General features: G+C 43.0%; 2 protein-coding genes, 1 long non-coding RNA gene and 2 other non-coding genes across 5 annotated transcripts; 1 reads left to right on the top strand and 4 right to left on the bottom strand.

The window, feature by feature from the left end:
* Window positions 1-15,852: 15,852 nt before the first annotated feature.
* ERCC6L (ERCC excision repair 6 like, spindle assembly checkpoint helicase) lies at window positions 15,853-66,167 on the top strand. The gene is made up of 2 exons (XM_012538966.1): window positions 15,853-15,970; window positions 62,096-66,167. Exons 1-2 carry the CDS (start codon window positions 15,903-15,905, stop codon window positions 65,775-65,777), a joined length of 3,750 nt encoding a protein of 1,249 aa, XP_012394420.1. The 5' UTR covers window positions 15,853-15,902; the 3' UTR covers window positions 65,778-66,167.
* LOC117198678 (U6 spliceosomal RNA) lies at window positions 17,961-18,067 on the bottom strand. Its single transcript, XR_004479898.1, has one exon. It is a non-coding gene; the product is annotated as a U6 spliceosomal RNA (small nuclear RNA).
* Window positions 22,147-27,926, bottom strand: LOC117198672 (uncharacterized). Its single transcript, XR_007474954.1, has 2 exons — window positions 26,166-27,926; window positions 22,147-24,630 (listed from the first exon to the last, which is right to left on the bottom strand). It is a non-coding gene; the product is annotated as an uncharacterized LOC117198672 (long non-coding RNA).
* Window positions 66,168-68,563: 2,396 nt separating the features above from the next.
* On the bottom strand, window positions 68,564-76,986 carry PIN4 (peptidylprolyl cis/trans isomerase, NIMA-interacting 4). Its single transcript, XM_004285557.4, has 4 exons — window positions 76,849-76,986; window positions 74,508-74,581; window positions 69,131-69,250; window positions 68,564-68,739 (listed from the first exon to the last, which is right to left on the bottom strand). The coding sequence occupies exons 1-4, from the start codon at window positions 76,889-76,891 to the stop codon at window positions 68,581-68,583; spliced, it is 396 nt and encodes a 131-aa protein (XP_004285605.1). The 5' UTR covers window positions 76,892-76,986; the 3' UTR covers window positions 68,564-68,580.
* Window positions 76,987-79,891: 2,905 nt separating this feature from the next.
* Window positions 79,892-79,964, bottom strand: TRNAR-CCU (transfer RNA arginine (anticodon CCU)). The gene has a single exon. It is a non-coding gene; the product is annotated as a tRNA-Arg (tRNA).
* Window positions 79,965-112,455: the final 32,491 nt, after the last annotated feature.

Here is a 112,455-nt window from a genome sequence, read left to right as displayed (position 1 = left end):
CACGCAGGTCGATTTGTATGCTTCTTGGGCACTTGTGACAATCCAGAAATGCCATAGCAACGGCCCCGGCGCCACCGGGCTCCGGGCGGCCGGCAGGGCCCGGGGTACAGCCGCACTCCCAAGCTGGCCTCCCGGAGCCTCGGTTTCCCCGTTGCTACCACCGGATGTTATACTAACCCGCACGCGGGCTGTCGTGGGGCAGAAACAAGATAATGGCTGGAACAGTTTGTACAACTGTAAATCGAGGGCCGGTTATGAGAACAATGATAATTCTTCTCTGTGGGATTGTCTCCTTTCCCATTTATTTCTCCCCGCCTTTCTGCGGCTCCCCCTGCCGCCTCGCCCCCGCCCGGAGCCAGCGCCTGCCAGATTCCCCCGCCGCCGCAGGAGCGAGAGCCCTGCTGGCCCGCCTTTGTTCAGTGCAAAAATCACGGCCCCTGAACACCTTTTGGCGATGAGGCCCACAGAGACACTGCCAGCTCATCCCGCGGGGGCCAAGCCACTGATTAAATTGTATTCACTCTGCCTTTCGGTCATTCAGATGGGCTGGGACGAGGCCAGCCGGAATTAGTGACAAATTTGAAGCAGAGAATATTGACAAAGAAAGGACGTTTTACTGCCTGCAATGACACGCGATAATTCAAAAGAGGCTCCCTGAGTGTTTCCAAAGAGAGATTTAGTTAGGGAATAGATAAGACTTTTGCTAATTATTTGGATAGACGCAGACCTTAAAGTCCTTAAAATCAGTTTTGTTCCTTTCAGGGAGATGGAAAACAACCCTTCCTTCTCCAATCGCCTCCTCTGTATCTAAATCTGAGATCCTGACAAAGAGAAGGCTTTGAAAACAAGAAAGCACTGTTGAACTATTCATTCATTCCAAACATTTTTAAAGCACCTACTATGTGCCAGAACTATTTTGGGTATTGGACATCCAGATATGGAGCTAATGTTCTAGAGGAGGAACAGACAGTATGGAAGTAAGCAGAAAGGAGATAAGTTTAAATAGTAGTAAGGGCTCTAAAGGATATCAACAGGAAGGTCTTGAGGGAGAGGTGGCTGAGATTGAAATGATAAGGAGCCAGCCATACTAAGATTTTAGGGGAAGGTGTTCCTGGCAGAGGGAATAGCAAATGTAAAGACCCTCTGTGGAAATGGGCTTGGTAGTTCCCAGAAAGCCAATGTGGTTGAGGTGAAATGAACAAACAAGATGAGATTCGGACAGGCCAGGTCACTAGGGATTTGCAGGCCACAGGAAGAAGTTTGGATGGTATTTTCAGTGCATTGTGAACTCACTGAAAGGTCTTAAGCGAAGGCGTGATGTGATCTGGTTTATATTTTTAAAAAAGATTATTGGCTGCTGTTTGAAGAACGGATTAGATTTTCCTAATAAGAAAAATGGACTGGGAGACAGGAATAGGAGTACAGGGGCTGGTTAGGAAGCCATTGGTAAATGCCAGGTGGCTTAGGCTTGGGTGCTTGCAGTTGGGTGGGGAGAGGTGGAGAGCTTCAGGACGTATTCTGAAGACAGAGCCCACTGGGCTTGGTGATGGATTAGGTGAGGGACAGAGAAGAGACAACGCTTCTAGTTTCTGGGTTTGGGACTTGAGCAAGTGAGTGGATGGTGGTGTCATACATAGAGATGGGGAAGACTGGAGCAGATGAGGTTTGAGGGTTGGGAATCAATACTTCTCTTTTGGATGTTTTCAGTGTGACATTTCAGGGACGCCTTGGTATAGGACTCTGGGGCTCAAGTGAGAGGTTTGGATCTAAGAAAGACATGTGGGAGTCCTTAATATTTAGCTAAGAGTTCTGGGAATTCTTGGTGACTTGTTCAAAGCTAACAATAGGCTAGAACAGAAATGGGAGATGGGGGTGGGGATAAATGCCTCCCTCCCTGCCTCCAAAACAATACCCTTGCCCTCCACTTGAATGCCCTTGACGTGTCTCAGTGAAGACTTACTCTCAGGGGAGATGCAAAATAAAACTATCAGGTATGCCTTTTTAATAGTCAGGAAGGTGAAGATCAGAAGGTTGGAAAACACTGTTAGCAAAGATGTGGGGAAACAGCACCCTCATATGTTGTTCATGCGAATGTAAGTTTGCCCATCCCTTATGGAGGGCAATTTAGCAGGTTCTATCAAAATGAGAAAGACACATACACTCTGACCCAACAATTCCACTTTTAGGAAATTATCCTACAGATATACTCACACATATTCACAGAAATGCATGTACCAGGATATTTATTGCCGCAATGTTTGTGATAGCAAAAGATTGGAAAAAATATCCATCAACGAGACTGGTCAAATAAGTTAAAATGCACTCTTAACAATGGCATATACGCAGCCATTAAAACAAAGGAAGCTCTTGAGGTTTTTATTTACTATTTTTTAATTGCGATGAAATTCACATAACATTAACTTCACTCATTTTGAAGTGTAAAATTCAGTGTCTTTATGGTTTTTTTTTTTAACATCTTTATCGGAGTATAATTGCTTTACAATGTTGTGTTAGTTTCTGCTGTATAACAAAGTGAATCAGCTATAAGTATACATATATCCCCATGTCCCCTCCCTCTTGTGTCTCCCTCCCACCCTCCCTATCCCACCCCTCTAGGTGGTCACAAAGCACCAAGCTGATCTCCCTGTGCGATGCAGCTGCTTTCCACTAGCTAGCTATTTTACATTTGGTAGTGTATATATGTCCATGCCACTCTCTCACTTTGTCCCAGCTTCCCCTTCCCCCTCCCTGTGTCCTCAAGTCCATTCTCTATGTCTGTGTCTTTATTCCTGTCCTGCCCCTTGGTTCATCAGAACCTTTTTTTTTTTTTTTAAGATTCCATATATATGTGTTAGCATACGGTATTTGTTTTTCTCTTTCTGACTTACTTCACTCCATATGACAGACTCTAGGTCCATCCACCTCATTACAAATAACTCAATTTCGTTTCTTTTTATGGCTAATATTCCATTGTATATATGTGCCACATCTTCTTTATCTATTCATCTGTCGATGGACACTTAGGTTGCTTCCATACCCTGGCTATTGTAAATAGTGCTGCAGTGAACATTGTGATACATGCCTCTTTTTGAATTATGGTTTTCTCAGGGTGTCTTTATGTTTTTATGTGAAACACTGTCCAAGATATATTGGTAAGTGCCTACCTCACTTACCTTCAGTTCCCACCTCTGCTGGTGATAGTGGGAGGGACTTTTTCCAATGGGTATCTTTGAAAAGCCTCCATGACCCAGGATGCTGAGAGGGTTTGTTGCTAGGGAAAGGTGGCAGTAATATATTAATCAGTGGTTCTCAGACTGCTGCACATTAGTGTCACCTGGGGAGATTTTTAAAATGCCCTTGCCCAGGCCCCACCTCTAGAGATTTTTTTTTTTCTTGGTACGCGGGCCTCTCACTGTTGTGGCCTCTCCCGTTGTGGAGCACAGGCTCTGGACATGCAGGCTCAGCGGCCATAGCTCACGGGCCCAGCCGCTCTGCGGCATGTGGGATCTTCCCAGACTGGGGCACGAACCCGTTTCCCCTGCATCAGCAGGCGGACTCTCAACCACTGCGCCACCAGGGAAGCCCAAGATTTTTGATTTAATTAGTCAGGGGTGGGGCCTGGGCATGATTTTTTTAAATTGAGGTGTAATTAACACATGGTAAACTGCATAGGTCTTTTTTTAAAATTTATTTTAATTTATTTATTTTTGGCTGTGTTGGGTCTTCTTTCCTATGTGCGGGCTTTCTCTAGTTGCGGCGAGCGGGGTCTACTCTTCGTTGCGGTGCGCCAGCTTCTCATTGGGGTGGCTTCTCTTGATGTGGAGCACGGGCTCTAGGCACAAGGGTTTCAGTAGTTGCAGCATGCAGCCTCAGTAGTTGTGGCACACGGGCTCTAGGGCACGTGGGCTTCAGTAGTTGTGACGTGTGGGCTCAGTAGTTGTGGCTCGCAGGTTCTAGAGTGCAGGCTCAGTAGTTGTGGCGCATGGGCTTAGTTGCTCTGTGGCATGTGGGATCTTCCCGGATCAGAGATCGAACCCATGTCCCCTGCATTGGCAGGCGGATTCTTAACCATTGCACCACCAGGGAAGTCCCCAATCATTTTATTGTTGATTTGTAGGAACTCTGTATATATTCTGGATACTAGTCCTTTGTCAGATACATGTATTGCAAATAATATCACTGTTTAAAAGATCCCCAGTGATTCTAACATGAATCTAGGGTTGAGAACTCCTGGTACACTAAAGATCAGCCCCAGAGGCTCCCTACTTTTATGGGTCTACAAATCTGCCCCCTGGCAACTATGCCTGAGGACTGGTTCTTCAATCTATGTGAACGTCCAGGTCTGTGAAGATTTTAGGAGTGAGGGGTGCCTTGTCAGTCTTCCTCCTGTGGATCTGTCTGGCTTCTTGGACAGGTCTATTCATCTGAATTGTTTTCTTATCCTCTGATATGAGACCTTGGGTAAGTGTTTTCTTGTCTCCACCCTAAAATTTTCCTCACGTGAAACTTGACCTTATTGCTTGACCCCTTCTTATCACCTTGAGATGGTGTGTGTCAAAGGGACAAAGATAAGTTTTCTCCTGAATGGAGCAAGCTATATCCCAGGCACAGAAGGAGTGTGAATTTATGTATCTCCTCTCAGCCATCATCCTCAGTCTGCCTACCTGCTCACTGATAGGGAGACTTACTTTCTAGTAGCCTTGGCAACCATTCACCAAGGGGCTGAGAGTTGATAGCCTGGTCCTGGTCTCTTTGAATCTGCTGTGTACTTGCTTCATGACCTTACATAATGCAATTAACCTCCCTGAGTTTTTATATCTGTGGCTGGTCAAGGAGAACTGTCATTTCTTGCTTGTTGTAGGGGAAATGGCTGGCATAAAGTAGGTGCTCACAAAGCCATTAGTTCCCTCAGAAGGGGAGCTGGGAAAGCTTGGCTCTAGGAGCAGTGCAGCTGGACTGTGAGAGGAGCTCTCTGCTTGGGGATTTGCCATGCCCTCAACATGCCCTGGTGTCATGTATCTGCCCCTTCCCTCTACACCTTCAGAGGCCTAGACTGGCCAATGTCCCTCCTGCTGTGTTGTCCTCAGCCCTGCCCTTCTTGGCTAATTTGAACAAAGCATCCCACGAGGGCCCCTAGGCTCTTTAAGCTCAGAGCAGATGGCTGGGAAGCCAGTTCTTTGGGACATACAGTTCCTGACTCAGATCTGGGCAGGGGGCCAAGGCCTTCGAAGGGCTGGAGAAAAACGTAACCCTCATCGCCCACACGAGAGCTTGTAGTTTTTACTGTCTGTCTCTTTTAGTGCCAAAGAGGCAAGAAAAAGGATCACAGAGGTTACGATTAGGTCCCCCCCCCAACCCCGCCTGACACCTCCAGGAATCTCTTCTTGCGCTTCCAGGGTGGAGCCTTGATTCCATCTTTTGGGAGAGGCGCCCATCCATGTAGGGAGGCTTTCTCTGCTGCTTCAGGGCGGGGTGAGGAAGCTGAAAAGGAACTCACAGGGAGCTCCCAGAAATGCCCTTGACCTGGGGAACAAGTGGGTACAGGACATCCAGAGAATCTACCAACCTGGCTAGAGCCCATCCATCTCACAGCCAAGCATGCATGACTTTGTCCCTGCCCAAGATTTGGGAAAGGAATAGAAAAGGAAAATCTTGTTCCTGGGTGTAACTCAGATTCCTTTACGCTATTTCCAGGCCCCTCTTGAAGCAGGTTCAAGAGGGAAACAGGGCAATGCTGGCAAGAGGAGTGGTTGGGATGGGCATGCTTGGACCTCCCCTCTTCCCTGGTTCCTGGTCCCTATTATTGTTTTGGATATATCAATCCCACCCACAGCCTCATTTGAGCTCACTAACATGGTACCCATTGCTCTCCTTTAGGATTGGTGAATTGACAATTCATCCATCCATCCCTCTAACAAATATTTACTTATCAGCTACTACGTGTAGGTACTTGCTAAGCTCTGTGAAGCTGTAACTGTGCAAAAGACAGATCTGTCCTTCACACAGCTCATGTGAACATGGGGAGCCAGAGAGGTAATCAGGCAGCCACATTCCAAGGACTAAATCTAAAGATAAAGGCAAGGTGTGTCACATTGCATCACAGAGGACCACTGTTGAGAAGGTCTCTGGAAGGAGGGAGACCTGAGAGCCAAGGAGTGGATTAGGGGATAGTGAGACAAAAAGGAAAGTCCAGACAGAGGAAACAGCACGTGAGAGGGCCTAGAGGCAAGATTTGAGTAAGTGGAGGTGGTTCAGTTTGAGACGATCATGGTGTGTGTGTGTGTGTGTGTGTAGGGGGTGTGAAGAAGTGAGACATAAGGCGGGAGAAGCAGTCAGGCGCCAGATCAGGGAGGCTTTGTAAGCCATGGTGAGAAGGCAGGATTTGATTTTGAGGGCAAAGAGGTGGCTTTGAAGGGTTTAGACTGGCCCATGACATGATCAGATTGGTGTTTTTGCAAGATCACTCTGGTTTCTGGGTGCAGAGACAATGAGCAACAGGCACAAATATAAAAGCTGGAAGAAAGTCAGGAGGCTATTGCAGTGAGCCAGGTTAGAGATAATGGTGGCATAGACCAGAATGGTGGCAGTGGAGATTGGCAGTGGCAGTTGGGTTTGAGATATATTTTGGAGGTAGAGGCAACAGGACTTATTGGTAGATTGGAAAGAGGCCTCCCCGTTTCTGACTTGAACAATTGGGGGATTGGTAGTGCTGTTCATGGAGACAGGGAATATTGAGGGAACAGGTGTAGGGGAAGGTAGGAAATGAAGTCAGTGTCCTTTTGAGTTCGAGCTTCCAGGAAGACATGTCCTGTAGCCATCTGGCCATATAGGTCTGAAACTCAGGAGAGAGGATGAGGTTACAGACAGAATTGTGATGTGTTGGGAGTGGATGAGGTAGCCCAAAGAGAGTGGAGGATGCAGCACTGTCCTTCCTGTCAAAGGATTCCCTCCCCTTTGGTGCCTGCTTCAGCCCAAACCCTAGGTGACAGTTTAGAAAGCACTCATCAGACTTTGCAATATAGTGCAAAGACCCTGTGGATAATCCTAACTCCTGGCTCCCTCTTTCCTCTCAGTTCCTGTCATTTCCACAGCATCTCAGGCTGACTTGACTAGTTTCCAATAGGAATTTATCCAGCCCCAGGGCTTCCTTGGTGGCACAGTGGTTAAGAATCCACCTGCCAATGCAGGAGGCATGGGTTCAAGCCCTGGTCTGGGAAGATCCCACATGCCGCGGAGCAACTAAGCCTGTGTGCCACAACTACTGAGCCCGTGTGCCACAACTACTGAAGCCTGCGCGCCTAGAGCCTGTGCTCCACAGCAAGAGAAGCCACTGCAGTGAGAAGCCCGCGCACCGCAATGAAGAGTAGACCCTGCTTGCCACAGCTAGAGAATGCCCGCGTGCAGCAACGAAGACCCAGTGCAGCCAAAAATGCAATATATAAAGTTAATTTAAAAAAAGAAAATAATTTATCCAGCCCTGGGGCCAGGCCAGCTGCCGTTCTTAGGAAATTTGGTTTCCGTCTCCCCCTGCTGGCGGAGCTGGAGATGACTCACCTCCTCCAAGCACCTTCCCTCCTGCTTCCCCTGGAACAGACGCCTCTCACCCACAAAAGAGGGAATTAAGACCTCAGTCTCAGTCCCCTTCTCCACCCGCCAACAAAACCTCCACCCACTTTAGAACCCTAGCTAGAAATAGGGGAGGAAAGCCTAATTAGGTATCTGGGAATCACAAATTAAATTCTTTCTGTTTCCAAATCACTTTCCTATTTTTTATGCCCCCAACCCACTCTTGATCTCCTTGCCCATGAAGACTTCATTTGGTTATTTTTACCTATCTCTAAAAATACCCTCTCCCATTCTCAGTCCCCAAGAGCAGCATTTTGCTGACACCAAGTTGGCTTCCCTCCTCCTCATATGCAGGGAAGCCGAGGTCTGTGCTGGAAAGAGCACTTGGCTGGGAGTCAAGGAACTTAGCTTTGAATCCCATTTCTGCCACTGATTCAGGGTGTAACCTCAGACAAGCCACTCCCTTCTTTCCCAGTGGCAGTTCCCTCACCTGTGACATTGCACTGACTCCAGAAAACTGTTCCAACTTTAGCGTTCTAGACTTTGTTCCAATCACCCTATCCTTTTCAATTCTTCCCACGCATCAAGCTTTCTCCTGTCACAGGGTTTTTAGTAATGCTCTTCCCTCTTCCTGAAATGCTCTTGCCTTCCCTTTTTATTATTATTTTTGTTTAATTAACTCCTCTTTATCCTTCAGCTCTCAGCTCAAATACTACTTTCTCAGAGAACCCTTTCCCAGCCCTTCCAGACTGGGTCAGGTACCTCATCAGATGCTCTCAGAACTCCCTGGAGTTTTCCTGCCTACAAACCTCATCATGGTTTGTAATTTTCCATATACTTGCGTGATCATTGTTTCAAGTGTACCCACCCCCCAGCCCCCAATCAAAATTTAAACTCCTTGATAGCAAGAATCTGTCTGTTTTGCTCACGACTGTTCCCCAGCACCCATATCCTTGCCTGGCCATCTTGTAAAGGCATAACACATATTTATTAAATAAATGAATAATAGAAGAATGAATCCTTCTTTTCACCTATCAGCTGCTTTCTATATCTAACTAGCATTGTATTTAAGAGCAGAGTCAAAAGACAGGCTGCTTGTGTTTGGAACTCAGCTTTACCACTCACAAGCTGTGTAAACTTGTGTAACTTATTCAGTCTTTCTTGTGCCTCAGTTTCCTTATCTATAAAGGGATTTTAATAATGGTATACACTACCTAACAAGGTTGTTGTGAGGATTAAAAGAGTTAATATATGTAAAGCGCATACAACAAGGCCTGGCACTCAAGTGCTCTATTAGTAATAGCTATTGTTCTTTTTTATTTTTTTAAATTTATTTATTTAATTAATTTATTTTTTGGCTGCGTTGGGTCTTAGTTGCTGTGTGCAGGCTTTCTCTAGTTGCGGCGAGTGGGGGCTAATCTTCGTTGCAGTGCGTGGGCTTCTCATTGCGGTGGCTTCATGTTGCGGAGCACAGGCTTCAGTAGTTGTGGCACGTGGGTCCAGTAGTTGTGGTGCACGGGCTTAGTTGCTCTGCAGCATGTGGGATCTTCCCAGACAAGGGCTCAAATCCGTGTCCCCTGCATTGGCAGGCAGATTCTTAACCACTGTGCCACCAAGGAAGTCCCAGTAGTAGCTATTGTTCGCATTCTGCCTCATCCATCTCTCCATTTACCTATTCTGAACTCTCCCACAAGGCCTCATTATCTTATTTCCGGTCTGTGAATGTGGGTGACTCAGTGTAATCTGCAGATTAGGAAGCAAAGGTTTTTTTAAAATTTTTATTATGGAAATTTTCAAACATGCAGAGAAGTAGAGAGAAGAGGATAATGAACCTCTGTAACAAGCTTCAACAATTATCAACATTTTGCCAATCCATGTTTATCTGTCTCTCATTTTTCTCTCTACTGGAGTATTTTAATGTAAATCCCAGGTGTCATATCATTTTATCTGAGAATACTCCATTATGTATTTCTAGCAGATAAGGGCTTTAAAACATGCAACAATACCACCATCACACTTTAAAAATTAACAATAATTAGGGAAGGTTTAAAAAACTCCATTGCCTTGAGAGAAGCAGTGAGAATTCAAGCCCTTGCTTTGGGGGTAGATGTGAAATGAGGAACAGCCAAGAGAGTTAATAAAAGTAAAGTGCTTTGAACAGGGCCTGACACATAAATGGAATATAGTAGTAACTCATTTTTTTTTAATTAATGCTTATGGAGTACTTATTTGTTTGAAAAGGAATACAAAAGAAAGAAGAGAAATAAGCATATATTTTTCATTCCCTGGTCTCTAAAGCAATTCAGTACACTTAATTTATTTAATCACTTCCCTGATGAATCATAGGAGGATGGCGGTCTGAACACACTATACTGATTTGTAACTGCAGTAACTGGGGCTATTGGCTACACAAGCATATCTCTGAAAAAGATAGTTCCAGGAGATTTGAGATGGGGCCCTTGGCACTGGATTTGTTTTTTTTTTTGAATTTTATTTAATTTATTTTCTTATACAGCAGGTTCTTATTAGTTATCTATTTTATACATATTACTGTATATATATATCAATCCCAATCTCCCAATTCATCCCACCACCAGCCCCCCTGCCACTTTCCCCACTTGGTGTCCATATGTTTGTTCTCTACATCTGTGTCTCTATTTCTGCCCAGCAAACCGGTTCATCTGTACCATATTTCTAGGTTCCACATATATGCGTTAATATACGATATTTGTTTGTCTCTTTCTGACTTACTTAACTCTCTATGACAGTCTCTAGATCCATCCACGTACTACAAATGATCCAATTTCGTTCCTTTTTATGGCTGAGTAATATTCCATTGTATATATGTACCACATCTTTTTTTTTAAAGAATTAATTTTATTTATTTATTTATTATTTTTGATTGCGTTGGGTCTTGGTCGCTGCACATGGGCTTTCTGTAGTTGTGGCAAGCAGGGGCTACTCTTCATTGCGGTGTGAGGGCTTCTCATTGCAGTGGCTTCTCTTGTTGCGGAGCACAGGCTTTAGGCACACAGGCTTCAGTAGTTGTGGCACACAGGCTCAGCAGTTGTGGCTCACGGGCTCTAGAGCGCTAGCTCAGTAGTTGTGGCACATGGGCTTAGTTGCTCCATGGCATGTGGAATCTTCGCAGACCAAGGTTCAAACCCATGTCCCCTTCATTGGCAGGCCGATTCTTAACCACTGTGCTACCAGGGAAGTCCCTACCACATCTTCTTTATCCATTCGTCTGTCGATGGGCATTTAGGTTGCTTCCATGACCTGGCTATTGTAAATAGTGCTGCAGTGAACATTGGGGTGCATGTGTCCTTTTTTTTTTTTTTTTTTGCAGTACGCGGGCCCCTCACAGCTGTGGCCTCTCCCATTGTGGAGCACAGCCTCCGGACGCGCAGGCTCAGCTGCCATGGCTCACGGGCCCAGCCGCTCCACGGCATGTGGGATCTTCCCGGACCGGGGCACGAACCCGTGTCCCCTGCATCGGCAGGCGGACTCTCAACCACTGTGCCACCAGGGAAGCCCCGCATGTGTCTTTTTGAGTTATGGTTTTCTCTGGGTATATGCCCAGTAGTGGGACTGCTGAGTCGTATGGTAGTTCTATTTTTAGTTTTTTAAGGAACCTCCATACTGTTCTCCATAGTGGCTGTATCAATTTACATTCCCACCAACAGTGCAAGAGGGTTCCCTTTTCTCTACACCCTCTCCAACATTTGTTGTTTGTAGATTTTCTGATGATGCTCATTCTAACTGGTGTCAGGTGATACCTCATTGTAGTTTTGATTTGCATTTCTCTAAGAATTAGTGATGTTGAGCAGCTTTTCATGTGCATCTTGGCCATCTGTATGTCTTCTTTGGAGAAATGTCTATTTAGGTCTTCTGCCCATTTTTTTTTTTTTTTTTTTTTTTTGCGGTACACGGACCTCTCACTGCTGTTGCCTCTCCCGTTGTGGAGCACAGGCTCCGGACGCGCAGGCTCAGTGGCCATGGCTCACAGGCCTAGCCGCTCCGCAGCATGCGGGATCTTCCCAGACTGGGGCACGAACCCATGTCCCCTGCATCGGCAGGCGGACTCTCAACCACTGCGCCACCAGGGAAGCCCCCATTCTGCCCATTTTTTGATTGGGTTGTTTGTTTTTTTTTAATATTGAGCTGCATGAGCTGTTTATATATTTTGGAGATTAATCCTTTGTCCATTGATTCATTTGCAAAAATTTTCTTCCATTCTGAGGGTTGTCTTTTCATCTTTTTTGTAGTTTCCTTTGCTTTGCAAAAGCTTTTAAGTTTCATTAGGTCTCATTTGTTTATTTTTGTTTTTATTTCCATTACTCTAGGAGGTGGATCAAAAAAGATTTTGCTGTGATTTATGTCAAAGAGTGTTCTTCTTATGTTTTCCTCTAAGAGTTTTATAGTGTCTGGTCTTACATTTAGGTCTCTAATCCATTTTGAGTTTATTTTTGTGTATGGTGTTAGGGAGTGTTCTAATTTCATTCTTCTACATGTACCTGTCCAGTGTTCCCAGCACCACTTATTGAAGAGACTGTTTTTTCTCCACTGGTTTGTCATAGATTAGTTGACCATGTGTGCGTGGGTTTATCTCTGGGCTTTCTACCCTGTTCCAATGATCTATATCTCTGCTTTTGTGCCAGTACCATATTGTCTTTTTTTCTTTAATTAATTAATTAATTTTATTTATTTATTTTTGGCTGTGTTGGGTCTTCTTTGTTGCTGCACGTGGTATTTCTCTAGTTGCGGCGAATGGGGGCTACTCTTCATTGTGGTGCACAGGCTTCTCATTGCGATGGCTTCTCTTGTTGCAGAGCATGGGCTCTAGGCACGTGGGCTTCTGTAGTTGTGGCTCACGGGCTCAGTAGTTGTGGCTCGCAGGCTCTAGAGCACAGGCTCAGTAGTTGCGGCGCATGCGTTTAGTTGCTCCACAGCATGCAGGATCTTCCCGGACCAGGGCTCAAACCCGTGTCCCCTGCATTGGCCGGCAGATTCTTAACCACTGCGCCACCAGGGAAGCCCTACAATATTGTCTTTTTTTTTTTTAAATAAATTTATTTATTTATTTATTCATTTTTGGCTGTGTTGGGTCTTCGTTTCTGTGCAAGGGGCTTTCTCTAGTTGTGGCAAGCGGGGGCCACTCTTCGTCACGGTGCACGGGCCTCTCACTATCGCGGCCTCTCTTGTTGCAGAGCACAGGCTCCAGATGCGCAGGCTCAGTAGTTGTGGCTCACGGGCCTAGTTGCTCCGCGGCATGTGGGATCCTCCCAGACCAGGACACAAACACGTGTCCCCTGCATTGGCAGGCAGATTCTCAACCACTGCGCCAGCAGAGAAACCCCCATATTATCTTGATTACTGTAGCTTTGTAGTATAGTCTGAAGTCAGGGAGTCTGATTCCTCCAGCTCCGTTTTGTTCCCTCAAGGCTGCTTTGGCTATTCGGGGTCTTTTGTGTCTCCATACAAATTTTAAGATATTTTTTGTTCTAGTTCTGTAAAAAATGCCACTGGTAATTTGATAGGGATTGCATTGAATATGTAGATTGCTTTGGGTAGTATAGTCTTTTTCACAGTATTGATTCTTCCAATGCAAGAACATGGTATATCTCTCCATCTGTTTGTGTTATCTTTGATTTCTTTCATCAGTGTCTTATAGTTTTCTGAGTACAGGTCTTTTACCTCCTTAGGTAGGTTTATTCCTAGGTATTTTATTCTTTTTGTTGCAATCGTGAATGGGATTGTTTCCTTAATTTCTCTTTCTGATCTTTCGTTGTTAGTGTATAGGAATGCCAGAGATTTCTGTGCATTTTGTATCCTGAAACTTTACCAAATTCATTGTTTAGCTCTAGTAGTTTTCTGGTGGCATCTTTAGGGTTCTCTATGTATAGTGTCATGTCATCTGCAAACAGTGACAGTTTTACTTCTTCTTTTCCAATTTGTATTCCTTTTATTTTTTTCTTCTCTGATTGCCATGGCTAGGACTTCCAAAACTATGTTGAATAATAGTGGCGAGAGTGGACATCCTTGTCTTGTTCCTGATCTTAGAGGAATTGCTTTCAGTTTTTCACCATTGAGAATGATGTTTGCTGTGGGTTTGTCGTATATGGCCTTTATTATGTTGAGGTAGGATCCCTCTATGCCCACTTTCCGGAGAGTTTTTATCATAAATGGGTGTTGAATTTTATCAAAAGCTTTTTCTGCATCTATTGAGATGATCATATGGTTTTTATTCTTCAGTATGAGTGGTAACTCTTATTTTGATCTTCTTTTTATTCTCTCCGTTTATCCACTCTAAATCCTCCCCAACCTCTCTGAATGTGTGTGAACATTTACAGAGGAGGACTAGGAGTCATGGGTGGCAAGTTTCCTAGGTCATTGGCACCCTGTGGTGGGAGCTGGCACTCCAGAAGGCACTGAGAAGGGCCCAAAGGAAGCAGCTACTGCAGGACTGAGGGGGAGGGAAGGAGAGCTGGAGGACTTTGTGTTTAAAGAGGGGGAGTCCTGTGGCTGTGTGAAAATGGCACTGAGAAAAATCCAGTAGCCTAAGGGCAGGTAAGCAGGAGGGTTGGTCCTTTTATCTAATGATCAGGGCGTTTGGAGATCACTGTCCCAGGGAAACAGACAGGGAGCAGCATGGCTCCTGAGGGCCATCCTTTTAGCTTTTCTCCAAAGCCAACATAGGGGCAGTTGCCTAAGGCAGCAATCAGGGTTCTGCTTTGCTTCATCCTGGGTTCTCAACAATTCCAAGGGTATGAGTGATGATGGCAGACACTGAGCCAAAGCACAACTAGAGATGGCCTTCCTCAGACTCAAGATAAAGATTTTTGTGCTCGTATCTCTCTCTTCAATGGAATTCTCTCCACCAGCCCTTCTTCTCACCACCCTCATCCTTTGGGTACCCAGGGCACCTATACACTTGACTCCCCACCCCCCATCCCCAATTCAAACTTGCCTCCAGGAGAAGAAGTGCTTCAAACACTTCAGCAGGGTAAACAAGCTCCTTCACAAACTGGCTTCCAACTAACCCTGAAACCTCATTTCCCACCACTCCCCTCTTCTTTGCAGCAATAGGCAGTGTGACACTGTGAATGAGCACAGATTTGTGTTCACATAGACTAGGTATGGAATTCTGGCCCTACCATTTCCCAGCTTTGGAACCTTAGGCCAAGTCAATTTATTTCTCTGAGCCTCAATTTTCACATCTGAAAAATGGGGATAGTAGTGGTATACTAAAAGCCCTCTTAACAGAGGGCCTAAAGTCACATGAACATATGACTTAAAGTCATATAAACCAGGAAAGTAGACCACCTTCTTTAAGTTCCCTTTTTAACTCTGGTTGCTGGTAGCTTGTTAGCTCCGTATTCCTTACCAGGACCTCCTGTTTTAAGATAACTCACGCAAGTGGTTACTATGGTGCCTGGCCAGGGCGGGTGGTTTCAGTCGGTGTTTCCCTTAACACTAACGTTCTATGAAATTTACAAAAAGCTTAAAATCTTCTGGATATGTGATAGGCGTATGACTGGGTCAATAGGTGAGTTTTCAAATACTGAATGTTAATTAGTGCCTCGAGGAATCTTAATGTCCATGTTCTTGCCAGCATGTGAAAAAGGACAATTTTTGTTGGCTCACAAACCTATTTAGCATTGCCCAAGGAAGCCACTTAAACTCAGTCACCACGTTACCTGAAGCCCTGAGCTCTGCCTTTGAAAATATGACTGCATCTCAGTTGGAGCTTCTGAAGAAATGGTGGTGACCATACACAACAGCACTACTTATTTCTCAAATGAGACTTTTGGCTTGGTTCTTGAAGACTCTTCTTTACTGTGAGTTTAAATCACGAGGACTATGCCTCCTAGTGTGTATGAATTCAAAACACGCTCGGTACCAGACGTTGGCGATCAGGGAAGGGAGGATATTTGGGGATCTAGGCCGTGGAGGAGGTTTCTAAGGGCCACTAAAACGACCGAAATCATATCAGGCGGTCTACTCCACTCACAAGGATATCACACGCACACAAGAATTCGCCGCAGCGTGGTTTGGACTAGATTGAAAATGCAAGAGACGACAAGAGGACACAACCCAGCCCCCGCCACGGGCTCAGCTACCTCCTCTACACCCCGCCAAGCGCGCGTAGGCGCATGCGCGCGACCTTCGTGGGCGGGGCTCAGGCGGTGGCGCCGGAGCTCGTGCAGTGGATTGGCCGGCCGCTACACTGTCCGTTGGCCCTGCCCCGCCTCCACGCGCAAGGCTCATGCGCAGGGCGGGAACGAGGGAAGTTCAATCCGCGGTCGAGATACACGGAGCCCGATCTGAGGGTCATGGAGGCGTCCCGAGGGTTTGCGGAAGCTGGGGCCTTAAGCCCAGAGCAGGCTGCCCGTTACCTGAGGTACATTTGGGTCGCTGGGCGGGTCTAGTTCACAGGCCCTGGCCGGGAGTGGGTGTGGGTGTGGGGTCCCTTGGACCCTCCCAGGGGCCCAAACTGTTGAGGTGGAGCCTTATGAGACGCGCGGCCGTGTTCTCGGAGGAGGCGTGGTTTCTAAAGCCTGGGGAGCCCCCGATGCCCCGGGTCAAGTAACTCCGGTATGAACTCCTTAAGAGCCAGAACTTCAATCGATCCAGGCTTCCTCGGGTCTGCAGCTTTCAAAATCACCATTTTTTTTAACATCTTTATTGGAGTATAATTGCTTTACAATGGAGTGTTACTTTCTGCTTTATAACAAAGTGAATCAGCTATACATATACATATATCCCCATATCTCCTCCCTCTTGCGTCTGCCTCCCACCCTCCCTATCCCACCCCTCTAGGTGGACACAGAACACCGAGCTAATCTCCCTGTGCTATGCGGCTGCTTCCCACTAGCTATCTGTTTTACATTTGGTAGTGTATATATATCCATGCCACTCTCTCACTTTGTCACAGCTTACCCTTCCCCCTCCCCATGTCCTCAGGTCCATTCTCTACATCTGGGTCTTTATTCCAGCCCTCCCCCTAGGTTCTTCAGAATCTTTTTTTTTTTTTAAGATTCCATATATATGTTAGCATACGGAATTTGTTTTTCTTTTTCTGACTTACTTCACTCTGTATGACAGACTCTAGGACCATCCACCTCACTACAAATAACTCAATTTCGTTTCTTTTTATGGCTGAGTAATATTCCATTGTATATATGTGCCACATCTTCATTCATTCATCTGTGGATGGACACTTAGGTTGCTTCCATGTCCTGGCTATTGTAAATAGAGCTGCAATGAACATTTTGGTACATGACTCTTTTTGAATTATGGTTTTCTCAGGGTATATGCCCAGTAGTGGGATTGCTGAGTCGTATGGTAGTTCTATTTTTAGTTTTTTAAGGAACCTCCATACTGTTCTCCATAGTGGCTGTATCACAAAATTACCATTTTGAAATCCATTTTCTTTTAATAAAGATTGGTAATGCCTTATGATATTATTCTTACTAAATTTAAATATTTTCTATTATTCAATTTTATGTTTATAATTTAATGTATACATTTTCAGTCAAGGTTCAACACTCATTTCTGTTTGGAACTAGCTTTTTAAAATTATTTAAATATATATTAATATATCAAAGATTTAAAATTCTTGTTATATATGGTAAAATATTTTCCTTTTGTAGTTTTTCAATGATTTTTGTGTATGCTGTGCTTTAATATACAAAAATAAACATTAATTTTAAGATACCCCCCTACAAAAGCCTTTCTTGGGTTTTTCCAGTCTACCAAGCCCCAGGCCTAGGGTATACAGAGAGGAGTAAAACACTGTCCCTGCCCCCAAACTGCTTATAATCTAGTGGTGGAAAGGGATAGGTAGACCATAATTGCTATATTGTTTGATAAGTGCTGTAAGAGGTACAATGTGCAAGGCATACTACAGGAGGGAATGGCCAACTACAAGGATCAGTGAGCTAAGGGAAGGGCTCACAAGAGGAGACATTGGTGTTGAGAAACTAATCATTCACCAGATGGCTAAGGGTGGAGGACATGGTGATGTGGGAATGAGCATTTAAAATTTTCTTTAAATTATTATAAAATCAACATAAAATTTACCATCTTAACCATTATTTTTTTTAAATTTATTTTTTCTGGAAGTGTTTTTATTTACAATGTTGTGTTAGTTTCTGGTATATAGCAAAGTGATTCATTTATACTTATAGTCTTTAAAATTAAAAAAAATCTTTTTAAATTGAAGTATAGTTGATTTACAGTATCGTGTTAGTTTCAGGTATACTTTTTCATATTCTTTTTCATTATGGTTTATTACAGGATATTGAATATAGTTCCCTGTGCTATACAGTAGGACCTTGTTGTTTATCCATTCTATATATAATAGTTCGCATCTGCTAATCCCAAACTCCAAAAATGCGGAATGCTTCACGAATTTGCGTGTCATCCTTGCACAGAGGCCATGCTAATCTTCTCTGTATTGTTCCAATTTTAGTATAAGTGCTGCCAAAGTGAGCACCCATTTTAACTCTTCTTAAGTGTACAGTTCAGTGGTATTAAATACATTAACATTGTTGTTCAACCATTACCATCATCCATCTCCAGAACTCTTTTCATCTTGCAAAACTAAAACTCTATACCTATTAGACAAGAATTCCTCATTCTTCTCTCCCCCAGCCCCTGGCAACCACCATTCTACTTTCTCTGTGAATTTGACTTCTCTAGGGACCTTATATATAAGTACAATCATACAGTATTTGTCTTTTTGTGACTGGTTTATTTTTTATTTTTTTAATTTTTAAAATAAATTTATTTTTATTTTTGGCTGTGTTGGGTCTTTTTTGCTGTGCGCAGGCTTTCTCTAGTTGTGGCGAGCAGGGGCTACTCTTTCGTTGCGGTGATCTGTCTTTTCATTGTTGTGCCTTCTCTTTGTTGCAGAGCACTGGCTATAGGTGCGTGGGCTTCAGTAGTTGTGGCATGTGGGTCCAGTAGTTGTGGCTCATGGGCTCTAGAGCGCAGGCTCAGTAGTTGTGGCGCACGGGCTTAGTTTCTCCAAGGCATGTGGGATCTTCCCGGGCCAGGGATCGAACCCATGTCCCCTGCATTGGCAGGCGGATTCTTAACCACTGCGCCACCAGGGAAGCCCACGACTGGTTTATTTTATGTAGCATAATGTCCTCAAGATTTATCCATGTTGTGCCATGTGACAGGATTTCCTTGCTTTTTAAGACTGAATAATGTTCCATTGTATGCATAAGGTCACATTTTGTTTATTCATTTATCTGTTGATGGATATTTGGGTTGCTTCCATCTCTTGACTATTGTGAATAGTGCTGCTGTGAATGTGGGTGTACAGATATCTCTTTGAGCTCCTGCTTTCAATTCTTTTGGGTATATATCCAGAAGTGGGATTGCTGGATCATATGGTAATTCTACTTTTAATTTTTTGAGGAACTGCCATACTGTCTTCTATGGCAGCAGCACCATTTTACACTCCCACCAACAGTGCCCAAGGGTTCCAATGTCTTCACATTCTCTTCAACACTTATTCTGTTGTTGTTGTTGTTGTTACTAGCCATCCTAACGATATTGAAATGGTATTTCATTGGGGTTTTGATTTGCACTTCTCTAATGGTTAGTGATGTTGAGCATCTTTTCATGTGCTTATTGACCATTTGTATATTTTCTTTGGAGAAATATCTATTCTAGTCCTTTGCCCATTTTTTAATTGGGTTGCTTGTTTCGTTGTTGTTGAGTTGTAATTCCTTATATACTCTGGATATTAACTTCTTACCAGATGTATGATTTGCAAATATTTTCTCCCATTCTGTAAGTTGCCTTTTCACTCTGTTGATTGTGTCCTTTGATGCACAGAAGTTTTAAATTTTGTTGTAGTACAAAGAAATCAATCGGAGCAGTGGAATAGTTCCATCTCCCTTTCCAAAAAAAAGAATGTTTTAAGGCTGTTAGAAGACAAAAGGTCTTACAGAGGAGTGAAACACATCTTTGGACTGAGTTACATGACTTCCTTAAAGAAGACTTGGGGAAAACAGAGGGAGGAAGTGTGTGGGGGGTAGAGTGCTGGCTTCAGAGTTGGGCCATTTGGGGTTCAAATTATGACTCTGGCACTTGTTAGCTGGGAGGCCTCAAGTAAGTCCCCTGACTTCTGAGCCTCAATTTTCTCATCTGGAAAATGGGGATAAGGCTTAAGACCTTTAGTCCCCCATCCCGTCCTTTCCCTGAGCAAGCAGCTTGTGCTTATTCCCCAGTGTTGCCTAATAGATACGCAGGAGACAGAGCTTTGGAGGAGTAGCTTTATTACTTTGCCAGGCAAAGGGGGACACAGCAGCCTCCTGCCTCGAAAACTATGTGTCCCCATCGCCCCCCCCCCAGGAGGATTTGATGAGTTTTATAACAGTGCTTCCCAAGGTGGGGTTGCTGACAAGATTAGGGTGTGTGTAGGGTCTCAGGTGGTTGTCTCCTAATCTTGATGAGCTTCTCTGGTCCTTTTAATCTTGCTTCAGGTGGTTTCTTGGCTGTTCCCCCCCCCCCCATTGATTAGCAAATGTTTGAATCTGCCCTTTGGAATCCAGGGGAGGTCATGGCCGCTGGAGTCTTGCCTACAAGAAACAGGGGACAAAAAGGCGTCCGTGTCCAGGAGCCGCACGGGCCCTGCTTAGTTTCACGTCCCGCTTTTCTTTGATACTCCTCAGTCTTGAGGAGAACAGATATTGGATGAGAAAAGGGAACGATCGTTTTGGATAAAGATGTTAATTATAAACTCGGCAGGGGACTCAGTTTTAATCCCCACTTTGGTTTTATGTTTCCCCAGATCTTTTAGGGAACGCGTCAACAACCGCTCTGACTACTTCTGCTGAGATGGGGCATAGTCCTGCCTAAATTTTGGGGAATAGATACCAAATTAGAAATATTTGAGTTCCAAGTTCTGGATCTGAGTCTTATATGATTAAGATCTCAATCCCTTGTTCTGCCATTTTGATACAACAGACCAGGTTAGAGGCAAGAGGAGTGACAACTAGAACTTTAGTAGACAGAATAGATCTAATTTCCTTAGGAATTCAGGAGAATATGTCTGAAGCCAGTTGTTTCCAAACCATTCCCTGTAAGGGAGGAAACCCACCAAGGCAATCCCGAAGACCTGGAAGTAGGAAACTGACCACATATCTAGCAGTTAGAATTATTGAAAGAGTCAGCATATGAATCTATAGTTTTGTAGGTAAAAGGTATGAGAAAGGATAAGAAAACAGAACTTTCATTCTGGTTGTTGGAACAAATACTTAAGGTTTCCCAAAGGGTGAGACATCGATTTCCTGCAGGTCTGTTCCTCTGCTGTGGGCAGGCTGGGGGCAGGCTGGGTTCATCGGTTTCAGATAATCTTTTTACTCTAGTGTGATGTATTCATGGTTTAACTCCATCCAGTTTTAAGGAGGTGTGAAAAGTAAGGAGGACATCTTGTATGGCCCCTTCCATTTTTCCTCCAGCTGTCACTCGGGTCCTTGTTTTTTCCAAACCTTCAGCAGCACCTGGTCTCCCGCTTTGAAGGGATGTAAGGGAACTTCCAGGCAAGGGGGAGACCTGTGGAACATAAACTTATGCATAGCAGTTAACAATTGACCAACCTGTTTTACATACTGTTTAACTTCTTTCTTCCTACATTAGAAATGTTTCTCTTTCTTTTTACTCTTAGGAGCTAAGAATGGTCTCCTGTATATAATTTCATAAAGGCTCAATCCTAGCCAGCTTCTAGGGGCCACCAGTATACAGAGGAGAGCAATTGGCAAGACCTTGTCCCATTTTAGATGGGTTTCCTGTGATTCATCTTCTTAGCTTTTCCTGTAGATTGGGGTCTCCATGCTGAGTGAAGTTTCCATTTTATACCTAAAGCTTTATTTGCTGTTTGTGTTATTTCTGCGACAAAAGCAGATCCATTGCTACTCTGAATAGTAGAGGAAAGGCAGTACCTAGAAATAATGTCCTTAAGAAGTGTTTTTGTCACTTCCAGATGCTTTTCCTATTCTGGCTGGAAAGGCCTCTACTCCACCTTGAACCAGGTGTAATCCTCTTAAATCTTTAACCAAAATCTCGTTGAAGAGGGTGGGGGAATTTTTAAATTCTTGTGGCATCCCAGAGTCTGATATAGCTCAGAAAATTCAAGTTTGCAACAATACAGGAATAAATGCATCTGGAATCACATCCACAGTGGTCACCTAGTTTTACCATAGTTACTCCATTTTGACTTTCAAATGCATTCCCCTCCTCAGCGTTAAAGGAGATGTACAATGCATGTCTGAAAGGCCACAAAATAGGCTGCTTTTTAAAGTTAAACCATGCATAGGCCAGAGTGACTTCCTCATACTTCAATCAGTGCAGATTTTTTTTCTTTCATTTCCCCTTTTGATTGCAAGTCTTTCAATAGAAGACGTTGATGATCAAAATATCTATCCCTCAGTGCCAGGGTGATTCAACTCTTCGCCCCAGGTATAGATCATGTCCTTAGGTGCTAGGCCTTCTTTATATTTGCCTAGTTAATCCTCATTGGGGAAACCTGATCAGAGTAAAACTGAACAAGCTCAGAGGTATGTTAAGGAGAAAACGCTTTATAGGCCATACATTTTATCATTTATGCCCAATTGTCACATAAGCATTGTACATGTGCTTTTAGCAGTAGACCTAAAGCAAACAGTGATACATCATGAATAATTACAGTCTGATAACTTTACTAGGTAATTTTTCTTTTCTCCTAAACATCAGGGCAAAAGTGTGACTAACACAATAACTTCCATAAATACAGACTTTAATTAACAGATCTAGAATTTTATATCTATTGAAACATAATCTTTTTCCCTAAAATTACCCTCATCTCCATTGAACACAGCCAAACCAAGACATTTGCTTTCAAAGTAAGTCTATAATATTAAGTAACCAGTGATATTCCAGACCAAAGAAAAGAAAAAACAAAAAAACATTATAACCATATTCACTAGTTCACTCAGTAACCAATCCTTTTGTTAACATTTTATGAAGCCATCAGATTCTCCATTAAGATTTTTTTTTTCTTATCCAGCTCAGCAGTATGATGTGAAATTTATCAGAGATCTATATTTGTCAAAAGGGGTCCTTCACATAAATCTTGATGATGAAGCACTTTGTAAAAGCAGAGTACAATAATAACTGTCTATAAATGACAGAAAGACTTTTAAAAAAAGGGCATAGTTAAACATCTGATTGCAATGTAATCGGTAAAGAAACTTGGTTACAATAACCGGGATTACATTTAATTTAACTGATTACATTTGATTTAACATAACAAATAATCCTAGTTAAATCTTTCTCTCTGAGATGACTCAGGGGCCCTCTGAAGCATCTCAAAGTTAGCTGGAGGTCAAAAGAACTTTTAGAAACTGCCAAACAATACTTATTTACTTAACCAAAGTGAAAAGATTTCAGCGCAAATACAGATCACTTAAAGGCAAAGGAATTTACAAGCTGTTATCAAAAGCAGTATTCCAAGAAAATGTTGAAGGGAGAAACCAAATCTGGTCTTGCCTTAGGCCACTCCCAACAAAATCCATTTATCCAATTAGATTTAATCCAATCTTAGAAAATTCTGATCTTGCACAACTGTAAAAACATGTGCTTTCTTATGGAGAGTATCTCAGGGTGGCACCAAATACCTTTAGTTTCTCTCTCTGCCAAGGTAAGCCAATATTCACTAACTAATGTTTCAGTATCTTATTTTATTTGTAAACGGCCTACTTATTCAATAAACTTCCATCATTTAACTTAACTCTAAATTTTTAAGCTACAAAGCAGCTGAAGAGATTATTCTTAAGTACACATTCCTAAAACAATTATTTCTAAAGAGTTTACCCAAAAGCTCTTATCTCACTTGCATTATTTAACATTGATGACTCTTAAGACATGTCTATATTAATCAAACCAACAAGCTTAAGCCACCTTCAATAGCAGATATCAATTCAGTACTGAATATTTCCCAGATCATGTGGTCCTAAAATTTATCTTGGCCAATTTTCTAGACATTTAGATTTAGTTTGTAAGAGCTTACTTTCTAGTCAATTAAACAGAGCTCATTTACAAGTTAACTTTTACATAAAGACGGAACCAGAGATCTCAGTTTTCCCCCTTCCACAAAAAACGCCTTCTTTCCCTGCCTTTTTCTTCAGTCTCAGGAACTAGAGATGGTCTAGATAAGTGTTCCGGAGGGCCCTGGGGGAGAGAAATAACAATTCCTTTTCATGGGGGCATAGCTGAAGATCTCCTAATTTTGTAAAAATACCCTGGGGGGGCCGTTACAAGATGGAATAGAACTCTGGTCATCCATAAAAATGAAACAGGAGGGAAGGGGGCAGGGAACAACCTTTGAAAGAATGACATAGTCCAAGGACATGACATAAACTGATTAGAACCAAATGGGTCCAAGATGGCAGGACAAGTGGACTTCCACTAGACCTTAAGCCTCAGTATACGCTCATTGTAACACATCAGTAAGCTAAATGACACACCCACAGGCGCCATGACAGTTCCAAGGCCAACCATAAGGATCAAAAAGTGGGCTGTGGGGCTTCCCTGGTGGCGCAGTGGTTGAGAGTCTGCCTGCCGATGCAGGGGATGTGGGTTCGTGCCCTGGTCCGGGCGGATCCCTCATGCCGCGGAGTGGCTGATCCCGTGAGCCATGGCTGCTGAGCCTGCGCGTCAGGCTCCGCAACGGGAGAGGCCGCAACAGTGAGAGGCCCGCGTACCGCAAAAAAACCAAAAAACAAAAGTGGGCTGTGGCCCAATTCCTGGAAATCCCCACCCTTTCCCCAAAAAGCTGGAATATTCCTCCCACTCATTAGCCTATGAAATTACCCACCCCTATAAAAACTGACAACCCCATACCCTGGTGCCTTTCTCACCTTCTGAGGTGGCTCACACTCTGTGGAGTGTGTTTCTCTCTAAATAAATCCACTTCTTACCTATCATTTTGTCACTCACTGAATTCTTTCTGCGATGGGACATCAGGAACCTGAGCTTCTAATCAGCTCGGTGCTTTGTGACCACCTAGAGGGGTGGGATAGGGAGGATGGGAGGGAGACACAAGAGGGAGGAGATATGGGGATATATGTATATGTATAGCTGATTCACTTTGTTATACAGCAGAAACTAACACACCATTGTAAAGCAATTATACTCCAATAAAGATGTTAAAAGAATAAAATAAAGTAAAGTAAATCCATTACTTCTAAAAAAAAAAAAAGAGAACCTGAGCTTCATTAAGTCCTGAAGCCAGGTATGTGATCTCAGTTGGAAGACTGTGGGTTTTGGCCAGGTTCGAGTCCCGGCCTTGTGGGTTCGACTCCCAATCTGAGTTTTGGCTGGGTTTGAGTCCCAGCCATGTGAGTTTGAGTCCCAATCTGAGTTTTGGCTGGGTTTGAGTCCCAGCCATGTGAGTTTGAGTCCCAATCTGAGTTTTGGCTGGGTTTGAGTCCCGGCCGTGTGTTTTCAAGTCCCAGTCTGGGTTTTGGCTGGGTTTGAGTCCTGGCACGTGGGTTCAAGTCCCAATCTGAGGTGCACGGTTTCAACAAGGCTAGTCCAAAAGGGAAAATCCCAACCAACAATTCTGCCACAGGCAAAGCCCGACGCGATAGGGTACACTGGTGTTGTCACATGTGAGCCCTGTTATTCGTCTCAACCAGTCAGTGCAAGTACTGAGACACATACATACAGACAACAGACATGGTCCCACAAACAAAAGATCAGACAAGATGTAGCCCATTTCCACTCCCAGACAGAGGACTCAAAATGGCTCGCAATGATCTGGTAGAATTTTCCCACCCTACACAAGCGAGAGTGGCTCACCCCAAAACAGTACACACAAAAACACAAATGACAGATAGGCTATGGCCACACAGACAGAAACTCAGAGGAGGTATAGTTTAAAAATTCCACTTCCACTCCTGGACAAAGGCTTCCAAACAGATTGGCTCAGTTCTTGAAAGAGAACAAACCCAGAGTTGGCTCTCAGGGGGCCCAGAATGGCTCAATTGCTGCAAGGGAGTGAGGCCAAAGTGGCTAGCCCAGATGGAGTGGAGAGAATTTCCAGCCTTTCCATTCCTGTGACAAAACAATTCTAGCTGAAGAATAGTATAATAATTTAGGCCACCATACAAAGGCCACCTCTCCTCACTTTTAAGAATATACATTGGCTAAACAGAATTAAAATAGATTCATAGCTATAGGTTGACAAATCTGCCAAAATCTTCCTTAGGGGACTGTCAGATGGAGAGGAAGAGGAAGCGCTTCCCATATTGAGTCGAATTAAACAGCTCTGTGCACAAAACTGAAAGCAAAACCAGAATTCTCGCCAGCCAAACGGAAGCCACACACACACAAAACAAACAGCCCGAGGTTCAAACTGGGTTCTAAGTCCCACTAAGCTGGTGGCCTTGGTCCAAGTTGCGCCTTACAAATGGGATCTTCCTAATGGAAAATCCCCAAACGGGAACCAGAGTTCCCCCAAACGGACCAGGTCGAGCGGCCTCGGTGTGCATGCTGGGGGACTTAGCAAAAATGCTGGCAGAGGTGTTGTGACATACCTAATCCTACTTTTCTCCTTCTCCAAAATGCTTTCTCAGAGCAGGAAGTCCGGGCTGATGTGGATAGAAGAGGGGGTGTCCTCAAGGCAAAGGTGGCCTTGGCAGTTGCTAGGGCAACCTCTCTCCCGTTCTCCACCTCCATCTTGGAGTTCCGACTACTGAGATGGCAGTCCGGGTATTATCGGGGCACAGCCCTATGGCAGGGCATCCCTAGTGATCTGGCCTCAGAGAAGTCCTCCAAACCTCTGCTCTCCCGAAGGAGGCTGGCGTGCAGAGAAACCTCCGAGCGTCTGATCAAGCCGAGGGTCCCCACGGGGCTGCCGGCCCACGAGTCAGATACCAGGCGAGCCCCCCAAATTTTGTTGCCGAAAACCCGGCCTCTGTTCAGTGCCGAATAGAAATGTGGAGGCAGAGCTTTGGAGGAGTAGAAAGGGAGTAGCTTTATTACCTTGCCAGGCAAAGGGGGCCACAGCGGGCAGCGGGCTCCTGCCTCAAAAAACTATGTGCCCACCCCCCCACCCCGAGGATTTGATGAGGAGTTTTTTTTTTAATTAACTTATTTTTATTTATTTTATTTTTTGGCTGCATTGGGTCTTTGTTGCTGCACGTGGACTTTTCTCTGGTTGTGGTGAGCGGGGGCTACTCTTCGTTGTGGTACACAGGCTTCTCATTGCAGTGGCCTCTCTAGTTGAGGAGCATGGGCTCTAGGCGTGCGGGCTTCAGTAGTAGTGGCACACGGGCTCAGTAGTTGTGGCTCCCGGGCTCTAGAGCGTAGGCTCGGTAGTTGTGGCACATGGGCTTAGCTGCGCCGCGGCATGTGGGATCTTCCCAGCCCAGGGTTCGAACCCGTGTCCCCTGCATTGGCAGGTGGATTCCTAACCACTGTACCACCAGGGAAGCCCTGATGAGGAGTTTTATAACAATACTTCCCAAGGTGGGGTTGCTGACAAGATTAGGGTGTGTGTAGGGTCTCAGGTGGTCCTCTCCTAATCTTGATGAGCTTCTCTGGTCCTTTTAATCTTGCCTCAGGTGGTTTCTTGGCTGTTTCCCCCCATTGATTAGCAACTGTTTGAACCTGCCCTTTGGAACTCAGGGAAGGTCATGGTGGCTGGAGCCTTGCCTACAAGAAACAGGGGACAAAAAGGCCTCTGTGTCCAGGAGCCCCACAGGGCCCTGCTTGGTTTCACCAACACTGCCTCTCATGCTGGTACCTGTCTCACTCACTCCACATGCTCTCTTATGAGCATACTCAAATGGTCTCTTTCCCACCTGCCTAACAAGCACCCCCTTCTCTCGCAATCATCATCTACTCTCACAATCCCCACCTTTCTCACATTTCTCTGTCTCTCCTGACATTCCATCTCTCATGAGCCCTCAACTCCCCCAATCCCTATTTTATTTCTCCTAATCTGTCTCAATCTCTCTCATCCTCTTCCAAATCCCCCCAAACCAAAACCGCCTCGCACAAAGCATCGCCTTCTCTACATTCTCTCCCTTCTCTCTTGCTCATAATTCTACTCCTTGGCACAATCCTGCTCTCACAGTTTCTCTGTCTCTCTTTCTTCCTCCCTCTTTCCTCACTTTTTTGTCCCTCTCCTTCCCTGTTTCTTTGCCTCTCCTGTCCAAAAGATGAAAGTGAACTGAGACTTGCTGTCATACACTCTCTGCACGTTTTCCTTTTGCCACACCTTCACCTTCTGTCGCATACAGTGACTCTGTCACACACTCTGTGTCAGTCATGCTCTCCCTTGGTGATCCCCGCCCACCAGCTCCTCTCTTGTCTACCGCCCCCTTGTGCTCTCTGTACCCCCTGCTTGCTTCCACTCTGTGTTGTCCCTCTCCCCCTGTTGCCCCCTTTCTCTTCTTCTGGCATTCCCTCCCTCCCTCTCTCCCTCCCCTGCCTCTGTCTCTTTCTGTTGTCCATTATCTCTTTCTCTGTGTCACCCACCTCTGTCACCTGCTCTCCCTCTCTGGCACTCATAGTTCTCTCTTTCTCTCTCATTCTCTCCTTCTCTCCCATTATCTCTCTGTCCCCTACCCCCCCCTCCTCTCTGTCACCCACCTGTTCACACTCTCAACTACCTGCTCACACTGTCGTCCATTCGTTCTCACCCACTTACTCTTTGTCTCTCTGTCAGCCTCCCCACTCTGTACCTCTGTACCCCCTTTCTTGTCACCCACCATCTGTCACCTACACTCTACCTCTATTACCCATTCTCTTTCTGTTACCCACTCTTTCCCTGTTACCCACTTTCTTTCTCTGTTACCCACTCCCTTATTCAGTCACCCATCCTCTTTTTTTCTCTGTCACTGTATCATTCTGGGTCCAATCAGGAGGTAGAAACCATGCAGTATATTAAAACAGGAATTTTAAAGTAAGAGTTATTAAATTGATAAATGAGTAACTATAAGAAATAAGGAAACTCCATATGGTGCCCTAGGGCTAAGGGAGAGTACCCAAGGAAGGACAAACTTGGAAGGAGGCCCTCTCCCCAAGGCTGAGGTTCAGACCTCCTTGGAGAAGGTATAGTTCAGCCCACTGGGTAGCAGAGAAGTGTGCTGGCTTGCCCAGGCTGGAGCTGGTCTGCACTCCCTGGGCTCATAGGAAGCAACCTTCTGGAGTGCAGGTGGGGAGCAGGCTAGCAGCAACCAATGGTGTAGGAGTGCAGAAGGAGTGGGACCTGGGGCACAGGCAGCTGCTGGGGAGGCTGGTTCCGATGTAGAGAGGGCTGCAAGAAGGTTATCGCCAGGCCAGGTGGAGACTTCAAGATCGTTGAAAGACTGCGTGTTCTGGGTGGGTGGCTGTGTGTCACTTGGTTGACCCCCTGTGCAGCGGCAGCTGGCAACTTCAGGAGAGCCCCCTCCTCCTGCAGTGTCCCTCAGGCGTCCTCTACTGAGAAAGCTTAACATCATGCTGGCTGTAGAGGAGAGATGCTTAAAGGAATTCTATCATTATCACAGAGCAGGTACTGAGGGATGAATTTGGAACTGAGAGGCAATAAATGATGACTGGCAGAGTTATCTGACCTCTACTTATCTGTCATCCAACCTCTCTCCCATGTCACTCACTGTGTCACCCTCTCTGTTACTCACTTGCTTGTACTCTATGTTGTCAACTCTCTCTTGCTATCACCCATCTGCTTTCTATTCTCTATGTCACCCACTGTCTTCTATCATTCTACTCCAACTGCTTTTGTCAAGGTCGACTTTCATAAATCTAATGGTCAGTTCATAATCTTCCTCTTCCTTGACTCACCAGTAGTACTTGACAGAATTGATCACTTCTCCACAAAATGCTAGACTCATTTGGCCACCAGGACCCCTCACTCTCCTGACTTTCTTCCTACCTCACTTGTTGCTGCTTCTTAGATTCTGCTGATTTCTTCTCATATCCCCAATTGCTTTTGCTTTTTCTTCTAATGTACTTTATTTAAAAAAATTTTTTGAAAGTTTAGTTTTATTTATTTATTTATTTTAAAATTTATTTATTTATTTATTTTTGGCTATGTTGGGTCTTTGTTGCTGCTCATGGGCTTTCACTAGTTGTGGCGAGCGGAGGCTACTCTTCGTTGTGGTGCATGGGCTTCTCATTGTGGTGGCTTCTCTTGTTGTGGAGCACGGGCACTAGGTGCGCAGGCTTTAGTAGTTGTGGCTTGTAGGCTCAGTAGTTGTGGCTTATGGGCTCTAGAGCGCAGGCTCAGTAGTTGTGGTGCACGGGCTTAGTTGCTCTGTGGCATGTGGGATCTTCCCAGACCAGGGCTTGAACCTGTGTCCCCTGCATTGGCAGGTGGATTCTTAACCACGGTGCCACCAGGGAAGTCCCTTTTTATTTTTTAAAAAATATTTATTTATTTGGCTGTGCCAGGTCTTAGTTGCAGTGTGTGGGATCGCGGGAACTTTGTTGCGGCGTGTGGGATCTTTAGTTGCGGCATGCAGGTCTTAGTTGCGTCATGTGGGATCTAGTTCCCTGACCAGAGATCGAACCCGGGCCCCCTGCATTGGGAGCTCGGAGTCTTAACCACTGGACCACCAGGGAAGTCCCTAATGTACTTTATTTTTATTTATTTATTTTTTAGATTTAATTAAATTAATTAATTTATTTGTTTTTGGTTTTTTTTTGGTTTTGGGGTCTTTTTTGGCTGCGTTGGGTCTTTGCTGCTGCGCGCGAGCTCTCCCCAGTTGCGGCAAGTGGGGGCCACTCCTCATTGAGGTGCGCAGACCTCTCCTTGCGGTGGCCTCTCGTTGTGGAGCACGGGCCCCAGGTGTGTGGGCTTCAGTAGTTGGGGCATGCGGGCTCAGTAGCTGTGGCTCACAGTCTCCAGAGTGCAGGCTCAGCAGCTGTGGCGCATGGGCCCAGTTGCTCTGTGGCATGTGAGATTCTCCCAGACCAGGGATCGAACCTGTGTCCCCTGCATTGGCAGGTGGATTCCCAACCACTGCGCCACCAGGGAAGTCCTCTATTTTAATTTTTAATTAATTAATTAATTAATTTATTTTTGGCTGTGTTGGGTCTTCGTTTCCGTGCAAGGGCTTTCTCTAGTTGTGGCGAGCGGGGGCCACTCTTCATCGTGGTGCGCGGACCTTTCGCTGTCGCGGCCTCTCTTGTTGTGGAGCACAAGCTCCAGGCGCGCAGGCTCAGTAGTTGTGGCTCACGGGCCTAGTTGCTTCGCGGCATGTGGGATCTTCCCAGACCAGGGCTTGAACCTGTGTCCCCTGCATTGGCAGGCAGATTCTCAACCACTGTGCCACCAGGGAAGCCCCTATTTTAATTTTTAAAAAAATATTTTTTTATTTTTGGCTGCATTGGGTCTTAGTTGCAGCACGTGGGCTCTCTAGTTGTGGTGCACGGGCTCAGTAGTTGTGGTGTGCGGGCTTAGTTGCCCCATGGCATGTGGGATCTTAGTTCCCTGACCAGGGATCGAACCCGTGTCCTCTGCATTGGAAGGTGGATTCTTAACCACTCGACCAGCAGGGAAGTCCCTACTGTACTTTAAAGTAAATTCTCAGGCATCATAGTATTTCATCCTTAAATATTTCAGTGCGCGTCTCTAAAAAAGAACATATTCTTAGAAAACCACTGTACCATATCACGCTTAACAAAATAAATTAATTCTTTGATATCAGCTAATACACAGTTCATATTTGCATTTTTCAAATGGTCTTAAGTCTTTTAATAATTGATTTGTTTGAATCAGGATCCAAAGAAGTTTCACAAGCTGCATTTGGTTATATTTCATAAGTCTCTCTTTTTTATTTTAAGGTAACACTTTATTTTTTAAAAAGTTTTTATTGGCTTATAGTTGATTTACAATGTTGCGTTAGTTTCAGGTGTACAGCAAAGTGAATCAGTTATACATATATCCACTCTCTTTTGTTTTTTACAAATTATTTATTCATTTATTTGGCTGCTCCGGGTCTTAGTTGTGGCACTTGGGATCTTCATTGTGGCATGCGGGATCTTTAGTTGCAGAGTGCAGGATCTAGTTCCCTGACCAAGCATTGAACCGGGCCCCCTGCACTGGGAGTGTGGAATCTATTTTTTTTAATTAATTAATTTATTTGGCTGCATCAGGTCTTAGTTACTGCATGCGGGACCTTCATTGCGGCATGTGGGATCTTTCGTTGCAGCATGCAGGCTCGCTAGTTGTGGCACATGAGCTCTAGAGCACGTGGGCTCAGTAGTTGCAGTGTGCAGGCTTAGTTGCCCTGCGGTATGTGGGATCTTACTTCCCTGACCAGGGATTGAACCCACGTCCCCTGCATTGGAAGGCGGATTCTTAACCACTCAACCACCAGGGAAGTCCCAGGAGCACGGAGTCTTAACCACTGGACCATCAGGGAAGTTCCTCCACTCTTTTTTTTTTTTTTTTGCGGTACGCGGTCCTCTCACTGTTGTGGCCTCTCCCATTGTGGAGCACAGGCTCTGGACGTGCAGGCTCAGCGGCCATGGCTCATGGGCCCAGCCACTCTGCGGCACGTGGGATCTTCCCGGACCGGGGCACGAACCCGTGTCCCCTGCATCGGCAGGCAGACTCTCAACCACTGTGCCACAAGGGAAGCCCCCTCCACTCTTTTCTAGATTCTTTTCTTAAGCATCTTTTAATCTAGAAAAATCCCTCCCCACTTTTATTTCTATGCCAATGATTTGGATTAGTCTGTAGTGTCATTAGTTTGTTCTTCTATCTCCTGTAATTTAAATTTAAAGGCCTGATAAATGAATGGATAAAGAAAATGTGACACACACACAGACACACACAGACAGGAATATTATTCAGCTATAAAAAAGAGTGAATTTTTGCCATTTGTGACAACATAGATGGACCTTGGAGGCATTATGCTAAGTGAAATAAATCAGACAGAGAAAGACGAATACTGTATGATCTCACTTATATGTGGGGTCTAAAACAAAAACAAAACCAAGTTCATAGATAACAGAGAACAGATTGGTGGTTCCTGGATTTGAGGGGTGGGCAAAATGGATGCAGGGGGTCAAAAGGTACAAACTTCCAGTTATAAAATAAATAAACCCTGGGATGTAATGTACAGTGTGGTGACTATAGTTAATAATACTGTATTGCATATTTGAGAGTTGCTAAGAGAATAAATCTTAAAAATTCTCATCACAAGAAAAAAATCCGTAATTATGTATGGTGACAGATGGTAACTAGACTTATTGTGGTGATCATTTCACAGTATATACAAATATCAAGTCATTATGTTGTACACCTGAAACTAATATAATGCTGTATGTCGATTATACCTCAATAAAATTTTTTTTAAAAAACTATTCTAGAGCCAAACCAAAAAGATTTAAGGTTCAATATTTTTGACATGAATACTTCATAGGTGAGGTCATGTACTTCCTATTGCATCATATCAGGAAGCATATAATGTCTGATTTTCCTACTTTTAGTAATTTTATGATTGATCAATGGGTTCAGGTAGTCATAGGCTGATTACTCCTTTGCAAAGTTGCATTTCCCCCCTTGTGATGAATAAATAATATGTCAGGGATACTTTAGCATCCTGTGGATACCCAGTTCCCCAGCAACCTTTCATCCATTGATAATCATTGCCCAAATCAGTTATTTCATTAGGGATTACAAGTGATGGTTTTCTAATTTCGCCATTGTTTCTGTATTCATTAGCTGGAATTCATCTGTTAATGTTGGAGTGTTGGAATGCCATGTCTTTTTTAAATTATACTCCTTCCTTTGGTGATCTTACTCAGGTTTTTGGTTTTAAATCCCATCTTTATGTTGAGAATTTTCACATTTTTGTCTTTTGTCCTGACCTCTTCTGAACTCCAGACTCCTGTATCTGGCTGCTTACTTGACATCTCTGCTTGATAATAGACATATCAAACTTAACTCATCCAAAAGCAAAGGGCAAAAACCAGGGGTTCTCAATAGGTACAGAAAAAGCATTTGACTAAATCTAGCATCCTGTAATAATAAAAACACTCAACAAGCTAGGAATACAACATAACTTCCACAACGTGATCAAGGGTGTCTACAAAAACCTACAGCTAACATTATACTTAATGGTGAAAGACTGAAAGCTTTCCACCCTTATATCAAGAACAAGATAAGGATGTCTGCTCTCGCCAGTTCTTTTTTTTTTTAATTGAAGTATAGTAAAATTATAATATTGTGTTAGTTTCAGGTGTATAGCATAGTGATTCAATATTTTTGCAGATTATACTCCATTATAGGTTATCACAAGATAATGGGTATAATTCCCTTTGCTATACAGTTTATATCCTTGTTGCTTATCTATTTTATATATAGTAGTTTACATCTGTTAATCCCATACCCCTAATTTGTCCCTCCCCAGTTCCCTCTCCCCTTTGGTAAACACAAATTTGTTTTCTGTATCTGTTTGTTTCTGTTTTGCATATATACTGATTTGTATTATTTTTTTAGATTCCACATATAAGTGATATCATACAGTATTTGTCTTTCTCTGTCTTATTTCACTAAGCATAATATTCTCTATGTCCATCCACATTGCTGCAAATGGCAATATTTCATGCTTTTCTATGGTTAATAGTCCGGTGTGTATGTGTGTGTGTATACACACACACGAATATATGTGTGTGTGTATATATATATATATATATATATACACACACCCACACATACACGCATACATACACACATATATCTTCTTTCTTTTTTTTTTTTTTTGGCGGTACGCGGGCCTCTCACTGTTGTGGCCTCTCCCGTTGCGGAGCGCAGGCTCCGGATGCGCAGGCTCAGGGGCCATGGCTCACGGGCCCAGCCGCTCTGCGGCATGTGGGATCTTCCCGGACCGGGGCACGAACCCGTGTCCCCTGCATTGGTAGGCGGACTCTCACCACTGCTCCACCAGGGAAGACCATACCATATCTTCTTGATCCAATAGTCTGTTGATGGGCAGTTGGGTTACTTCCGTGTCTTGGCTATTGTAAATAGTGCTGCTATGAGCACTGGGTTGCGTGTATCTTATTTTTTTTTAATTTTTAAATGTTATTTTATTTATTTTTTTATACAGCAGGTTCTTATTAGTCATCAATTTTATACACATCACTGTATACATGTCAATCTCAATAGCCCAATTCATCACACCCCCACCCCCACCCCCCTGCAGCTTTCCCCCCTTGGTGTCCGTACGTTTGTTCTCTACATCTGTGTCTCAATTTTTGCCTGCAAACGGGTTCATCTGTACCATTTTTCTAGGTTCCACATACATGCATTAATATACGATATTTGTTTTTCTCTAACTTACTTAACTCTGTATGACAGTCTCTAGATCCATCCACGTCTCAACAACTGACCCAATTTCGTTCCTTTTTATGGCCGAGTAATATTGCATTGTATATATGTACCACATCTTCTTTATCCATTCGTCTGTCGATGGGAATTTAGGTTGCTTCCATGACCTGGCTATTGTAAATAGTGCCGCAATGAACATTGGGGTGCATGTGTCTTTTTTAATTATGGTTTTCTCTGGGTATATGCCCAGTAGTGGGATTGCTGGGTCATATGGTAATTCTATTTTTAGTTTTTTAAGGAACCTCCATACTGTTCTCCATAGTGGCTGTATCAATTTACATTCCCACCAACAGTGCAAGAGGGTTCCCTTTTCTCCACACCCTCTCCAGCATTTGTTGTTTGTAGATTTTCTGATGATTCCCATTCTGACTGGTGTGAGGTGATACCTTATTGTAGTTTTGATTTGCATTTCTCTAATAATTAGTGATGCTGAGCAGCTTTTCATGTGCTTCTTGGCCATCTGTATGTCTTCTTTGGAGAAATGTCTATTTAGGTCTTCTGCCCATTTCTTGATTGGGTTGTTTGTTTTTTTAATATTGAGCTGTATGAGCTGTTTATATATTTTGGAGATTAATCCTTTGTCCATTGATTCGTTTGCAAATACTTTCTCCCATCCTGAGGGTTGTCTTTTCGTCTTCTTTATGGTTTCCTTTCCTGTGCAAAATGTTTTAAGTTTCATTAGGTCCCATTTGTTTATTCTTGTTTTTATTTCCATTACTCTGGGAGGTGGATCAAAAAAGGTCTTGCTGTGATTTATGTCAAAGAGTGTTCTTCCTATGTTTTCCTCTAAGAGTTTTATAGTGTCCAGTCTTACATTTAGGTCTCTAGTCCATTTTGAGTTTATTTTTGTGTGTGGTATTAGGGAGTGTTCTAATTTCATTCTTTTACATGTAGCTGTCCAGTTTCCCCAGCACCACTTATTGAAGAGACTATCTTTTCTCCATTGTATATCCTTGCCTCCTTTATCATAGATTAGTTGATCATAGGTGCGTGGGTTTATCTCTGGGCTTTCTATCTTGTTCCATTGATCTGTGTTTCTGTCTTTGTGCCACTACCATATTGTCTTGATTACTGTAGCTTTGTAGTATAGTCTGAAGTCAGGGAGTCTGATTCCTCCAGCTCCGTTTTTCTTTCTCAAGATTGCTTTGGGTATTTGGTGTCTTTTGTGTCTCCATACAAATTTTAAGATTTTTTTGTTCTAGTTCTGTAAAAAATGCCATTGGTAATTTGATAAGGATTGCATGGAATCTGTAGATTGCTTTGGGTAGTATAGTCATTTTCACAATATTGATTCTTCCAATCCAAGAACATGGTATATCTCTCCATCTGTTGGTATCATCTTTAATTTCTTTCATCAGTGTCTTATAGTTTTCTGCATACAGGTCTTTTGTCTCCCTAGGTAGGTTTATTCCTAGGTATTTTATTCTTTTTGTTGCAGTGGTAAATGGGAGTGTTTCCTTAATTTCTGTTTCAGATTTTTCATCATTAGTGTATAGGAATGCAAGAGATTTCTGTGCATTAATTTTGTATCCTGCAACTTTACCAAATTCATTGATTAGCTCTACTAGTTTTCTGGTGGCATCTTTAGGATTCTCTATGTATAGTATCATGTCATCTGCAAACAGTGACCGTTTTACTTCTTTTCCAATTTGTATTCCTTTTATTTCTTTTTCTTCTCTGATTGCCATGGCTGGGACTTCCAAAACTATGTTGAATAATAGTGGTGAGAGTGGACATCCTTGTCTTGTTCCTGATTGTAGAGGAAATACTTTCAGTTTTTCACCATTGAGAATGATGTTTGCTGTGGGTTTGTTGTATATGGCCTTTATTATGTTGAGGTAGGTTCCCTCTATGCCCACTTTCTGGAGCGTTTTTTATCATAAATGGGTGTTGAATTTTGTCAGAAGCTTTTTCTGCATCTATTGAGATGATCATATGGTTTTTATTCTTCAATTTGTTAATATGGTGTATCACACTGATTGATTTGCATATATTGAAGAATCCTTGCATCTGTGGGATAAATCCCACTTGCTCATGGTATATGATCCTTTTAATGTGTTGTTGGATTCTGTTTGCTAGTATTTTGTTGAGGATTTTTGCATCTATATTCATGAGTGATTTTGGTCTGTAATTTTCTTTTTTTGTAGTATCTTTGTCTGGTTTTGGTATCAGGGTGATGGTGGCGTCATAGAATGAGTTTGGGAGTGTTCCTTCCTCTGCAGTTGTTGGAAGAGATTGAGAAGGATGGGTTTTAGCTCTTCTCTAAATGTTTGATAGAATTCACCTGTGAAGCCATCTGGTCCTGGACTTTTGTTTGTTGGAAGAATTTTAATCGCAGTTTCAATCTCATTACTTGTGATTGGTCTGTTCATATTTTCTATTTCTTCCTGGTTCAGTCTTGGAAGGTTGTACCTTTCTAAGAATTTGTCCATTTCTTCCAGGTTTTCCAATTTTTTGGCTTAGAGTTGCTTGTAGTAGTCTCTTAGGATGTAGTCTCTTGTATTTCTGTGGTGTCTGTTGTAACTTCTCCTTTTTCATTTCTAATTTTATTGATTTGAGTCCTCTCCCTCTTTTTCTTGATGAGTCTGGCTAATGGTTTATCAATTTTGTTTATCTTCTCAAAGAACCAGCTTTTAGTTTTATTGATCTTTGCTACTGATTTCTTCGTTTCTATTTCATTTATTTCTGCTCTGATGTTTATGATTTCCTTCCTTCTGCTAACTTTGGGTTTTGTTTGTTCTTCTTTCTCTAGTTCCTTTAGGTGTAAGGTTAGATTGTTTATTTGAGATTTTTCTTGTTTCTTGAGGTAGGCTTGTATAGCTATAAACTTCCCTCTTAGAACTGCTTTTGCTGAATCCCATAAGTTTTGTATTGTCGTGTTTTCGTTGTCATTTGTCTCTAGGTATTTTTTTGATTTCTTCTTTGATTTTTTCAGTGATCTCCTGGTTATTTAGTAACGTATTGTTTAGCCTCCATGTGTTTGTGTTTTTTACATTTTTTTCCCTGTAATTCATTTCTAATCTCATAGCTTTGTGGTCAGAAAAGATGCTTGATATGATTTCAGTTTTCTTAGATTTACTGAGGCTTGATTTGTGACCCAAGATGTGATCTATCATGGAGAATGTTCCGTGCACACTTGAGAAGAAAATGTAATCTGTTTTTGGATGGAATGTCCTATAGATAATCTGTCTGGTCTGTTGTGTCATTTAAAGCTTCTGTTTCCTTATTTATTTTCATTTTGGGCGATCTGTCCATTGGTGTAATTGAGCTGTTAAAGTTCCCCAGTACTATTATGTTACTGTCGATTTCCTCTTTTTTTTTTTTTTTTTTGCGGTACGTGGGCCTCTCACTGCTGTGGGCTCTCCCGTTGCAGAGCACAGGCTCTGGACGCGCAGGCTAAGCGGCCATGGCTGACGGGCCCAGCCGCTCCACGGCATGTGGGATCCTCCTGGACCGGGGCACGAACCTGTGTCCCCTGCATCGGCAGGCGGACTCTCAACCACTGCGCCACCAGGGAAGCCCCGATTTCCTCTTTTATAGCTGTTAGCAGTTGCCTTATGTACTGAGGTTCTCCTATGTTGGGTGCATATATATTTATAATTGTTATATCTTTTTCTTGGATTGATCTCTTGATCATTATGTAGTGTCCTTCCTTGTCTCTTGTAACATTCTTTATTTTAAAGTCTATTTTATCTGATATGAGTATTGATACTCCGGCTTTCTTTTGATTTCCATTTGCATGGAATATCTTTTTCCATCCCCTCCCTTTCAGTCTGTATGTGTCCCTAGGTCTGAATTGGGTCTCTTGTAGACAGCATATATATGGGTCTTGTTTTTGTATCCATTCAGTGAGCCTGTGTCTTTTGTTTGGAGCATTTAATCCATTTAAAGTAATTATCGATATGTATGTTCCTATGACCATTTTCTTAATTGTTTTGGGTTTGCTTTTTTAGGTCCTTTTCTTGTCTTGTGTTTCCCACTTAGAGAAGTTCCTTTAGCATTTGTTGTAGAGCTGGTTTGGTGGTGCTGAATTCTCTTAGCTTTTGCTTGTCTGTAAAGCTTTTGATTTCTCCATCAAATATGAATGAGATCCTTGCCGGGTAGAGTAACCTTGGTTGTAGGTTCTTCCCTTTCATCACTTTAAGTATATCATGCCACTCCCTTCTGGCTTGTAGAGTTTCTGCTGAGAAAGCAGCTGTTAACCTTATGGGAGTTCCCTTGTATGTTATTTGTGGTTTTTCCCTTGTTGCTTTCAATAATTTTTCTTTGTCTTTAATTTTTGCCAATTTGATTACTGTGTGTCTTGGCGTGTTTCTCCTTGGGTTTATCCTGTATGGGACTCGCTGTGCTTCTTGGACTTGGGTGGCTATTTCCCTTCCCATGTGAGGGAAGTTTTCAACTGTAATCTCTTCAAATATTTTCTCTGGTCCTTTCTCTCTTCTCCTTCTGGGACCACTATAATGCGAATGTTGTTGTGTTTAATGTTGTCCCAGAGGTCTCTTAGGCTGTCTTCATTTCTTTTCATTCTTTTTTCTTTATTCTGTTCCACAGCAGTGAATTCCACCATTCTGTCTTCCAGGTCACTTATCCGTTCTTCTGCCTCCGTTATTCTGCTATTGATTCCTTCTAGTGTAGTTTTCATTTCAGTTAGTGTATTGTTCATCTCTGTTTGTTTGTTCTTTAATTTTTCAAGGTCTTTATTAAACATTTCTTGCATCTTCTTGATCTTTGCCTCCATTTTTTTCCCAAGGTCCTGGATCATCTTCACTATCATTATTCTGAATTCTTTTTCTGGAAGCTTGCCTATCTCCACTTCATTTAGTTGTGTTTCCGGGGTTTTATCTTGTTCCTTCATCTGGTACAAAGTCCTCTGCCTTTTCATTTTGTCTGTCTTTCTGTGAACGTGGTTTTCGTTCCACAGGCTGCAGGATTGTAGTTTTTCTTGCTTCTGCTGTCTGCCCTCTGGTGGACGAGGCTATCTAAGAGGTTTTTGCAAGTTTCCTGATGGGAGGGACTGTTGGTGGGTAGAGCTGACTGTTGCTCTGGTGGGCAGATCTCTGTAAAACTTTAATCCGCTTGACTGTTGATGGGTGGGGCTGGGTTCCCTCCCTGTTGGTTGGTTGGCCTGAGGCAACCCAACACTTGAGCCTACCTGGGCTCTTTGGTGGGGCTAATGGCAGACTCTGGGAGGGCTCACGCCAAGGAGTACTTCCAGGAACTTTTGCTGCCAGTGTCCTTGTTCCCACGGTCAGCCTCAGCCACCCCTCGCCTCTGCAGGAGACCCTCCAAAACTAGCAGGTAGGTCTGGTTCAGTCTCCCCTGGGGTCACTGCTCCTTCCCCTGGGTCCTGATGCGCACACTACTTTGTGTGTGCCCTCCAGGAGTGGAGTCTCTGTTTCCCCCAGTCCTGTCAAAGTTCTGCAATCAAATCCCGCTAGCCTTCAAAGTCTGATTCTCTAGGAATTCCTCCTCCCGTTGCCGGACCCCCAGGTTGGGAAGCCTGATGTGGGGCTCAGAACCTTCACTCCAGTGGGTGGACTTCTGTGGTGTAAGTGTTCTCCAGTCTGTAAGTCACCCACCCAACAGTTATGGGATTTGATTTTACTGTGATTGCGCCCCTCCTACCGTCTCATTGTGGCTTCTCCTTTGTCTTTGGATGTGGGGTATCTTTTTTGGTGAATTCCAGTGTCTTCCTGGTGATGATTGTCCAGCAGCTAGTTGTGATTCTGGTGTTCTCGCAAGATGGAGTGAGAGCACATCCTTCTACTCCGCCATCTTGGTTCAGGGCCCTCGCGTGTATCTTTTGGAATTAGTGTTTTCGTTTTTTCCAGATACCCAGGAGTGGAATTGCTGGATCATATGGTATTTCTATTTTTAGTTTTGTAAGGAGCCTCCATACTGTTTCTCACAGTGGCTGCACCAATTTACATCCCCAGCAACAGTGTACAAGGGTTCCCTTTTCTCCACATTCTCTACAACATTTTTTATTTGTAGACTTTTTGAAGATAGCCATTCTAACAGGTGTGATGTGATACCTCATTGTGGTTTTGCATTTCTCTAATAATTAGTGATGTTGAGCATCTTTTCATATGCCTGTTAGCCATCTCTTTGTCTTCTTTGGAAAAATATCTATTCAGGTCTTCTGCCCATTTTTTGATTGGGTGCTCTCACCACTTCTATTCAACATTATAATTTGTTTTGATTCAACGCTATAATAGAGGTTCAAGACAGGGCAATTAGGCAAGAAGAAGAAATAAAAGGTATGCAGATTGGAAAGAATGAAGTCAAACGATCTGTATTTGCAGATGACATGATCTTTTTTTAAATTTTTTTTGACATGATCTTTTATATAGAAAACCCTAATGAATCTACAAAAAAAAAAAAACTGTAGAGCTAATAAATGAGTTCAGTAAATGCCGCGGACCAGCTGGAGAAAGAGGATCTCACCGCCCAGGGTCAGAAGGGAAGGGGTAAGGATAGCACTGACGAATGGGGTCAGAAGGACCAAGACAACTGATGGTTGCAAGGCAAATTTTATTGTGCTACAGTTGTAGATTATATAGACTAGAAAAGGGAAGGTTGCCAGACGGTGGTTTACATTATCTAATGACTGTCTCGGCTCAAGGTTAACTTCGCTGGGAGAAAACCCATAAACCCAGAATCATCAAAAATAACCTGCATGTGCAGGGGGGAGACAGCTTTGCTTATCTCATTTTACATTCTTTCTGATCTCTGTCGCATGGAATGGAACAAGGAGGGTAACAAGTAGGGACAGTCCCTTCGAGCAGCGGCGGCATGCCTGGCACATCTGCAGCCTGCTCTCATGGCTGACTGCTTCCCACAAGTAAAGTTTTAGGATGCAAAGATTAATATTCAAAATTCAGTTGTATTTATCTACACAGCAATGAAAGAAATTAAGAAAACAATTCCATTTACAATAGTATCACAAAGAATAAAATGTTTAGGAATAAATTTAATCAAGGAAGTGTAAGAGTTGTATACTGAAAACTACATTGTTGAAAGAGGTTCAAGAAAGCCTAATTAAATGGAACGATAGCTAGTGTTCATGGGTTGGAAGAGTTAATATTGTTAAGATGGCAGTACTCCCCAAAGTGATAGACAAATTCGAATGCAATATCAAGCAAAATCCTAGCTGGTTTTTTTTTCCCAGAAACCGACAAGCTAGTATAAAAGCCTTGTGTAAATGCAGAGGACCCAGAATATCCAAAACAATCTTGAAAAATAACAAGTTGGAGGACTCACTGTACCTGATATCAAAGCTTACTACAAAACTACAGTAGTCAGGACACTGTGGTACTTATATAAGTATATAAGTATAGGCATAGAGATCAATGGAATTGAACTGAGAGTCCAGATTCTTCTTTCCTGTAACAACATAAAGCACCCATACTTAAGGCATTTGCTAGGTGTAGGTGATTATGGTTGCTATTGTGTTTTGTTGTCTTGGTTTTTTGTCTGCTCAGCAAGCTTTCACATCCACCTCCTTCTGGTGGTAGAGCTTATCCTTTGGCCACTAGGGTGGGCAAGTAACATTCTTTAACATTTTGTTCTGAAAATAAGACATATATAGGAAAATGTATAAAATGTAAATATTCAATTTAATGAATTATTATTGTAACCACTACCTAGGTCATGGTTTGTTTTTAGATTATATTCTTGTCTTAATGGAAAGTCTTATCTACTTCCCCACTGAGGTGGCCTGAAGGTGAACTGAAGGTAGACTTGAGGGTTCAGGACTTTTTTCCAAACAACCCTAGGTTTATTCAGATTCTGGATTAATTGCTTGCTTGAAGCCCCTGAGTTTTGCACTCCAGTGCATTGGTTAACCAGATAACCTTGGGCTGGAAGATTGGGGGCTGGAGGCACCAAAGTTCATTTCTACCATAAAAGAACTTTAAAAAAATCTATTTATTTATTTATTTGGCTGCGCCAGGTCTTAGTTGCGGCTTGCCGGCTCCTTAGTTGCAGCACGTGGTCTCCTTAGTTGCGGCAGGCAGGCTCCTTAGTTGTGGCATGCAAACTCTTAGTTGTAGCCTGCATGTAGGATCTAGTTCCCTGACCAGGGATCAAACCCAGGCCCCCTGCATTGGGAGTGTGGAGTCTTATCCACTGAGCCACCAGGGAAGTCCCCATAAAAGAACTTAATATTGTTCCTGGAGAATTTTTCATTTTTAGTTAGACTTTATCTCAAAGGGCCAGTCAGGATGTTAGCCACCAAATACTCCCCCAAATAATGAAACTAGTTTTCCTGATGAGGAGCATTAGCTGGTATGATCCATCTGGATGCCAAAGCACATCCTCTGTGCCAGAATAAAAGATAATTTTGGTTTTGGCATAATTATTAATTAGCTGCTTTTTCTGGAGTAATTAGAAGCAGGTTCAGCTGCTTTCTAAGGGCATGTAAGATGATGCTATCTTCCTATTTATTCTGGTAGGAGAGTATTTGCCCAATTCAACCAAAATTTTCAGGTCTTAAATTACAAAGGAGGTGGACTAGATCCATGTCTGCCTTTACTCACTTTAAAATAGGCCTTGCTCTTCCTGCCTGTTTATATTCTCTTTGTGACAGGATACAAAGGACCTGAAAGAGCACTGGGAACCTTGGATCTCTTTTGGGCCATATGGTTTGGTCCAGATAGTTCTTGTCTGGAATCCCAAGCCAGTGACACAGATAATAAATGCTACAGAAACCCTTACACTGTTTTAAGTGATAGGAGAAACAGAGTACTTATATGGACAGTGTTAAGACCCAAATCAGACCTTGTGGTAGGGTTCTATCCCGAGAGCTCTAGGCTTACCATTTTTGGGGTGGGGGCAGGCGAAAGCATTTGGAGAAGGGATACAACCAAAGTTGATGGTACTTTTTCTTTCTGAGATAAACCAGAAGTCATGAACTGGTAGCCCATGAGCCATGTTCACAGATAAGTTTTATTTGTCCTGCCCAGTGCTTTTAAAATGTATGCACTAGTTACCATTTAAAACTCAGGAGAATTCATGTAAAAATCAGAATTTCCAACTGTTTTTCAACCATCAGAAGATATTGGCAACTCTGGGTTCTTACTTCTGTGCTTCAATTACGATCTGGAGATGAATAGCAGCGTGCCCCCTTTACATGGGGCACTGCCCCAGTGTTGCTTTTCATACAGCAGCTTCACTTGTTTCTTTTACTTGCCTTATCCCTGTAAGTCTTTGCTTTATGACCTCTATACTTTGGGTGTATTTGGCAAGGACCAAACCTGAAGAGTTAAAATAGAATTCTGTAAGATTTGAGGCCCCCTGCTCTTCATCCCTGAGTTCCCCTCTTGAATGCTCTAATAGCCCTCTATACTTTTCCTTCATAGCTACAGTTTGTAGCTAGTTATTTATGTGATTCTTTGGTAAATGTCAGTCTCCTGTACTATGAGCTGCACAAAGGCAGAGACCTGTTTTGCTCTTAGGTATATCTCCAGCATTTAGCACAATGCTTGACATGTGGTAAATGCTTAATACATATTTGATGAACAACTGAATGTTTCTTAGCTTATTTTGGTTGGTCAAATGTCCTCCAACCACAGTGGTTACAGTTTCACCAGTGGAGGACCTATAAACATTGGGTGATTATCACAGGAGAATATTCTGAGCGAGAGCTTACTGGGGCATTACTGGGGATTGGTGCCTTCATGCTACCTGTGATTAGAGCTAATTCAGGACCAATTATGTCTCAGGATCTGAGCTTCTGCTGGGCCTTATGGCTAAGCTCAAGTTCCTCCATTAAGATCTGCTAATGTAAAAAAAAAAAAAAAAGGGCTTCCCTGGTGGCGCAGTGGTTGAGAGTCTGCCTGCCGATGCAGAGGACACGGGTTCGTGCCCCGGTCTGGGAAGATCCCACATGCCGCGGAGCGGCTGGGCCCGTGAGCCATGGCCGCTGAGCCTGCGCGTCCGGAGCCTGTGCTCTGCAGTGGGAGAGGCCACAACAGGGAGAGGCCCGCGTACCGCAAAAAAAAACCAAAAAAAACAAAAAAAACAAAAGACTGCCCATTGTATGTGAAAGATGCTTGCTTTCTCTTAACTTTCCGAGTATCTATCCCGATCTCACCATTCCATGCCTTCAGGGAACATTTACCAAATGCCTCCTGTGGACCAGCCCACACTGCTGGTTGCTAAGGATGCAATGATGAAGAAGACACATGTCCTTATAGTCTAGTGTGGAAGAAAGCAAACAGAAAATTTCATATGATAGATATAAATACAGAGGATGTGTCCCTAATCCAGGCTTTGTGTGTGTGGGGGCGGGGGAGAGGGAGAGAGGGAGAGAGGGAAAGGGAGGGAGGGGAGGGGGAGTTGTCACTTCCTTGGTGGCACAGTGGTTAAGAATCCACCTGCCAATACAGGGGACACGGGTTCGAGCCCTGGTCCAGGAAGATCCCACATGCCACGGATCAACTAAGCCTGTGTGCCACAACTACTGAGCCTGCACTCTAGAGCCCGCGTGCCACAACTACTGAGCCCATGTGCCACACTACTGAAGCCCGCGCGCCTAGAGCCCGTGCACTGCAAAGAAGAGTAGCCCCCGCTCACCGCAACTAGAGAAAGCCTGCGCATAGCAACGAAGACCCAACACAGCCAAAAATAAATAAATAAAATAAATAAATTTACTTTAAAAAGTATATTATTAAAGGATGAGCGGGAATTAACTAAGCAGTGGGGAAGAAGCTGATGTACGTGGCATACTAGATAGTTTTATGTGTAAAGGTTCAGAAGCAAGAGGAAGCATGGCTGGCCCCTTCAGAGCAGTGTAGGAGTTTAGTATTGCTGGAACACAGTGGAGGTTGGGGGAGTGAAAGCAGATCTTTGGACCTTGATGGTAGGCCAGTGAAAAATATAATATGCAGGCAAGGTGGAATGGTGGATAGAGCAGTAGCTTTGGATTTTTCAGGCTTCAGTTAAAATTCTAGCTCTGCCACTTGCTTTCCTAGCTGGTTAACTTCAGACAATTCATTTGACCATGCCATGCTGAGTCTCAGTTTCCTCATATTATAAAATGGGGATATCTGGGCCTGGGTCAGTTGTTCTGTTCCTTTTCTTAGCCAAATTATTATATCTCCTTCAGATTGCTTTACTTCCCACCTACCCACATCCATCTCCTTAAACAAATGGCAGTTCCTCAAAAAGTTAAACACAGAATTTCCATATGAGCCAGCAATTCCACTCTTAGGTATATACCCAATAGAATTGAAAACAGGGACCCAAACAGATACTTGTACACCAGTGTTCGTTGCAGCAGTATTTATAAGAGCCAAAAGGTGGAAACAGCCCAAGTGTCCACCAACAGATGAATGGATAAACAAAATGTTTTTCCATGCAGTGGAGTATTCAGACTTAAAAAGGAGTAAAATTGTGATACATGCTACAATATGGATGAACCCTGAAAACATTATGCTAGGTGAAATAAGCCAGCCACAAAAGGACAAATATTGTATGATTCCACTTGTATAAGATACCTAGAATAGGCAACATAGAGACAGAAAGTATAGAGGTTACCAGGGGCTGGGGGCAGGGAGGGATGGAGAGTTATTGCTTAATCGGTACAGAGTTTATGTTTGGGGTGATGTAAAAGTTTTAGAAATAGATAGTGGTGATGGTTTTACATTATGAATGTAATTAATGCCATTGAAGTACAATTAAAATGGTTAAAATGGCAAATTTTATCTTACATAGATTTTACCACAATAAAAAAATTCCCCAGAAATTTATTCTCTCAAAGTTCCTGAGTCCAGAAGTCTGAAATCAAGGTGTCAGCAGGGTTAGTTTCTTTTTGGAGGCTGTGAGAGAGAATCTGTTCCATGCCTCTCTTAGCTTCTAGTGGTGCTGGCGATCCTTGGAGTTCCTTGGCATGTAGATGCATTACTCCAGTCTCTGCCTCTGTCTTCCCATGGCATTCTCCACTCTGTCTCTCTGTGTGCAAATATACCTCTTATAAGGACACCATGTTGGATTAGGGCCCACCCTCATCCAGTATGACTTCATCTTAACTTGATTACATCTGCAAAATACTCTATTTTCCCAAATAAGGTCACATTCACATGTTCCAGGTCAACATGAAATTTGGGGGGATACTATTCAACCCAGTAGGAAGCCACTGCTGTGAATAAAATCTTCTGGGGGAAAGTACATAGAGTCAGAAGGGCAGAAGGGCAATGACAACAAAAAGATCCTTGGAAATATCAATGTTTATATGGGGACAGGCAGAGGGGGAGGAATCCAAGATGCAGACTGAGAAGGAATGGTTAGAGAGGTAGGAAGAAATCCAGGAGAGAGTGTTGTGTGCCACTGTACCCAAGGAGGAGGGAAAAGTTAACGAGGGGGATGATGGTTAGTGGGTTTTTTTGGCCACGCATTACTGGCGTGCAGGATGTTACCTCCCCGACCAGGGATCAAACCCGCACCCCCTGCAGTGGAAGCGTGGAGTCTTAACCACTGGACCACCAGGGAAGTCCCATGGTGGTCAGTGGTTTTATTTATTTTTTATTTTAAAAAACATTTATTTATTTCTTATTTGGCTGTGCCAGGTCTTAGTTGCAGCACGCGGGATCTTCGTTGCGGCGTGCCGATCTTTAGTTGCGGCATGTGGGATCTAGTTCCCTGACCAGGGATTGAACCCGGGCCCCCTGTATTCGGAGCTCGGAATCTTAGCCACTGGACCACCAGGGAAGTCCCTCAGTGCTTTTAACTGCAGCAGAAAGGTCAAGAAAGACCAAGAAGTGGCCATTGAGTTTGGCAATATGGAGGTCATTGGTGCCTTTGGTGAAAACAGTTGCATTAGGGTGCTTGGGTAAGAAGCCAAATTGCAGTGTGTTGAGTTATGACTCCCAGTTACGTGTGCCTTTGAACTGAGAGGCAGCAGTCTATGGGCAAAGCAGGCCCCGTTTTTTTTTGACCCACCACCCAGATTCTATTATTAACATTTCACTATATTTGTTTTTATCACATATCTACTGTACCAATCCATCTCATTTTTTGGATGCATTTCAAAGTAAGTTGCAGACATCAGGATATTTCCTCCTGCTTCAGCATACTTACCATTAACTAGATTTCAATATTTTAGGTTTTTTTTCTTTTGAAGTAAAGTTTACATACCAAGAAATGGACACACCTTAAGTGTACATTTATTGAGTTTTGACAAATGCATACACCTGTGTAACCCAAACCCCTGTCAAGGTATAGAACATTATCATCACCCCAGAAAGTTCCCTTATGCCCCTTCCCAGGCAATCCCCACTTCCACCTTCTACCTCCAGAGGCAACCACTGCTCTGATGTTTTCTACCACAGATTAGTTTTGCCTATTACAGAACTTCACGTAAGTGAAAAAAATCACACTACTTCTACTTTTATACCTGGCTTCTTTGGCTCAGAATAATGTTTTTGAGATTCATACATGTATGAACTTATGCATGCTTTCATACATATGGTAGTTCATTCTTTTCTGTTATCGAGTAGTATTCTATTATTTGAATATACCACAGATCGATAATTCAAGCTGATGGACAGTTGGGCTGTTTCCATTTTTTGGCTATTAAGAGTAAAGCAAGGGGACTTCCCTGGCAGTCCAGTGGTTAAGACTTCGCCTTCCAATGTACAGGGTGTGGGTTCAGTCCCTGGTCGGGGAGCTAAGATCCCACATGCCTTGGGGCCAAAAAAACCAAAACATGAAGCAGAAGCAATATTTTAACAAATGCAATAAAGACTTTAAAAATGGTCCACATCAAAAAAAATTAAAAAAAAAAAGAGGGCTTCCCTGGTGGCGCAGTGGTTAAGAATCTACCTGCCAATGCAGGGGACATGGGTTCGATCCTTGGTCTGGGAAGATCCCACGTGCTGTGGAGCAACTAAGCCCGTGGGCCACAACTACTGAGCCTGTGCTCTAGAACCCATGAGCCACAACTACTGGGCCCACGTGCCACACCTACTGAAGCCCGTGGTCCTAGAGCCCATATGCTGCAAGAAGAGAAGCCACTGCAGTGAGAAGCCCATGCACTGCAACGAAGAGTTGACGGCAACGAAGACCCAATGCAGCCAAAAATAAATAAATTTAAAAAAAATTTTTTTTAAAGAATAAAGCAGTGTAGGGGGGTTTTGTTTGTTTGTTTGCGGTACGCGGGCCTCTCACCGTTGTGGCCCTGGCCCCCCCCCCCCCCCGCTGTGGAGCACAGGCTCCGGACGCGCAGGCTCAGCGGCCATGGCTTACGGGCCCAGCCGCTCCGCGGCATGTGGGATCTTCCCAGACTGGGGCACGAACCCGTGTCCCCTGCATCGGCAGGTGGACTCTCAACCACTGCGCCACCAAGGAAGCTCTGTTCATTTGTTTTTTATTCTTAGATGTCCATCTCACAAATGGGGCTAAGCAGGGGAAAGCTAACTATTAAATAGTAATACTTGCTATTTGACTGAAATGTGGACCATATTCTCTTCTAATTTATCCCAGAGGTTGCTATTTAATAATAAGTTTGTATTTATAAGTTATTATTATAAATTATTTCCCACTTTGGTTAAAATGATCACCCCTGGAAGTAAGGCCAAAAGGTGGCCATCTTCCCAGTCTAGTTCTGTGATGCAGGGGTGTGTGTGTGTGTGTGTGTGTGTGTGTGTGTGTGTGTGTGTGTGTGTGTTTTGGTTGCGTTGGGTCTTCATTGCTGCACGCGGGCTTTCTCTAGTTGTGGTGAGCAGGGGCTACTCTTCGTTGCGGTGCACGGGCTTCTCATTGTGGTGGCTTCTCTTGTGGAACATGGGCCTAGGCGCGTGGGCTTCAGTAGTTGCAGCACGCAGGCTCAGTAGTTGCAGCATGCAGGCTCTAGAGCGCAGGCTCAGTAGTTGTAGTGCACAGGCTTAGTTGCTCTGTGGCATGTGGGATCTTCCTGGACCAGGGCTCGAACCCGTGTCCCCTACATTGGCAGGCAGATTCTTTTTTTTTTTTTTTTTTTTTTTGCGGTATGTGGGCCTCTCACTGTTGTGGCCTCTCCCGTTGCGGAGCACAGGCTCCGGACGCGCAGGCTCAGCAGCCATGGCTCACGGGCCCAGCCGCTCCGCGGCATGTGGGATCTTCCCGGACCGGGGCACGAACCCGCGTCCCCTGCATCGGCAGGCGGACTCTCAACCACTGCGCCACCAGGGAAGCCCGGCAGGCAGATTCTTAACAACTCTACCACCAGGGAAGTCCCAGTGATCCAGGTTTTGATGGACCAGTTTCCAATACTGGCATTCAGGTCATCTGCAGTGTTTTTTTTTTTTAAATATTTATTTATTTATTTGTTTGTTTGTGCCAGGTCTTAGTTGTGGCAGGTGGGCTCCTTAGTTGTGGCTCGTGGGCTCCTTAGTTGCAGCATGTGGGCTCCTTAGTTGAGGTAGGTGGGCTCATTAGTTTTGGCTCGCAGGCTCCTTAGCTGTGACTCACTGGCTCCTTAGTCACGGCACGCAGGCTCCTTAGTTGTGGCATGCAAACTCTTAGTTGCGGCATGCATGTGGGATGTAGTTCCCTGACCAGGGAACGAACCCGAGCCCCCTGCATTGGAAGTGTGGCATCTTAACCACTGCGCTACCAGGGAAGTCCCCATCTGCAGTTTTTATGTCAGCCACACATGTTTTATTGATTTTGATTGAGAATCAAAAGACTTAACCAATTGTGTATGATGTATCCACATGCGTCTTGAGAAGGGGACTGGATACATAGAGATGTGTCAGTGAGCTCCTTATGAGGGGGCTGGATCAGGATAGGGGAACTGAGTTCTTTTTAAAAAATTTTTATTGGGCTTCCCTGGTGGCGCAGTGGTTGAGAGTCCGCCTGCCGATGCAGGGGACACTGGTTCGTGCCCCGGTCCGGTAATATCCTACATGCCGCGGAGCAGCTGGGCTCGTGAGCCATGGCCTCTGAGCCTGTGCGTCTGGAGCCTGTGCTCTGCAATGGGAGAGGTCACAACAGTGAGAGGCCCGCGTACCACACACACACACAAAATTATTGAAATATAGTTGATTTACAATGTTGTGTTAGTTTCAGGTGTACAGCAAGATGATTCAGATATATATATCTGAATTAGATTCTTTTCCATTATAGGTTATGGGAACTGAGTTCTTGTGGGAAGGACAGCGATAACTCTACTCACATGGACTGAGATTAGCAAGACCAGGCTCCTATACCACTACCAGAGGCCCTGTGGCTGGTGGTCAGGTTAGAAAAGAGCAACTTCTGGTTGCTTTGCAAGTGAAGCTGATAAAGTTTTATTGGGTTGGGGTCTTTGCATTTAGTTCCCTGTCTTGTCACATTCCAGAAGAACATCATAGGGAATGTTCCAAAGGGCCCTCCAGATTAGGGAAAACCTAGTGCCTGGCTCTGCAGTTTAAGCTTGTGTCTTTTCAGCTGCTGATTTGCAAACACTGCTTTGTTTAGCAGGGCTTAGCTTTCTGGCATATAGGTATAGCATGGCTAATTGGTTTCTCCTGGTAGGAAAACTTTGCAGCATCTAAGCCTGGCATTCCCTCTGTGGAGAGGAAATGCTTCGCAAGGTATCAGGCAAGGAATGGAAAGGTGGAAGATGGGATGGGATTGTTGAGATGTTAGTTGGCTGTGGTTGAAGATTTTTGCATCCGGGGAAACAGAAAGTACTTTTGGGCAGAGATGGTTTTAAATGGCCACTTGGGCAGGATTTCTTAAGGCAAAGATCTTTAGGATGGGTTAGGACCCAGGGAATTAGCCACTGGGCAGTTCTGCCAATGCAAGGGTAGCTTTGCAGGTACAGGACTTGTAGCCTATGTTTAATGGTTGTGTCTTTTTCCTCCAGGAGTTGTTTGTATACAGTCTTTCCATATGTCCTTTAAAGCGTTCCTTAAAGGGAACCATATTCTAGGCGTGTAATTTAGGATACAATCATTAAAATGTAAAGGTTTTTGTTTTGTTGTCCCTTGCTATGGAATTAAAACTCTCTTTTGGGTTGACAGTTTTGCATCTGAATAGTTCTTTAACATGTAAGCATCTTTTTAAAACTATTAAATTTTGGAAAAAGTATTTGAGCCCATGAAGTATTAGCTGAGTTCTCCAGATCATTAGGGATCCTATGCATTATAGATGGACACATGATTGCAGTGGTAGTAAAAATGACATGTTTTCCTTCCAAGCCCAGGATTGAAGGGTAAGTGGCTAAATCAAACTGTATTACAGAAAGCATTGTAGTCTTGTAAATAACGAGATATCCAGAGCAGTGCTATAAAAAGCAGATTTCATTTTTTTCCTCCGATTCCATTATAGGGAAAGAATACCATCCTAGGTCCAACTTTGTTGTTGGAGAAGACAGGTTGGAGGGGAAGAGCTGAGATGCAGTATTAGATCTGCTAACTAGAGTGTTCCAGGGACTGGGAAGGTAGTTTGGCTGACAGCAGGGGGGTTTGACCCAGCCAGAAAGTGGTGGTGTCCAACGAATACTGAAAATTCCAGTTGTGGTTCAGGCAGAAGGTTGACAAATGTGGGAGTTCCAGAGGATGGGTAGAAAGAACTCAGTAGTATGAGTCTTGGGCTGGTGGTAAGAAGTCTAGGCAGGCAGTTGCCATTTTAGAGGTTGGTGCATGATTATGGGGACTCTGGCCAAAAACTAGGGTTCAGGGGCAGCACTTTTCTCTCTGGGGAGGAAGCCTGGCTGGAGTTAGAAGCCCAGGCCTCATAGGGGTTCAGGATACTGGGTAGATGACCGGTTTGGGAACTTGGAGACAATCTAACAGTAATAAAAAATGACATAGACCAAGGCAGAAGACCAGTTATCCAGGTGAAGACACCCTGGGGGTGGGAAGGGCCAGGACGAAAGGGAGAACACTGAATGGGTTCAGGGTCTGGCTCTCAGGTAGAGGAGCCTAGTGGTCACCACTATGGCATCATGTTCGAGATCGAGTAACGGGGAATGTAACTTAATTCTGAAGCCCACCAGAGTAGGGGAGGTGGGCAGCTAACCTGCCAGGGTAGGAATGGCAGAGTTTTGTAGCCAGTGGGCTCTTTTCTTCGTTTCTTCATCTTTTCATTCACCTGACTTTTTTTTTGTTTTTTTTCTGCTGTACGTGGGCCTCTCACTATTGTGGCGTCTACTGTTGCGGAGCACAGGCTCCAGACGTGCAGGCTCTGCGGCCATGGCTCACGGGCCTAGCCGCTCCGTGGCATGTGGGATCTTCCCGGACCGGGGCACGAACCCATGTCCCCTGCATTGGCAGGCGGACTCTCAACCACTGCACCACCAGGGAAGCCCTCAGTCACCTGACTTTAATGAGTGTCTGCTCTAAGACCTGATCCCTACCCCTGTTATCAAGGAGTTCACAGGCAGGTACACAAGCAGGCAGATACACAAATGGATAATTTTTTTTAAACAAACTTTTAATTTTAGAGTAGTTTTAGATTTACAGGAATATCACAAAAATAGTACAGAGAGTTCCCATATACACCACACCTAGTTTCCCCTATTGTTAACATCTTACATTCGTTTGGTACATTAATTACAGTTAATAAACGAATACTGATACATTATTATTAACTAAATCCATACTTTATTTGGATTTCCTTAGTTTTTACCTAATGTCCTTTTTCTGTTCCAGCATCCTATCTAAGACACCACATTACATTTAGTCATCTGTCTCTTTAGGTTCTTCTTGCCTGTGACAGTTTCTTAGACTTGCCGTGTTTTTGATGACCTTGACCGTTTTAAAGAGTACTGATCAGGCAGTTTGTAGACTGTTCCCCCAGCTGGGATTTGTCAATGTATCTTCTCATGATTAGACTGGGGTTTTGGTTTGGGGCAGGGTTGGGGGGAAGACTACAGAGGTAAAGTACCCTTCTCATTAAATCGTACCAAGGGTAAGTACTACCCACATGACTTATCACTGTTGATGTTGACTGTAATCACCTGGCTGGGGTACTGTTTGCCAGGTTTCTTCAGTTTATTTTATTTTTTTTGGTTTTTGGTGGGTTTTTTTTTTGGCTGCACTGCATGGCTTGTGGGATCGAACCATGCCCCCTGCAGTGGAAGCTGGAATCCTAACCACTGGACCACCAGGGAATTCCCAGTTTCTTCACTTTAAAGTTACTCTTTCCCCCACTGCACCTTTCCATACTGTACTCTTTGTAAGGATGTTACTACATGCACTCCACAGCTAAGGAGCAGGAATTATGCTCCATCTTCTTGAGGGTGGAGTATCTACATAAATTATTTGAAATTCTTCTGTATGGGAGATTTGTCTTATCTCCTATATGTATTTATTCACTCATTTATATTAGTATGGACTCATGGATATTTATTTTATACTTTGGGTTATAATCCAGTACTACTTTATTTTGTTGCTCAAATTCTTCGAGCTATGACCATTGGGAGCTCTTTCATTTGGCTCCTGTGTCTCTTTGACATACTCCCATCATTGTGGTGTGTTGTTTGTTTTTTTTGTTTGTTTTGAGCACTTCCTTACTTTCTGACAGTACAAGATGCTCCAGGCTCATCTTATAAATTTGTTTTTGAATTTTATTTTACTTTTTATACAGCAGGTTCTTATTAGTTATCTATTTTATACATATTAGTGTATATATGTCAATCCTAATCTCCCAATTCATCCCACCACCACCACACCCTGCCCCCGCCACTTCCCCCCACTTTGATGTCCATACGTTTGTTCTCTACATCTGTCTCTCTTTCTGCCCTGCAAACCGGTTCATCTGTACCGTTTTTCTAGGTTCCACATATATGCGTTAATATACAATATTTGTTTTTCTCTTTCTGGCTTACTTCACTCTGTATGACAGTCTCTAGATCCATCCACGTCTCTACAAATGACCCAGTTTCGTTCTTTTTTATGGTTGAGTAATATTCCACTGTATATATGTACCACATCTTCTTTATCCATTTATCTGTCAGTGGGCATTTAAGTTGCTTCCATGAGCTGGCTATTGTAAATAGTGCTGCAGTGAGCATTGGGGTGCATGTGTCTTTTTGAATTATAGTTTTCTCTGGGTATATGCCCAGTAGTGGGATTGCTGGGTCATATGGTAATTCTATTTTTAGTTTTTTAAGGAACCGCCATACTGTTCTCCATAGTGGCTGTATCAATTTACATTCCCACCAACAGTGCAAGAGGGTTCCCTTTTCTCCACACCCTCTCCAGCATTTGTTGTTTGTAGATTTTCTGATGATGCCCATTCCAACTGGTGTGAGGTGATACCTCATTGTAGTTTTGATTTGCATTTCTCTAATAATTAGTGATGTTGAGCAGCTTTTCATGTGCATATTGGCCGTCTGTATGTCTTCTTTGGAGAAATGTCTATTTAGGTCTTCTGCCCAGTTTTTGATTGGGTTGTTTGTTTTTTTAATATTGAGCTGCATGAGCTGTTTATATATTTTGGAGATTAATCCTTTGTCCATTGATTCATTTGCAAATATTTTCTCCCATTCTGAGCGTTGTCTTTTCATCTTTTTGTATGTAGTTTCCTTTGCTTTGCAAAAGCCTTTAAGTTTCATTAGGTCCCATTTGTTTATTTTTGTTTTTATTTCCATTACTCTAGGAGGTGGATCAAAAAAGATTTTGCTGTGATTTATGTCAAAGAGTGTTCTTCCTGTGTTTTCCTCTAAGAGTTTTATAGTGTCTGGTCTTACATTTAGGTCTCTAATCCATTTTGAGTTTATTTTTGTGTATGGTGTTAGGGAATGTTCTAATTTCATTAGTTTACGTGTAGCTGTCCAGTTTTCCCAGCACGACTTATTGAAGAGGCTACCTTTTCTCCACTGTATATTCTTGCCTCCTTTATCAAAGATATCAAAGATACAATAGCCAGGAGATAGATACAACCTACGTGTCCATCATCAGATGAATGGATAAAGAAGATGTGGCACATGTATATAATGGAATATTAGCCATAAAAAGAAACGAAATTGAGTTATTTGTAGTGAGGTGGATGGACCTAGAGTCTGTCATACAGAGTGAAGTAAGTCAGAAAGAGAAAGACAAATACCATATGCTAACACATATATATGGAATCTAAGAAAAAAAAATGTCATGAAGAACCCAGGCTAAGACAGGAATAAAAACACAGACCTACTAGAGAATGGAATTGAGGATATGGGCGGGGGAAGGGTAAGCTGTGACAAAGTGAGAGAGTGGCATGGACATATATACACTACTAAACGTAAAATAGAGAGCTAGTGGGAAGCAGCCGCATAGCACGGGGAGATCAGCTCGGTGCTTTGTGACCACCTAGAGGGGTGGGATAGGGAGGGTGGGAGGGAGGGAGATGTGAGGGGGAAGGGATATGGGAACGTATGTGTGTATGTGACTGATTCACTTTGTTATGAAGCAGAAACTAGCACACCATTGTAAAGCAGTTATACTCCAATAAAGATATAAAAGAAAAACCCCAATGCAGCCATAAATAAATCAATAAATAAATCAATAAATAGATTAATTAAAAAAAAAGAATGAGTTCATTGAGGTAAGCTTGGTGAAAGGAGAGGAGTGTACTCCAGAAAAGATGGGGTGAGCTTACGCTTTAGAGGTCATAACACTGTATAACGGGCATAAGGAGTTAAAATAAAATGTTTGAGGCAGGAGGTGGCAGAAGTTAAGGCAGGGAGGTCAGCAGTTCCTGGCTGTATCAGTCAGGGCTTGGAATGCCAAGCTAAGGAGCTTAAACTTCATTCTGTAGGCCATAGGAAGCCACTGAAGATTTTTTTTTTTTTTTTTGGCTGCTTTGGGTCTTGCTGTGTATGGGCTTTCTCTAGTTGTGGCGAGCGGTGGCTACTTTTCGTTGTGGTGCTCGGGCTTCTCATAGTGGTGGCTTCTCTTGTTGCGGAGCACAGGCCCTAGAGCACACAGGCTTCAGCAGTTGCGGTGTGTAGGCTCAGTAGTTGTGGCTCGTGGGTTGTAGAGCGCAGGCTCAGTAGTTGTGGCGCACGGGGTTAGTTGCTCTGTGGCATGTGGGATCTTCCCGGACCAGGGATCGAATCCGTGTCCCCTGCATTGGCAGGCGGATTCTTAACCACTGCGCCACCAGGGAAGTCCCAAGATTTTTTTTGTTGTTGTTAACAGCTTTGTTGAGGTATCATTCTCATACCATACATTTCACTGATTTATAATATACAATTTAATAATTTTTAGTATATTCACAGAGTTGTGCACCCATCACCACAGTTAGTTTTAGAACATTTTTATCACCCTGAAAGAAATTCCTTACCCTGTAGCCATCATACGTACCACCCCCAAGTCCATGAATCCCCCAGCACCCCCAGCCCCTGGCAACTACTAATCTACTTTTTCTGTGAATTTGTGTGTTCTGGACATTTCATATAAATGGAATCATAAAATGTGTGGCCTTTCGTGACTGGCTTTTTCTTTTGGATGTATAGTTGATATACATTATGTAAATTACAGATTATGATATAGTGATTCACAATTTTCAAAGGTTATACTCCATTTATAGTTATTATAAAATATTGGCTATATTCCCTGTGTTGTACAATATATCATTGTAGCTTATTTTATACCTAATAGTTTGTACCTTTTAATCCCCTACCCCTATATTGTCCCTCCCCCATCCCTCTCCCCACTGGTAACCACTAGTGTGTTCTGCATCTGTGAGTGACTGGCTTATTATTTCATGCAGCAAAATGTTTCCACGACTGATTCATGCTGTAGCGTGAATCAGTATTTCATTCCTTTTTATGGCTGCATAATATTCCATTGTGTGGATATACCACATTTTAATCTATTCATCAGTTGATGGACATTTGTGTTATTTCCCCCTTTGGCTTTGTGAATAATATAATACTGCTATGAACATTCATGTACAAGATTTTCTGTGATCAAATGTTTTCATTTCTCTTGAGTATGTACCTGGGAGTAGAATTCCTAAATCACATGGTAACTCTATGTGTAACTTTTTGAGGAACCGACAGACTAATTTCCAAAGCAGCTGCACCATTTTACCTTCCTACCAATAGTGTTATAGAGTTCCAGTTTTTCCACATTGCTCTCAACACTTGGTATTTTCTCTCTGTTTGATTCTAGCCATCCTAATGGGCATGAAGTGGTATCATTGTGATTTTGGTTTGCATTTCCCCTGATGACTAATGATGTTGAGCATCTTTTCATATGGTTATTGGCTATTTGTATATCTTCTTTGGAGAAATGTCTAGTCAGATCCTTTGACCACCTTAATTGGGTTATTTGTCTCTTTTTTTTTTTTTGGCCATGCTGCGCAGCTTGTGGGATCCTAGTTCCCTGACCAGGGATCGAACTCGGGGCCACAGCACTGAAAGCACTGAGTCCTGGCCACTGGACCACCAGAGAAGTCCCTATTTGTCTTTTAATTATTGAGTTCTTAGAGTTCTTTATATATTCTAGGTACAAATCCTTTATCCAGGTACAAGATTTGCAAGTATTTTCTCTCATTCCTTGGGTTGTCTTTTCACTTTCTTCATGGTATCCTTTGAAGCACAAAAGCTTTTAGCTGTTTTTTTAAAAATATTTATTTATTTATTTGGCTGTACCAGGTCTTAGTTGTGGCATGCAGGCTCTTCAGTTGTGGCATGCATGTGGGATCTAGTTCCCCGACCAGGGATCAACCCGGGTCCCCTGCATTGGGAGCGTGGAGTCCTATCCACTGGACCACCAGGGAAGTCCCCAAGTTTTTAGCTTTTATGAAGCCTAATTTATTTTTCCCTTTGGTTGCTTGTGTGTTTGGCATCATATCTAAGAAACCATTGCCAAATCCAAGGTCATGGAGATTTATACTTATATTTTCTTCTAAGAGTTTTATAGTTTTAGTGCGTATATTTAGGTCTTTGATTCATTTTGAATTAATTTTTGTGTATGGTGTGAGGTTGGGGACTACTTTCATTCTTTTGCACATGGGTATTTAGTTGAAAAGACTATCCTTTTCTCAGTGAATTGTTATGGCATCCTTTCAAAATCTTATCAACTGTAAACCACTGAAGAATTTTAAGCAGAAGAGTGACGATTTCTTTTATGTTTTAAGACAATATCACTGGCTGCTATGTAGAGAATGTATTGGAGGGGCCAAGAGTGGATGTAGGGAGACCAGTGAGTAGGAAGTTGCAGTTATCCAATCCAGAGATGATGGTGACTTGGACCACAGTGGTAGTAGAGATGGGAGAGAAAGACACAGGTTATATTTGTTTTTGTTTGTTTGTTTTTTAACATCTTTATTGGAGTATAATTGCTTTACACTGGTGTGTTAGTTTCTGCTGTATAACAAAGTGAATCAGCTATACATATACATACATCCCCATATCTACTCCCTCTTGCATCTCCCTCCCACCCTCCCTATCCCACCCCTCTAGGTGGACACAAAGTACCGAGCTGATCTCCCTTTGCGATGCAGCTGCTTCCCACTAGCTATCTGTTTTACATTTGGTAGTATATATATGTCCATGCCACTCTCTCACTTCGTCCCAGCTTACCCTTCCCCCTCCCTGTGTCCTCAAGTCCATTCTCTATGTTTGCATCTTTATTCCTGTCCTGCCCCTAGGTTCTTCAGAACCATTTTTTTTTCTTTTTTAGATTCCATATATATGTGTTAGCATATGGTATTTATTTTTCTCTGACTTACTTCACTGTGTATGACAGTCTCTAGGTCCATCCACCTTGCTACACAGAACTCAATCTCATTTCTTTTTATGGCTGAGTAATATTCCATTGTATATATGTGCCACATCTTTTTTTTTTTTTTTTTTTTTGCGGTACGCGGGCCTCTCACTGTTGTGGCCTCTCCCGTTGCGGAGCACAGGCTCCGGACGCACAGGCTCAGCAGCCATGGCTCACGGGCCTAGCCGCTCCTCGGCATGTGGGATCTTCCTGGACCGGGGCACGAACCTGTGTCCCCTGCATCGGCAGGTGGACTCTCAACTACTGCGCCACCAGGGAAGCCCTGCCACATCTTCTTTATCCATTCATCTGTCAATGGACACTTAGTTTGCTTCCATGTCCTGGCTATTGTAAATAGAGCTGCAGTGAACATTGTGGTACATGACTCTTTTTGAATTATGGTTTTCTCAGGGTATATGCCCAGTAGCGGGATTGCTGGGTCATATGGTAGTTCTATTTTTAGTTTTTTAAGGAACCTCCATACTGTTCTCCATAGTGGCTGTATCAATTTACATTCCCACCAACAGTACAAGAGGCTTCCCTTTTCTCCACACCCTCTCCAGCATTTATTGTTTGTAGATTTTTTGATGATGGCCATTCTGACTGGTGTGAGGTAATACCTCACTGTAGTTTTGATTTGCATTTCTCTAATGACTAGTGATGTTGAGCATCCTTTCATGTGTTTGTTGGCAATCTGTATATCTTCTTTGGAGAAATGTCTATTTAGGTCTTCGGCCCATTTTTGGATTGGGTTGCTTGTTTTTTTGATATTGAGCTGCATGAGCTGCTTGTATATTTTGGAGATTAATCCTTTGTCAGTTGCTTCATTTGCAAATATTTTCTCCCATTCTGAGGGCTGTCTTTTCATCTTGTTTTTAGTTTCCTTTGCTGTGCAAAAGCTTTTAAGTTTCATCAGGTCCCATTTATTTTTGTTTTTATTTCCATTTCTCTAGGAAGTGGGTCAGAAAGGATCTTGCTGTGATTTATGTTATGGAGTGTTCTGCCAATGTTTTCCTCTAAGAGTTTTATAGTGTCTGGCCTTATATTTAAGTCTTTAATCTATTTTATTTTTGTGTACAGTGTTAGGGAGTGTTCTAATTTCATTCTTTTACATGTAGTTGTCCAGTTTTCCCAGCACCACTTACTGAAGAGACTGTCTTTTCTCCATTGTATATTCTTGCCTCCTTTATCAAAGATAAGGTGACCATATGTGTGTGGGTTTATCTCTGAGCTTTCTATCCTGTTCCATTGATCTATATTTCTGTTTTGACACAGGTTATATTTGGAAAATAAAGTTAGTAGGGCTTGGGGGACTGTTGGCTAAGGGGTGAGGTGGTTAAAAAGAGGGAGAAGTCAAGGATGACTCATATCTGGTTTGGAGATCAAGGATGATCTTTCTCTTTCTAGCTTATATGGCTAAGTGGATGGTAGTGTCATTTATTACCACACAAATGGGGAAGCATGTTTATTTATTTATGCATTCATGCATGCTGCACCAGGTCCCAGTTGTGGCACACAGGATCTTAGTTGTGGCATGCAGCCTTCTTGGTTGCAGCATGCAGACTCTTAGTTGTGGTATCCATGTGGGATCTAGTTCCCCAACCAGGGATCGAACCCGGACCCCCTGCATTGGGAGCACAAAGTCTTAGCCACTGGACCACCAGGGAAGTCCCGAGAAGCACGTTTTAAGAGGGGAAATAATAAGTTTAATTTGGGATTAATTGAATTGGAGGTGCATGTGAAACTTTCAAGTGGAGATGTCCAGAAGGTAATTGGAATATGGGTCTAGACTAGAGCTTGAGGGCAAGCCCTGGGTTGGAGAAAGTGCTTTAGGAGTTATGAGCACATAGGTGGGAGTGGAACCTCTGGGAGACGATGAGGAAAGAGTAAAAGGAGTGAGAAGAGGGCCCAGGACTGAGCCCTTGCGGAGGAAGAATAGGAGCCTAAGAAGGACACAGAGAAGAAAGGGCCAGCGATGGGGGAGGAAACCAGGTGGAATATACAGGAATCCGGTGGAAGGAGGGAATTGTAAGGAGAGAGTAATCAATAGTGTGAATAGAGGTCCAGGAAAATAAGGTCCGAGAAGTGCCCATGTATCTTCCTGTTTCGATGCTCCCACAATATAGGTTGGTTGGTTTGTTACTGTATGTGCAATAACCTTTCCACATACATTTCCTACAACTAATGCGTGAAGTTGTTACTGGCAGTGTCTGGTGGATATTTGTGTCTTCTTAAGTGGTGCCAGCTTTCATTGGCATCTTCTGTGCTCATCTTTCCCATCCTGAATTGAGGATATTGAAAGCTCAACTGTGGCTTGGATTCCAAAATGGACTCTAAAGTGTTCTTAGACTAAATGTTCAATCCGTTTCCTTTCTTTCTAATCTTCTACCTATCAATCTCTCTCTATATATATCTTTTTTAAAACTTTTTTTTTTTTTTTTTACAGATACGTGAAAGAGGCCAAAGCAGCAACTAAGAATGGAGATCTGGAAGAAGCACTTAAACTTTTCAATTTGGCAAAGGACATTTTTCCCAATGAAAAGGTGATGAGCAGAATCCAAAAACTACAGGAAGCCTTGGAGGAGTTGGCAGAACATGGAGATGATGAATTCACGGATGTGTGCAACTCTGGCCTGCTGCTCTATCGAGAACTGCACAACCAACTATTTGAGTACCAGAAGGAAGGTGTAGCTTTCCTCTATAGCCTGTATAAGGATGGAAGGAGAGGTGGTATTCTGGCAGATGATATGGGATTAGGAAAGACTGTTCAAATCATCGCTTTCCTTTCTGGTATGTTTGATGCTTCACTTGTGAACCATGTGCTACTGATCATGCCAACCAGTCTCATCAGCACGTGGCTAAAAGAATTTGTCAAGTGGACCCCAGGAATGAGAGTCAAAACCTTTCACGGTCCTAGCAAGGATGAACGTACCAGAAACCTCAGTCGGATTCAGCAAAGGAATGGTGTCATTATCACCACATACCAAATGTTAATCAATAATTGGCAGCAACTTTCCAGCTTGAATGGCCAAGAGTTTGTGTGGGACTATGTCATCCTTGATGAAGCACATAAAATAAAAACCTCATCTACCAAGTCAGCAATATGTGCTCGTGCAATTCCTGCCAGTAATCGCATCCTCCTCACAGGAACCCCGATCCAGAATAATTTACAAGAACTGTGGTCCCTGTTTGATTTTGCTTGTCAAGGGTCCCTGCTAGGAACATTAAAAACTTTTAAAATGGAGTACGAAAATCCTATTACTAGAGCAAGAGAGAAGGATGCTACCCCAGGGGAAAAAGCCTTGGGATTTAAAATATCTGAAAACTTAATGGCAATCATAAAGCCCTATTTTCTTAGGAGGACTAAAGAAGAGGTACAGAAGAAAAAGTCAAGCAACCCAGAGGTCCAGCTTAGTGAAAAGAGTCCAGATGTTGGTGTCATATGTGAAATGCCTTCCCTTTCCAGAAAAAATGATTTAATTATTTGGATACGTCTTGTACCTTTACAGGAAGAAATATACAGGAAATTTGTGTCTCTAGATCATATCAAGGAGTTGTTAATGGAGACACGCTCACCTTTGGCTGAGCTAGGTGTCTTAAAGAAGCTCTGTGATCATCCTAGGCTGCTATCTGCACGGGCTTGTGGTTTGCTGAATCTAGGAGCTGTCAAATTCTCTGTTCAAGATGAAATTGAAGGGGAAGATTCCTCAGATGTGGACCATATTGATCAAATAAGTGATGATGCACTGATGGAAGAATCTGGAAAAATGATATTTCTAATGGACCTGCTTAACAGACTGCGAGACGAAGGGCATCAAACTCTGGTGTTTTGCCAGTCAAGACGAATTCTAAACATCATCGAACGCCTGTTAAAGAATAGGCACTTTAAGATATTGAGAATCGATGGAACAGTTACTCATCTTGTGGAACGAGAAAAAAGAATTAGCTTATTCCAGAAAAATAAAGATTACTCTGTTTTTCTGCTTACCACTCAAGTAGGTGGTGTTGGCTTAACACTAACCGCAGCAAGTAGAGTGGTCATCTTTGACCCTAGCTGGAATCCTGCAACTGATGCTCAAGCTGTGGATAGAGTTTACCGAATTGGACAAAAAGAAAATGTTGTAGTTTATAGGCTAATCACTTGTGGAACTGTAGAGGAAAAAATATACAGAAGACAGGTTTTCAAGGACTCATTAATAAGACAAACTACTGGTGATAAGAAGAACCCTTTCCGATATTTTAGTAAACAAGAATTGAGAGAGCTCTTTACAATTGAGGATTTTCAGAACTCTGCAACCCAGATGCAGCTTCAGTCTTTGCATGCTGCTCAGAGGAGATCTGATAAGAAACTAGATGAACATATTGACTTCCTGCACTCTTTGAGGATAGCTGGAATCTCAGACCATGATTTGATGTACACACATGACCTATCTGTTAAAGAAGAGCTTGATGTGATCGAAGACTCTCACTATATTCAGCAAAGGGTTCAGAAAGCTCAATTCCTTGTTGAATCCGAGTCTCAAAATACAGAGTTCTTAATGGAAAGACAAAAAGCTGGAAATGAGGGGATATGGCTGAGAGAACCTGTATTTCTTTCTCAAACAAAGAAGAAATGCCATGAATTAAATAAACCACAGCCTCGGCCTTCACCTGTTCTACCAACTTACCACACCCAGGAAGAAGAAATCAGTCACCAAATGGCAAGTGTAATCATTGAGGATCTGCCCGAAGAGAGTGAAAAACAAGATCTCGCCAGGAGAAAGATGAACGTTACCATCCCACAAGATGGTAGGCACCCGTGTGCAAGTACATTTGATGCTGATTTTGTAGCTACTTTACCCAAGGGGTGTGAAGATGTAGAAGAGATTTGGACTGACTCTGTATCAGGAATGGCTCTCCAAAAAGAGGCATCGCAAGAGGGGCCTATGCGGGAGGCACAGCAAGAAAGCCCTCAGGGAAGTTTCAATTTTTTACCTAGCAAGTCAGTCAGAGCTGATCTTGGGCCAAATCTAGATCAACTAGAGGAGGATGAGATTTTACATCACTGCAATCCCTGGCCTGCTAATCCCGAAATAAAGGAATATCAAAGACAAGAATCAAATGTATCTGTTATTAAGATAGCTGATGATGACTTAGCAGCAGCCCACAGTGCACTACAGGATGCTCAAGTGAATGAGGCCAAGTTGGAAGAGGAACCTTTAGCATCTTCAGCACAGTATGCATGTGACTTCAATCTTTTCTTGGAAGATTCTGCAGACAATGGACAAAATTTTTCCAGTCAGTCTTTGGAGCATGTGGAGAAAGAAAATAGCTTGTGTGGCTCTGCAGCTAATTCCAGAGCAGAGTCTGTGCATAGCAAAGCATGTCTCAGTGTGGATCTTTCTGAGAAAGATGATGAGCCAGAAGAAGTAGTAGTTAATGTGAAAGTCAGAAGAAAAGCTAGATGTATCGATTCAGACGATGAAGTTGAACATGATACTTTTATTACAGATACTTCAGGCACAAACCCATTCAACACATCTCCCTTCCCGTTTTTATCTGTAAAACAATTTGATGCCTCAACTCCCAAAAATGACATCAGTCCACCTGGAAGGTTCTTTTCACCTAAAATATCTGATAGTTTAAATAAGTCTATAAACTCTAGAAGATCCCTGGCTTCTAGGAGGTCTCTTATTAATGTGGTTTTAGACCATGTGGAGGATATGGAGGAAAGACTTGACAATAGCAGTGAAGCAAAGGTTGCTGAAGATTACCTGGAGGAAGGAGCGGAGGAAAGCAGTGGTGAAGCCCCAGAGCATACAGAAGAAGATCCTTCCAGAGAAACACTGTCTTCAGAAAATAAGTCTAGCTGGTTAAGTACACCTAAGCCTGGTGCTCTGGCTCAGGAGACCTTTCCTGGTGACCCTGAGCCTTTGTCTGGTGGACAGTTGGTTGACTCTCCCCAGGATGAGGCACTGGAGGCTGCAGACGACTATGAGACTCTTGTCTTGCGTGGAAAAGAACTGAAAGAGTGTGGAAAAATACAGGAAGCCTTAGACTGCTTAGTTAAAGCACTTGACATAAAAAGCTCAGATTCTGAAGTCATGCTCATGACTTTAAGTTTGTATAAGCAACTTAATAAAACTTGAGAATATAACCTGTTTATTGTATTTTAAAGCAAAACTGAGTATAAGGTAATTTGTTCCCATAATTGGATTCTTTGGGAGCATGAAGCATTCAGGCTTAAGGTGAGAGAAGTCAAAAAGGGAGTTTTTGTTTCCAACTTTTTTTTGTAAATTTTGCCTTTACCACCTGCTCCTGCTTTCTCCTATACATATATTCTGGTATTCTGAGCACGAGGTTAATATTTCTTTACTCAAATATTCTTGTATTTTTCTTTTAGGCATACTCTATAAACGTAATAGAACTGTGTTATTTCTAGAGAAATTTTTGTAACATTACTCTGGCCATTTTAAATTTTATTCTGAAAATGATCAATTTTGTATATCACAGTTCAGATAATATTAAAGTTACTTTTCATTTACTTTCTTTCACTGAGATGATTGATATTGGCAAATGCATATAAAAATTCATTTAGGCAGAAGTTTGTCATTAGTATTCCAGATCTAAGACCCACTTAACATGCTATTGTAGGCTCTCGGTTCACTATAGCCGAAGACTAGGATAAGCTACCTGGTGCTGGGCTTCTTTATCACAGGTACCCTACCCTGGAGTCCCTTTGCCTACCATTTGGCCATCCTTTACTCACCACCAGCTGCATTCTGACACATGCTAGCACATTGTATCTTTGGGTTGTAGACTGAAAAGGAGTTAGTTTGGTTCCCTCCCAGAAACATAAAGTGCAGCACAGCACTCTGTGCTCTGTCACTGGAGAATTTATCAAGTACTGACTATGTATTAGGTACTCTATACAGGTTTCTTGTTTAATCCTTTGAGGTCGAGGGTAGCATTTCCATTTTTTAGTTGAGGAAATGGCTCAGTGAGGCTGTGACCTGCCCAAGATCACGCAGTAAGGGGTGAAATGGATTGTTAACCGTGTGTTACCTAGTGAAAAGCCACTATAATAATTGACCTTTTTTTTTTTTTAGCGCTTTAGTTTTTCATTATTTATTTATTTTGGCTGCACTGGATCTGTGTTGCTGTGCACAGGCTCTCTCTAGTTGCGGCGAGCAGTGGCTTCTCTTGTTGCAGAGCACGGGCTCTAGGCATGCGGGCTTCAGTAGTTGTGTGCACGGGCTTAGTTGCTCTGAAGCATGTGGCATCTTCCTGGACCAGGGCTGGAACCCATGTCCCCTGCATTGGCAGGCAGATTCTTAACCACTGCGCCACCAGGGAAGCCCCTAGGTTATTTATTGATAGTACAAAATTTTGCTCTTACCGAAAGAAATTATTACAGTCGCCCCTCAGTATCCAAGGGGGATTGCTTCCAGGACTCCCTGCAGATACCAAACTCCACAGATGCTCAAGTCCCTTATATAAAATGGTGTAGTATTTACATATAACCTACACACATTCTCACATGTACTTTAAAATCATCTGTAGATTACTTATAATACCTAATACAACATAAATATAAATTGCGAATAGTTTGTAGATACAGTATAAGTGTTATGTGAATAGTTAGGCCTGTGCATGGCAAACTCAAGTTTTGCTTTTTGGAAGTTTCTGGAATTTTTAAATTAATTTTTGGCTGCGTTGGGTCTTCGTTGCTGCCCGTGGGCTTTCTTTAGTTGCAGCAAGTGGGGGCTACTCTTCGTTGCGGTGCATGGGCTTCTCATTGTGGTGGCTTCTCTTGTTGCGGAGCACGGGCTCTAGGAGCATGGGCTTCAGTAGTTGTGGCTCACGGGCTGTAGAGCACAGGCTCAGTAGTTGTGGTGCACGAGCTTAGTTGCTCCGCGGCATGTGGGGTCCTCCCGGACCAGGGCTCGAACCCGTGTCCCCTACATTGGCAGGCGGATTCTTAACCACAGCGCCACCAGGGAAGTCCAGCCCTGGAATTTTTAAAAAAATATTTTTGATCTGCAGTTGGTTGAATCTGTGAATGCAGAACTGTGGATACAGACGACTAATATTTTAGGGAGGGTGATATGATTGAATACATGTCATTATTGAAAAAAATCCCGGTGATAACACTGTATGATTCAGCAATTCATAGTCTGCATCTAACTCCAGCTCACTGTTTCCCTACATGGACTGAATGGCTGTGGTGCACGGGCTTAGTTGCTCCGCAGCATGTGGGATCTTCCTGGACCAGGGCTCAAACCTGTGTCCCCTGCATTGGCAGGTGGATTCTTAACCACTGCACCACCACGGAAGCCCCTAGAGATGGTTTCTAAATTAACTTATGGGATATACTGAGAATCAGATAAAGCAGTTCTCAGAGGGAAGGGACTAACAGGTTAAAAGGAGTCTGCTTGACTTATCTTTTTTTCTTTATAAACGTCAAGTTTTTTTTTTGGTAGGAGTTTATTAATTAATTAATTTTTTTTGGCTGTGTTGGGTCTTCATTTCTGTGCGAGGGCTTTCTCTAGTTGTGGCAAGCAGGGGCCACTCTTCATTGCGGTGCGCGGGCCTCTCACTATTGCAGCCTCTCTTGTTGCAGAGCACAGCCTCCAGATGCGCAGGCTCAGTAGTTGTGGCTCACAGGCCTAGTTGCTCCGCGGCATGTGGGATCCTCCCAGACCAGGGCTCGAACCCGTGTCCCCTGCATTAGCAGACAGATTCTCAACCACTGCGCCACCAGGGAAGCCCCTGCTTGACTTATCTAAAAGAACCACTGACTGAATACCTACTGCTGTGCACACCAACATTTACCCACCTGATTCTGCACCCACAAACCCATGATGACAGAGTTCATAAAATACGAGGATTATTCAACACCTTTTAAATAAATAAACAACGTATAAAACACATGTAGTCTTTCATACAATTTTATTTTCTCCCTTCAATCATTATAATATGATACCCGAATTTTGTCTTAACTGGAGGATCTGTAAACACAGGCTTATCCGGCACACTTATAGGCAAGGCGAATGCTGCTTCTTGAAATGGTCCCACCATGGACCCTCTGGTCATCCAACCCAAGTCACCCTGAAAAACCCAAAAGATTTGTGATGTCAAGTGGCCCTGAAGAGGGCACAGTTCTACTGTAGCTTGAGAATTTCCCAACACAAATGCTAAGGTTCCTAGCTTTATTCATCTGGGCTGGAGAGAAGTAGGCTCGACAAGGACAAACAGGGCTGAACCCTGGGCTGAACATACAAACACTCACAATGTTGCTGGGTGTCTGTTAGTTGTGCAAGTTTGGTTATGCCTAGGTTTAGACAAAGGTGACCCGTATTCAACTGTTCACAAGTTGGACATTTCTGCTTTTTTAAGATCTTTAAACTAAGATACGGCTAAAATTAATGGCGAAACAGAAATAATCCCTACTGCTGTGTGTCCTCCATGGGGACCGTGTTAAATGATGAGTGCACCATACCCCTTGCCTGGCTTTATCTTCACTATATTGTGTGGCCACTTCATTGAATTTCATTCCAGACTTTAACTTTTCCATGGCTTCCAAGATTTTTCCATGTTTTTCACACAGAATGTGTCTGACCTACAAGGAAAAAATATGTTCACGTAATACATGGAGACCCAAATGATTCCTTTCCTCACAGTACAGCAGTCATGTCAGGACTACCCCCCACTAGTGAAAAAAACACATTCGCTCATGGCAACGGAAAATCCTGGAAGTCTGCCCAGTTGGGTGATGGCCACAAACCCATTTCCCATATCAAGACAATATTTCAGAACCCAGATTTAGATGGAAAATGGGCACCTGGCTGTGGGAAGCTCCCAGCCTTTACCATGTACCTCAATGGTAACTGGAGGAGGAAACATGATAATGCTTGAGAGCTTAGGTCGAGTCAAATCCCCACTCTCCTGTATGATCTTAGGCATTTTTTTTTTAGGCTGTACCTCACAGCATGCAGGATCTTAGTTCCCCAGTCAGGGATTAACCACTGAACCACCAGAGAAGTCCCTTAGGCATGTTTTTAAACCTCTAAATGTTTCCCCATTTGTGCACTGAGATAACAGTACCTGTATGTTCTCATAGGGTTGTGAAGATTGAGGTGATGCAACTAGCACTCAATAAAGGTTAGCTATTATTTCATCAGAGTGGGGATGATATGAAAAAAACCCACCAGGAAATACTTTTCACCAAAAGAGGCCCAATGTATAAAGCCTCCCCACAATTTAACACTTTGAAAACGAATCATATGTTGAAGATTAAGAATACTCAACCCGGGGACTTCCCTGGTGGTGCAATGGTTAAGAATCCGCCTGCCAATGCAGGGGACACTGGTTTGATCCCTAGTCAGGGAACTAAGATCCCGCATGCCGCGGGGTAACTAAGCCTGTGTACCACAACTACTGAGATTGCCCGCCTCAAGCAGAGCCCGTGTGCTGCAAAAACTACAGAGCGCACGCGCTCTGGAACCCCTGCACCACAACTACAGAGCCCACGCAACCTGGAGCTTGCTCGCCACAACTAGAGAAGAGAAAAACCGCACGCCACAACTAGAGAGAAGCCCGCGAGCTGCAACGAAAGATCCCGCGTGTCGCAACTAAGCCCCAACACAGCCAAAAATAAAATAAATAACAAATAACTCTTTTTAAAAAAGAATACTCAACCCTAGAGAAGTATTCAAATGTAACCTATGTTTACATAAAGCCATGTTTTAAAAAAATCACTATATCCTTAAAAATGATTTTGTCAAGATATCTGTTTTGTAGGATTTCCCATTTCTCTGTTCTATTCAAATAGAATCCGTTATTCATTTCTTACTGTCGTGTACTAGGGTGGGGGCTAAAGGTGTCTCCCTGTAGAGACAGACAAACCATGGCTGTCCTCAGGATTCAATTACTGAAACTGGGGGTGAGAGGATCCCTGACTGGAAGAGCGACACAGGAGATAGATACAGCAAAGGAAAGAATGTATCAAAAAGTAGGGCTCAGGGAGGCAAACTTCTATAGAATGTGTCCAGCACTGTCCACGGGAGACAGGGACAAACAGTCTGGACACTAGAGCGATACATGTTGGGGGACGAGGATGGCTTCTCAGACCTCATCTTGGCCTGGCTAAAACACCTTCTCAACTGCCTCCGTCTTTCCGCTTCTACACTCACAAAGCAACCTTCTGGTTCAATGATTGGGAAAGTGCACACAGCATTCATGATCATAGAAAGGGGATCCCATCCACCACTTTATAAATGAATAAACAAGTATTCTGCTTTAGACAGTTTGATGGGTTAGACATAATGAGTCTGTAGTACCTGTGGAGTTTGCAAGTGTGACCGACCAACTGGCAACTGTATGAGACTCGTGTCTTAGGAGAGACCAAGTTCCAGAGAATGTGGGAGTGATGAGCATGGAAGTAGCAGCTGACGCTATGGGAGGTGATGGATCACCCTGGGAGGCTACACAGAATGAGAAGAGGAGGAAAGCAGACTCAAGACATCCGTGGAGAATATCAATGTATAAGCAATAAGCAAAGAAAGAAGCTCAACAAGCATGATAAAAACGAAGGGCCAGACAGGTAGAGAGAAAGGTGTGTTAAAAGAAACCAAGGCAAGAGAAAGTTTCAAGGAGGAAATGGTCAACAGGGTTAAATGCTTCAGAGTGATCAGGTTAGAAGTACAATCAATTTAGCAATGATTGACTGAGGACCTTAGCAAAAGCTGTTTCAGAAGAGTAGTAAGTGCAGAAGCCAGGCTTCAGCAACTGACTGAGGAAGTAACAGGAAGCAGGCCGGTAATGTGGGTGGGGTTTCCCCAACTAACTGAGTTAGAAGAGAAGGAGAAAGGGCTCTAGTCAAAGGGAAAGGGTCACAGTCACAGATATATTTTAAAGGTCCCTGGCTATATTTTCAGAATGAAGGGAAAGATGCAGTAAAGAGGGAAAGGTTGAAGACAGAGCAAAGAAAGAGGGTGGAGATAAATGAAGGAGCAAGGCTAGGCATTCAGAGCACTGCTGGAAAAATCAGTTAGCCTTAAAGGAAGAGAGGTAAGAGAGATGAGGGAGGTGTGGGTGAAGATAACTTTGTTGGAAGGGGGCTGGGAAGCCATGAGTTCGTGACTAAAGTTCTAGTTTCCATTTTCTTGTGACAATTATGACAATATTTCAGTTATCGAGTACTTAATACTCGCTAGGCACTGTGCTAAGCACTTTACATGTGTGAGCTCATGAAATCCTCACACCAACCCCACGAGACTGGATCAGTGTTTCTCAACTCTGGCAAATGTCAGAATCACACCAAGAGCTTCTAAAAAATACATCAAGGTCCAGTCCCCACACGCCAGAGATTCTGAGGCAGCTGGTCTGGGGTGGGTCCCTAGGCACTGAGACTTTTAGAAGCTCTTCAGGTGAATCTGATGTACACAGGGGTTGAGAACCCTGGATGAAGTTGTCTGCTGACTGACTGGAGGAGGGTGGTGGATGGCTTGAGGCAAGTGGCAAAGGATCGCTGTGCAGTACTGAGGGCCCAGCTCAGGTTAGAGACCAGGAATCAGTGGCCCCAACCCCTGAGGCTGTGTGACTCTCCAGTGGGGCCCAGCAGTTCTGGGTCTGAGTGTAAAGAAAGTAGATAATTGGATTGATCCTGAGCTGTAGTCTGGCAGGTGGATGCAGTGGATGACCCAAAGAAAAAGGAGGTGGGGCTCCTTGATCCTGTGGTCAAACCCTTCCATCTAATTTCCAGCCTACAAGACATACAGGACTTGGAGAACAGACATGAGGCCTTAGAGAAGGTGAGGCGAACAGGGCAGGCTTGAGGGCCTGCCTGGAAGTCTGTGTGTGGAGAGGAACAGGACAGGATTGGGGGAAGTGGGAAGTGAGGGGAAGGAAGGAAGTTGTGGTCGGCAGGTGGGTTTCAGAATCTGGGCAGCTCTAGTGACACAGGGCAGGGGTGGGTTCAGGAGTGGGGTCTGAAGCAGAATAGCAGGATGTGGAAGGAGCCTAGATCCTAAAAGGCTGGAGGGTTTGGGGTCCCTCCCCTGCTGGGGCCTTCACAAACACTGACAACCCAGCTGTACTCTAGCAGGTGAACAGTTCAACACACTATGGCACTTCCATTCCACGGAACACTACTCAGTAATACAAAGGAACAGACTATGGATACACACAACCGGAATGAAATCTCCAGAGAACTATGCTGAGCGGAAAAAAATCCAATCCCGAAAGGTTACACACTGTATCATTTCACTCATATGGAAATCATAAAATTACAGAAATGAAGAAGAGATTAGTCACTGCTCTGGGGTCAAGGAGGGGGCAGGGGTAGGGGTGGGAGGGAAGTGGGCATCACTATAAAAGGGCAACAGGAGGAATCCCTGGGGTGATGGAAATGTTCTGGATCTTGACTGTAGCAATGACAATCTCCTGGTTGTGCTAATGTACTAGGGTTTTGTTAAGATGTTACCATTGGGGAAACGGTAAAAAGTACATTTACATGTATAAAAGGTACATCTACCTTACAACTGAATAAAAGTCTAAAATTATCTCAAAAGAAAAAGCTTAACAAAAGAGTTTAATCCTAATTGACTTTCCTAGCTAATTACATGCCACTCCTTTCCATATACCTCAGGTATAGCCACACTGAACTTATTTTTTTCCAGAAAGGACAAGATGCCTCTTTAAAGCCATATGCAGTGGAGCAGTCTCTTAGGTTAGGTGCTTGTGAAAGTCAGCACATAACAGTCAAAATTACCCTACAACAACACTTATGAAGATGGTGTACTTGAAACCAACACGTCAGCCCTCAGTAAGCCCAACACAGCCTGTCTCCCCAACCTGTGTTGTAACAATGACCGCTTCTTCAGCTGGACCCCAGGACGAAGTAGCTGGCTTGCATTCAGGCACCATGTTTTATGAAAATTATCTTTGGATACCAGAATCCCACTTTACATGGTTGGATATTCATACATGAATGGAGGTCGACTATGGAAAATCAAATTCATGTCTCCCATCTCTCTCTCTGGGTTCACTGAGTAGAAAAGTGGGCAGAATGGCCCACACTCTTTACATTTGCTCTCCTTTTCTTTGGCTGCATGTGTATGGGTGCATTTATATGATACAACTCCACTACAGCTCTTCTCATATAGCAATGAAATTTCTTTACCTAACTGCTCCCGACTAGACTGTGATAACAGGGACCATCTCTTATCTGCTTTTTTTTTAAATACCCAGAATTTAATACACTGCTTAGCACAGGGCAGATGTCACTAAATCTTTAATGAATGAATGAATCAAAGTATGGAACCCCATAAACTGACTGAAACGTGGTAACTGCCTTGTTACGTAGCACTAAGCGGTATAATTCTGTTTGCAGATTATATTTTCCCAGGGCAGACACCCCTCTGGCACTAGGTCAAGTACTTCAAGTAATTATCTGCAACCATCTCCCCTCATTTTCATGGTCAGGGCTCTGGCTTGTAGCTCACCAGCAGGGGAGCTATCTAATGAGACCCGTGCCTTTGCCTGTTCATCTCAGTTCTTCGTTTTGTCAAATATTATTTCGTCCTGAGAAATAATTCATTCACTTACTTGGGAAGACCTAACAACACATTTTAAGGAAAAATACTAGAGTATGAAGAAATTCTGGATGTCTGAGAAAACATTTGAGAAAATATTTAAAAGGAATTACTTTTCATAAATGAAAGTGATCTATTATTTTCCACTTTTGTGCTATCGTACATCAGTATTAGGTTAGCCTTAAAATGAGTTAAGCATACTGTCTTTTCCTTTTATGTGAACCAAAATAACAAATGTATATTATTTATATTTAACATGAAAAAAAGGAACAAGTAACTCACCTTTACTGCATTGCCACCACCTTTGGGACCCTGCGCCTTCTTGTCAGAACTATCACTCCCAGAGGCTGCTTTTCCTTTAGAGAAGAGATGACAGGTACTCATTTAAACTGCACCTTCACCGTGTTATGTACAGAAAAGTTCAACACAATAGGAGTTGATACTTCCATCATAGCACCAAGCTTCAAAAGGGAACTCTGTAGACACTTTACTACATCAAGCTAAATTAACCTGTGACTCACCTCTTAAAACAGGGAATTTGTGCCCTACATAAACCCTTCAAGGAAAATGGATACACAAGTGAGTGTGCTAATAGTTGAATGGGAGCGCCAAAAGCCTGGCCCAGATTCTCTGGACCCAATATGAAATCCTGCCTTCTAAGGGCAAACCCCTGAGCTCTTGTGAGATTTCTAATAAGCACTGCAACTATGTATCTGAATACTCACAATTCCAGTAAGTAAAATCTCCAAGAATATATTTTAAATAAAGATCAAATTTCCCACCACCCATATTTGGCTAAAGAACACATTGATGTCCAAACTCCTGGAGTCGACTACATTGCCTATTGATACCTTCCTAAGAAAAGATATCGATATTCAGATTAAGAACCACTGGCAGCATTCTATATTTTACTACTGTGTCATTTTGCTACTATGCCAACTTCTGTATTGATGGCAGCATACTTACTGTTAGAGGCTGATATTCCTAAGAACTATTGTTGGATTAAGTGTTCAGTTCAATAAACATTTCCTAAATAACTAAGTTCCAGGCACTGGGGATACAAAGATGAACAAGCCATGGTACCTTCCTTCAGGGAGCTCATATACTACTGGGGAAGATGGTTATGTAAAGTTATGTAAAATAGATCTTTTCAGGAGAATGAGCTATGCTCTATAGACAGGGGGCTGTGGAAGCACAAAGGGACATTTTAGCCAGTCAGGGAAGCTTTCCTGGATGAGTAGGAGCTGACCAGGCAAAGAAAGGACAGAGGTGAGGAGACATTCCAGGGTGAGGGAACAGTGTAGTATGTGCAGGTAACTATGGGTGAAGCCAAATCTGAGGTGGGAGTGCTGTGAGATGAGCGCAGGGGAGGTGGTTGAGCATTAGGGCATGAGGGCCTGTAGGCCCCATTAAGGAACTTGGAATTTATCCTAGAAGTAATAGGGAGCCATTGAAAAATTTTATTCAGGAGACTCCATCTTACTTGTCTTAGGATCTCCAAAGCCTAGCACACAACAGTTGTTCAATAAATGCTCAACCAAACTGAAAATCCAAAATGCTGACCACCAAATGCCTAAGAAAATGTTACTGCCAAAGGAGTTTTATTACACCAAACTCTTCAAGGGGTTTGCTGTATATTCACTCTAGAACAATGATACCTTCCAATTATTACATCCTCTCCCCCACTAGATGCTGTCATCTTCTGACTGCCACCTCACTCCCTGATTGACTGACAACTCTGGCAACTTCAGGCTTCCTTTCCACCCTCACCACTGTCATCATCTTGGATGACCTCACCATCTATGCAGAGGAATCATCCAACAGTCTAATCTCACAGTTCTGGACCTCCTTCCCAAATGCCCATGCCTTTTACTCCAGGCCACCTGTTGCCAGGGGCACACGATGGAACTGTGCCACTCAGAACTAGTAGTTCAGTCTCTGGCTACAACTCTGTTCTTCCAGCTTTCTCATGCCTCATTCCCACAACACGGGCTCTTTAATTTCACAGAACCGCCCCCCCACATTCAGTCCCTTTATCCTGCTATGTCCCCCTAGACTATCAGACTTCTCATTCCCTTCCCAGTCTGGATCCCATGCTTGATCATCTGAACTGCGTCCCCACTGGCACCCTTAATTCCCTTGTGCTGCTTTCCTTCTATTATCATTGTCCAACAAAACCTCAACCTTGGCTCAAGTCTACACCTAGCTCTTTTCAGTCCTGTATTGTGCCACTTATATGGTACTAGGTAAATCATGACTAAGCAGATCGTGTCCTCTACAAATTCATGGCCTTCAATCTTAGGCTCTCAGCCCTGAGGGAAATCCTTTTGTAAGTGTTTCATCCCCTTTCCCATCACCCCAACGACTATTCCAAACCTTTACCACTCTCAAGACTCCTACCCAGTCCCTGCCCCGCAGTCTTAAAAACTACATCCCCATGCTTTTTAATCAAAACCCTCCAGAGAAGTCCACACTGACTGTCTCCAACTTATCACTTCCTGGTCAGTCTTCTAGTAACTGGCCACCCGCTGCCTCCACCCCGGACCCCGAGGACCGCCGGTCTGCTCCCTCCCCCACGCTCCTCACCCAACCCCATTCTCCTTGGTTGCTCTGGCTGCTCTACCTTTCCCCCGTTTCCCAGATACGCTTTTTCCTTTCGGCGGCATCTCCGAAATTCGCCGTCGAGCTCTCAACTGCTTCGGTTACCGCACAAAGCCCCTTCAGGCCCCACCGGTATGTCCTAAACATATGCCTGAAAGTAACATCGCAATTGGCCATCCTTACTGTGGCTCCGGAAGCAGGCATATCTTGGGACAGGCCCGGTCCTTTGGCTCTAGGGCCAATGGGGGCTGAAGAGTCTGACCAATAAGGAGCTTGGGCCGGGTAGAGGGGCGGAGTCAAAGGTTGGGGCCGGGGCGGGAGACCCAGCCTCTGCGCTTTTTGAACTTCTTCTACATGCCCTTATTTGCCCCCAGTCTCCCGCTTCCCTACCCACCTCCTCGATGCGTGCGTAGTGAAAGCCGCGGACCTCTGCAGTCTCTCCGCGCTGGCTGTAGCCAATCCCACGGGGCCGCCAGACAAAGGCAAAGCAGGAAGAGCAGTGGCGGCCGCCTCTCCCTCCTGCGCCCTCCTACATACGGGCCTACACTCCCTTATGGGTTTCCGTTTTTAAAGTTTATTTTGCAGCCTGTAGTTGACTGGGTTCAAAAGGTACTTTTTTTTTTAACATCTTTATTGGAGTATAATTGCTTTACAATGGCGTGTTAGTTTCTGCTGTATAACAAAGTGAATCAGCTATACGTGTACATACATCCCCAAATAACTAGTGTAAAGCTCTCGGTAGAGACACGAGAAATGGCTTTAAGGAAGGTTACAGACCAAGCTATAGAATATGATTCTTTTTTTAAGAAAAGGCATCTCGTGTACTATATAATATTTGCTTATAGAGGACAGGAAGACTATCCAGCAAAACGTGACCAGTGGTGCCAGTGCAGTGTATGTTTCTGCACAGTTTCCAAAATTTCTGTAATGGTACAGCGTAATATAGTTAAAAGCATGGATTCTGGACCTCCTGGCTTCAAATCGCTGCTCCACCATTTGGTTACTAGCTCTGTGACCTTGAGGAAGTTACCTCACCTCTCTTTGGCTCAGTTTCATCATCTGTAGAATGGAATTGATGATAATAATACCTTCTAATAGGGTGTGAAGAGAATTAAACAAGTTCGTATTTGTAAAGCACATAAAACAACGACTAGCTTGTGGAGTGTTAGCATAAGGTGAATGAGTTTTGAATTTATGCCCTCAAACGTTTTACCCTTATCCACAACCCCTCTCCTCCCAATATAAGGTCAGGGCTTTTCCTCTACTCCATGAGATAGCTGTCCTAGCTTGCCCCTGCCAGCCAGAATGTATAGGTCCTCCGTCTCAGAGTTTAGTTTTTGGATACAGTCTTGTGGGACTTGGCATGCTTCATGCCCAGACTGGGAGATCAAGTATTTCTGAGACTGTGCCACCTCCAACTCATACATTACAAGCAGCCCCCTCATGTTGTACTGCTGTCATTTCTGAACACGTTACAGCTTAGGCACTCCTTGTTTTGGATTGGGAGTGATCAACTGTGGGGAACACATCCAGCGCTGAGGAGATCATTGCTCCCCCACTTCTGAGGTGGATCCCACCTGTGTATTGACTTTCAAAGTTCAGCTGGGAGATGGGGCGGGTTGACAATGACAGTATGGCCTCATGTTCATCAGTTCATCCACAGCCAGGAGGCCGAGGGGGCACCTTTACTTCTGGTTTTTCTTAGGGGACAGCCTTTCCTGCAACCACTGGCTATGGCAGTCTTGGAGTGGGAATGAAGCAAAGTTCAGACCCCAATGAAGAGCCAGCATTAAATGGCTGACGTACCTGGCAAATGCTTGGTGCCTGGAACGTTGTGAGAGTTCTGTGCATTCCAGCAGATAACAACAACAGTAATAAACAAGCCTGTGTAAGTGGCTGAATGTGCCCAAAGCAGTGCCTAAAGGCCAGTAGTTCAAAGGAGAAAACGATGGGCATAGGTCCAGGGGTTTCGAGGTCAAAAGCACTTTAAGACTGATAAAGTCATGTACAATCTCAAGTATGCAGTGTGCATCGCAAACATCTTAAGTGTTAGCTTTGGGATGTGAGTTTATGGCTAACTTTCATTTTTTTTTCTGTTTAAATTGTATTCTGCTTATATGAATTGGCATATGTATATATATATTTTTATTCAAGAAAAAAGATAATGCTATTTGTAAAACAAACAACAAAAAAGCTAGCCTCTATACAGGGTTAAGTCTGCACCAGTCTGTGGAGGCCAGCTGTGGAGGAGTCTGTGGGAGCAGAGTGACGAATGAACAGCAAGGCGGGCAGGGGGGCAGAGAGGAGAAAACTTCAGCCTCGAAACCATGGTAACGACTGCAGGAGTGTGCACAGTGAGTCAGAGCCAGGGATGGCTGCCAGTCGTATTTTCTATTAATTATCTCCTCAGACTGATTCTTCCACACATTTCTTAAATGAGGAAAATCAGGCAGGGAAGCTGGCAGCCCTCTTCCCAGGACACAAGTTCACAAACCTTGACCCAAACTCACTGTCCCGCCCCACCTGCTCCACAACCAAAGGGCTGCAGTTTCTTTCCCGTTTGAGATGCCAGCAGAGCTTATTCTGAAAGGGGGCCTTGATACAACAAAACACAGAGCTCTAGTTGATCCCATTCAGAGGAGGTCAGTGTATGGGGAGCTCTGGGCCCCAGACTCTAGGGACAAAGGTAGAAAAAGGTCACCTTTGGAAACTGAAACCAGGAAAATTCAGTACATGGTAGATGAGAATAGCCACCTGCAAAAGTAGCCACCCATCAAGGCACATGGATGGAGGGATATTGCTGATGGGATGGATGTGTCTCCTGAGCACAGTCAGTGGGCAGAAAACTTTCTGTCCCTCTTCATGCTGTTGTAACATGTCTGGCATGAGATAAGCTTTGAACAACTGTTTTTTAAAAAAATTTACTTATTTTATTATTTATTTGGTTGCACCATGTCTTAGTTGTGGGCTCCTTAGATGCGGCTCACAGGCTCTTTAGTTGCAGCTCGAGGGCTTCTTAGTTGTGGTATGCAAACTCTTAGTTGCAGCATGCATGTGGGATCTAGTTCCCTGACCAGGGATTGAACCTGGGCCCCCTGCATTAGGAGCACAGAGTCTTAACCACTGTACCACCAGGGAAGTCCCAACAACTGTTTTTTTTGTTGTTTTAATTTATTTATTTTTGGCTGCGTTGGGTCTTCGTTGCTGGGTGCAGGCTTTCTCTGGTTGCGGCCAGCGGGGGCTACTCTTCATTGTGGTGCATGGGCTTCTCATTGCAGTGGCTTCTCTTGTTGTGGAGCACGGGCTCTAGGCGCGTGGGCTTCAGTAGTTGTGGCACACGGGCTCAGTAGTTGTGGCACATGGGCTTAGTTGCTCCGCGGCATGTGGGATCTTCCCAGACCAGGGCTCGAACCCATGTCCTCTGCATTGGCAGGCAGATTCTTAACCAGTGCACCACCAGGGAAGTCCAACAACTGTTTTTTTAAAATAAATTTATTTATTTATTTGTTTTTATATTTGGCTGTGTTGGGTCTTTATTGCTGTGCGCGGGCTTTCTCTAGTTGAGGCGAGCGGGGGCTGCTCTTCGTTGCCATGCGCGGGTTTCTCATTGTCCTGGCTTCTCTTGTTGTGGAGCATGGGCTCTAGGCGCGCTGGCTGCAGTAGTTGTGGCTCGTGGGCTCAGTAGTTGTGGCTCGCAAGCTCTAGAGCGCAGACTCAGTAGTTGTGGCACCCGGGCTTAGTTGCTCCGGGGCATGTGGAATCTTCCCGGACCAGGGCTTGAACCCATGTCCCCTGCACTGGCAGGCAGATGCCCAACCACTGCGCCACCAGGGAAGCCCAACTGTTTTTTTAAAAAGGGCGTCAGAGAAGAAGATTCCATCTAGGTTTGTCCAGCATTGTCTAAGCAAAAGAGCTGCAGTTTCTGGAGAACATTAATATTCCAGTGTCTAGTGAGGAGGATTTTTTTTGGAGGCAGTGTTCATTTGAGGCAATGGTGACACAAATGGCATATGTGGCATGAGATATCTTCATGATCTCTCTTAGTTTTCACAACAGTCTTATTGGCCAAGAATCATCAGTGCCATTTCAGAGCTGAAGACACAGGCTCAGAGAAGTTAAGTAATGTGTTCAAGTTTTCACAGCTAAGGACTGTGGCACTGTTGGGCTCAGAACTTAGGGCTGTGTGACTTCTAAGCTGGTACCCTCTGCATGATGACACTGCTCCAGGCTTTGCCATCCTGTAAATGAAATTCAAGAACATCCAGTTCCCTTTGTTCTGAGTGCCTGTTCTCCAAGTCAGCTTCCCAGGGACCTCTGTGCCCAAGAGGTGCCAGGGCCAAGTTATGGCCCCATCATGAGACAGAAATAAACTCACCTCTGGTTTATGTGTCAGTGTATTGGTTCGGAGTAATCTAGAAGGTGATTGCCTCTGCCTATAGCGCTGTACCTCCCAAGCCCAGAAGCACAGAGGCGAGGAGAAGGAACACGGTGTGGGTGGGGGCCAGTGGGCAGAGCGAGGTAGCCGAGGCAGAGGTGGGACGGTTAGGAAGAGGTCTTCTGTGCCCTTGGGAACTGGTCTCCATGTCCAGTGGATTCTGCCTCCTAAACAGCTCTTTCTCCACACCCTTCATCATTTTATAGTGAACAATGAACACTTTGCTAGGATTCAGCAGTCATCTCTTGTACTGGCTCCTGCCCTCTTCCCTGCTGCTGCCACCTTTTGCATGTTCTCCAGACTATTGGAACAGCCTCCACATTGGTGTCTCAGCCACCAGTCTCACCACCCCCTCCAAACTACCCTCCCCAGCAACTGATAGAGAGCTCTCAGAAACACAGCTCTGACCCTCCCCCAATGAAGACCCTTCAGTGGCTCCCCACTATTTGAGAGGCTCCTTAGCCTGGAGGGCCAAGGGCCTTTCTACTGACATCTGCAGTCTCATCTCGTGCTGGTCCCCACTGGGCTCCAGCCATGTCGAGTTACCATCTACAGGCCCTCAAGTATACAGTGCTCTCTTAAGACTCCATGCCTTTGCCCATACTGTTCTCTCTACCTGGAATACTCCTTCCCCATTTTTGATCTAGCTAACCCTTATTTACCTTTTAAGAGCAAGATCAGGTGTTACTTCTTCCTGGAAGCCTTCCCTGACCCTCTTCTCCACCTTCTTCCAGGCTGGGCTAGGCACTCCTCTGTGCTTCCAAAGCACCCTGTGCTTATGTCTGCCATTTGTATAATTTGGAGTAGTAGTCCATGACATAGATGGACCATAGTTTATTTATTCACTCATTGAAAAACATCTGGGTTGTTTTCAGTTTGAGGCTATTACAAATCAAGTGGCTATAAACATTTGTGTACAAGTTTTTGTGTGAATACAAGTTTTCATTTCTCTAGGATGATTTCCAAGAGTATAATTACTGAGTTGTATGGTAATTGCATTTTAGTTTTGTAAGAAACTGCCAGAGTGTCTGTACCATTTCACATTCCTACCAGCCATGAATGGGTGATCCAGCTTCTCTACCTACTTGCCAGCATTTTGTATCATTACAACTTTTTATTTTAGTCATTTGGATAGATGTATACTGATATCTCATTGTGGTTATTTTAAAAAATTTTTTTATTTTTGACTGTGTTGGGTCCTCACCACTGCGCACAAGATCCCTCCAGCCACGGCGAGCAGGGGCCACTCTTTGCTGCGGTGTGTGGGCCTCTCACTGCGGTGGCCTCTCTTGTTGTGGAGCACAGGCTCTAGGTGCGTGGGCTTCAGTAGTTGTGGCACATGGGCTCAGTAGTTGTGGCTCATGGGCTCTAGAGCACAGGCTCAGTAGTTGTGGCGTATGGGCTTAGTTGCTCCGGCATGTGGGATCCTCCCGGACGAGGGCTCGAACCCGTGTCCCCTGCATCAGCAGGCAGACTCCCCACCACTGTGCCACCAGGGAAGTCCCTCATTGTGGTTTTAATGTGCATTTCTCTAATGGCTAATGATGTTGAACATCTTTTCATGTGTTAATTTGATGTCTGTAATTCCTCTTCAGTGAAATAAATGTCATGTCTTTTACCCAGTTTCTGATTGGATTTTTTTTTGTTATTGAGTGTCAAGAGCTCTTTATATATTCTAAATATGAGTACTTTGTCAGATACGTGGTTTGCAAATATTTTCTCCCAGTCTCTAAGCTTGTCTTTTCATCCTCTTAAGAGGGTTTTTTGCAGGGCAAAAGTCCTTAATTTTTTTTCTTTTATGGATTTTGCTTTTTAAAAAAAATAAATTTATTTATTTATTTGGCTGTGTTGGGTCTTCGTTTCTGTGCGAGGGCTTTCTCTAGTTGTGGAGAGCAGGGGCCACTCTTCATCATGGTGTGCGGGCCTCTCACTATCATGGCCTCTCTTGTTGCGGAGCACAGGCTCCGGACGCGCAGGCTCAGTAGTTGTGGCTCACAGGCCCAGTTGCTCCGCGGCATGTGGGATCTTCCCAGACCAGGGCTTGAACCTGTGTCTCCTGCATTGGCAGGCAGATTCTTAACCACTGCACCACCAGGGAAGCCCTGGATTTTGCTTTTATAGTGTCATGTCTAAGAACTGTTTATGAAGCTGTAGGTCTCAAAGATTTTCTCGTATATTTTCTTCTAAAAGTTTTATAGCTTTATGTTTTACACTTAAATCTGTGATACATTTGAGTTAATTTTTGTGGAAGGTGTGAGGTCTAGATTGAAGTCCTTTTTTTTTCTTTTGGCATATAGATGTCCAATTACTCCAGCAACATTTGTTGAAAAAGCTGTTCTTCATTAAATTACTTTTGTTAAAAATCAGTTGAGTGTACTTGTGTGAATCTGTTCTGGATTCTCTATTCTGTTCCATTGATCTATGTGTCTATCCCTCCATCAGTATCACACAATGTCATGCAGCCTTCATTACTGTTGCTACGTACTAAGTCTTAAAATTGGGTAGAGCATTTTCTCCCACTTTATTCTTCTTTTTCAAAGTTGTTTTAGCTATTCTAGTTCTTTTTACCTTTCCATGTACATTTTAGAATAATTTTGTCTGTATCTACAAAAAATGTTGCTGAGATTTTGATAGGAATGGTGTTAAACCTGTAAAACATTTTGGGGAGAATTGACATCCTTACTCTGTTGAGTCCTCTAATTCATGAACACAGTATAACTCTCCATGTAGTTAGATCTTCTTTGAGTTCTTTCATCAATGTTTTGTAGTTTCAGCACACAAGTTCTGTACATGTTTTCTTAGATTTATACCTTTGCGTTTTCTTTGAGCGATTTGTGCATGAAACTGTAATTTTAATTTTGGCTTTCACATGTTCATTGCTGATATTTAGAAGTACAGTTGAGTTTTGTATGTTGATCTTGTATCCTGTGAACTTGCTAAACTCATTTATTCATTCTAGAAGGTTGGGTATTATGTTTGGGTTTTTTTTTTTGTAGATTTCTTGTGATTTTCTATAGAGACCATCATGTCATCTCCAAATAGGGATAGTTTTTTTCTTCCTTTCCAATCTGTATGCCTTTTGTTTCATTTTCTTGTCTGTTGGACTTCCAGTACTATGTTGAATAAGAGTGGTAAGAGTAGACGTCCTTGCCTTGCTCCCAATCTTAGGGGAGAAAAGATTTGATATTTCACTATTAAATATGTATGTTAGTTGCAGGGTTTTTATTTATTTATTATTTATTTTGGCTGCACTTGGTCTTCATCGTGGCATGTGGGGTCTTCGTTGCAGTGCACGCGCTTCTCTAGTTGCAGCACACAGGCTCTAGAGCACGCAGGCTCAGTAGTTGCGGTGCACAGGCTTCGTTGCGGTATGTGGGATCTTAGTTCCCTGACCAGGGATCGAACCCAGGCCCCCTGCACTGGGAACGCTGAGTCTTAACCACTGGACCACGAGGGAAGTCCCCAGTTGTAGGGTTTTTATAGATGTTCTTTACCAACTTGAGGAAGTTCCCCTCTCTTCCTAGTTTTCTAAGGGTTTTAGAAATGAATGTGTGTTTAATTTTGTCAAATGCCTTTTTTGCATAAGTTGATATAATCATGTGATTTTTTTTCTTCTTTAGCCTGTTAACATGGTGGATTACACTGATTGATTTTCAAATATTGAACCAGCCTTGCATCCTTGGAATAAACTCTACTCGATTATGCTGTATAATTCTTTTTATATATTGCTGAATTCTATTTGCTAATATTTTGTTGTGGATTTCTATATCTATGTTCATGGAGGACATTGATCTGTAGTTTAATTTTTGTACTGTCTTTGGTTATCGTATCAGGGCCTGGCCTGACAAAATGAGTTGGGAAGTGCTCCCTCCTATTTTCTGGAAGAGATTATATAGGATTGGTGTTAATTCTTCTTTAGATATTTTGGTAGATCTGTCCAGTGAAACCACCAGACCTGAATATTTCTCTTTTTAAAAATATTTATTTATTTGGCCACGTGGGGTCTTAGTTGCGGCACGCGGGATCTTTGTTGCAGCATGTGGGATCTTTCATTGCGGTGAGCAGGCTCTTTGTTGCAGTGTGCTCTCTAGTTGTGGCGCACAGGCTCAGTAGTTGCTGCACACGGGCTTAGTTGCCCCATGGCATGTGGGATCTTAGTTCCCTGACTAGGGATTGAACTCATGTCCCCTGCATTGGAAGGCAGATTCTTAACTACTGGACCACCAGGGAAGTCCGCAGACCTGAATATTTCTTTTGGACAAGTTTTTAATTACATACGCAATTTTCTTCAGAGGAATCGGTCCATTTCATCAAAATGTCGAAATTTATCTGTGTAGAGATATCCATAGGATTTGTCCCTGTTTCTTTTCTATTATTGATAATTTGTATCTTCTCTCTTTTTTCTAGTCTTGTTAGAAGTGTGCCAATTTTATTCATCTTTTCAAAGAACAAGATTTTTGTTTCATTGATTTTCTCTATTGTCTTTCTGTTTTCAATTTCACTGATTTTTGTTCCTATTTTTATTATTTCCTTCTTTTTGTTTGCTCTCCTTCTGGGACTCCCATAATATGTCTGTTAGCCTGCTTGCTTACCTTTTTGTTGGGTCCCTGAAGTCTTTGTTCCTTTAGCTTGTGTTCAGCTAGTATTGGACATAAGTTTCCTTGAACATCAGGAACTAAAGCAAGCAAACAAACAGCTTCTCTCCCAGTATTTGTGGTTTGGCTCTGTGCTGGGTCACCCTTTCAACACTTAGCCTGATCATTTACAGCTCTGCCTTAGCCTTCACTTACTGCTTACTATGAGCTTAGAGATCAGCCAGAGGTGAAAGCTTAGGATCTTTTCAGATCTTTTCTGAGCATGCATTCTGTCCTGGGCATACATCTGGCTTTCTAAGCTCTCCGGTATACACAGGTGCTTTCAAATGCCCTAATTTCCCAAAGAAACTCTATCCTAGGCCTTAGGTGGTCTATTGTATGTCTCAACCATAATCTTTTGCCCTGGAAAGATGCAGGTTTTCAAGCAATGCCTGCTACCTTTTCACTCTGAGCAAGTTCCAAGTTCAGTCCTTCAGGTAGCCCCCAGACAGCTTAGAAGAGACAAACAAAATAATTTGCAAGCAAGGTCTTCTCTATTCCCTCTGGAACCAGGGATGAGGTCTGCACGGTGGGAACATAGGTTGTCATCTTCAAGACCACTACCCAGTCAGGGAAGAAGTGAGGCGAGGGCAAAGCCATGAAGCTTTCCTACTTACCATTTTAAAGTTACCTTTTTCTTTATTCAGCATTTGCTTGGTTGCTATAAACCTTTGACTATTTTCCAGGGTTCTGACAAAGTTGGTTGTGATCATTTCTGCTTGCTTTTCAAGGTTTCTGTGGAGGGATAGGCATTTGGATTTGCCTGCTCTGCCATTTTGCTCCCATCACTCCTCCAACCCTTTTATCATTATGTAATTTCCCTCTTTGTCCTCGGTAATTTTCTTTGCTCTAAAGTTTACTTATCTGCCCTCAAGTTCATTAATCTTTTCTTCTGCAGTATTTAATTTTCTATTAATTTCATCTAGAATATTTTTCCTCTCAGTTATTTATAAGAATTTTAATCTGGGTCTTTTAAAATATCATTTCTTTCTCTTCTTATTGTGCTTATTCTTTCCTCTGTCTTCTTGAATATATGGAAGATAGTTATAATCACAGTTTTAACATCATTGTCTACTAAATAGATCATCTGATTCTGTTTCTGTTGATTGATTTTTCTTTTTTTATGGGTTGTATTTTCTTGCATCTTTACATATGGTTTATATTAGTCCTTTTTTTTTCTGGCTGCATTGTGTCTTCGTTGCTGTGTGTGGGCTTTCTCTAGTTGTGGTGAGCAGGGGGTACTCTTTGTTGCGGTGCGTGGGCTTCTCATTGCAGTGGCTTCTCTTGTTGCAGAGCATGGGCTCTAGGCACACGGCCTTCAGTAGTTGCGGCACATGGACCCTAGAGCACACGGGCTTCAGTAGTTGCGGCACACAGGCTCAGTAGTTGTGGCACATGGGCTCTAGGGTGCACGGGCTTCAGTAGTTGTGGCATGTGGGCTCAGTAGTTATAGTGCACAGGCTTAGTTGCTCCGTGGCACGTGGGATCTTCCCACACCAGGGATCGAACCCATGTCCCCTGCATTGGCAGGCAGATTCTTAACCACCATACCACCAGGAAAGTCCATATATTAGTCTTTTTAAAAAAATCACAAATTACTACAAACTTAGTGCTTTACATTTTTTTTTAAATTTTTATTCTTTGGCTGCGCCACGCGGCATGCAGGATCTTAGTTCCCTGACCAGGGATCAAACTTGTGCCCCCTGCAGTGGAAGCACAGAGTCTTACCCACTGGACCACCAGGGAAATCCCAAACTTAGTGCTTTAAAACAACAATACCTATTTATTATCTGACAGTTATGTAGGTCAGAAGTTGGGTGGTCTTGGCTGGATTCTCTAGTTAGGGTTTCACAAACTGAAAATCAAGATGTCAGCTGATCTGGGCTCTTATCTGGAGCCTCTGGCTAAGAATCTGCTTCCAAACTTATTCAGGTGACTGAAGGTCATTTCCTTGCCCCTGTAGGGCTATGGTCCCTGTTTTCTTGCTGGCTGAGAGCCTTGGACCACTCTCTGTTTCTTGAGCTACTTGTATTCCCTGACACTTGGCCCTCTCCATCTTCAAGTTAATGATGGTATGTGGAATCCTTCTCACATTTAGAATCTCTCTCAGGTCCTCCTCTACTACCAGCCAGAGAAAACACTGCTTTTAAGATCTCAGTGTGATTAGACTGGGCCAACCAGGATAATCTCCCTTTTGATTAACTCAAAGTCTGCTGATTAGGGACCTTAATTACATCCCCCAAATCACTTTTGCCATGAAGCTTAGCATAATCATGGGTGTATTATCATATTTATAGTTCTTGGGATTAGGGCAGGAAGTCTTGGGGAGCCATTTTGGAATTCTGCTTTACACGATGTTAATATTTGATTGGATGCCAGACATTGAATTTTATGTTGTGTGTGCTAGATTTCTCTATTCCTTTAAAGATTCTTGAGCTAGGTTCTGGGATGCAGTTAAGTTAGTTGGAAACAGTTTGATTCCTTTGAGGCTTATTTTTAAGTTTTGTTAAACGGGGCCCAGAATAGGCTTCAGTCTAGATCTAATTTGACCCCACTACTGAGGCAATAGCCTTCTGAGGACTCTAATCAATTCCCCATGAGTCAGGAGTTTTGCAGCTCTTCTTGGTGGGAACATGAACTGTTTATAGTCCTATGTGAACGCCAGCAATTTATGCTCCTACTCCTTTCAGGCAGTTTCCTCGAGACTGATCAGTATTCATCTGAATGCTTGAGGAATACCTTCTGCAGATCTCTGAGGTTCTTTCTTTCTATGTGGTTTCCTCCTCTTTGGACTACTGTCCTGCGAACTCTAGCTGCCTTGGTCTTCTTGGACTCTCAGCTCCATTTACCCAACTCAGAAAGTCCACTGGATTCTAACTGGGTTCCCCCTCCCTGCACCAGAGCCTGGAAACTCTCACAAAGTAGTAGCTGGGGCAACTGTAGGGCTTACCTACTTTGTTCACTGTCTCTCAGGGATCACTATCCTTCATTTTCTGATATTCAGTGTCTTAAAAACCATAATCCATAGTTTCATATATTCTGTCTATTATTTTTTTTAATTTTGGACAGGAGGATAAATCTGGTCCCTGTTACTCCATCTTGTCCAGAAAGAGAAGTTCTGAACTTCATATAAATGGAAACGTATAGTAGGTATTCCTCTGTATCTGGCTTCTTTTGGTGAGTAGCAGCAGTTCGTTCTTTTTATTTATTTGTTTTAAAATTTATTTTATATTGGAGTCTAGTTGATTTACAATGTTGTGTTAGTTTCAGATGTACAGCAAAGTGATTTAGTTATACATATACATATATCTATTCTTTTTCAGATTCTTTTCCCATATAGGTTATTAAAGAGTACTGAGTAGAATTCCCTGTGCTATACAGTAGGTCCGTGTTGATTATCTATTTTATATGTAGTGTGTTTATGTTAATACCAACCTCCTAATTTGTCCCCCCCCCAACATTTCCCCTTTGGTAACCATAAGTTTGTTTTCTAAGTTTGTTGAGTCTGTTTCTGTTTTGTAAAGAAGTTCATTTGTATCATTTTTCAGATTCCACATAGAAGTGATATCATATGATATTTGTCTTTCTCTGTCTGACTTACTTCACTTAGTATGATAATCTCTCAGTCTATCGATGGTGCTGCAAGTGGCATTATTTCATTCTTTTTTATGGCTGAGTAATATTCCATTGTATATATGTACCATGTCTTCTTTATCCATTCCTCTGTCAATGGATATTTAGGTTGCTTCTGTGTCTTGGCTCTTGTCAATAGTGCTGAAATGAACATTAGGGTGCATGTATCTTTTCAAATTATGGTTTTCTCCAGATATATGCCCAGTAGTGGGATTGCTGGATCATATAGTAGCTCTATTTTTAGTTTTTTAAGGAACCTCAATACTGTTCTCCCTAGTGGCTGTACCAATTTACATTCCCACCAACAGTGTACGAGGGTTCCCTTTTCTCCACATCCTCTCCAGCATTTGCTGTTTGTAGATTTTTTCAATGATGGCCATTCTGACTGGTGTGAAGTGATACCTTATTGTGGTTTTGAATGGCATTTGTCTAATAATTAGTGATGTTGAGCATCTTTTCATGTGCTTTTTGGCCAACTGTATGTCTTCTTTGGAGAAATGTCTATTTAGATCTTCTGCCCATTTTTTTGATTGTGTTCTTTTTTTTTTTTTTTTTTTTGCGGTATGCGGGCCTCTCACTGTTGTGGCCTCTCCCGTTGCGGAGCACAGGCTCCGGACGCGCAGGCTCAGCGGCCATGGCTCACGGGCCCAGCCGCTCCGCGACATGTGGGATCTTCCCCGACCGGGGCACGAACCCGTGTCCCCTGCATCGGCAGGCGGACTCTCAACCACTGCACCACCAGGGAAGCCCTGATTGTGTTCTTTTAAAAATTACTGGTAATATTCCATTGTATGGACATTTTCTCTTTTTTAATGGCTGCATAGAGTTCCATCGTATGGATATATCATAATTTATCTAACTGGTTTCCTATTGATTTGCATCTAGAGATTATTTTTGGTCTCTTGCTATGACAAACAGTGCTGCAAAGAACATCTTTTTAAAAAAATTTTATTGAAGTATAGTTAATTTACAATGTTGTGTCAAAGTGATTCATTTATACATATATATATATATTCCTTTTCATATTCTTTTCCATTATGGTTTATCATAGGATATTGAATTTAGTTCCCTGTGCTATGCATATAATAGTTTGCATCTGCTAATCCCAAACTCCCAATCCTTCCCTCCTCCACCACCCACCCCCGCTTGGCAACCACAAGTCTGTTGTCTATATCTGTGAGTCTGTTTCTGTTTTGTAGATATGTTCATTTGTGTCATATTTTAGATTCCACATATAAGTGATATCATATGGTATTTGTCTTTCTCTTTTCTGACTTACTTCGCTTAGTATGATAATCTCTAGGTCCATCCATGTTGCTGCAAATGGCATTATTTGCAATGAACATCTTGAATGTAGATTTTGCACAGATGTGAGATGTCTTTAGGATAGATTCCCGCACATGGGGCAAAGGATGTGTGTGTTTTGAACTTAGGTAGTAATTGTCAAATTTCCCTCCAAAGAGAGAAGACCAGCCAACATTCCCACTGACCATGTGTAAGGGCACCTATTTCTCTACTAACCTTTTATTCTTAAAAGAGCTGCCTTGATTACTTAATTAGCTAATAGTTTAACAAGATCGTCCTAGAAAACATTTTCCTCTGTATTCAGGCCATAGTACTGCCTCAGGAAGGGAAGTCACCATCTAGCAAGGGTCTCCAATTACTTCAGAAATAAACCCCCTTTGGATCCCATCCAAGGCCTCTGGCCTAATACTAAATTGGTTTTATAGGGAACAGTGCCATGGCAAGGTTCCAACGTGCTAGGCTTTGCTCTGCTGAAGCATTTCTTAAGCAAAGTAAATTAATTACAGGCCTTTGCGGGGTTTAGCTCCTTTGGGACTAGGATTACATCTAAAACATTTCAAGATAGTAATTGTTTTTTAGCAGAGTTAGGCATGTTACTCTTTTGTAACCTCAACAAAATGCTTTTGTCTAAAAAGAATATGAAGTTCACATGTTCTAATGGGACATTTTGGTGTCTCAAAGTTTTGCCACTTCTAACTCCATGATATGAAAGTATGCTAGGTCTGCTATAAGAGCTTAGTATGAATCAGGTGGTAGTCAATGTTAATTGACTTAAAACAATACAAAAAGTGTTGTAGGATGTATCTGTATATGGGAGTAGGTTTACAGTGAGTATAGTGAGGGTGGCACCTGTCTGGGTATGAATCCTAATTTCGTCACCTACCAGCTGTAACATCACAGGTAAGTTACTTAATATTTCTGGCCTCGTCTGCAAAGCAGAGTAATACTAGTATCTTCCTCATAGGACATTAGGAGGATTACAAGAATTAATTTGAATAAAGCATTTAGAATGATGCTTAACACATGGTACACTCTCAACAAACATAAACAATTACTATGTTTGCATGAGCCAGTATTTTTTCTTTTTTGGCAAAATGTATTAATTTACATAATCAAAGCTCTGTGAGATGATGTCCTGGTAGATGGTAGGGTGTTTTACAGTGTAAGTTGCCTTCTCCTAGCAAAACCAATCATACCCTTAGGAGCTATTCCAAAAACAAAGAGAAGCAAGTCACACATACAGAGACACATTTAACAGCAACGAACAATTGTCCGCAAAAGACATTTCATGCAGGGACTCAGAAAATCACCTCTGTGGTAGAAACTCCACTGTAACCTTTTATTCCAGATATTTGCCAGTGGAGTTTATTTACCCTCATTAGATATGTGAATGGGCTATTTGGAGGGGCAGGGCTAGGGCCACAGCTGGAAGCTGGAGGGAATTGGCTTGAAGCAGGAAAGTGTAAATAAACAGGTGTCAAAATTCAGGGATAGACTGAACAAGAGGGGCTAGAGGGGAAGTAGATTTTGAGTAAGGTTTACACATTTATCTCCCTTTAGACTGTGAGCAAGGTGAGGGCAGGGGCCCCATGTATGAATCATCTCTCTAGGCTGAAGGTGATTCAGTAAATATTTATTGATGGCACTAAATGGAATTAAAATTAAACAGGTGTCAAGGATTCCAAAGTGAACAGGAGAGAGCTGGCAGATTCCTAGAGTGTCTGGGAACAGTGGCCCTGAATGCAGCAGAGACAGATGGATGCATGGAATTGGCAAGACACCGTTAGGAAAAAATAGGCAATAAAACATTGCAGAAAATTTGAAAAAACTATTTCTAATCATATCTCACTACTAACAATTACTGTCATTTTTGTTTATCCCCTTGTAGTGGTTGTGATACCATATGTATATTACTTTTCATTCTTAATTCAGTCAACAAATGTTTACTGAGCACACGTGCAGGCGTGTTCTGTACATGGTTGTACATGGGTGTGATCATAATTTGCACATCATTTTGTAGCCCGCCTCTCCACTTACAGTAGCATAAGCCAGCATTTCCCTCATGTGTTTTGCTGAGCACAAGCTGCCCCATGACAAAAAGCTTCCATGATCAAGAAGGCTTGGGCACACTGCAATCTAGAGCTCTTCTCTTGACAGTTCACAGCTCAGTTTCCTTTCTTGGTTGTTGCTTCTCTACCAGGTACCTAAACACTGGACAGCCCCAGGGCTCATCCTGGGTCCTCTTCTTTATTTACTTTTGCTCCCTAGGTGAACTCATCCAGTCTCAAGGCTTTAACATCGATGTTTTAAGGACTCCCGAATTTCTCTCCAGCCCTGACCACTGCCCTGAACTGCTCATCTGTATATCCAGCTGTCCACTGGCATCACCCTTTGAATGTCTAATAGGCAACTCAGATTCAGTATATATAACACATAACCATTCATTCCTCTGACCTTCCCAAATCTGCTCTTTCTCAAATCTTCACCATCCTAATAAATGGCACCACCATCCATACAGCTGCTGAAACCCCAAACCTAGGAGTCATTCTTTTTTCTAATAATCAATTTTTTAAAAATTGAAGTATAGTTAATTTATAATGTTGTGTTAGCTTCAGGTATACAGCAAAGTGATTTAGTTATATATATATATAAATTATATATTTTATATATATATAAATTTATATATAATATATATTATATTATATATATAAATTATATATATATATTATATATATATATTATCTTCCAGATTCTTTTCCATTGTAGGTTGTTATAACACATTGAATATAGTTCCCTGTGCTACAGTAGGACCTTGTTGTTTATCTATTTTATACATAGTAGTGTGTATATGTTAATTCCAAACTAGGAGTCATTCTTTTTTTTTTTTTTTTTTTTTGCGGTACGCAGGCCTCTCACTGTTGTGGCCTCTCCCTATGCGGAGCACAGGCTCCGAATGCGCAGGCTCAGCGGCCATGGCTCACGGGCCTAGCTGCTCCACGGCATGTGGGATCTTCCCGGACCGGGGCACGAACCCGTGTCCCCTGCATCAGCAGGCGGACTCTCAGCCACTGCGCCACCAGGGAAGCCCAGGAGTCATTCTTGATTCCCCCCTTTCACTTGTCATCCACTTCCAAGTCACCAGACAGTCTGGTTGGTCCAATATTCAAAACATAACCAAAATCCTTCCACTTCTCCCCATCTCCATGGTTGCCTCCCTGGCCCAAGCTGCTGTCCTCTCTGCCTGGCTTGAAGCAGTAGTCTCCTTACTGGTCTCCTTACTGGCCTTCATTCTTGCTTCACTCCACTCTGTTCTCCACAGAGCAGCCAGAACAGTTCTGAGAAAAACAAAAAACAAAAAACAAATCATGTCAGCAACCCTCCTAAAACCCTCCAAGGGCTTTCCTTTGTTCTTGGAATAGAATCCCAATTCCTTAGCTTGGTCACTCTGCTTCACTCACTCTCTCCCAGTCATGTCGGCTTCTTTCTATTCCTGTAAAACAACAAACTCTCTCCCTCATCCGGGTCTTTGTGTTTGCTGTTCCCCTGCCCAGAAGACTCTCCCTTCAGGCTTCTTGATGTCACCCCAGAGGAACCTTCTGTGATCAACCCATCTAGAGTAGCCCTTCCCTCTCACTTCCCATCTCCCATATCACCCTGTCAATTCCCTGTACAGCACTTGTTGCAGTCTGAAGTAATTTGGCATATTTATTTGTATTTTGCCTCTTCTGATTGGAATATAAGCTTCATGAGGCCAGGGATCTTGTGTCTCTGTTCACCTAAGTGTCTGATATACCCAATAACTATTTGTCAAATGAATAAATGTATAATAAAGGCTCTGAGAAGTCCAGTTACTACTAAAGAAACCTTTTAAATCTGTATTAAAAAGACTATTAGTAATGTCTTATGTGTTTTGGGAAAAAAATACTTAAAGAAATGCTAGCAGAAGTATTTGTTTTCATGTTGCAGTGTAATGGAGTGAAAATAACAGAGGTTTCATATTCAGACATAGTACTCAAATCTTGGTTCTACCCCTCACTAGCTGTGTAATCTTTGGCAAGCTAATTTGCTTCTCTGAGCTTCAGTTTCTCCATATTTATTTTTTTAATATTTATTTATTTATTTGCCTGTGCTGGGTCTTAGTTGCAGCAGCGGGATCTTTAGTTGTGGCATATGGGATCTAGTTCCCTGACCAGGGATCAAACCCGGGCCCCCTGCATTGGGAGTGTGGAGTCCTAACCGCTGGACCACCAGGGAAGTCCCAGTTTCTCTATATTTAAATGAAAGTAACAATAAAAGACTTTGGAGGTGGCTGCATTAAACTAGATAAAGTAATGCACTTAGTATAGTATACATGTTAAGAAGTATCACTAAATAAATGTTAGTTTCCTTCCTTCCCATTATCATAATTATGATTTTTACTTAGTGGTGCTTAACAAAGTTTATTCAATGGTTTCCCTGTTGAGGGATACTTGAGTCACTTCCAGACTCGTTCATATAACATTTTCCTTCCTTTGCATAATTTTCCTAGCATAGATTCCCAGAAGTAGGATTACTGAATAAGAAGGTATGAGCATTTACAATTTCCTGATGCAATTGCCAGATTTTATTTTAAAGGGATCATGTTTATTCATAGCGTCAGCAGCCAGTAACTCCAGGCATCAATTTGGTACTCTTTCCAGCCTGACATATTGTGATTTCTTCCTCTTCCCCTCAATTTTTGCTACTATAATAGGCAAAAAAATTGCCATTCAGTTTTCAAAATTTTGTATGTCTTCTCTCATTAAGGAAGAGTAGACATTTCCCCATATGTTTGCCTCCTAATAGTATTCCCGTCTGTTTGTGCCTTCGCTCATTTTCCTCTCATGCAAGCGTATTCCTATCATGGTTGCAAAGACCCAGGCTGGTGGCTCTCAGACCTGCTCTGATGCATCCTGCGGAGCAGGGGTGAATAAGGGTTGGTGCTGTGGTCCACTTCCTTTGGAAATTTGGCAGCTTCTTCTCTCCTGGGTTGCCGCCTCCCCCGTCTCTTTCCTAGACTCCTTTCCCTGCAGCCCTTCCCTTAAATTTGGTGCAACTCAGAATTGTATCCCAGGTCTTTAAAAAATGTTCTTGTTGTAAAATATAATACACAGACATGCATACAGAAAAGTATGCATACAGGAAAGTAAAACAAATGTACAGTTTGTACACTTGTAAAAATTGTTACAAGTGAACACCAGTACGACCACTACCCAGGTCCAAAACTAGAACTCTGTCAGCACCCTAGAAGCCTCCGCTGTGTCCTCACCAATTACAATTTACTCTTCGTCTTATAAGGAGCCACTCTCTTAACTTTTATGATAGCAATTTCCTTGCTTTTTCACAAATAGTTTTATCATCTATCTGTGCATCCCTAAACAAGAGTGTAGTTTTGTTTATTTTTGCACTTTACATAAATGGAATCATACCGTATGTGTTCCTTTGTGCCTTGCTTCTTTTGCTCAACTTTATATCTGTATGCTCCATACACGTTGTTGCATGTGGCTATAGTTTAATTGTCATTGCTGTATAATATTCCACAGTTTATTCGTTCTCCTCTTGATGGACTGCTGGGTGGTTTCCAGTTTGGGCTGTTATGTGCAATGCTGCTATGTATCTTCTGTATATCTTTTGGGAAAGATAGGTACACATTTCTCTAGGATATATAGCTAGGAGTGGAATTGCTGGGTCTTGGGGGATGTGTACCTTCAACTTGAATAGATAAACTGTTTTAACTGAAGTGGTTGAATTCAGATCCCCACCAGCAGTGTATCAGAGTTTCTATTCCTACACATCTTCCTCAACACTAGTTATTGTCAGACTTAAAGATATTTTGCCATAAAATTAAAAAAAAACTATTGTATATAGAATGGGTAAACAACAAGGTTCTACTGTATAGCACAGGAAACTGTATTCAATATCCCATGATAAACCATAATGAAAAAGAATATATATGTATAACTGAGTCACTTTGCTGTACAGGAGAAATGAACACAACATTGTAAATCAACTATACTTCAATAAAATTTAAAAAAGTATTTTTCCAGTCTGGTGGATGTGAAATGGTATGTCATTGTGTGTGTGTGTGTGTGTGTGTGTGTGTGTGTGTGTATTTTACAGCTATATTGAGGTATAATTGATGTATACCAAACTGCACGTATTTAAAGTGACAATTAGATGAGTATACTCATCTGTGAACAGAACCACAATCAATATAATGATCATACCCATCACCTCCAGAAGTTCCCCTGCCCCTTGGTAATTCATCCTCCCTCTTCCCTCGTTCTTCATTTCTCTGATAGATGAGGTTAAGCACCTTTTCATGCTTATTGGATATTTGGAGTTCTTCTTTTATCATGAGCCCATACAAGTCCCTTGCCCATTTTTCTACTGAGTTTTGTTTTTATTACTAATTTGTAGTTCTTTGTGTATTCTGAGTACCAGCCTTTTGTTGGTTATATGTGTTACAAATATCTCTTCTTCTACTGTGGCTCACCTTTTCACTCTTTAAATAGTTTCCTAGTTTTAAAGTAGTTGAATTTTATCAATTTTCCTTTATGGTTAGTGGTTTTATTTCTTATTTAAGAAATCTTTCTCAATTCTGAGGTCATGAAGATATTTTCATTCATTATCTTCCAAAAGCTTTATATTCTTGCTGTTCATATTTAGGGTTTTGTCTACTTGGAACCGATTTTTTAGTATGGTATGAGGCTTATTTTTTGTCATGTGAAAAAAATAAAGTAGAATGATAGGCTTCTCAATATTTATTGAGCCCCTCTGGCAACAAGTAAAATGAAGAATAAAGATATATGAGAGATATTTAGGTGGTAGAATCTGCAAAGCTTATTGGATGTAGGAGATAAGAAAAGACATCTAGGAAGGTGCCCAGGCCCCTGGCTCATGCAAATGAGTGGATGGTGACACAATTCACTGAGGGAAGAACCACAAGGAGAGGGGCAGTAGGTGTGACTGAGACAGCCCAGGGAAAGCTTGTAAAGGAGAAGGAGGAGAAAGCCTGGGATACAGGCCTGAGGACTCCAACTTAAAATAAGAGTGGAGGGAGAGGGACTTCCCTGGTGGTCCAGTGGCTAAGACTCCATGCTCCCAATGCAGGGGGCCCAGGTTCGATCCCTGGTCAGGGAACTAGATCCCACACGCTGCAACTAAAAAAAAAAGAGGATCCTGCATGCCACAATGAAGATCCCACGTGCCACAAGGAAGACCCGGCGCAGCCAAATAAATAAATAAATATTTTTTTTAAAAAAAGAGCAGAGGGAGAAGCAAAGGAAATTGTGAAGGAGCAGTCAGATAAGTGAGTGGGGAAACCAGGAGAGTGCAATGTCAAGGGGGCAAAAAGAAGCAGCTTTTTTTTTTGGCGGTACGCGGGCCTCTCACTGATGTGGCCTCTCCTGCTACGGAGCACAGGCTCCGGACGCGCAGGCTCAGCGGCCATGGCTCACGGGCCCAGCCGCTCTGCGGCATGTGGGATCTTCCCGGACCGGGGCACGAACCCGTGTCCCCTGCATCGGCAGGCGGACCCTCAACCACTGCGCCACCAGGGAAGCCCGAGAAGCTTTTTGAGAAGAAAAAAAAGCTCAAGAGTACCAAGTGCTTCAGAGGTATAAGACAGGACTGAAAGCATCACTGGATTTTTAAAATTTTTTTGGCTGCATTGGGTCTTCGTTGCTGCACGCGGGCTTTTCTCTAGTTGCGGCAAGCGGGGCTACTCTTCGTTGCAGTGCACGGGCTTCTCATTGCGGTGGCTTCTCTTGTTGCGGAGCACGGCCTTTAGGTGCGCGGGCTTCAGCAGTTGTGGCACGTGGGCTCAGCAGTTGTGGCTTGCAGGCTCTAGAGCACAGCCTCAGTAGTTGTGGCGCACGGGCTTAGTTGCTCTGCAGCATGTGGGATCTTACCGGACCAGGGCTTGAACCTGTGTCTTCTGCACTGGCAGGCGGACGCTCAACCACTGTGCCACCAGGGAAGTCCCGGTTTTTTGTTTTTTTTTTGACATGGAGGTCCTTAGTGGTCCTCAGGATGGCGTGTGTACGTGGTGGAGGGAACTCAGATCAGAGAGAGTTGTGAGCGGGTGGCACATGAAGGACAGAGCTGGACGGTGCTGACAATTCTTTCATGATGTTAATTTTTTTTCTTGTTCAATACCTACTGGTCTTATATTTGTTATTTTGATATTGAGCACAGCCAGAGAATAGATAACTTTCCTTAGGAGAATTTGACTGAGGTATTATAATTTTAAAATATGTAAAAGAAGTGGCTTCTCATAAGTTGCAAATATTCACAAAATATTATTTTACACAGCAGTGCACAGTTGAGACTTTCACTCATGAGAGATCAAAAATCCAAATTTGTTTTCATTATCAACCCTTGAAAGAAATAAATTAGTCATAAATGTAGTTAACATTAAAGATTTTCCTATTCTAACTGATTTTTTAAAAAATCAAAGTATAGTTGATTTACAATGTTGTGTTAGTTTCAGGTGTACAGCACAGTGATTCAGTTATGCATACATACATATATAGATTCTTTTTCAGATTTGTTTCCATTATAGGTTATTACAAGGTATTGAATGCAGTTCCCTGTACTATACAGTAGGACCTTGTTGTTTTATCTATTTTACATATAGTAGTGTGTATCTGCTAATCCCAAACTCCTAATTTATCCCCTCTTCCTCTTTCCCCTTTGGTAGCCATAAGTTTGTATGTCTGAGTCTGTTTCTGTTTTGTAAATAAGTTCATTTGTATCATGATGTTAATTTTAATGAAAGGAGATGAGGCACAGGATGGTAGCTGGAAAGTGATGTGATGTCCAAGAAGAGTTATTTTTAGGATAGAGAGATGTGGCTGTTTCCATTCCAAACAGAAGGAGTTAGGAGAAAGGAATCCCAGGTCACTGTTTGACCTCCACATTGCCTTGTTATTTCCAGAGAGAGTGACCCCTCCCCTCAAAAGGCCACACCATCTCAGCTGATGGCTCTGCTTCCTATTTCACTGAGAAACTTGAAGCAGCCAAAAATGAACTTCCTCAGGCTCCTATATCCACTCCAGTCCATGCAACCGTGGCTGTGCCCAAATACTCTGCCTTCTGTCCTGTTACTATGGAAGAACTGTCCTCACGCCTATAAAAAGTCAACCAACCCTTCCTCCTGTGTTCAGGGTATTATTCACTCTCACCTTTTCTTTCTTTTTTAAAAACGTAATTGACATATTGTTGATTTACAATGTAGTGTTAGTTTCAGCTGTACAGCAAAGTGATTCAGTTATACTTATATATACGTTCTTTTTTAGATTCTTTTCCATTATAGATTATTACAAGATTTTAAAAAAAATTTATTGGAGTATAGTTGCTTTTCAATATTGTGTTAGTTTATACTGCACAGCAAAGTGAATCAGCTATACATATACATATATCCCCTCTTTTTTGGATTTCCTTCCCTTTTAGGTCACCAGAGAGCATTGAGTAGAGTTCCCTGTGCTATACAGTAGGTTCTCATTAGTTATCTATTTCATACATAGTATCAATAGTGTATATATGTCAATCCCAATCTCCCAATTCATCCCACCCCCCCTCCTTTTCTCCCTTGGTATCCATACGTTTGTTCTCTACGTCTGAGTCTCTATTTCTGCTTTGTAAATAAGATCGTCTATACCAGTGATTCCACATATATGCATTAATATACGATATTGGTTTTTCTCTTTCTGACTTACTTCACTCTGTATGACAGTCTCTAGGTCGATCCACGTCTTTACAAATGACCCAATTTCGTTCTGTTTTAAGGCTGAGTAGGGCTTCCCTGGTGGCGCAGTGCTTAAGAATCCGCCTGCCCCTAGGTTCTTCATGACCTTTTTTTTTCCCTTAGATTCCATATATATGTGTTAGCATACGGTATTTGTTTTTCTCTTTCTGACTTACTTCACTCTGTATGACAGACTCTAGGTCCATCCATGAAGAACCTAGGGGTAAGACGGGAATAAAGACACAGACCTACTAGAGAATGGACTTGAGGATATGGGGAGCGGGAAGGGTAAGCTGTGACAAAGTAAGAGAGTGGCATGGACATATATACCAAATGTAAAATAGATAGCTAGTGGGAAGCAGCCGCATAGCACAGGGAGATCAGCTCGGTGGTTTGTGACCACCTAGAGGGATGGGATAGGGAGGGTGGGAGGGAGGGAGAAGCAAAAGGGAAGAGATATGGGAACATATGTATATGTACAACTGATTCACTTTGTTATAAAGCAGAAACTAACACACCATTGTAAAGCAATTATACTCCAATAAAGATGTTAAAAAAGAAAAAAAGAATCTGCCCGCCAATGCAGGGGACACGGGTTCAAACCCTGGTCCAGGAAGATCCCACATGCCTCAGAGCAACTAAGCCCGTGTGCCACAACTACTGAGCCCATGCACCACAACTACTGAAGCCCACGCACCTAGAGCCTCTACTCCGCAACAACAGAAGCCACCGCAATGAGAAGCCTGCACACTGCAATGAAGAGTAGCCCCTGCTCACCACAGCTAAAGAAAGCCCATGTGCAGCAACGAGGACCCAATGCAGCCATAAATAAATAAATTTTTTTTTTAAAAAAAGCCTGAGTAATATTCCATTGTATATGTGTACTACATCTTCTTTATCCATTTCTCTGTTGATGGACATTTAGATTGTTTCCATGTCCTGACTACTGTAAATAGTGCTGCAGTGAACATTTGTCTTTTTTTTTTTTTTAACATCTTTATTGGGGTATAATTGCTTTACAATGGTGTGTTAGTTTCTGCTTTATAACAAAGTGAATCAGTTATACATATACATATGTTCCCATATGTCTTCCCTCTTGCGTCTCCCTCCCTCCCACCCTCCCTATCCCACCCCTCCAGGCTGTCACAAAGCACCGAGCCAATATCCCTGTGCCATGCGGCTGCTTCCCACTAGCTATCTACCTTACTACGTTTGTTAGTGTGTATATGTCCATGACTCTCTCTCGCCCTGTCACAGCTCACCCTTCCCCCTCCCCATAACCTCAAGTCCGTTCTCTAGTAGGTCTGCATCTTTATTCCTGCCTTACCCCTAGGTTCTTCATGACATTTTTTTTTCTTAAATTCCATATATATGTGTTAGCATACGGTATTTGTCTCTCTCTTTCTGACTTACTTCACTCTGTATGACAGACTCTAGGTCTATCCACCTCATTACAAATAGCTCAATTTCGTTTCTTTTTATGGCTGAGTAATATTCCATTGTATATATGTGCCACATCTTCTTTATCCATTCATCCGATGATGGGCACTTAGGTTTTTTCCATCTCCGGGCTATTGTAAATAGAGCTGCAATGAACATTTTGGTACATGACTCTTTTTGAATTTTGGTTTTCTCAGGGTATATGCCCAGTAGTGGGATTGCTGGGTCATATGGTAGTTCTATTTGTAGTTTTTTAAGGAACCTCCATACTGTTCTCCATAGTGGCTGAACCAATTCACATTCCCACCAGCAGTGCAAGAGTGTTCCCTTTTCTCCACACCCTCTCCGGCATTTATTGTTTCTAGATTTTTTGATGATGGCCATTTTGACTGGTGTGAGATGGTATCTCATTGTAGTTTTGATTTGCATTTCTCTAATGATTAATGATGTTGAGCATTCTTTCATGTGTTTGTTGGCAGTCTGTATATCTTCTTTGGAGAAATGTCTATTTAGGTCTTCTGCCCATTTTTGGATTGGGTTGTTTGTTTTTTTGTTATTGAGCTGCATGAGCTGCTTGTAAATTTTGGAGATTAATCCTTTGTCGGTTGCTTCATTTGCAAATATTTTCTCCCATTCTGAGGGTTGTCTTTTGGTCTTGTTTATGGTTTCCTTTGCTGTACAAAAGCTTTTAAGCTTCATTAGGTTCCATTTGTTTATTTTTGTTTTATTTCCATTTCTCTAGGAGGTGGGTCAAAAAGGATCTTGCTGTGATTTATGTCATGGAGTGTTCTGTCTATGTTTTCCTCTAAGAGTTTAATAGTGTCTGGCCTTAAATTTATGTCTTTAATCCATTTTGATTTTATTTTTGTGTATGGTGTTAGGGAGTGTTCTAATTGCATTCTTTTACATGTACCTGTCCAGTTTTCCCAGCACCAATTATTGAAGAGGCTGTCTTTTCTCCACTGTATATTCTTGCCTCCTTTATCAAAGATAAGATGACCATATGTGCGTGGGTTTATCTCTGGGCTTTCTATCCTGTTCCATTGATCTATATTTCTGTTTTGGTGCCAGTACCATACTGTCTTGATTACTGTAGCTTTGTAGTATAGTCTGAAGTCAGGGAGCCTGATTCCTCCAGCTCCGTTTTTCGTTCTCAAGATTGCTTTGGCTGTTCGGGGTCTTTTGTGTTTCCATACAAATTGTGAGATTTTTTGTTCTAGTTCTGTGAAAAATGCCATTGGGAGTTTGATAGGGATTGCACTGAATCTGTAGATTGCTTTGGGTAGTAGAGTCATTTTCACAATGTTGATTCTTCCAATCCAAGAACATGGTATATCTCTCCATCTATTTGTATCATCTTTAATTTCTTTCATCAGTGTCTTATAAATGTCTGCATACAGGTCTTTTGTCTCCTTAGGTAGGTTTATTCCTAGATATTTTATTCTTTTTGTTGCAATGGTAAATGAGAGTGTTTTCTTGATTTCACTTTCAGATTTTTCATCATGAGTGTATAGGAATGCCAGATATTTCTGTGCATTAATTTTGTATCCTGCTACTTTACCAAATTCATTGATTAGCTCTAATCGTTTTCTGGTAGCAACTTTAGGATTCTCTATGTATAGTATCATGTCATCTGCAAACAGTGACAGCTTTGCTTCTTCTTTTCCGATTTGGATTCCTTTTATTTCATTTTCTTCTCTGATTGCTATTGCTAAAACTTCCAAAACTCTGTTGAATAATAGTGGTGAGAGTGGGTAACATTTTCTTGTTCCTGATCTTAGTGGAAATGGTTTCAGTTTTTCACCATTGAATACGATGTTGGCTGTGGGTTTGTCATATATGGCCTTTGTTATGTTGAGGTAAGTTCCCTCTATGCCTACTTTCTGGAAGGTTTTTATCATAAATGGGTGTTGAATTTTGTGAAAAGCTTTCTCTGCATCTATTGAGATGATTATATAGTTTTTCTCCTTCAATTTGTTAATATGGTGTATCACATTGATTTGCATATATTTAAGAATCCTTGCATTACTGGGATAAACCCCACTTGATCATGGTGTATGATCCTTTTTTTAAATTTTTTTTTAATTTTTTTATGATCCTTTTAATGTGCTGTTGGATTCTGTTTGCTAGTATTTTGTTGAGGGTTTTTCATCTATGTTCATCAGTGATATTGGCCTGTAGTTTTCATTCTTAGTGACATCTTTGTCTGGTTTTGGTATCAGGGTGATGGTGGCTTTGTAGAGTGAGTTTGGGAGTGTTCGTCCCTCTGCTATGTTTTGGAAGAGTTTGAGAAGGATAGGTGTTAGCTCTTCTCTAAAAGTTTGATAGAATTCGCCTGTGAAGCCATCTGGTCCTGGGGTCTTGTTTGTTGGAAGATGTTGTTTTTTAAATAAATGTATTTATTTATTTTTGGCTGCGTTGGGTCTTTGTTGCTGCACGTGGGCTTTCCTCTAGTTGCAGTGAGCAGGGGGCAACTCTTCGTTGCGGCGTGCAGTCTTATCCCAGTGGCTTCTCTTGTTGTGGAGCACTGGTTCTAGGTATGCAGGCTCAGTAGTTGTGGCGCGGGCTCTAGAGTGCAGGCTCAGTAGTTGTGGCGCTCAGGCTTAGTTTTTCTGCAGCATGTGGTATCTTCCTGGACCAGGGCTTGAACCCGCGACCCCTGCATTGGCAGGCAGATTCTTAACCACTGTGCCACTGGGGAAGCCCTGTTGGAAGTTTTTGGGTTTTTTTTTCCCGTACGCTGGCCTCTCACTGTTGTGGCCTCTCCCGTTGCGGAGCACAGGCTCCGGACGCGCAGGCTTAGTGGCCATGGCTCACAGGCCCAGCCGCTCTGCGGCATGTGGGATCTTCCCGGACCAGTGCACGAACTCGTGTCCCCTGCATTGGCAGGCGGACTCTCAACCACTGCGCCACCAGGGAAGCCCCCTGTTGGAAGATTTTTAATCACAGTTTCAGTGTTTGTGATTGGTCTGTTCATATTTTCTATTTCTTCCTGGTTCAGTCTCAGAAGGTTGTGCATTTCTAAGAATTTGTCCATTTCTTCCAGGTTGTCCATTTTATTGGCATAGAGTTGACTGTAGTAATCTCTCATGATCCTTTGTATTTCTGCAGTGTCAGTTGTTACTTCTCCTTTTTCATTTCTAATTCTATTGATTTGAGTCTTCTCCCTTCTTTATGATTTCTTTCCTTCTGCTAACTTTTGGGGTTTTTTTTTGTTCTTCTTTCTCTAAGCGCTTTAGGTGTAAGGTACGGTTGTTCATTTTAGATGTTTCTTGTTTCTTAAGGTAGGATTGTATTGCTATAAACTTCCCTCTTAGAACTGCTTTTGCTGCATCCCATAGGTTTTGGGTCGTCGTGTTTTTATTGTCATTTGTTTCTAGGTACTTTTTATTTCCTCTTTGATTTCTTCAGTGATCTCTTGGTTATTAAGTAGTGTATTGTTTAGCCTCCATGTGTTTGTATTTTTTACAGTTTTTCCTGTAATTGATATGTAGTCTCATAGCGTTGTAGTCGGAAAAGATTCTTGATACAATTTCCATTTACTTAAATTTACCAAGGCTTGATTTGTAACCCAAGATATGATCTATCCTGGAAAATGTTCCACAAGCACTTGAGAAGAAAGTGTATTCTGTTGTTTTTGGATGGAATGTCCTATAAATATCAATTAAGTCCATCTTGTTTAATGTATCATTTAAAGCTTGTGTTTCCTTATTTATTTTCATTTTGGATGATCTGTCCATTGGTGAAAGTGGGGTGTTAAAGTCCCCTACTATGATTGTATTACTGTGAATTTCCCCTTCTATGGCTGTTAGTATTTGCCTTATGTATTGAGGTGCTCCTATGTTCGGTGCATAAATATTTACAATTATTATATCTTCTTCTTGTATTGATCCCTTGATCATTATGTAGTGTCCTTCTTTGTCTCTTCTAATAGTCTTTGCTTTAAAGTCTATTTTGTCTGATATGAGAATTGCTATTTCAGCTTTCTTTTGATTTCCATTAGCATGGAATATCTTTTTCCATCCCCTCACTTTTAGTGTGTATGCGTCCCTAGGCCTGAAATGGGTCTCTAGTAGACCGCATATATACGGGTCTTGTTTTTGTATCCATTCAGTCAGTCTATGTCTTTTGGTTGGAACATTTAATCCATTTACACTTACGGTAATTATTGATATGTATGTTCCTATTAACATTTTCTTAATTGTTTTGGATTTGTTATTGTAGATCTTTTCCTTCTCTTGTGTCTCCTGCCTAGAGAAGTTCCTTTAGCATTTGTTGTAAAGCTGGTTTGGTGGTGCTGAATTCTCTTAGCTTTTGCTTGTCTGTAAAGGTTTTAACTTCTCCATCAAATCTGAATGAGATCCTTGCTGGGTAGAGTAATCTTGGTTGTAGGTTTTTCTCCTTCATCACTTTAAATATGTCCTGCCACTCCCTTCTGGCTTGGAGAGTTTCTGCTGAAAGATCGGCTGTTAACCCTATGGGGATTCCCTTGTATGCTATTTGTTGTTTTTCACTTGCTGCTTTTAATATTTTTTCTTTGTATTTAATTTTTGATAGTTTGATTAATATGTGTCTTGGCATGTTTCTCCTTTGTTTTATCCTGTATGGGACTCTCTGTGCTTCCTGGACTTGACTATTTCCTTTCCCATATTAGGGAAGTTTTCAACTATAATCTCTTCAAATATTTTCTCAGTCCCTTTCTTTTTCTCTTCTTCTTCTGGGACCCCTATAATTTGAATGTTGGTGCATTTAATGTTGTTCCAGAGGTCTCTGATACTGTCCTCAATTCTTTTCATTTTTATAAAATTCTGCTCTGCAGTAGTTATTTCCACTATTTTATCTTTCAGGTCACTTATCCATTCTTCTGCCTCAGTTATTATGCTATTGATCCCTTCTAGAGAATTTTAAATTTCATTTATTGTGTTGTTCATCCCTGTTTGCTCTTTAGTTCTTCTAGGTCCTTGTTAAACGTTTCTTGTATTTTCTCCATTCTATTTCCAAGATTTTGGATCATCTTTACTATCATTATTCTGAATTCTTTTTCAGGTAGACTGCCTATTTCCTCTTCATTTCTTAGGTCTGGTGGGTTTTTACCTTGCTCCTTCATCTGCTGTGTGTTTCTCTGTCTTCTCATTTTGCTTAACTTACTGTATTTGGGGTCTCCTTTTGTCACGCTGCAAGTTCGTAGTTCCTGTTGTTTTTGGTGTCTGCCCCCAGTGACTAAGGTTGGTTCAGTGGGTTGTGTAGGCTTCCTGATGGAGGGGACTAGTGCTTGTGTTCTAGTGGATGAGGCTGGATATTGTCTTTCTGGTGGGCAGGTCCACGTCTGGTGGTGTGTTTTGGGGTGTCTGTGGCCTTATTATGATTTTAGGCTGCCTCTCTGCTCTTGGGTGGGGTTGTGATCCTGTCTTGCTAGTTGTTTGGCATAGGGTGTCCAGCACTGTAGCTTGCTGGTCTTTAGTGGAGCTGGTCTTGACGTTGAGATGGAGATCTCTGGGAGATTTCCACCATTTGATATTACATGGAGCTGGGAGGTCTCTTGTGGACCAATATCCTGAACTTGGCTCTCCCACCTCAGCGGCACAGCCCTGACGCCTGGCTTGGGCACCAAGAGCCTGTCAACCACACGGCTCAGAATAAAAGGGAGAAAAAAAAAGAAAGAAAGAAAGAAGAAGATAAAATTAAATTAAAAAGTTATTAAAATAAAAAATAATTATTAAAAAATATTTTAAGTAATAAAAGAAGAAAGAAAGAAAGAAGAGAGCAACCAAACCAAAAAACAAATCCACCAATGATAAGAAGACCTAACACCTGTACTAAAACAAGCAAACAAACAAAAATGGAGAGACAGAACCCTGGGACAAATGGTAAAAACAAAGCTATACAGGTAAAATCACACACAGAAGCATACACATACACACTCACAAAAAAAGAAAAAGGGAAAAAAAATATATATCGTTGCTCCCAAATTCTACCTCCTCAATTTGGGATGATTCGTTGTCTATTCAGGTATTCCACAGATTCAGGGTACATCAAGTTGATTGTGGAGATTTAAGCCGCTGCTCTTGAGGCTGCTGGGAGAGATTTCCCTTTCTCTTCTTTGTTCGCACAGCTCCTGGGGTTCACCTTTGGATTTGGCCCTGCCGCTTTGTGTAGGTCGCCTGAGGGCATCTGTTCTTCGCTCAGACAGGACGGGGTTAAAGGAGCAGCTGATTCGGGGGCTCTGGCTCCCTCAGGCCGGGGAGAGGGAGGGGTACCGAATGCGGGGCGTGCCTGCGGTGGCAGAGGCTGGGGTGAAGTTGCACCAGCCTGAGGCGCGCCATGTGTTCTGCTGGGGAAGCTGTCCCTGGATCACGGGACCCTGGCAGTGGCGGGCTGCACAGGCTCCCGGGAGGGGAGGTGTGGAGAGTGACCCGTGCTTGCACACTGGCTTCTTGGTGGCTGCAGTAGCAGCCTTAGCGTCTCATGCCCGTCTCTGGGGTCTGCGCTGATAGCCGCGGTTTGCGCGCGTCTCTGGAGCTCCTTTAACCGGTGCTCTTAATCCCCTCTCCTTGCGCACCAGGAAACAAAGAGGCAAGAAAAAGTCTCTTGCCTCTTCAGCAGCTCCAGACATTTTCCCGGACTCCCTCCCGGCTACCTGTGGCGCACTAGCCCCCTTCAGGCTGTGTTCACACAGCCAACCCCAGTCCTCTCCCTGGGATCTGACCTCCGAAGCCCGAGCCTCAGCTCCCAGACCCCGCCCGTCCCAGCGGGTGAGCAGACAAGCCTCTCAGGCTGGCGAGTGCTGGTCAGTACCGATCGTCTGTGCGGGAATGTCTCCGCTTTGCCCTCCGCACCCCTGTTGCTGCGCTCTCCTCTGTGCCTCCGAAGCTTTCCCCCTCCGCCACCTGCAGTCTCTGCCCACAAAGGGGCTTCCAAATGTGTGGAAACTTTTCCACCTTCACAGCTCCCTCGCACTGGTGCGTGTTCCGTCCGTATTCTTTTGTCTCTGTTTTTTTCTTTTCTTTTGCCCTACCCAGGTACATGAGGAGTTTCTTGCCTTTTGGGAGGTCTGAGGTCTTCTGCCAACGTTCAGTAGGTGTTCTGTAGGGGTTGTTCCACGTGTAGATGTATTTCTTATGTATTTGTGGGGAGGAAGGTTATCTCCATGTCTTACTCTTCCGCCATCTTGAAGCTCCTCCTGTAGATGTATTCTTTTTATTTATTTATTTATTTATTTATGGCTGCGTTAGATTCTCGTCACTGCTTGTGGGCTTTCTCTTGTTTCGGCAAGCAGGGGCTACTCTTTGCGATGCACAGGCATCTCATTGCTGTGGCTTTTCGTTGGGGAGCACGGGCTCTAGGTGTGCGGGCTCAGTTGCTCCGTGGCATGTGGGATCTTCCCGGACCAGGGCTCGAACCTGTTTCCCCTGCATTGGCAGGCGCACTCTCAACCACTGCGCCACCAGGGAAGTCCCTGTAGATGTATTCTTGATGCATTTGTGGAGAGAGATGAACTCCACGTCCTCCTACTCCTCCGCCATCTTGGTTTTTCCCTATTACAAGATATTGAATATAGTTCCCTGTGCTATACAGTAGGTCCTTGTTGACATCTATTTTGTATATAGTAGTATGTATCTGTTAATCCCAAACTCTTAATTTATCCCTCCCCCCTTTCCCCTTTGGTAACCATAAGTTTGTTTTCTATGTCTATGAGTCTATTTCTGTTTTGTATCATATTACTTGATCTCTCAGCAGCACTCGATGCAGTTGGTCATTCCTTACTTCTTATAAAACCTTCCTTTTTGGCTTTCATGACACCACATTCTCTGGGTTTTCTCCTTCTGCTGCTCTGTCTCAATTTTCTTTGCTGATCTTCTTCTTCCATTCAGTTTCTAAGTATTCGAGGCTTCCCACAGCTCTGTCTTGATTCTCTCCGCTATCTACGTTCTCTCCCTATGTCAGCTCATTCAGTACAGTACCATGGCACCAAATATACCTATATGTTCATGGCTCCAAATTTATATCTCTTGCCCTGACTTCTCTCCTAAGCTCCAGCTTCACATAACCTGCTCTCTACTTGGTATTTCCACTTGTATAACTAATAAGGATCTCAAACTTCATGTGTTTAAAACACAAATTGTTCCCTTCAGCTCAAACATCACCTCCTGACAAATGCCTTCCCTGACCACCTTATCCAAAATAGTTCTCCCCTATTACTTTCTATCATAACATCCTATTGCATTTCCTTAATAATCTAAAACCATCTCGCTTGTTTGTTTACCAGTGTGTTGTCTGTTCCCTCACACTAGAATGTAAGCTCCTTAAAGACAGGAACCTTGACTGTTTTGCTTACTATTATAGTCCCAGCTCCTAGACGAGTGCCTCTCATATAGTAGGTGCTCAGTTAATATTTGTTGACTGAATGTTCATTGAAAAGGAGATGTTGGAGATATAGGATAGAGGGGAGATAAGGAAGTGAGTGCACACAGGTGGGATTGTGGACTTGATGTTACTAAGGTAGAGGACTTCCCCTCTGATGGCTTCTAATTCCTCTGAGAAGCAGGTGGCAACATCATCTGCTGGAGAGGAAGCAGGGAGGGGAGACTAGTGGAGGGTTTTGACTCTGAGGAAAGTGGATGTTTGAAGTTGTGATGAATAGGAGAGCTGATTATGGAATGAGAGAGATAGATTTTTTTTTTTGAGTAGAGCCAAAGGCCCCTTTTCAGTAAGAGAACACCAGTTTGCATGACTGTGCGTGGTCTTCTCCAGCAGCCTGGGTGTGAGAACAGAGAATGTAGACAGTTGGATTGATCCAGGGGGGTTGTACCTCGTGGGTGGGAGGAAGGACAATGGAACTAAGGAAGTCGAGGATGTTTGCAAGAGAGTGGTCAAAATGATAGACCTGAACTAACTGGGGAAGAAGCTAAAAGAGAGGGAAGGGCTGTAATATAAGGGAAAAGTACACTGAGCTCCATGAGAGCAGGGATGATGTTTGTCATATTCAAAGCTGTATCTCCAGTACTTAATACAGTGTCTGGTGTGTTAGATGCCTACTAAATATTGGATGAATTAATGTGTTAAGTTATTGGAGGTCTCAATGAACTTGAACAGTGTCATGGAGTAATTGAATGAGAGAGTTGGAAAGCTAGGAGGTTGTGGAAGACTAAAGTTAAGATTTCAGTGATATAGCAATTCTGGAGGATGACAAGGTTCATTTGTGACCTTGAGAGTGGGTGACTGGAGCAGGAGAGGAGGCCATAAGAGGAGAGCAGGAAAGGAGGAAGAAGCCAGGGATTTGCAATGGGTCTTCCACAGGAAGGTTGAAGTGACCCCAGATTTTGGCAAGTCTACGGGTGGAGAGGAAGACTGAATGAAGGGGAGTGACTGAGAGGTTCAGCAATCATGGTCTAGAAGGTACAGTGGGGAGTAAGTAAGGGACCCACTCCACCTCCATATGCAGAAGTATTTGGGGAGGGAAGGAATCTCTGGGGAGAGGCCTATAGGAGAAGTGGAGTTCTTAGGGGAGAGTGAGATCTCAGTTAAGGAATGCATAGGGATGCTTTATGTTGGAGCTGTAGGGGTAATTATTAATCCCTAGAATTGAGGTTCCAGTGGGCACAGTTGAAAATGATGGGAGGGAGGGGGGCAGTGGAAGGTTGGGTAGGAGAGAGGAAGCTTCGAGCACAGTGAAATCAGTATTGAGAGAAGAGGGATGACCAAGGGAATTCATATCCAGGGTGGTGACTCCCAGATAACAGGAATGTGTGGCCCATTGGTCCTGGTCCCCAGGACTGCAGACTGAACTAGTCTCAGCAGTGGCCCCACTCGCCTGTAAGCTCCATGAGGGATGGGCATGGTGTCTGTGTCCGTCACTACTCTACCCTCAGCATCTAGCACCCTGCCAGGCAGGTAGAAGGAGCTTGTTACGTTTTTGCTGACTGGATGAATAAAAGAAGTGACTGGAGGAGCACGAAATGCCTGGCCCACTGCAGGTGCTTGATAGATGCTGGCGCCATTTTATTCCTGGTATCTTATGATGGCTCTACTTATCCATTTGCATCTGTGACATGCCCTTGGAGAAGGTTTGTTAATGGGCATGAATGAGGCTTGTGAAACACCAAAGGCCAATTAAGGCTACTGGTATATATCCCGACATGGTGACTACAATTTGAGGAAGGTATGAACCTCATCAAACAAACTGTAATCTTTCTGAGGTAAGGAGTAGGAACCAGAAAATAAGAATTTTTAAGTGTTTAACCTGTGCTGTGCTTGGGAGAAAGACACCTGTAATGGACACAAAACTGTGTTGCCCAGATCCCCCTTCAAGGGCAGATATTGCCCCAGCTGCTCGGAGTGCTGTCAGCCGAGAACCGTCTTTAGCTGTCAACTCCTTCGGAGATTGCCTCTGCTGCAGAGAGCCACCTCACCCAG

Source organism: Orcinus orca, chromosome X (assembly GCF_937001465.1).
Source record: "Orcinus orca chromosome X, mOrcOrc1.1, whole genome shotgun sequence".
NCBI classification, from domain to species: Eukaryota; Metazoa; Chordata; class Mammalia; order Artiodactyla; family Delphinidae; genus Orcinus; species Orcinus orca.
Note: the sequence above shows the minus strand (reverse complement) of the source record. Positions and strands in the feature narration are given on the sequence as shown.

Coding starts and splice junctions, on each gene's coding strand:
- ERCC6L (XM_012538966.1), top strand. CDS start 15,903: ATGGAGGCGTCCCGAGGGTTTGCGGAAGCTGGGGCCTTAAGCCCAGAG. Junction 15,971..62,095: donor CAGGCTGCCCGTTACCTGAG/GTACATTTGGGT, acceptor TTTTTTTTACAG/ATACGTGAAAGAGGCCAAAG.
- PIN4 (XM_004285557.4), bottom strand. CDS start 76,891: ATGCCGCCGAAAGGAAAAAGCGTATCTGGGAAACGGGGGAAAG. Junction 69,251..74,507: donor GTGGTGGCAATGCAGTAAAG/GTGAGTTACTTG, acceptor TTTTCCTTGTAG/GTCAGACACATTCTGTGTGA. Junction 68,740..69,130: donor AAGATAAAGCCAGGCAAGGG/GTATGGTGCACT, acceptor TGGGTTTTTCAG/GGTGACTTGGGTTGGATGAC.